The sequence below is a fragment of the Pan paniscus genome, chromosome 3, assembly GCF_029289425.2.
Source record: "Pan paniscus chromosome 3, NHGRI_mPanPan1-v2.0_pri, whole genome shotgun sequence".
Taxonomy (NCBI): Eukaryota; Metazoa; Chordata; class Mammalia; order Primates; family Hominidae; genus Pan; species Pan paniscus.
The window spans coordinates 111,962,613-112,106,791 of record NC_073252.2 but is presented as its reverse complement, the minus strand read 5'-3'; the positions used below and the strand labels follow the sequence as shown (position 1 = coordinate 112,106,791).

Genomic DNA, 144,179 nt, shown 5'->3' with positions numbered 1-144,179 from the left:
CTTGAAGCTGATCTTTTTGGTGGGAGGGCAGTGTGGGGGAGAATGCCATAATCAAATGTCAACAGGATTCATTTTTAATAATTAGCTAGGAAAGACTGACAGTCTATGAATCACATTTTAGAGTCTAAAAAGAAGTCCCCATTTTGCCCATCTCTTTCGAGGTATGCTGCCAATGGTAGTGTGACTTAGGGCTCTTTTTCTAGCTCCTGTCTTCCGGTAACTTGCTGTCTTCACTGAACCAACTCACAACATAGGTAAATGTATAGTCTCTACTTTTATTTTACCGTGACAATGGTGAAAATTCCTGAATTTTCCCCTCAGTGCTTCCATATTCATCTGCATGTTTTAGCACTGAGATGCGTGTTCTTAGTTTTTCTATTTACACAATTCAATTTTGAACAATTGATTTTTTATTACTTCAATTATTATTCATCTCCAATTTTTAAATGTGAAGTTAAAATTCTTTTGTTTCTTTCATTTTTATTAAAAGATAAAAGTGCCTAGAAGAGAGGAAAAGGCAGCAAAGTGCGTTAGAAGTCGTAGCGGACAAGAGGGTAAGGGACCTGAGTCTAAAGCCCACTCATTCATTCAGATATTCCATAAGAGTTTCTATATCTCAAATTCTTTGCCAGATACTGGAAATAATATTGCATACAATACTGTCATCATTCCTGCTCTCATAACACTAACAGTTTGATGGGGAAGGCAGGAGGTAATCACATAATCACAAAATAAAAATGTAACTAAAAAATGTGATAAGGGCATTATAATGCAGAAGAACTTGAGAGAGGTTAAAGAATGCTTCCTGGAGGAAGTGATATCTAACCAGAGATATAAGATATAAGGTGGAGAAAGGAGCAGGGAGCAGGGAAGACTGGTCCAGGCAGAGGGAAGAGTTTAAGGAAAGGCCCTGAGCCAGCAGAGTGGTTTAAAGTAAGGATGAGAGTGGTTTAAAGTAGTGTGTCCAGAATTGGTGGGTTCTTGGTCTCACTGACTCAAAGAATGAAGCCGCGGACCCTTGCGGTGAGTGTTAACAGTTCTTAAGGCCGGCGTGTCCGGAGTTTGTTCCTACTGATGTTCGGATGTGTTTGGAGTTTCTTCCTTCTGGTGGGTTCGTGGTCTCGCTGGCTCAGGAGTGAAGCTGCAGACCTTAGCGGTGAGTGTTATAGCTCTTAAGGCTGCGCGTCTGGAGTTGTTCGTACCTCCCGGTGGGTTTGTGGTCTCACTGGCTTCCGGAGTGAAGCTGCAGACCTTCGCGGTGAGTGTTACAGCTCCTAAAGGCAGTGTGGGCCCAAAGAGTGAGCAGTAGCAAGATTTATTGCAAAGAGCGAAAGAACAAAGCTTCCACAGTGTGGCTGTCACCTCTCAGTAGGTAAGGGGAATAGAGGTTCCAGACAGGACAGGAGAAGTCAGATCTTGCAGGACCTAATAGGACTTCTTAGCGATTTTGGTCATAAAGCTAGCAGCATTTCAAAGGAATTGAATTGATGTGATTAGATTTTCATTTTGAAAGAATTCTTCTGCCCACTCTGTGGAGAATAAATTAGAAAGGTGTAAGAGTAGAAGTAGCAAAGAGACTTTGCAGGGTTTCAGAATGTAGCCTGTGGTCCTTTAGGATTTCATGATGGATTATATATGTAGTGAATGAGAGTGTCAGCAGAGACCTGCATCTTGCCATTAACTGAAATGAGGAACATCTTTGTAAGGGAATATCATGGGTTCGGGTTTAGACTATTAACACTTTAAATATCTTTGAACGATATCTTTGAAACTGAGGCTTTCAGGGATTCACTTTCTGTATCTATAAAATGAGAAAGTAAGTAAATCACCTCTAAGATACTTCTTTTTGGTATCTACTTTGACTTTATTCTGTCTCCTTTAATTCTTATCCATAGAAGAAACTGAGATACATTGCCTGATTATAACCAGAAAATTTTAGAATTGGAAAAGAAGGGACTTTATGCTAATCTTGACCAAGTATATTTTCAAAGTTAGAAGAAAAGATGTTCGGGGTCCAAACTGTCAACTATAGTTTATTGTTCTTGTCTCTAAACTGAATACGACATTAAATTCCCTATCTGATTTATTTGCCACCTGTTCTCAATCGTTACAGGTCTCTTTTTCAAAGGAAGTGTGGGTATGTTAGTTTGCTCTCACACTGCTAATAAAGACACACCTGAGACTGGGTAATTTATAAAGGAAACAGATTTAGTTGACTAACAATTTCACATGGCTGGGGAAACCTTACAATCATGGCAGAAGGCAAATGAGAAAAGATACGTCTTACATGGTGGGAGGCAAGAGAGCTGTTCAAGGGAACCCCCATTTATAAAACCATCAGACCTCATTAGACTTGCTCACTACCACAAGAAAAGTATGGGGGAAACTGCCCCCATGATTCAACTACCTCCACCTGCCCCATCATTGACATGTGGGGATTATTACAATTCAAGGTGAGATTTGGTTGGGGACACAGCCAAACCCTATCAGTGGGAGAACCCCAGTTATACCAAAGAGTTTTTAAAAGAAAATGCCTTTAAAAAATAGTTAAAAGGTAGTAAATACACAAAAATAAAAGATCGATAAATAAATTTTCAGGTCAAGTCTACAAATGCATTCATTAATGGTGCATATATCTCAGAACATCTAAATCATAATTAGCTCAAGAAAATACTGCATTTGCAGTGATAATACAGGATTCTTCCTGAAAATAGTGGCAATTGCAGCCACCTACATGGGAATGCTGAAAGTAGGAATTCAGCTATTGTAGCAGGCAGCCTCTAAGATGGCCCCTAATGATCCTACCTCTTCTCATTTACACAGTTCAATGAGGGCTATACTTACTGACTCTCTTCTAACAAACAGCATATGGCAGAAGTGATGGAATGTCATTCCAGTATGCAGTCTTAAAATCTCAAGGGAACAGCAAAAAATTTACCCATGCTCCAATCTCTCCCAAATTCCACCTCAGGCAAGTCTTCAAACAACATTAAAAAATCAAAAGACCTTAATTTCTTGAGAGACCTTGACCTACAGGCAACCAGCCAAGACATGCCGGGATTTTGTACTCAGAAACTGTGACAGAATACATGTTTATTGTTTTGAAACACTAAGTTTTAGAGTAATTTGTTATGCAGCAATGGATAACTATTAAAGCTACAGGAAATATTCACCAGACTTCATTATAAAACACTAAATTAGATTCTTCATGTAGTAGAACCATGCCAGTTTGGTTCATGAAAAACAAAATTTTATTACTCTTAGTAACTCATTTTGCTGTACTAAATCATCCTTCGTTGTATTAAACCATGAGTCTGTAGAATTCCCAAGCCATTTTTCCATAAGAAATAAAGACAGGATGTGAATTTCTGAATCAGTTCTTGATCGCTTGGCTGACAATGACTGCCTACCAGTAATAAACTTTACTTAACACAAGAAATAACCAAAAACAAACACTGATCTATATCATCTGTGCTTTCTTTAAAATAAATGCAAAGTGGAGAATCTTGGGCTGTGGAGATCAGTATCTTCTGATGGGATTATCACTTTTAGTTGGAGATTGAGTACAGTTTAGGAAGAACCAGATTAGTGTGTTTCCCCAGAGAGCAAGATAATATCAAATGGAAATGAAGGAAGAGAGCCACACTTCCACTTAGGATATACAAATATAGAAAAAGGGCATCACTCTCAATATAACAGTGAGAAAAAACTGGATAATCTATTATGTAAAATAGTCACTTTAATTGAGAGCTTACATCTCAAGGCAATCAGGTGAACTCCATTCCAAAGTGTGCCAAGCTACTCAGGAGAAATAGGACACATGAACTGTTTACCTTTGGCAGAGTACAGGAGGAAGAAGTGACAGTCACAAAAGCAGTTAAGAAAAACTCTGCAAAAATTGTTATAAACTGACAGTTGGCTAGCATGAGCATTTAGAATCTCTGGGAGCCCCAAACACAAGGAGAGCCCCTATCCATTCATTAGCTCCACAAACCTCCTCTAGGTGCTCAGAAGGAAGATTGGGGACAGGGCAGGAGACCTGAGAGACCCCTTCCTTGGTAGCGAAGTTTTAGTACCTGCCAAAGTCTGAGGGAAGAACAGGAATACCTAGAGAAGCCCATCCAAACTTCAGGTTCTGCTGCTGGGAGACAGAAACAAAACCCACCTATGCTCCAAACTTTTCTCAGATATGAAGCAAAAATACCAGAAGAGCGAGAAATGCACTCATGCCCAGGATCTGACCATACTTTGACATGAGGCCAAAGGTGTTTGCTACAGTTATATGGGCATTCACACCTCTCTTCTTTAAAATCTGTTCTTACCAGATTTGCATTCCTTTCATGTTATTGAAGTTTTCATTCTGTTTTTTTTTTTTTTTGGTTTTACTTCCTCCATTAACTCCAGCAACTCTCCGATCTCTAGAGCTGTGCGATGTGTGAAGAAGTGCTCCTTAAGCCCTTTCGCCTTCTCAAATGTTCTCTGAGGTCTGTTTATGATGCTGATGTTCAGCTTTGGCAGGAAGGAGCACTCTCCTGCCAGCCACCCAAACAGCCTTCCAGCTTCCATCCTCTTTGTTAGGGTTGACATTCCTAATGAAAACCTTTTTTCTTGGGGTTAGCCCTTAGCAACTTGCTTGGTAAGGTGTGCAATAGGAAGCAAATGCATTGTCTTCCACTGAAGCTGATTTGAACAGGGCTTCACTGTAAGCTTCCAGAGGGAGATGGAAACTCTGCCATGTGGGTGGTGGGTTTTGTTTTATTTTTCCACATGGGCCCCTATTCCTAAAGAGAAAAGAACATCTGCTGTACCAGGAAAATTGCACGTTAACTCTTATAACCACCCTTTGGAAAGGAAAAACAGTCCTCCAAAGCAAGACAACCTCTGATCAGGGAAGGGGGCCTGTGGGCCAAAGTGTAATTGCATTTTGCTACAATATTGCCATAGGTGAAAGAGGACTTGGCTAAATGGTCAAAACTCTATTATCCTTTATTCTAGTGGCTGGTGTGACATACTTCTTTAATGTTTGTCGAATAGAAATGGAAGAAAAAAATAATAAATACAAGAGTTATGTTATTTTAGTGTTCTTGTGAAAGGCAACAGCAATCATTTTTCAGCCAGACATTTGGTAGAATTTAGCAGCAAGAAATAGCAACAAGACATTCCCAACCAAGCTTTCATTTCCAAAAGTGGGAGAGTGGGGTTATTCAGTGAGGCATTTTTAGAAGCTAAGAAGCAATAAGAAACATGCCAGAACTTTCATATTCGCTGAAGATACTTAGACAATGTAGGAAGGACTCTGTTTCATGCAACATCAATTTCCGTGGTCCCTTTTGATTCAGCTAATATTTATGAAGCACTTGCTATGGAACAAGCATGGTGTTAGGCCCTGGGACTAGAACGGTGAACAAAAACTGACCTAGTCCTTACTCTAGTGTGTGTGCTGGCGGGGGTGAGTAAGGACAGGAACTAATCAAATGCCTACACTATCTTTATAAACTGAAATAAACATTGTGAAGAAAAGAAACATGGAGAAGATAAAGGGCAGAGCTGATGCATGGTCAAATATATGATTTTTTAAAAAACGTAATTGCTGATTATAGAAAATGGATTGGAGGAAAGTCAAATAATTACAGACCTCAGTAAGCAGTAAAATGTTCTGATGTCATTTTGCAAAAGGATTGACTTTTATATTAGGTTAATAAAAATATACATAGAAGGAAACTCTTGCAGTTGTCTGAAACTTTGTAAGACAAACTATATTCTACATGGGAAAGCAGTAAATTGGGCAATGTTCATGCAGAGTTTCTCTATGTTCTTAGTGCTTTTGATGTGTTATTATATATTCTTTTCATGCGTGTCTTAACTGGAGTAGGGACTGAGTGGGTGGTAGGCAAATACCCTTTGTTAAAACTTGTTCTAATTATTTGCTCCAAAATACAGTTCCCAGTGAGACCAGATTCAACTAGTTGTTTGTTATTTCTGAATCAAAGAATTAGGTCAACAACATGAATCCTTAAAAGAAATCACAATACAATATATGCCTCTATAAAATAGATCCCTCTAGCTATGTCCTGAAAATAACATTGGTTTATAAAATGCAACTGATAGACATGATGTAGAAATGTTAAAATTAAAATAGTATATGAAAATGTTATGCTTTTATTGAAAGTTATTTAAATAAAACATTTCAAAATGTATAATAAGACAACTATCACATTTTTATCTTTCCATCTACAGTCTTCTTTCAATTTTATCTTTTCCTATATAACCTAGAATTATTTAAAACACCACTATTTGCTTACTATTCCCTATCCAGTCTTGAATTAAAAAGGCTTCAAGCATCATAAAGAATTTACTTATTTTCCTAGCACTTTGGCCTTTTACTGTTTCACAAGATATGAGCAAAAAATTCTTTCATTTCAAACATCTTCTAAGTTGACAGCAGTGCAAAAAAAAAGAATAATTAACCAAAATCAAAATTTTCTACTTAATAGTTTATGAAATTGAAAAGCTCCCATCCCACTAGCTATACACATATAATTATTGATTATTTTATTTTAAATTCAAATACATGTAAGTTAATTGGATGACTCCCCAAGGAGATACTATATATTTAAATGTATATTTACATGTAATTTTTTTTTTTGCTAAAACTATTAACATACTCTTGTAAAGAAAGTACAGGTTTCTTAAATTATTTCATACAAAAAGAAATTCATGAAAGTTACAAAACTAGTTTCTGTGTGGCATTAAACTGAAAGAAACAGAAAAAAATATATTCAACTTATTCCCAAGGGTTTTTAAGGTGGATATTTTTAATTAAACTTAAGTCAGACTTTGTGGCTCAGAATACTCAATATGCTAATAGAAACATCTGCAGAAAATCTGTTTTCTTATTTATTGCGGCAAGAAAGCACAAGATAATCACAAGGGGAAACATTTCCCATAAATTTATTTCTATGAACCAGATCTTTGATATTAAAAGGAAATTATATCAATTACAGTAATATTTAAATCAATGAAGTAATCAACATATTTCTCATGGGATTATTTTAATATAAAAATTTGACAAGCCACATTTTAAAATATGAAATACTGTTTTAAAAAGTATTTCTAAAACCTTATCAGCGAAATAAGCATTCCCTATTTTGGGCAAGAAATGTTCTAAAACATCTGCATTTGTTTTAGTGTTGCCAAACCACAGTCTTATTGCTTCAGTTGACCCAGTGATTTAAGATTAAATGCTTCCTAAGAGGCTGGGATGAGGGGCTGAACAGGGAAGGGAAGGAGGGGTACTCCCCAAGACTTTCATCATCATAGAAAGCATATTCCTTGACAATTCAACTTGCTTTTTGAAAATTAAATTCCTTCTGAACTAAGTGTAAGAATTGACCTAATAATTTACCTATAAAATGCTGTGCTTTAAATTTTTTTCTAAATTAAACTCTTCTGGTTAATATATGAAACAAGGAAGACACGTACTTTAAAATAATAATAATAAAAGCATGACATAATAAAAAAGCAAGCATGGAAGCCAAGGCAAGAGGCCCATACTTTTATTATCACTTAGGCAATGATTTGCTATGTACTTCGAGAAAGTCACATAACAATTCCTAGCCTGCCTTTGCTTATCCTGAAGCAGATACATGGAAATAGTTACCAGCTGTTTCCAGGTTTAATGAGTCTGGGTGGGGTCTTCCTACTTTACATAAGTACACTCCTGCTGCTAGGCCTGGCTGGGCCTGTACGTAGCAAAAAGGGACAAGCTCGATCACCAGAGAGCATCAGGCCCAAGCCAGAAACCACACAGGATGGCGCCAGGCAGCTCAGGTGAGTGTGCAAAGATCGAGGCTGAGCATCCTGGGAGACAGACTCTCTTTCAGTCACTGCAGAATCATGAACAGAAAGGGCAAATAAGGGCAAGGGGCAAAAAGAAAAAGGCAGGGCACACAATCAGCACATTTTGAGCACCTGCTGTAAAGTGCAAATAGCAATAGTACCTTAGAGAGAAATTATGAGAATTGAATGACTTGACTTTTACCCATTAAAACCTTAGCAAATTCCTCAAATAAGAAGTACTAAAAAATTGTTGGTTTTTGAGGAGTGGCTTGGAAGCCACACTGACTGGGTTCAAATCCCTATTCCAATACATTAGCTGTGTAAATAACTTCCCTCTGGCTGAGATCCCTTAATTATAAAATGGAGGTAAAGATATTACCTATTCATAGGGCTGATGCAAGGATTAAATGTGTTAATACATACATAACACAAAGAAAACAGTCCCTGGCACCAATAAGCCATTCAATACTTGTTAGAGGTACAATGAGCACATCACATCCTGCCAGGTACTGTGAATGATGCTTTTACAACTGCATCTCATTCCCTATGCCCAATTAGTGTTCTCTGGGGGGAAAAAGTCTATATGGTAATTTGAACTCTCTTAAAGCAAGATATTACGAAGACTGCATAGTGTTTCCAACCCAAATAAATATGATATACAATATTTTTAAATGGAGAGTATTGCACAACTTACTATTACTAATCTTGGAGTATCCCAGTAGAAACATGTCCATTGAATTCACTTCTTTTCCACAAATATTTACTAAATATCCACCATGTGGCAGATGTGGGTTGAAACTCTATATATCATATTAAAGGAATCTCTTTCAAAAAAGGATCATTTTATTATTTTACAAAGATAAAGATCAGAACAAAGTTTCTTCCCAGTTCAGTATGTTATTACTTCCATTCCCAGAAGCCTTTTCTCTGGATGGGATTTTTCATTTGTCTTACAAGTTCTTCTTTTTGCATCTTCTTTCAAAGGAGTTTTGCATCTACTTTCAAAGAAACCATTCCACTCTATTTTCACCTCACTCTGGTCCCTGGAATCAGTTCTTATTGGTATTCCCCTTCTCACCTCAGGAGGTTCCTCCTTTAGGACAAGCCTCCACTGATGCTGACCCTTTGCTGTCAGGTAGATGTCGGTGTCATAACCTGGGCACAGCCAGAGCCAAACTTCCCACTCAGCAGGAGGACGGGTACTGAATAACAACCCCACCCAAGCTGGGCAGCATAAAACAACCACCAGTTTATATGGTGATTCTGTGAGTAAACAGGGCAATTCTTCTACCCTGGGCCAACTTGCTGAATCTCTCTGATCACCTAGTGTGACTCAGCTGGGGTGGTGGTCTGGGGTGACTTCATTCATAGCCATTAGCAGGCTGGCTAGGCCTAATGAGCCTCATCTCTGAGACAAGGGACAACTCATCCATGTCTCATGTTGTCTCTCATCCTCCCATAGGCTAGCCCTGGTTTCTACCCACAGTTGTCTCCAGATTCTGAAAAACAAAAACAGAAATGCCAAATCTCAAAGTACAAGCACTTTTTAAACCTCTACTTGCAAGTTTACTCATGTCCCATCAGCCAAAATGAGTCAAATGGTCAAGCCCAGAGTCAAGAAGTGGAAAAATAAATGCCATCTCCTGACGGGAGGAGTTTTGCAAAGGGGCTGCACACAGAGATGGGAAGAATTTATAACCAGTTTGCACAGGAGACAAAGCCAAAAAACAAAAAAAGATAAGATGTTACAAATCTTGAAGGGAAAACGAAATTTTTGATATTTCAAAAAGCATTAATGTGGTTATAATGGAAAAATCTGCACTTAGTTGAATTTCCTTATACTTATGATGGCACAGTATCTGGATGTTTTAAATTATATATGGAGCGAAGTTAGGCACAACTTCTTTTCATTACTTAGAAACTCTCTTTTAGTTATCCTCCTTCTCTTCTCCCTCCTCCTCTTCTCCTTCTTCCTCTTTTCCCTCCTCCTCCTCTTCCCCACTCCTCATTCTCTTCTTTCTTAGTATCCATAGTTGGTACAGTTTTAGAAGAAGCAATTTCAGAGTAAACTTAAAACTTAACAGCTCATGTTAGTTTTATAGGTCAGTAATATTAACATGGATCCATGATACATTCTTAGCATTTTAGGGTCAGAAGTTCTAGTTCTATTGCATTATTTCATATAAGCATAAGCAGGTAAAAAATTTATGTGTAAGCAATTTACACTAAAACTATAAGAAAATGATTTTAAAAATCAGAATGTGGCCAGGTGTGGTGGCTTGCACCTGTAATCCCAGTGCTTCCGGAGGCCAAGTTGGGAGGGTCACTTGAGCCCAGGATTTCCAGGTTTCAGTGAGCTATGATTGTGCCATTGCTTTCCAGCCTGAGTGACAGGATGAGACCCTGTCTCTAAAAAACGAAAACAAATCAGAATGCCAATTTGTTATTTGGTAATTGATATATCTTTTCAGTAGCCAGACAGATTGCACTTGCTATTTGATATGGTTTGGCTGTGTCCCCACACAAATCTCACCTTGAATTATAATCCCCATAATCCCCACGTGTCTAGGGAGAGAGCCTGATGGGAGGTGATTAGATCATGGGAGCGGTTTCCCCATGCTGTTCTCGTGATAGTGAGTGAGTTCTCATGAGATCTGATGGTTTAATCAGGGGCTCTTTCCCCTTCACTCTTCTCTCTCTTGCCGCCATGTGAAGAAGTTCCTTGCTTCTCCTTTGCATTCCACCATGATTGTAAGTTTCCTGAGGCCTCCCCAGCCATGTGAAACTGTGAGTCAATTAAACCTCTTTCCTTTATAAATTACCCAGTCTTGGGTATTTCTTTATAGCAGCGTGAGAACGGACTAATACACTATCGAAGGTAACTGCTTTTTATTTTCCTTGTACTATGAATGCTAACAAAAGGTCAATTTATATGAAATAAATCAAGACAAATAGATGTGATGATTCTTAGGAGATATTTCACTAGGCATAGATAGAAGCTCAGAGTAGCAAGGCTCCAAAATGAGGAGAAAAACAAATCTGTGTGTTCTCTGTATTAAATTTAGCTATATCCTTTTGGTATGAGATTACCACATGCATGTAAGCATGAATTACATCACAGCCTATTTTACATTGATTACATTTTAGCCTTTCTTCTTTTTTTTTTAAGATGAAGTTTAGCTCTTGTTGCTCAGGCTGGAGTGCAATGGCGTGATCTCGGCTCACTGCAACCTCTGCTTCCCAGGTTCAAGCGATTCTCCTGCCTCAGCCTCCTGAATAGCTGGGATTACAGGCATGCGCCACCACACCCGGCTAATTTTGTATTTTTAGTAGAGACAGGGTTTCTCCATGTTGGTCAGGCTGGTCTCAAACTCCCGACCTCAGGTGATCCACCCACCTCGGCCTTCCAAAGTGCTGCGATTACAGGTGTGAGCCACGGCGCCCGGCCTTAGCCGGTCTTTAGTTCTTACAAAACCTGTGAGAGTGAAACTTCAAAATCATTAAGTAGCAAGGACGACCCAGCTGTGATTGAGTAGTAGCATTAAATCAAGGAACATGCAGCAGCATGGAAACCAAAGTAAAGGAAATAGGATTGTTTACCTAAAGTTGAGGTGCAATTGCTCCCACATTATGTTAGGACCCTGTTTTAGACTCTCATATAACTTTGTACATCACCTTCACAGCACTCATCAGAATTGTATCTAATCACTCAATATCCATTCCCCCAGTAAACTGTGATCTCCATGAAGCATGGGCCATGTTTGTCTTATGTCCTGCTGTATTTATCTCCAATGACTGACTCATGGTGGACCTTAAATGGAAATAATAAAATGAAGAGCAAGGTAGGAGGAAGAAAAGAACAAAGACAGCAGCATATCTCAGAAATTGATTGAGAGAGTTTGGGGAGGGTGTGGCTGAGTTGGGTGAATGCGTAGCAGAAAGGCTTGCCTGCATAAGTTAATAAAGGAAATATCATCCACTGGTCTGATAGGAATGAAAGTAGAGGAAAGGCATGAGCAAAGGTTTTCCATTTTGAGAGATTAGGAGGCCCAAAGTGAAACTGAGCCTAAGGGTGGTTAAAGTGGAGCTAAGTAGGAGGTTAAGCAACTAAAGAGGTTCATCAATTAAGGATCCAGCAACAGGACTTTAGACTTGGGCAAGAAGGACACTTGCCCCATGTCCCACCCTATAGAGGGGCTACTTTCTGTCCCTCCTCCAGTCCTGTTTCTCCCCAGAAGGCAAAGAGCATAGAGTAAACATGCCGCCTTCTAGATCACATTTTTAATATCTGAGACTCCAATATTTTATACACAGTTCCCTTTTCCAGGTCTGTCCCCCTGAGAGGGACCACACAGCTATTGTCTGCTCCCTGGATCAAGAAGAGAACAAGAGGGGACTGTCTGGGGCAGGGATGGTGGGGTGGTAGGAAAGTTTGGACATGTGGTCTAGGTTATGTTATGCCTTTGGATCCAAAGGCCTCAGGAGATGCAGAGCAGGGACAGAAGGAGAAAGAAGTGAGCATGGGCTGTTGCCCTACCACCGGAACCACCAACTCATGATGTGGAACTCCAGCAAGCCCAGGTATTTGAATCTTGAACAAGGCCTCCAGATCATTCTGAAGGGAAATATACCGTCCCTTTCTTCTAAATATACCATCTAATTCAAACTAGAATTTGAACTTGGTCTTCAACAACCCTTTTATTTTTCAATTAAGGAAATAAGTGATAGCTTTACAAAATGTGAAGGTTTCTGTTAACAAAAAAAGGTATGTAAATGTAAGTGAATACATATATGTCGTTTTACCATGAGACTATGGTGTGTTAGTCTTCGAAAAGATCAATTTCTCAGTTGGCTTCTGTTTGAAATCTCTCTGACTTCGTCAGTGTAACTGGAGTCCAACTGGCTTCTGCCCTAGAAATCCTGCACTTTCCTTTATTAAGGAGAGAGAAAGGAATATAAAAGGAAATCAAAGAATATAATTTTAGGGCTTGAATTCAGTAACTCTTTATATTTACTTGAGGTCACTGAAGTTCAGAAAAGTTAAGTAAATTGCCGTATATCTCAAAGACATAAAACAGAGAGCTGGGCCATGAAACCACATCAGATTTAGAATTCTCAGGTTTCCCTTTTCTCTGTGTCCTGTGAAACAAACTTCACCCATCCAGTGAATTTTATTATTTTTTCCTTACGTTTGTATCATCCCCTATTCTGTTTAACACTGTCTCTGCCAATTATTCAAAATTACCAATTTGAAACTATATATATCTTATGTAGAAATAAATATGTATGTCTTATATAGTTAACATATATTTAATATATGTTATAGTTCCGATATACAAAATATCTTTTTCAGTTTCCATATGTATTACATTATAAGCATATTTTAGGTTTGTTTATTCAAAATGATCACTTCTAATGGTCATAGCATCACATCAGATTAATTCATTTCCTATTATTTAATATTAAGGTTACTTCTTTTTTGCCATCTTAATGTTTACCAAATATTAAGGTTATTTCTATATTTTCTATTATAGATGGTTTAATCATGACCACATTCATGAATATACCCTTGAATTCTGCTGAATCATTTTCTTGAGGTAAATGTCAAAGGATGTTATTACTAAGCTAATGTATAGAGATGTTTGTATTATTTGTGATTATTGCTATGTTATTTTTAAAAGGACTGTATCAAACCAATGTTCTCAGTAAATTGTTGGTTTCACTCCAATATTACCAGTATTACATATCATATACCATTATTTCTACTAACTTACTAGATATAAGTATATGCCATGAATTTGCTTATTTTATATTTCTTTAATTATAAGATACATATTTTTACTTTTTTATTCATTTCTATTTGCATTAATTGTTTGCTCAAGCTCTTTACATATTTATTATTGGTGGTTAAGATATTTTTCTTATAAATTTAAATAAATTTTTTTTATGAAATACATATTAAACTCTTTGTTAATTTCCTGGAAATATTTTTCCAGTTTATTTTCCTTTTTAGGTTTAGTTTTTAAATTAATTTTCATACAACTAAAAACTTTATATCTAATTGTTACACTGAACAAGCAAAACCAGTTATTTGAGCATCTTTGTTTTTATTTCTCAATGTCACACTAAATTCTGTGGGCCTGACTTCTCTGACCTCTGAGACTTCTGGAGTCACTCTCAACCAACAAATGATCTCATGGTTGCTGAACATCAGAAAACCTGATCTCAATTTAGAATTCGGATGTCCAAAAAGATATCATTATAAAAACTGTAGAGTTTAGTTAAAGTAAATATTTTATCCTTTCCCAGGTCAGTACAACTTCAGTGTGGAAAACTAGAGTATGTCTGCCTTTCTCTGCCTAGTATTGCTACTCCTCCTTCCCTAGCTTGACAACCTCATGAGGAGCCAGCCAGCTTCTGTAACTGCCTCTCCTCCTCTGGTTCATCAGCAGCCGGTCTTGAGGCTTTCCTAGTATTTCCTAGCTTGTTAACTTGAACTTCTCCTCCTCCAGGATCAATGTGCAGACAGAGACAAAAGTTCTTAAATGACCAATATGGTGCACTCTGGGGCTGGTAGGTGTACACAGGTGATCTTTTGAATACAGGCTCCCCACCAACCTCTGAGCATCTCCTATCTACAGTTCCCTTGAAATGGGACAAGGTATCTCCAAGCATATTCTGTGGAGTCAACCCCTTAGAGTGGAGAACTACCCTTGATTCTCTTTGTAGAGGTCTGTTCAAGACTGCAAGAAGCCCTCCTGCACAGGACCGAAGGCAACCCCAGGCCAGCTTTTTTCACATGTGGCCCACACCTGGTTTCCAGGGAACACTCAAGTATCCTTCACCCTGACAAACTCGTGGAGAGCTACCCAGCTTCTGTAACCTCCTCCCTTCCTGTGCTTCAGCAGCAGCCAGTCCTGAGGCTTTCCTAGGCAGAAGCCAGATGCCACTTGAATTTCATGGGTCAGGTCAGCACCTTCCATCTTGGACTATGTAGGCAGGTGTAGGTGTACTCAGGGCACATTAACTTTTTAAAAATGTCTCTCACAAATCCTCTGTGATGTGACCCTTTTATTACCTTGATATGAATAGGAATTTTCAGAGTTGTCCAACTGGTTTTTAATAATCTTTGAAAATTGGCACCTTGTTCTGGCACACTTCTTTGGAAAATCACAGCGTTGAATCTTGGCACCTCAGTTAAGACTTTTGATTTAATAGTCTATTTAATGTATTTTATAATCAATCGTGTGCTATTGAAATTTCTGTATCATTTAAAAACTGAAAATAGAACAGTTTACCCACATCTATTTCAATTAAATTTTCTGTTGGGTTTCTTTAATTTGATATTTTTTCATTTAGCTTTCCAATTTCAACTAGATGTGTTTTTCTTTTGGCATGTGCTATAAGATGTGGATCAATTTTTTTAGGATAAGGTCTCTGGGAATAGCTAACTAATGCTTTTTTCTTATATGTGAATTCACAGGCATTAACAAAGATACAGTTCCAAAGTGTCAAAGTATTAATAAGTACAAATGAGCTTGGAAAGAAAACAGGGCTTTACCCTGAAATCTACACAATTATGCAACACATATCAACACATTTATTCAAATGTTGTTTATTACTCAGAATGCTTACCCTTTATTTCATTTTGAAAAGTTTATGTTCACATATTATTTTCATATAGCATGAGATTTATTTTTTGTCTCTCCTTTCTTTCAATAACCAGTATTTATTATTGGTGTATAATATGTTCTACTTATCAGCTTGAGGAGATTTTGGGCTGAGATGATGGGGTTTTCTAGATATACAATCATGTCATCTGCAAACAGGGACAATTTGACTTCCTCTTTTCCTAATTGAATACACTTTATTTCCTTTTCCTGCCTAATTGCCCTGGCCAGAACTTCCAACACTAGGTTGAATAGGAGTGGTGAGAGAGGGCATCCCTGTCTTGTGCCTGTTTTCAAAGGGAATGTTTCCAGTTTTTGCCCATTCAGTATGATATTGGCTGTGGGTTTGTCACAGATAGCTCTTATTATTTTGAGATACGTCCCATCAATACCTAATTTATTGAGAGTTTTTAGCATGAAGTGTTGTTGAATTTTGTCAAAGGCCTTTTCTGCATCTATTGAGATAATCATGTGGTTTTTGTCTTTGGTTCTGTTTATATGCTGGATTACATTTATTGATTTGTGTATATTGAACCAGCCTTGCATCCCAGGGATGAAGCCCACTTGATCATGGTGGATAAGCTTTTTGATGTGCTGCTGGATTCGGTTTGCCAGTATTTTATTGAGGATTTTTGCATCAATGTTCATCAAGGATATTGGTCTAAAATTCTCTTTTTTGGTTGTGTCTCTGCCCGGCTTTGGTATCAGTATGATGCTGGACTCATAAAATGAGTTAGGGAGGATTCCCTCTTTTTCTATTGATTGGAATAGTTTCAGAAGGAATGGTACCAGTTCCTCCTTGTACCTCTGGTAGAATTCGGCTGTGAATCCATCTGGTCCTGGACTTTTTTTTGTTGGTAAGCTATTGATTATTGCCTCAATTTCAGAGCCTGTTATTGGTCTATTCAGAGATTCAACTTCTTCCTGGTTTAGTCTTGGGAGGATGTATGTGTCGAGGAATTTATCCATTTCTTCTAGATTTTCTAGTTTATTTGTGTAGAGGTGTTTGTAGTATTCTCTGATGGTAGTTTGTATTTCTGTGGGATCGGTGGTGATATCCCCTTTATCATTTTTTATTGCATCTATTTGATTCTTCTCTCTTTTCTTCTTTATTAGTCTTGCTAGTGGTCTATCAATTTTGTTGATCTTTTCAAAAAACCAGCTCCTAGATTCATTAATTTTTTGAAGGGTTTTTTGTGTCTCTATTTCCTTCATTTCTGCTCTGATCTTAGTTGTTTCTTGCCTTCTGCTAGCTTTTGGATGTGTTTGCTCTTGCTTTTCTAGTTCTTTTAATTGTGATGTTGGGGTGTCAATTTTAGATCTTTCCTTTGTGGAAAGATCCTTTAGATCTTTCTCTTGTGGGCATTTAGTGCTATAAATTTCCCTCTACACACTGCTTTGAATGTGTCCCAGAGATCCGGGTATGTTGTGTCTTTGTTCTTGTTGGTTTCAAAGAACATCTTTATTTCTGCCTTCCTTTCATTATTTACCCAGTAGTCATTCAGGAGCAGGTTGTTCAGTTTCCATGTAGTTGAGCGGTTTTGAGTGAGTTTCTTAATCCTGAGTTCTAGTTTGATTGCACTGTGGTCTGAGAGACAGTTTGTTATAATTTCTGTTCTTTTACACTTGCTGAGGAGTGCTTTACTTCCAACTATGTGGTCAGTTTTGGAGTAGGTGTGGTGTGGTGCTGAAAAGAATGTATATTTTGTTGATTTGGGGTGGAGAGTTCTGTAGATGTCTATTAGGTCCGCTTGGTGCAGAGCTGAGTTCAATTCCTGGGTATCCTTGTTAACTTTCTGTCTCGTTGATCTGTCTAATGTTGACAGTGGGGTGTGAAAGTCTCCCATTATTATTGTGTGGGAGTCTAAGTCTCTTTGTAGGTCACTAAGGATTTGCTTTATGAATCTGGGTGCTCCTGTATTGGGTGCATATATATTTAGGATAGTTAGCTCTTCTTGTTGAATTGATCCCTTTACCATTATGTAATGGCCTTCTTTGTCTCTTTTGGTCTTTGTTGGTTTAAAGTCTGTTTTATCAGAGACTAGGATTGCAACCCCTGCCTTTTTTTGTTTTCCATTTGCTTGGTAGATCTTCCTCCATCCCTTTATTTTGAGCCTATGTGTGTCTCTGCACGTGAGATGGGTTTCCTGAATACAGCACACTGATGGGTCTTGACTCTTTATCCAATTTGCCAGTCTGTGTCTTTTAATTGGAGCATTTAGCCCATTTACATTTAAAGTTAATATTGTTATGTGTGAATTTGATCCTGTCATTATGATGTTAGCTGGTTATTTTGCTCGTTAGTTGATGCAGTTTCTTCCTAGCCTTGATGGTCTTTACAATTTGGCATGTATTTGCAGTGGCTGGTACTGGTTGTTCCTTTCAATGTTTAGTGCTTCCTTCAGGAGCTCTTGTAGGGCAGGCCTGGTGGTGACAAAATCTCTCAGCATTTGCTTGTCTGTAGAGTATTTTATTTCTTCTTCACTTATGAAGCTTAGTTTTACTGCTTCCTGGATGCCACATCAGGCACTTACTCTTATGGATTAGCCTGACCCTGGATTCCACATCTGTCTAGACCCATTGAAACTAGACAGCAGCCCACTTTAATCTCAAGAGGTTGGTGCCTCCCACCTCTGGCCCATGCCACAAAGAGAATGCCAGGAATCTTGCCTAAAGACTTCACTTTGGAGGAGCTGGATTTACAATTTAGCTCGTTTCCTGGTCTTTTGTTTGAGTGTATCTGAATTCAGCAATGCCTGCATGGACTGTTGCCTCTGGCATCCACCCACTTAGGCTTTAATGCCTCTCCCTTCTTTTCTTGATCCTGGTGACTTGGCCATATCTCAACCTTGCTGCTTCCTGCCATCTGACAGAAATTAGGTGCTCAGCCCTCAGATGTTTCGACTCTAGCTTGCCCATTTGTTTTTCAGCTGTTTCCCATATTGCATTTGGTAAATGACTCCGTCTTTACCAAGTAAGCAGTCCGATTAAAACTTTTTCATGATTTAAATTGTAAATCAGTGGTTTTCAAAACTCAACACACACAGGATCATCTGCAGCACTATCTGTAACATAAATAGTTGCAGACTATGGGTATTTTGATTTAGGTCTTGGGTCTGGGAATTTTCTTTTTTAAAAAAAGATCCTTAGGACAGACATGGTGGCTCACTCCTGTAATTCCAACACTTTGGGAAGCTGAGATGGGCAGATCACCTGAGGTCAGGAGTTTGAGACCAGCCTGGCCAACATGGTGAAACCCCGTCTCTACTAAAAATACAAAGTTAGCTGAGCATGGTGGCGGGCACCTGTAATCCCAGCTGCTGGGGAGGTTGAGGCAGGAGAATCACATGAACCCAGGAGATGGAGGCTGCAGTGAGCTGAGATTGCACCATTGCACTACAGCCTGGGCAACAGGAGTGTAACTCTGTCTCAAAAAAAAAAAAAAAAAGATCCTGAATGAATTCTAATGTCCAGATAGGTTCAGGAATTGATACTCTAAACAGAAAATTTCTATGTAAATAATATAGAATTTTATTTACAATTTAAGCAATAGGAGTGGATTTTTAAAATGTAGAAATTTTAGGATTTTCTCATCATAAAAATTTTGTTTAAAAGTCTGCTTTTGGGTAAAGATGTTTGTTGAATGAAAGAAAGATCTTTTTGACAGTTTAAATTGTCTGAGTTTCTGATGTCAAAAACCTTGCTGCTTTTGGGTAGCTACATTTATACATGTTTGGAACTTTAATTCTCCCACATCATTCATCTTTTCTTGACAAATTATTACTGTTACTAATCAACAGAGACTTTCCAAAAAAAGGAAGCTGTATTAGTCTATTCTCATGCTGCTAATAAAGACATACCTGAGACTGGGTAATTCATAAAGGAAAGAGGTTTACTGGACTCAGTTTCACGTGGCTAGGGAGGCCTCACAATCATGGCAGAAGGCGAATAAGGAGCAAAGTTATGTCTTACATGCCAGCAGGCAAGAGAGTGTATTCAGAGGAACTCCCCTTTATAAAACCATCAGAGATCATGAGCCTTATTTACTGTCATGAGATAGCAGCACAGGAAAGAGCTGCCCCCATGATTCAATTACCTCCCACTGGGTCCCTCCCATGAAACATGGGAATTATGGGTGCTACAATTTAACATGAGATTTGGGTGCGGACACAGCCAAATCATATCATTCCAAACCTGGCCCCTCCCAAATCTCATGTCCTCACATTTTAAAAGCAATCATGCCTCCCAACAGCCCCCAAAAGTCTTAACTCATTTCAGCATTAACTCAAAAGTTCACAGTTCAAAGTCTCAACTGAGACAAGGCAAGTCCCTTCTGCCTATGAGCCTGTAAAATCGAAAGCAAGTTAGTTACTTCATTCAATAGGGGTACAGGCATTGGGTAAATATAACAGTTGCAAATGGAAGAAATTGGCCAAAACAAAGAGGCTATAGGCCCCATGCAAGTCCAAATTCCAACAGGACAGTCATTCCATCTTAAAGTTCCAAAATGATCTCATTTGACTCCGTGTCTCACATCCAGAGCATGTTGATGTAAGAGGTGGGCTCCCATGGCCTTGGGCAGCTCCACCCCTGTGGCTTTGCAGGGTACAGTCCCACTCCTGGCTGCTTTCAGAGGCTGGCATCGAGTGTCTGCAGCTTTTCCAGGCACATGGTGCAAGCTCTCAGTGGATCTACCATTCTGGGGTCAGGAGGACGGTGGTCCTCTTCTTACAGATTCACTAGGCAGTGCCCCAGTGGGGACTCTGTGTGGGGGCTCCAACCCCACATTTCCCTTCCACATTGCCCTAGCAGAGGTTCTCCTTGAGGGGTCCATGCCTGCAGCATCGAGGCATTTCCATACATCCTCTGAAATCTAGGTGGAGGTTCCCAAAGCTCAATTCTTGACTTCTGTGCACCCACAGGCCCAACACCACTTGTAAGCCACCAAGGCTTGGGGCTTGCACTGTCTGTAGAACAGCCTGAGCTGTATGTTGGCCCCTTTTAGCCATAGCTGGAGCTGATACAGCTGGAACACAGGGCACCATGTCCTGAGGCTGCACACAGAAACGGGGGCCCTGGGCCCAGCCCAGGAAACCATATTTTTCTCCTAGGCCTCCAGGCCTGTGATGGAAGGGTCTGCCACAGAGGTCTCTGACATGCCCTGGAGACATTTCCCCCATTGTCTTGGTGATTAACATTCTGCTCCGTGTTACTTGTGCAAATTTCTGCAGCAGACTTGAATTTCTCCCCAGAAAATGGGTTTTACTTTTCTATTGCATAGTTAGGCTGCAGATTTTCCAAACTTTAATGCTCTACTTCCTCTTGAATGCTTTGTGGCTTAGAAATTTCTTCCCCCAGATACTCTAAATCATCTTTCTCAAGTTCAAAGATCCACAGATCTCTAGGGTAGGGGCAAAATGCTGCCAGTCTCTTTGCATAGCAAGAGTGACCTTTACTCCATTCCCAACAAGTTTTTCATCTCCATCTGAGACCACCTCAATGGGGACTTCATTGTCTATATCACTATCAGCATTTTGGTCAAAACCATTCAACAAGTCTCTAGGAAGTTCCAAACTTTTCCACATTTTCATGTCTTCTTCTGAGCCCTCCAAACTGTTCCAACCTCTTCCTGTTACCCAGTTCCGTAGTTGCTTCCACATTTTCAGGTATCTTTACAGCAGCATCCAACTTTTCTGGTATCAATTTACTGTATTAGTCTGTTCTCATGCTACTAATAAAGACATACCTGAGACTGGGTAATTTATAAATAAAAGAGGTTTAACTGATTCACAGTTCCACATGGCTGGGGAGGCCTCACAGTCATGGTGGAAGGCCAAGGAGGAGGAAAGTCAAGGCTTACAGGACAGCAGGAAAGAGAGTATGTGCAGGAGAACTCCCCTTTATAAAACCATTAGATCTTGTGAAACTTATTCACAGTCATGAGAACAACATGGGACAGACCCTCCCCCATGATTCAATTATCTCCCACCAGGTCCCTCCCATGACACATGAGAATTATGGGAGCTACAATTCAAGATGAGATTTGGGTGGGCACACAGCCAAACCATATCAGAAGCAAACTCAACTTAACATTTACTAAACCAGCAAGTTAGCCATCCTACTTGGTCTTGATCAGAAAGCGGATGTTGCTTCTGATAACTTAATGGCTCAAAGCAGCCTAAGTTCCATAGCCTAGTAAAGAGTTAATAATACTTAATAAGGAGTTTATTATATGTCATCCATGTCAAAATGATCATATTAGGGTAAACATCTGTTTTAGACTATTTGTGTATTAATTTAAACACAGTGACATTCCTTCATTTTGAGTATTTAATGTACTTATAAATGCAACCAAGCAGCAATCGGGTTTTAAATCTTTTTAATAGTCTGTAAATCTCTGGATTGGCTGTTTTCACTATTTTTAAACCTACACTTAGCTGTATCTTTTTGAAATTTGAGTATATGTTTAGCTGAAAATAAGTACCTACAGAAGAAATGGGAATGGTGTGGCAGGCATGCTGTCCTACTAGGCATTCCTTCAAATATTTTTTTAGGTATATGAAATTCATAAGCTATTCAGTCCATGCATATTGGGAGGCTGTGGGAAATGTCATTTTAACGGTGAGATTTAACATTGATGTTTCAAAGAAATACTGTTTAGCTACCCACTTTACTGCTTGCTTGTGATTTTCTTAGCTTTTATGTTGACTGACAGGCTCCCCATACCCAATCCGTCACTCCACCCTCCAACCTCTGGGCATCCAGTACCCTTGGTCTGTCCCTTGAGGAACCCCAGGCACCCTGTGGTGCCTTATTCATACTATCCCTTTTTGTTAATGGCCATTCTCCCAATTTAACCTACTCATTCTTTTCTATTATCCAATTAAACAAGGTCCTATCTTGGGTCCCTTATTCTTTTGTCCCTTTTGCCCCCCTCTTAGTTGATTAAATCTTTCTAAGTTTTTAATAAATGCTCTACTCCCATCAGGTAACAAAACCAAAGCATAGTTTTTTAACCTAAGGAATATTTTGCTGTACAGTTTTTACACACCGTGGCAGTTGTGTGATTCTAGTCTTTACTCCCTCAAGTCTCTCCCTGAAAATGCCTGGGAATTCTTTTCCTATATTTTTCATCATGTCTTACTCTAATCAAGAAAAAAAAAAACCCAATAAGAAGTCAACAGGTTCAGTACTCTCAGAGTAAAGTTACAACTCTTCAAATTTTGATGGACTGAAGCAGCTCATTTGTAACTTCTATCCTTATAAATCCATCCCAGAAATCACCTCACTAAAATAGTTTGTCATGTTATGTTCTATTCAAAGGATTTCATTCCTCCTAATGCCCTCAGAATCAAGTTCCAGCTCTTCATACTTTTTCAAAGTCCCTCAAATCTGGTGTCACCTGAACTTCCTAACATTGTTTCCCATAATCTTCCAATCCAAACATGTGTTCAGCAAACTGGCTTTCTCTTTTCTTTAATTTGAAATGTCCTTCCTTTAACTTTCTCTCCTCCTTCCTAAATTTTTATCATACTTTAAGGCATAGCTTCACCTCACCTCCTGATTAACCCTTACTTGAATACTCAGTCCATACAGATTTCATTTCTGGGCAATTCTATTTTTCTTTCCTTTTTTTTTCTGAATCAAATAACAGCTTAAATTTTTATATAACCATTCCACAACTACAGTTTATGTGTAATATAAGCATATTCAAGCTGAAATAAGCCTAAGGGCAGCTGATGCCTGAATACTAAAATGCTGATTCTAGAATCAGGAAAGATCTAGTAACTTATAGAGGGTCTTTAACTGGAGACTTCATGAGAACACTAAAACTGTTGCTTACAGCGCATGAAACCCAAACCTATAATGAGAAATGCAAAGCATATGTACTTATAATACCAGTATATGCACTATAAAGCTTAGGGTGTTCAATAGACTCTGATGTCATTCCCCGTGTCTTCCTTAGGGATGTGAAATAAGTCCTACCTACTGTGGGTAGGGCACTCAGCTGACTTTGATTTTCCTCTTTGAGTCACATCTCATTTGGTCTACTGTGGCATGGCCATTCTTGTTTCTTGGCTGTTATTACTAATTGTTAGTAGTTCTTAGTCTTTCTTAGTGTTAGTGCTGTTTAATCCAGAAATGACCTTTTAGGGCCTGAATTCAGTCCTTCTATCCTGAGCGTAGAGTGTCTGCATGCCTCGTGTGGGGATTAGAATTCTAACTCTGGCAGCTGTGTTATCTCTGTGCTATGTGGCTGGCAAAGACTTTAAAGCCCATTTGTAGGAAGAATATCTTTTGTAAACCATCAGCTTTGAAGTCAGATTTCTAAGTCTAAATTTTCTGTAGAAAGGCAACGGCAAACAAAATAACATGCCCTCAGTTTAAATATCACTCCCCTGAACCACCTCACCCAGTAATTGTACCCAGTCTAAATCGTTTTTTGCTTTAAAATTTCTTGAAAATGTTCCTTTTTTCAGAACATTTGTATAGTAAGTAATACAGTAAGTAACTATTGGAGTTGTAGGGTGATTCATTGATGAACGTATTTCTTCTCCACTCTGGTGTATATTCCAACAGAGCAGAGACTGATTTATTGCATCATTACCTTCCTGTGCTCTAGCATTGGCCCAGCTCCCCAAATACTTGTTGAATGGAAGAATACCTCATTAGGTTGATATAGATGGAAAAGAAATAAACTGTATATAGCACTATATAAACAAACATACCCAGTCAGTCCTCTGTATTCGCAGGTTCTACATTATGGGACTCAACCAACTATAGACTAGAAACATTCGAGGAAAGAAGAAAAAAAATAACAATACAACAATAAAAATAATACAGTCCAACAACTATTTTCATAGCATTTACATTGTATTAGGTATCGTAAGTAATATAGAGATGTTTTAAAGCATAGAAGATACATTAATATGTAGGTTTTATACACATAGTGCACCATTTTACATAAGGGACTTGAACATCCATGAATTTTGATATCCCTCAGGGTTCTGAAACTAATTCCTGATGGATGCGACTGTATATGTGTGTATGTATCAGTATATAGAATACTATGGTTAGCACATGGTAAGTATTCCATACATTTTGATTGTTTTTTATTATTATTGCTTGGAACCTCAACCGAAAATGTGTCTCCTTCTCGCACAGAACATGGATACTTCTTGTGCTATGTCACAAGAAGTCACTATCTCCCCAAATAAAAGGCTAGATTGACCAGAATGTTTGCATCTTTCCCATTCAAGCACCTGGCTAGGCCCATTAAGCCTAGGGCCCTACCTCTCAATGCTTTTCAATCCCCTGACACTCAGTACTCTCATTACATATTTGGTGACTTAATTTACAGAATTGCTAAACTCACATTTCTGAACATGGCTTCTAAAACTGACTATCTCTCCCCAGCTTAGCCAGAAGGGCTGCAAGGAAGAACAGAGACCAGAAGGCCTACAGCAGCTAGCAAGGTTAACTTCATGGAGCACCATCGTGCCTTTCAAAGTTCCCATTTCACAAAGTTTTGCCTGGGAACTCAGCAGGAACTTTAGCAACAGGAGAGAATTAGAAATAAATGGCTAAATGAAACCTAGATTTATGTTTCAGTCAATTGAGAGAATCTGACATGTTATGTGCCAGCCCACAGTAGGTATTCAGTAAGTAACTGTTGAATAAATTTGGTGGTAGAAAAAAATATCTCAGTGGCTCTTGGCATTCATTGCCTCTTCTATAGAGACTGTACTATACATCCTTCTGCTTCCTTTGAGCAGGACTTTAAAACTCTATGACTCTAGTAAAATCAAGAGTATTTTCACAACCAAGACAAGTTTTTACAATGGTTTTACTCCACATGGTAAAAAAGAAAGAAGGAAAAAAATGATGAAGCTCCCTGAATTACTGGATGGGAAACACTGGCTTCTTTAATGCAGGAATGCAGACTGGCTTCGCGGTTCTTGAAGGAGAAATGCATAACTCTTCCTCTCCAGGCTTTTGGCTGGAGACACCCTGTGGGTAAGTTAGGGGAGAGGTAAGAGGGAGCGGGCAATTCCAGTATTTTCACATAGGAAAAGGGTAACGAAGAATCAGGCTGTAAAAGCCAGCTATTGGGAGAGGAAATAAAACTTAAAAATTTGTCATCGTTACTGAAAAAAAAAAAAAAGGTAGGGACAAAAGGAATAGGAAAATGATGGGGGTGGGGGGACTAGTAAAGGAAAACCTGCAAAGGAAGTTGGAAAGAGGAAAGAGTGTCATACGCATTTTGTTTTTACTCCTGCTCCTTCTCTCTCCCTCCAGAAGCTAGAAAAAGTTTGCAAGCGCAACTTTAGGGATGGGAGACGGGGCTCTTCACCAACAGACCCACGAAAAGAAGTGCCCGCTTCACCCTTCCCCATTCGCGCCGCCGTCCTTTCCCTCTAGCGGGGTGATGGGCAGGAGGCGACACTCTTGGGACGCGGTAGCCCAGGCGGATCCCCCGGAATCCCGCTGGGCTCGAGCAGCACGCAGCTCTCCCTCTGGCAAAGCCTCCTCTGCCTTGGCCATCCACCTCCCGGAAAAGAAAAAGGAAAGATCGAGCCTCTAAACCGTCCTTTTCCCCCTCCCCCTCTTCCCGGGGGAGCTAAGGAAGAAAGTACCGTTCTGTGATTCACTGGCGAGAAAAGAGGGAGGAGGCAAAAGAACTCGGAGTGCCAAAGCTAAATAAGTTAGCTGAGAAAACGCACGCAGCTTGCGGCGCCTGCGCCGGGTGCGCCAACTACGCAAAGACCAAGCGGGCTCCGCGCGGACCGGCCGCGGGGCTAGGGACCCGGCTTTGGCCTTCAGGCTCCCTAGCAGCGGGGAAAAGAAATTGCTGCCCGGAGTTTCTGCGGAGGTGGAGGGAGATCAGGAAACGGCTTCTTCCTCACTTCGCCGCCTGGTGAGTGTCGGGGAGATTGGCAAACGCCTAGGAAAGGACTGGGGAAAATAGCCCTGGGAAAGTGGAGAAGGTGATCAGGAGGCCGGTCCACTACGGCAGTTTATCTGTCTGATCAGAGCCAGACGCGACGCGTCCACTTCGCAGTTCTTTCCAGGTGTGGGGACCGCAGGACAGACCGCGGATCCCGCCGCCCTCCGTACCAGCACTCCCAGGAGAGTCAGCCTCGCTCCCCAACGTCGAGGGCGCTCTGGCCACGAAAAGTTCCTGTCCACTGTGATTCTCAATTCCTTGCTTGGTTTTTTTCTCCAGAGAACTTTTGGGTGGAGATATTAACTTTTTTCTTTTTTTTTTCCTTGGTGGAAGCTGCTCTAGGGAGGGGGGAGGAGGAGGAGAAAGTGAAATGTGCTGGAGAAGAGCGAGCCCTCCTTGTTCTTCCGGAGTCCCGTCCATTAAACCATCACTTCTGGAAGATTAAAGTTGTCGGACATGGTGACAGCTGAGAGGAGAGGAGGATTTCTTGCCAGGTGGAGAGTCTTCACCGTCTGTTGGGTGCATGTGTGCGCCCGCAGCGGCGCGGGGCGCGTGGTTCTCCGCGTGGAGTCTCACCTGGGACCTGAGTGAATGGCTCCCAGGGGCTGTGCGGGGCATCCGCCTCCGCCTTCTCCACAGGCCTGGGTCTGTCCTGGAAAGATGCTAGCAATGGGGGCGCTGGCAGGATTCTGGATCCTCTGCCTCCTCACTTATGGTTACCTGTCCTGGGGCCAGGCCTTAGAAGAGGAGGAAGAAGGGGCCTTACTAGCTCAAGCTGGAGAGAAACTAGAGCCCAGCACAACTTCCACCTCCCAGCCCCATCTCATTTTCATCCTAGCGGATGATCAGGGATTTAGAGATGTGGGTTACCACGGATCTGAGATTAAAACACCTACTCTTGACAAGCTCGCTGCCGAAGGAGTTAAACTGGAGAACTACTATGTCCAGCCTATTTGCACACCATCCAGGAGTCAGTTTATTACTGGAAAGTAAGTGTTCCTACTTCTTATATTTATTCCTTGGAGAAATCTTAAGCATTTAATGAAGATCCAGCTCCAAATTTAAGGGAGTAACAGAAAGTATGGGGAACAACTGAATGAATGAAGAATGAATGAATGATGTATGGTATTGGGGTACCGTGTTAAAATGGATACAATGTTAATGATCTTAATTTTCTAGTCACTAGTGTAGTCTAGTTTTCCTTTTTACAGAGCCAATTATAAGTTTCTAAATGAGATGAGAGAACGTATAAATACCCACAAACCAGAGATTTCCAGAAATGGTCTCCTGTTTAAAATCTATTCTACTTTTGAGCATGCTCAGATTTTGTTTCAGATGTCATACTAGAATTCACACTCACCATGACTGATAAGAAAGATAAAAATTTTTTTTTACTCTTGGTGCATTCTTAAATCTAGAATTGAATTATCAGAGAAAATGAGCCAACGAAACAGATATAGAGTAATGTAAAATATGACCAGTTTATGTATGACTCTGCTTCGGTCTTTGATGGGTCATTTTCTCTTATGAGACCCCCTAATGAAGGCCATATTTAATTAGCAAAGCAGTTCTCAAAATGCAAGGAAATACAATGGTAAGTGCTCAAGAGGAGTCAAACTTCATCTGCAGTTTTCTGTTGCTCTTCACAGGTCTGGAATTTTCTGACTAACCAACAGAAATCAGACTATTTGGATGCTTAAGTAAAGTGCTTTTCATATTGTTGCTGCTTTGCTAAGTAGCTAAATCTTCTACTTAAATTGTTCACACATTTTCATATTTTTACTCTATCCTATCAGAACACAGGCTACTGTAATTGATTTGGATGTACAAATTCAGCCTGTGGAACGAAGATAAACTAGGAAGGGCAGGGGTTAAGCTGGACAGAGGTAGAAGAAAAGCCTTAGCCATTTCAATTTATGTCTTGTGATTTCAGTTGCAGGACAGGGAACCCTTGCTTCTGTGAAGTTGTTCTTGGAATTGGATCCTATAAAAGTAGCCAGTATCCATTGGAAAAATAAAGACTATTTTGTAAGAATCTCTGTCTCGCAGAGACTTTTGCTTGCAGCATGATTTCCACTGCTTAGCAAACTGTCAGAACTTAGCATCATTGCCAGAAAAGAAAAAAATTATTGTCCTTCCCTCTCCTGAGAATGAGAAAAGTCTCACTGTACTTCAGGGTCATTTTAAAGGTTAACTGTGGCATCAGAAAATGAAGGGTATTTGATATTTATAAAGGAGTAGATTATTGGCTGGAAAATAACTAGTCCATCTGGTGGCCTAGAGGTCAAGTTCTTCATGTCTGATTCCAAACACCCTTATATATGGCTCATGAAATAAATGTCTCACAAAGCCTCACTGGACCTCTTCAACTAACTTATAGAATTTAGATTTACACAGATAGCCAACTGTGGTTGAAAATAAGTAACTGAACTATATGAATTTATTTTTCACAATAAAGCATATGTTCAAGGCTTTTCACCAAACAAGAAATTTTGTTCTTAAACATTATCTTGCACTGAAACAATATGTAGGTTTTATCTTTTAACCATTATGTTTACTTAATAAAATGAAAGAGAAACTAAGCTGGAAATATTTCCTAATTTTTCTCTTTGGTGAAAGATTAACGTCTCTGTAATTTCAATGCAATCAAACATCTGATGAGATTTCTTTTCTCATTAAAAATTTTTATTTAGTGCAACAGGTTGTATAACTTTTATAGACAAAAAGTACAAATAGCTACTGTGATTTGATTTAAATTTCTATTTGAATTAAACATTTGAATACTTTTTCACTTGCAATTTCTCCTTTTAGACAAATTGCTGGAACCTTCATTTAAATGAACACAGATGTAAGAAATAAAGCAGTTATGGAAGCCCAGTTCTGGACTCATTATTAACCCATTTATGCCTGAGGTTGCAATGTTTTGAATTTTTGCAATCAGCCCCTGGCAATGATCTTGAGCAGTAGTATATAAATTACTCCCACATGCTTAGAATTCCAATAATGGAACACTAGGCATAAATGAGTTAATAATGCAGGTCCCAGAGAATATGGTCATTTGTTCTCTCTATGAACACATGTCTATGCCTTGTGGATCTTCTAAATTAAAAAAGGAAGCCATAAAAAAAACTGAAATGAACTAAACTATTTTAAGGGAAATAAAATGGGTTATGTGATGTGTGACATGATTCAAATATCTTCACATGACAAAGAGAGTACATAATTGAAGCCGAAGTTACTTTTGATACTATTAACAAAACAGCCCTCCCTTTATATTTTTCTGGAGTCAAAAATTAAAAATCCATTTTCTTTTACTACACGAATCTGTAACAAATTGCAGATTCCCTTGATAATTTACATCATACTAGTCTGGCAATATTGATTATCGGTCAGCCTGTCAATAAGCGTTCATGTGTACAGACCCCTGCATTGGAGCCATGAAGAAGAAACAAGAAGTGAGCCCTAATCTCTGGATAGTAGTTCTCAAGTTGTAGTGTGCAAAAAGAATCAGTCCAAATGCTAGTTAAAATGCAGATTTCTGGGCCCTTCAGCTTTGGTAGGTCCAGGGTTGAGTCTAGAAATCAATAGTGATTTAATGAGCATGTCAGGTTATTGTGATGATGACATCATCAAAAATAAATTAAGACTGTTAGTATTAAATGTTAGCGTCTGCTGAGCAGTCACGGTGTTCTGGGGTAATGAATTTTATATGCATTGTCTCATTTAATCCTTGCAACAACTTTAGATAGTTGCTCTTGTCATGCCCATTTTATATTGATGTGGCAACAGATTCTAAGAGGGGTAATGATGTAGGGATTCCATGCACTGGGCTTTGAGAAACAGCATTCTAGGTGTTCACAGTTGTCCTGATGAGATAAAAGGTTGATTGGGAAAGTGACTGCCTGTGTTTGATTTATTTCAAAGTAATTTACTCACTTTTTTTTTTTTACAGTTTTGCAAATAAAGATATGGATTAAAAATATCATTTTTTTCTTAAAAGAGAATATAGTGAAGGCTTCATAAAGTGAATTATAAGTTTTGCAAAACCTAGACATGTTTTATGCAGACTTTAGAGGAGGAAAGGTTGACAATCTGAATTGAATTTGTATCTTTGATAGTAATTTTGTGTTTTTACTATTTTGTTACTCATTTATCCCACTTGAAATACCATGATGATCACTGTTAACAAATGTGAAGGAAACTCAAATAATGTTTATTTCTAATAGGATATTTGATAAATTCACTGTGCTTAAAACAACCCCCTACCCAACTGGTATCCCTCACCGTGGATAATCACTCTCCCAGTTTCTCATACCTTAAATTAATTTTGCCTGGTTTTGAACTTTATACAAATGGAATTACAGAGAGGGTACTCTTCTATGTCTGGTTTCTTTTAGCATTATGTTTGTAAAATTTTTCCATGTTGTTGCCTGTAGATATTCACTATCATTGAATAGTATTCCTTTGCATAAGCATATTACAATTTATTTACCCATTCTACTGTTAATAGACATTTGGGTTGTTTTCATAGTTGGGTTATTATAAACAGTGCTACCATAAAAATACTTGTATATGTTTTTTGTGAACATAGGTTATGCATTTCTCTTAGATATCTATCAAGAAGTGGAAATCCTGGGTTAAAGGGATGTCTGTGTTCAGTTTTGGTAGATACTGCTCAAGCTTCCCAAAGTGATTCTACCAGTTTGTACTCTCACCAGTAACTGTATGGAATGTTCTACTTGTTTCACATCTTTGTCAACATTTAGTATTATCTTTTTTCATTTTAGCCACTCTGGTCATTATGCACTGCTACATCATTATGGTTTAAATTTGCATTTTCCTGACAACTAATAAAGTTGAGCATCTTTTCACATTTTTATGGACCCATTTTATATCCCCTTTAAAGAAGTATTTATTCAAGTATTTTGCCTAATTTCTCTTTAGATGATTGTTTCTGCCTTATTAATTTGTGGTAGTTATATATTCTATTCCTTTGTTAGATATTTGTATTGCAAGTCTCTTTTCCCATACTGTGGCTTGCTTCGTCACTCTCCTCAATAGTGTTTTGGTTTTTTAGTGTATGTTTTTTAGTGGTTTTGGTGTGTTTGGTTTTTTTAGCGATCTTTCATTTTTTTTTATTAACGGGAGGTTTTAATTTTCTTGTAATCCATGTTATAATCTTTTTCTTTTTATGTCCTATTTAAGAGATTCTCCCTACCCCAAGATCATGACCATGGTCTTTTATCCCTAAGAGTTTTATTGTTTTGTTTTTGTATTTAGATTACAATTCATCTGAAATTAGTTTTTAGTATGGTGTAAATGAGAGTTCAAGATTATTTTTTCCATGTGTATACCCATTTGACCCACACTGTTTATTAAAAAGACCATACAGTCTCCATTGCACTGCAGCATCACCTTTTCATAAATCAGATGAATGCACATGTTTGATCTGTTTCTGCACTTTTCCATTCCAATTCTCATTGTTTTCGCTGTCGATTTGTTGTGTCAGTGCTATGTTCTCTTAACTACTATAGGTTTATAATAAATATTAATATCTTGAATGTAAAACCTCCTGCTTGTTCTTCAAAATTGCCTTGGATATTTTTTACCAGTTCATTAATTCTCCTAGGAAAGAAGAGAGAGTATAGATGTACAGATGCAAATAGCTTGGAAGATTTGGTTTTGGGACTCTGAAGTAATTCTCTTCTGAATTATCCTACAGGTAATTAGCTGAGAAGGAAGATCTGAAGGTTTAACGAGAGAGGGAGAGAGATACAAAATATCTGCTAGGAGAGTAAGAAAGCGAATTGGGTAAAGAAATGCAGTAAAAATACTGGGATGTAATGAGAGCCCACTTGAGATTTGTGGTCATAAATTTTAACAGACACCAGGCATTTTTTGTTTGTTTTTCTCCCACCCTGCTTGGTGCTTGTGTGCAGAAGTACAGTTGAAGAGGTGGAATTAACTAGTTTTTGAGATTTGCCAAATAATTAGCATGGTGGATCATGGACTCTTTGCAAAGAAAGGGGGAATACTATGGGGGCTTATGTTCTTTTAAAAAGTGCTGAGGTCAATAAATTAACTGTCTGGATGTCATTGAAATGAGAACACCATAGTAAACTTGGAAAGTTGAAAACATAGATAATAGTGATTGGGAAAGTATATGCATGGGATCAAAATTTAGTTATGTAGTACAGGTTTTGAAAATTATATGGTAATGAGTGCTAAGGTCAGATGGGGTAAAACATCTTCAGAAGTAAGGAAGGCAAAGTATTTCAAGGACAGAGTGTTGAATAATCACTCCCATGGATATCCATTGAGGAATCACTGAGAATAAAAAGAGAAATAGTAGCAAAGACGACAGCGAGCTAGTGCTGGGATCATCTATGAATGAGGGATCAGGTTCCGGAAAGGCCTGAAATTGGATGAAGGACTCTAACAGCAAAGATAATGAGTCTATTGTCTGTTGCCTTACTTTTCAAAGGCATTGAGCTTTTAAAGGGAGACAAGAGCCAAAATTGTCTAGAAGTGCCAGTGAGAAACTAAGAGAGCACCCATACCTGCTCCAGGCTCTGTGAATATTGGGATGTGAGTAAAAGCCCGGCCCCAACTTGAAAATATGGCAGGGACAGCCAGCAATTAATTACAGCAAAAAGGTACAGGGGCTGTCCAGGGAAGAGATGAAGTTAAAGAGGATTTTGCTTTGAGACTAGACTGCACAACATAGTGAGACCCTGTGTCTAAAAATTAAAAATAATTAGCTGTGTGTGGTGGCATGCACCTGTAGTCCCAGCTACTAGGGAGGCTGAGGTGGGAGGATCCCTTGACCACAGGAATTTGAGGCTGCAAAGAGTTATGATTGGGCCACCGCACTCTAGCCTGGGTAACAGAGCAAGACCCCATCTCTTAGAAAACAAAAGTTTTAAGGAGGATTTTGCTAAATAACAGGGGGCATATTGGAAAGGGTTAGGGAGTTGGGATGGGGAAAGGATTGAGTGAGAGTAGAGGAGGGACATAGACATATAGATATTAGAATCTGAATGAAAGCAAATATATTGGAAAGTTTGAAATTTTGGTAAAGACTTAAATAAATAGGGATGAAAATCATGGTGGGGTTTTTTTTTTTTTCCAGATCATCTCTTAGAAAGTGGTGAGTTTCTGGTTTTAATTATAGCCTCTTCCTGGAATTGCCTCAGCTGGGCCTTGTCAGCTATAGCCACACTGTACAGTCAGGCACTCAGTCGAGTGCTCTGGTGGCCTAGTTTGGTCTAGGAAGATAGAATCCAGCTAGGCCTCCTCTGTGGATGGTAGTGGCCTGTCAAGGCAGGGGAACGTGTCTTCCAGTTTATAAAATACTACAAATATTTTAGATATTAAATTTTCAAGTTATAATTGTCCTAGTGTTGGAAACCCTGAAAAGGTAACTGAATTCTTTCAGCCACTCTGATAGGAGAAGGAGTCAAGTAAGCTTAGGGCAATAGAGTTTGATTATTTCATTTCATAGGCATGTGTGTACACACACACTCATTTCCCATCAGCTTATTGTAAACATCACGGTCATGCATGCTTCCTCTTCCATCCACTTCTTTCATTCAAGGCCTAGTTTTAAGCAGCATGTTACATCCAGACAAGACTCAATAAATATAAATTACATTAGTTATATGAGTTCAGTCATTACTTTCATAAATATTTAGTTGATACTTAAACATTTAGAAAAAGGTACATGTTTACTGTTAGAAGTTCAGGAAAAACAAGAGTTTCCTTCAAGCCTTACTTTGACTCTGGAAAATGAATATAACAAGTGGAGAGGGTGGCTTTGACACCTCACACGTCCATTTCAAAAAGAATGGCTCAATAGTCAAACCATTTGACAAAGAGCTGCCAATTCCTATTTGACCATATGGGCTTTCTGATAGTAGAATTATGGTCAAGTAAACTATTGGCACACTCTTAAGCTCAAAGTCCATAATTTTAAAGAGTCTTTAAAAAAAGCCATTGAAGTGAATTCCTATTTAGATAATTGTATTGAGTTTCCGAAATAGCTGTTCTTAAAGGTGGAAATTATCCAGGCGCAGAAGGCTGACGATGTCTTGTGTCATCCAAATGACAACTCTTAGAAATCAAAGATAGGAGAACCAAAAGACCTAGGGCCCCTGCCTTTAATATGAGCTCAGTATAAAAGTCTTTTTATTTCAGAGTTTGGTTTCATTCAGTTTTTTCTTATAGCAATATTCTAAAATTAATTTTGATTTCATCTTTTTTGTAAGACTTTACCTTGATATAATTAGAGTTTGTTTCAGTGTTCTTTTATAATTCTAGATATATTCCCAGTGGTGTTACCTCATTGAGGCATTTTTTCCATGCCCTATTGTAAAAAAATAATAAAAATAAAAGACTTTCTGCTTCTCATCTTTTAATCTCTCTCTTCTATTTTTTATTTTTTATTTTTTTATTTTTACTGTTTTTTGAGATAGGGTCCTGCTGTGTTGCCCAGGCTGGAGTGCAGCGGCATAATCATGGCTCACTGCAGCCTCAACCTCCCAGGCTCAAGTCATCCTCCTGCTTCAGCCTCCCAAGTACCTAGGACTACAGGTGTGCACCATCATGCCAGGCTAATTTTTGCGTTTTTTGTAGAGACAGGGTTTTGCCATGTTGTCCAAGCTGGTCTCTTAACTCCTGGGCTTAAGTGATCCACCCACCTCGCCCTCCCAAAGTGCTGGAACTACAGGAATGAGCCACCTTGCCCAGCCCCTCTCTCCTCTAATTTACCCAACACGTTTGCTTTACTAAAACAGACTCTCATGACATCACCATCCTCAGCAAACACCCTCCCAGGTCCCCCACTGACTACCAAAGAATAGGAAAAGAAATAATTTTATGCTGAAGGCCTTCTTGTGCCATTTGTTTTTCAGACATCCTGTTATTTGATCTTCACATTCACGCTGAAGGTAAAATTATTTTTATTTGAAAAATATTTCTAAAATATTTCACAAATGTCCACATGTTATGGATGGCATATGAAAATTTTAGAGAAATTATATAAATTGGTTATGGTCACACAGCTTCTTAAGCAGCAGAGCTATTTGAACCTAAACTTATGTGACTTAATTATTTTTCATCACCCCATTCTGCCTCCTATGAAAATTATAAACACCTCAGTCCAGTCTTTAAACAATATTTTTAGCCATATCTTTCTCCTTCTACCTTCAAACTCTACTCCAGGGAAATGGATGATTCACAGTTTCTCAAGAACATCTCGATTTCCTCTCTTCTTTGGCTCATTCTGTTTTCACTCCTTGGAATTTACACCCTATCTCTCTTTGCCCAAATGCCAACCACTCATTAAAACTCACCTAAAATACCACTTTGCTTATACAGCTTTCCATGATTCCTTAGCCAGAAATGATTTATCTCAATGATGAGCTTTCTTACTCCTTTCTGTAACTGTCTCATTAGGCATGATTTTCCACTCCTTCACAGCTATTACTGAACCTCTTCCTTCCCTTGCTGGTCCCCTAAGCAGCAAAGCTGATTTATAATCTCCATAAATCTCACAGCACCCAATCCAGTGCTTTGTACTAATAGGCACTAAGTAAATGGGTGAAGAATGAATGAATGGATGAATAGATGAATAAATGATTATTTATTTCCCCCTGGCAGGCAAAGTGATTGAGAAGAAATAGCATATAATTTATAGTAAGGAAGTCTGAGTTACAGTACAGTGCTGATTGAACAAATTACTGACTTTGACCTTGAATACATTTTTTGATATTTCTGAGATGCATTGTTTTCATCTATAGAATCATAGTAATGATATTATTGACTTACCAATCTTAAAAGTTATTCCACTCATCAATTGACATAACATACGTGAAAGTACTTTGAGAATTTTACATATTATGTAATTTTAAAGTAAACATTATTTTAAATTTATAGTTATGTCTTCGCAATATTAATCACATAAAAACCTTACAAGAAGTGGCTTTTATTCTTTTTTAAAGCTTTCTGTAAGTATAGTCATAGCTCTCATCCAATTTTAATCTGTTGATTAAAAAAAGGGTTAAAATTAAACCCCATGTGTTTTAATTTTAATATATTTTATCTGGCATGGTGTTCTGCATGATATTGTTAGTTCTGAGATGTCCAAAACGGTGACTGGGGTGTATTTTTTAAGGTCTCTGCACTTGCAAACTGTTTTAGTTGTTGTTGGTTGTCATGTTTGGCAGAATCTATTGGAACCCTGCTAAGCCTGTGACAAGTGAGAGGAAATGTGTATTTAAACAGTGATGTTAAAAGTATAACACTAAATGAGAAATTGGAAATAGGGTAATGGAAAGGCCAGTGATTAATTACTTCAAATTCCTTCAATCAAAAATCTCAAGACATGTTATTGAATATTATTAATATATCTTATCCAGCTTTGAATTCCAGCTCACCCCTGGGACTACCACTTAGAAGGTACATAATAGTTTTGAAGTAATATATTGTTTTAGGGTTCATAGGTATTGAGACATCTGTGCTCTATTATCACTATTTCAATAACCTTCTAAATGATTATATTGCTTACAGGTTCTGAATCCACCTCTACAATAAGACCTGAGTAAAATTCCTACAATAGTCGAAATCATGACACTTCCCTGCTTAAAATTTTTAGAAGTTTCCACTACTTGGAGACTAAAGCATAATTCCTAAGCATTCCATATAAGGGCCTTCAAAATCTGGCCTCTGCCAAAGTTCTGTTGCAATCTCCCAACAATTTTCCATTTATACCTTCTTTGGATTATCACTGCCAGAGTACTTGTACTTTCCCACTAGGGCCGCATCCTCATTTTCCTGTTTCCTTCTAAGCAGGGTTCCTTTGGTAGAGTGGTCTTCATTCACCTCTGGGAAGACATCATTGCATCTTTCTAGACTCTCTACCACCCTCATCTCCTCACCAATGCTTTTCTGCTCATTTTCTCACCCCACCTCAGGCAGAGTCAAGTGCATTCTGCGCTGTTCCTACCGTCTTTTCTGCATACTTCTGTTTCAGTTTTTATACTTACTTACTTCTTTCCTCTTAATCCCTGAGTGTACAAGAATACACTAAATTATAAACTTCATATAGTCTAATTAAAAAATACATAAATATTATATGTATATACATATCTCTCAAATATTTATCACAGTGATTAAAAGCAAAGAACTTATGTGACATCAGCCATATAACTTAAACTATCTATCCTTCAGTTTTTTCATGGGAAAATGGGGATGATCATTATAGTACCTCATGGGGTTATTATGAGGATTAAGTAGAATTGTGTACCTAAAGCATTTAGAACAGAGCCTGCCACATAGAAACCCATATAACCTTGATAATCTTGGTTACCTCCTGGCTGGGAAACTTTAACTTAGCCCATAAATAGTTAATGAATGTTTGCTGATAAGCAGACTCTCAATAAACATTTATGCAATAATTAAACCAAGTGAAAAGCTCTGAAGGAGAAAATATTCAAAAACTATGTTAAGTGTTTTATGACTGACATATTGAAAATGTCAGAATGACATTTTATATTCATTATGAATTTTAGGAGCTTTCAAATTTTTCATCTGTTAGTACAATAGCTTAAAATTTAAGAGGAATGTTTTGATTTAAAAATTGTTAACATCATATTACCATTGCTCATCAACTGAAATATGATGCCATATTTGATAGAGTTGGATGAACATAGATATTTAGATTGGTAGCAACCTTTAGTAATTGTTCAAGCCTAATTTTAAATTATATCATATTCAGAGAAAGCAGTTATTTTAAATGGAAGTTATTTGAGAAGCAGGAGGCATAGGATTGTACACCTATGTCTAACCCCAGCTCCACACTTCAAGTGAAACCTTAGGTTTCTTAAAGCCTGTAGATCTCCTCATCAAATGAGAGTAGTAGGAACTTAAAAGACCATTCTTTCTTATCTTATTAAATAAGACCATAAGGGCAAAAATACATAGAGCATTACCTGGCATGTAATAAATGCTCAATACATTCTAAGTTTTAGATTTAACTGAATTTTCAGGGAATTTATTTTGAATAGAAAGAGAAGAGTATTTCCAAAGTCTCAACTACTCCTATAAATTTTATTCCAAATGGGCATATGTAGAATCCATATCAGAAATGACAGCATACTTATGAACCTTTTAGGTTTACCTTATGTAAGCTTTACACACTTTTTCTTGGGTGTAATAAGATGTGGCAGCCAACAAAGAGTGATAGAATTTTTAGAGCTCAAAGAGATGTTGAAAATTATCTTTCTCAAAATCTTCATTTTATAACAATGAATTCTCTGTCCACTGACTGAATATAATCAATAATAAGATTTCTCTATCCTATCACCCACACCAAACCTACCAACCAACTGAGCCTCGTAGGGAGACATGCCAGAAAATAATCACTAGGTCATTGTCCCCTTCATGAGGAGATACCATGATATGCTTTTCTTGAAACTTGGTTGTTCTCAAGCTTGGTAGAGAGGGTAAGGACCAGCCATAGATGAGAAAGAGGATGTGGCAACTGACTGGACCCTGTCAGAGTGCTGAATTGTTCCGTGCACAAAGCCCAAATGGGCTTGATGGGCATGGTTTTGCAACATTCAGTGCCCAAGAAGGTCCAGCCAGCAGTTGGACACAGCAGCAAAAATTTGGGTGGCAACCAATGTTTGATTAAATTAAATTCATAACCACAAATATAAAATAGGCACTAAAAATGCCAGCAGTTTTTTTACCTTCCTATATTATGTGTCCCATTCTTCAGAACTACTATTTCCAAATTTCTCATCTCCTCAAACTGCTAATATCCTTTCATCAGCTCATTGCCTTACTTCAAAATTCCATTGAGAATTAGAAGCAATAATAAATTAGCCCTTTCATTACCAACACCAAATTTACCAACTGACCAGCATTGACAGCACATGTGCAGCCTTCTTCTTCCAGTAGGCATTGAGATAGATGCATCAGTCAAAAGACCCATGCCTCCCCAAGCCACTTTTTTCCTCCTCAAGGACTTAGTTTTTACAATTTTACATTCTTTCTTTGTCATTTTTTTATCTCTACTAAAGCATTTCTACCATCACATAAATGAGTATAAGTTCCTTCTATCTAAAAATAAACCAAAACAAAGTGCACAATTTACTTGACTTAATTTTTCTGCACTTCTACCTAGCAAAAATTCATGAATTATATATACTAACTCCATTTTAATTATTAAGCTATAATACATTAATACATACTGTAAATTTGGTAGCATACCTGTATTATAATATTAATTCATCTCTACTATAAATTATCTATTCTATAATTGAAATTTTTAAAATAAATTTATAATTTATTAGAAATTTATTTAAAACATTGTCCCTAATCTTCAATGTGAAACCAAATAATCTTTACATTGTTTTATCAGATTTTTTAAAATTACCTTTGGAGTTGAACATTATGAGGTTAAAGATTGTGTTAGATCCTTTGAACACACCAGATTCTTGCACAGGATAAGATCATAATGAATGTATGTGAACAGAGTGATTCAGACTCAAATTAAAATTTAATTTGGTTTAGATATTTTTAAAATACTTGAAAATATAAACTGAAACGTTTGAAATCAATTTTTTACTTTGTTCCTAGTTTAGCTGTCTTTGTAACTCTATAGTTTAATCATACATTTTTCCTAAATAAAAGATTTAGTTGAGCATAAAGTCTTGTTAATAGCAATTTAACATTTATTTGGCATGTATGTGCTAAGAAATATACCTTATGTACATTACCCTCTAATATATATTCTTAGTACATCTATCTCTAAAAATTATATTTATCTCTCTATATATGTGTATATCTATGTCTGTATCTCTTTTATATATTCTCCAAGTCTTGTAACTCTAGAGTAATTATTATTATCCACATTTTACACTTGAAGAAATCAAGCTCAGAGAAGTAAGGTATCTTGGCCAAGATGTAAGTAATGAAGCTAAGATTCCAACTCCAACACTAGGATTTTTCAATGACATTATTCAGATGGCTGACAGGATGGGTTTGTTATCCCTGCACAGCTTTCTTTAGAGTAGAAAACAATAAATATCTTTTGTTATTAAAGTAAGCAACAGCAGGCTAAGTAGACATAGTTATTCTAAAAACCAGAAACTCATATTCAAAATTGTTTCCCATACAGTTTTGGGAAGTTGGAAGAAGTTCTTGTTTTTCATTTGTTTCATATATACATTAATGATGTCAATATTACCTTTCAGAGTTTCTAAGAATACTTAACCTATTAATCAAACTATGTTTCTCTTATTGAGAGATGAAATGAAGAACTTAAATATTCCATAAGTGTAGATGCCACAAGGCATTTAAAATACAATTCCAGTTCTATTTTTGTTACAGTGTTTTGAAGTAATACCTAGTTCCTATAAAATATTTTGTTTAAATTTGACTGTGAAAAGTTTTTATAATTTTTTTCCACATATATTATTGATCCTAACAAATATTAACAATTAGATATTTAGGACTGTAAGATGTATATAATAGAGCAATGTATAAGAATTACTCAGAGAACTTGTTAAAATATTATGCCTCTGGTCCTACCCTAATATTTCAGAAAGGCTAGGGTGGGGGTCTTGGTTCTGCATTTCCAATAAGCTCTCTGGTGAAGGTGAAGTTGCTGGTCTGGGAACCATACTGAATAACACTGCGGTAGAGTTTTGATCTTTAATGCTCAATGGTGATTTATTGCCATCTTTGTCTCTTTTATTTTTCTCCCAACTGTTTAACACCTGCTATATGCATATGACTATTTAATTTAAGTACTATCTTAGAATCAAGTCAGTTGACCTGTGTTTTTCCTCCTAAAGTCTGCAATTGAAAGCTTGTTTAAGGTCTCATAGAGTTCAATCTTGGAAGAAACATCCCTATTAATGCATGTCTGTTCTCCCATAAAATAAGTTTATATATTCTTATTTTAGGCTTAGTAATTGGTTCAAGAGCAAAAAGCAACTGATAACTGAATAATGAGTTTCTGAGAACTGAATCATGAAATTAAAGGTACTAGGAGATGTAAACATTTTGGAGTATAGTTCTTTTTTATGTGCTCCTTTTCTACTACAGTGTGAACTTGAAGAAAACAAATGCTTATTTCAGTGTGTTGTTTAAATTAGGAAGCTATGAATTTTATCTGGTTTTCATCAGTTTCCGAGTGTGTGCATATACAGTATATCATAATTTTCTAAAGTGTTATGGCCATCTTAGCTAGACAATTCACTGTCATTATTTATCTCTAAAAGAAAAATGGGTCAATTGGATCAATAGTCTGAGATTTGCTAAAATTAAAATAATTCAATGGTTCGTTTCCAAGAATAGAGCTTTTTAGATCTGTTTTCTTTTCCACTGTGTCTCTGAATGATTCCAGATCTCGAAATAATAAAACAAAAAAAAAGTAATTTAAAATAGTGTTTTAAGATCAATGTTAATACACTGGATTATGTCATTTAATCCTCACCTCAAACCCATGATGTAGCTGAGTGTGATTATTTCTTAATTACATAAAGGAAACTCCCAAGGTTAAATGTATACCTTTAGAAATTCTAAAAGGAAGAAAACTATTCATCGGCTAATTTGTAACCCTTGTGACACTCCACTACCAGCTAATTGTTCATTAAGTAATGGCCCTTGATTTAAGTGGTGTTGTTTTTATTTCCCTGAAATTCATCCATCATTCATTCATCCATTCATTCAATATTGAGAACCTACTCTTTGCCAGGTGCTGTTCTAGACACTGGGTGATTATGGTTTGGCTTTGTTCCTACCCAAATCTCATCTTGAATTGTAGTTCTCATAATCCCTAAGTGTCCTGGGAGGCACCCTGCAGCAGGTAATTGAATCATGGTGGCGTTACCCCCATGCTGCTGTTCTCATGATAGTGAGTGAGTTCTCACAAGATCTGATGGTTTTATAAGGCGCTTTTCCCTCTTTTGCTTGGCACTTCTCCTTCCTGCCATCATGTGAAGAAGGACATGTTTGCTTCCCTTTCCCCCATGATTGTAAGTTTCCTGAGGCCTCCCCAGCCAGGTGGAACTGTGAGTCAATTAAACCTCTTTCCTTCATAAATTACCCAGTCTCAGGCAGTCCTTTATAGCAACATAAGGATGGACTAATACACTGGGAAATATATAAGTTGACAAACCTATAAAAATCCCTGTTTTCATGGTGTTCATATTCTAGTGCAAGAAGACACAAATAAGAAAACTATATAGTATGCTAGAGGGTGACATGCTCTAAGAAAGAAGATAAGGCAGGAAAGAGGATTGGGAGTCACAGAAATTGAGAGGACAATATTACAAAGGTCACGGAAGGCCTTGATAAGAAGGGAGGCAAGGAAGGTATCATTGTATATAGCTTCTCCAGGCAGAAAGAAGAGTGAATGCATAAGTATTACAACAGGAACACCCCTGGTGTGTTCAAGTACCATTACAGGACAGCCCCACTAAGCTAGTTCAGAGACAGACCAGGAGAGATTAAGAGGAAATGGGGTCAAAGCAGTTAAAGAAGCCAGATCCTGTAGTGTAATGTAGGCCCAGGCAGGGGCACTGACTTTCACTCGACTAAAATGGGATCCACTGGGAAGCTTGGAGCAGAAGGGGAACCTGATCTAACTTCATTTTTAACAGAACTGCTTTAGTGGCTGTGTTGAGGATAGATCATGCAGGTCGGATGGAGAGCAGGTGGATCTGTTAAAGAGACCATAGCATTAACCTGTGTGAGAGATCATGGGACAGAGGAAGGGGTGATGGAAAGGGATGGATTCTGAGTATATTCTGCAGATAGAGCAGACAAGATTTTTTGATGAACTACAAATGCAACAGGAAGAAAAGGAGGAGTCAAGGACAAATTCAAGTTTATTCATTCAACTATTAGCAAAAAAAAAAAAAAAAAAAAAAAGGTGCCTGCTCAAGCAGACATGTATCACAAGTTACAGGAATCTCTTTGACAATTATATTTCACATTTCAAAGCCTACCAATAAATAATAGTCTTTGTTTCTCCCTTCTTTTTCTGACTCCCTTAGGTTTTATATTTTGAAGGATTGCAGTTATAGATTTTTTTTTCTTTTATCATAGTAAGTGGTGTCAGAAGGTCTGCATCTGAGTTCTGGCTCAGCCACTCACTAATATTTCAAAAGAAAGAAAAAGCAGCACAGGTGAATGTTGGGGCAGGGTGCTACATTAGGGCAAGCATGCTTGTCTGGCCTCATGGCTGTCCCAGAGTTGAATGAACTGGGTGAATTCACCATTCTCCCTTACTTCACTACGCTGGACTTGTAGCCAAAACTCTGCATGTTATTAGTGCATCCATATGGTCAGATGGTTGGTGATTAAAAGAAATCAACAGAAAGAGCCAATGTATGAACTCAACATCCCTATTTTCATCAAAATGAAAATGTTGCTACTTCAGACTATTGATTGCATCAAATATCAAGTGTTTGCACACACACACACACACACACACACACAGAGACAAACACAGGCACACATACATGTTTTTCCCTTTCTCTTGGATTAATGTCAAGGCAAAAGAGTCTGAGCAGTAGTTGGTGGTCCTGCACTTACATTTTTAGAATTATAATTTTTAAGGATTTACATCTGGCAAGATTTTTGTTAAAACTTGAAGTCCACCTATTTTGCTTCTTATTTTAAAATAGCTAAAAATAGGTCATTTGCTTTAATTTATAGAACATTGTCATTTATTACAATTTTTCCACATTGGTGATCTCTTCTTTTTGTTCTCCAAAAGCAAAGTACTCACTAAACAGTTTATGGGCCAACCTGAATAAGTTGTATTACTGCTGGCTTTTGCTGCAGTTTTCTGGGCCAAAGAGTTAACAGCTGTGCAGACATTGAGAAAGATTTCATTGAGAGGAATGTTTGTTTTAATGCATTCACCTTAGTTACCACACACAGTATTGAAATCAAAACGTCCAACCTCCATCTGATGTAACATGTTAGCCCAAACATTCCCTTTCTTAGATTTTAAGAACAAGCACTACAGAACATATCCTGCAAAAGAACATTTGTGATTGTTTATTTTTTAAAGAATAAGAATCTCGTAATCTTTTACAAGTTCAAATCCCTCCTCTAAGCCCCTTTATTTTAAATCTTAAAGTGTAAAACTTTAGGCAACCCAGGTTATGTTGTTGGGTAAGTGCTACTTCACTTCCAACGTGCTGGATGCCTCCTCCAGGTGTGATCAGAGTGTGGGTGTCACTTCTCCATGGTGTCTGCTCAGGATCTGCACTGTCGTCTCTCTCTCCCATTACTTATTTTTCACCTAGAGGAGCTGCCCAGTTCACATTACCTATGTTTGCCAAAGGTAAATTGGTTTATTTCTCTGTTGGACTTGAAACTTATTCTATAATTTTTCAAACTCTTTTTCACTGTGTCACTTTTCAGTCAAATGAATTTCTTGATGGAAAAGAAGTCCAGCATATAAAACAAAAGAAAGTAGATCTGCTAGTGCAGGTTCCAGCCTCAACCCCTTCCTTCTAAGGCAGGCTCGGGGCACTTCTGCCAATCTCCAGGGCTCCTGGGTCATTGTTTGAAAAACACTGGCCTATTCAATCTACTTTGAGGGGATTTTCTTAACATATCAAGAAAATAAGTTACTGACTTAATGCTACAAATAAGTAATATGTTAATAAGGCAATCATTCTCAAGAAGTACCAGCATCAAGTTATAAAATGTAAAAATAATGAATCAGCAGCAGCAATAATAAAAAGCTACAGATCTATTAAACACATCTTTTATAAGAAAATTCTTTGATTCTTTTTTTTCTACAAATTATAGCTGTCATTTTGATGAATACACCAGAATCAATTATAGCTATTAAAGTTGAGGCAGTTCACTAATAATCCTGCGGTTTGATAACACCACCATGGAGATGAACATGAAATACTTTAACATTCAAACCAGGATACTGGAGGTACACAGAAAATAATTATAAAACAGCAACGTTTGTAAAGTAGAGAAGCTTTTTCAGATGATCTCAAACTCTCAAATTTTTCACTTGTCATCAAATTCAATAGCCCAGTAGTGAGGAAAGCATACAAGGAAACTATTATTCAATAACTAAGCTGTAGTTAGGCATACCAGAACAGGTATAGGGAACCACACATAAAATTTATTCTCGATCAATGTGTATTTTGTAAAATGCCCACTACAACTCATTGTCAATACCTTGTTTTCTTATCATTTTATCATTGCCTAATTGTATTTTATCCATGTCTCATTATTATTTCTCCAACTCTAAAACAGGGAAACCAGTAGGAAGCTGTCTGAATGAGAAACAAAATACTGAAAAAAAACCGTAATGATAACACTAAGAATGGAAAGAGAACAATAATTCAAGAGAGAAGCAATGATAGAAGGTACATTACTTAATGCCCCAATGAACATAGGCTTGAAGACAAGAGAAACTAGAAGGCTTTCAGAAAAAAAATCTATTGGGTGGCTGATAGATCACAGTAAAATTAACTAAAATACAATGTTGGGAATATTCTGACTTTTAGCTCTGCCATTTTGTTCCATACTTTCATTCCATTTTTCAGAAACCAAATTCCATTTGATAATATGCAACCATATAAACACATTCTGATGAAACAGTTAATCTCATGTTGATTATAGTTGCCAAATGTTCAAGAAAAAAACATGTTTAATATACATAAAGTAAAATATACTGTCTGTGAAATTTGTATTTTAATGCTACACATGATCATTGCAATCTCTGTAAATAAAAAATCATAGAACAGAGGTTCTTCTAATCAATGTTACAAATTCAGAAAAGATAAGACATGAAAACAGGGAAGTGCTGGTTCTCTCTTACCCAGCTTCTCATAACAGCTAAAAATTCTTTCTTCAGGCTGTGAAATTGTTCACAGGTTTATATATGTCCCTAAAGTTCAAATAGTGAAGTGTCTCGAGAGCTTTATTACTCTGACTCATGTTTGGCCAGATGACTCATTATTAAGGAATTGGTTTACTAAGTCAGATCTAGTGTGTGCATTTGAAACATTAAACAGAAAATTTTTGAAAGGAAATGTCATGCATATTTAGAGGTAGAGCTGTTAATGGGACAGAACACTGAACTGAGGGTAAACAGAAATTATTCCCCCCACAGTATGCTGTTGGCTTTTAAGGTTTATGTTCTGTGTGAGCCATTCAGAAAAATGTCTACCGCAACATGAAACAGATTACTTAATTTCACATTTGCCTGAAAAGAAATGTTCTCTTCAAACAGCTCTAGTTATTATTTAAATTGTATCGTGCTTTTAAATTGCTATTTTAAGAAGAAAGTCATCATTTTTATCTTCCCACCCCCATCCTGCTCCCAAAACACAAATGGTTTGATTCTGAAGAGGTTATTAAAAGGGTTGGTAGAGTAGAAATGGCAAGAGTGGGTGTAGCCTGCGTGCGGGGTTTAATCTTGCAAGAAAGGAAAGAGAAATGTTGTGGCAATTTAAAAAATAGCGGGTTCCAAGAGAGGATATTTTCAAGATAGAGAGAGACATATGCTTGAAGGTGAAGGCTGAGGAGAAAATGTAGGGAAATTAGTGGAAAGTAGAAGATTAAAGAAATGGGAGAGGTAAATTTATACCACAATCACCCTCTTCTCAGCCTGTTTGAAATTTTATTTCTCTTCAAAGAGCTACATCAATGCCACATCCTTCTCCCAACCTTCCATGCCTTAAGCTCTGTTATGTATCTATTTGTATATATGTATCGGCTAAAGTCAAAACATGCAGGTTAATATCCATAGAGAAAAAAATAACCAATCTATGATGTAGGAGCCTGATCTTTATCAAAGTTAGGGGTTCAAAGACCTTCTTTGGTTATCATAGGTGTGTAGTTTGGAGAACATAGTGCAAATAGAAAAATAATTAATGGATTATTTCATTTTTCTACAAATAGGTGAACATTAGACACCATGCTGTCTTTAGTCATAATATTGATAATGCCTTTTGTGCTGCTGGTAATGCACTTAAATTTTTTAACGTTAATTTTGCTTCTATACCTCTGTCCTTAATTCGACTGAATTTTCATTGTACATTTTATGTACAGCAACATTTAATAAGGAGGCTGATTTTTTCATCTCCTTTTTGCCAGGCTGCCTAATTCAGTTCATGTTGCATCAGGCAAGAGAACTGGTGTTCAGCTTGCTTTTCCATGGTTTGTTTGGAAGGAGAGAGTAAGAGGAAATAGAGGCTCCAGGCAGTGGCAACAGCTGGAAGGCATCTCTAATTAGATTCCAAGCAAACTTGGGCTGCATTTATAACTTTCCATATGCTGGCTTACAGTTTCTTTTAAAAGGCTCCCAAAACAACATGCAAATTTAAAAAGATTTGCTGCACTTGTATATGTCACTCAATATGAAGTTGTTTTTCTTGAGCACCTTAGCATAGAATGTAGACTAGTAATCACTCAGTCCTAACTTTGAAGATGTTATCCAGACAAGATGATCTCAGAAGGTGTGTGTGCTTGACTGATTTTTTGTTTGTTGATAAAAATTTTTAGACTGCTGTTACATCATAACAATTAAGAGATGTTTTAAGCCTTGTAGATGAAATTCTGTCTCACTTTTAAGTTTGTTCCTACATAAGCAATTTGGAGTCTTTTTTGCAAGTTAATGTTACTTTTTTTAAAGAAGCACAAAGGAAGAAAATCATTGTGTTCAATACACAAATCAGTCACCATGAACTATGAAAGTAAATGTTGTGCATTTGTGATTTTGGTTTTGTGCTCAACAGTAGAGAGAGAGCTCAGAGTTGATGGGTTTTGTTTTTTAATGTTCTATCCTGGAAAGTTTGATTTAAGATTTTCCCACTCAGTGTAACAAAAGACCACATTTGTTGCAGAAAAAAACGACTTTAAAGACTTATTTCTATTTTTAAATTAAAGGTTCTCTACTGATTTTTATATTTTTTCCCAATACAATGTATTGCTTATTAGCTTTGCAAGCATAAAGAGTTTCTTCCTATTTTTTTCTCAGGAGAGGTCTCTGAAATTAACTTTTTTAAAAGAAGAAGAAATCCCTAATATATAAGGATGCTAATAGAGATATTTAAATAAAATGGTGGAAATACTTTTTGGAGAGCTAAAACTAAAAGAACTGTCACCATCCTAAGACATCGGACATCACATTGAAGCCTTTATTCCTATTAGCTTACTATATAATGAATCTTCCTCAAGGCCTTCCTCCCCAAACCTACCCTTGCTTGAAAACATTTTATATTATGAACTGCCTACAATTATTAACGGCATTGATTATTCTAAAGTAAAATACACCCTCTAATTTAGGACAATATACATAATTCTATAGGTCCATCTTGCTGCTACAACTGCAACAGCCTGTAAAATGCTGCGTTGCCACCAGTCTCTTCCCACATTAAGCCACCGGAATTGTCTTTCTAAACTGCACATTCCATGGTGCTATTGCCTGCCTGAAAAGCATAGGCTGTTGGCACCCTGGAGCCTGCAAAGTCACTACATCTCGTCGTGTCATCAAAGACCCCTCTCAAACCGGCCCCTGCAGTCTTTCAGACTCCTTTCTCACCACTCGTTCAAGTACCCTGTGATCTACTTGCAGTGACCATGTCACCATTTCATGAACTTAATCTCTTTCTCATACTTTTATGCCATTGCATGAGCTGCTCCTTTCCAAATGCATTTTACCCATTTCTCATCCTGTGAAGATACAATTTATCCTTCAGAACTCTAATTTAATTTTACTTCCTTTGCTTATTCCTGCAGACAAGTTTCTCCTTCTTAATTCAAACATTTTATTCATTGCTTTCTTCTCCATTGCACTTTGAGCTCTTCAAAAAGATAGGCTTTGTCTTATAAAATTTAAATTTCCCCAAGTATTTGGCATTATATGATACATAGTAAATGGCCAGTAAAGATTTATTAAGTGAATGTGTGGTCCCACCGATTTCTAGTTTATTTAAAACATTTCTTCCCATTTTGGCTTTTAATGTCATAGAACCTCTTCTCCTAGTCTTCCTGTTAAGTGATTAACAATTAATTCTTTATGTTCTAGGGGAATATATTAAATATTCCCTATAAGGAGAGGTGGCGTGGCTCTTTATTATTATGGGTTTAAATCCTAATCTATTTTATTCCAAGCACATGTTTCATAAAGTAGGCTTTATCTAGCTTGCTTTCAAAATCACTACAAACTCTTTGAAACCAGCCTGGGCAACATGACAAAACCCTGTCTCTACAAAAACTAGCCAGGCATGGTGGTGCATGTCTTTAGTCCCAGCTACTCGGGAGGCTGAGGTGGAAGGATCACTTGAGGCAAGGAGGTTGAGGTTTACAAATTAACCAAACAACAGTTTTCAAATAGACTTCAATAATGTTTTCAAATGTTCAGTTTCCATACTACAAATAACTCAGAAATATGACCTCATAAAATATTAGCTGCTGTGGCTGGAAGATACTAAAAGGCAACATTTTCTAAAAATTACATTGAAAGGTATAATCACAACATTATTGTTGTTAAAACATTTTCAGAGAGGCACCACAAGGTAGCAGAAGCTCTGGATTTGGAATCAAAAAACTTCATTATAGAGTCAAAATTCATGGTTTAAAACAGTTTTTTGCTGTGTGCTCTTAACTAGATCATTTTACCTCCCTAAGCCTCAGTTTCCTGAGCTATAAAAGAGGATTATAACAGTTATGAAGGTTAAACAAAGCAACATGTAGACCGGAAAGCACTCTACAGATGTTAGTAATTATTATTTGCATGGTATTTATTGAGTTCTACCCATATGGATTTAGTGCTTGGAAAAACCAGTCCGACTGCATCCTAATAGTAGTTTCTTTTATAATAAAAACTGTGGCACAGCTCCTGCAGATGGCATAGAACCTGGGCTTGAGTATTGCCACTGATTCTTTTTTTTTTTTCCTAAATATCCTGATTGGTTATACAGTCATTTGGATTACCATGAGTCCATGCAAATTTACGACCTAAAAGAAGCTGGCAAATTGGGTTAATATTTAAATAATAACCAATCTGTTCATTTATTTTGATATATTTTATTTAGAATTTGGGGTGAGGAGAAGGTAACTGTATCTGCAATAACTGCTAATGGACTTTCTCAATCTAGATTTATGGCAGTGCCATTGGATCTATGGAAACTCTGAGAAGTGGCTTTAGTTTACTCCTGACAGTGTCTCTGGTTTTCAATTTTTGTTCTACCCTTTCATTATCTTCTGCTGATGTTAAAAGTGCCTTGATCTTCCTTTTCTCAGATTTCTCCAATAATTATTTTCATCCATCTGGTATAGGCTTGGAAACAGATGCTGTATGCTCACATATGCTCAAAAAAAAAAAAAAAAGAAAAGAAAAAGAAAAGTCAATAAATTGAGAGGGAGAAGAAAGAACATACTTCTGTTTACAGCAGGGACAGAAGGAACCAAACCAAAATAAGACAAGACAGATAAGTGCAAAGAAAACAGCAAAGGGAAAGATATGACTGTATTAGAAAAAATAAAAATCATCTCTAAGAGCTTCCAGACATCTGGCTCAGACTATAGGTTTAGAATGCCCATGGACATTTTAGAAACAGCCCAACTTTTATAAGATTCCATTTTCAGCAAGTAGGACGTTGCTCAGTAAGTGCCCAGTGTGAGCTGGGCTCATCTATCCTGCTGCTATGAGATAAATTATCACCTATTGGTTCCTTGTGCATCAAAAAAATGCCATAATAACTATGTAAATCTTTGGGACAATTTGTACAGCCCAAGTTAAGGGAGATAGATGTGAACTTTTAAAGCACACTTCTATGTTTAACCTTAAATAAAATTAGAATGAAATTTCAAGTTTTCGAAATACAGGGCTTTCCAGGTATTTGGATTGAGGCAGAATTTAAAACAAACATCCCATTTATTTTTTACAAGTATTTAAAATCTGTATTTTCCGAAAAGATGAAAACATAACAAATAATATGAATTATGGGTCTCCAGTCTATAAACCTGAAGTTGTTTTCTATTTCATATTCCTTGCAAATTACTTTTTTTGGATCAGAGAAATCTGCTAAGAAAACATTATTAAGTTTAAGGAAGAAATTTGTATTAATTGCAAGGAATCTTGTATTCATATATGTTGTGGAGGAAGAAGACAAACAGGAGGGAGATCATTCTTAATAGGTTTAAACACATTGAGATATGTAATGGATATATTCAAATATGTACTGAGATGTCGGTGACTTGAGGAAACCACAGGAAATCCCATCAGAAGACCTAACATAGATTTTGATGGTAATATATTATTTTAATTACCTCTGTCTTGAGAAAAGCATTAGAAACCCAGAACAGGAAAACTATAAAGAACCATGCTTATTACTATAGTACTCTAGCTTGTTTTAGAATGCTTCCAGTATATTTAGAAATATTGCCTTTTGAACCTCAGATTTCTTGAAACAACTTTATTCAAACATATGTATACATCCTTGAAATCAGGGACCTTATCGCTTGAGCTATCTTGTGAATCATTTTTTGAACTTTCTCTTTACTTCCATTGAGTTATTTAAGGTTCAGTGCTTTTAAAATCCTTTTATTATGCTGCTACTGATCATTTTATCCCTGAATTCATTTACCTGTTCACCTAATATTGGCTTTACAGATGCTAAAACTGAAAATTCTTTTACCCCCTATAAACATTTGCTCCCTTAACTACTTAATATGCATTTTTACCAGATAGGTCTGGTGCCATGTTTATGTGGCCAGTATTTGGGCCAAGAGGTGCAGATCCTATTGGAAATTCAAATCCTATTGGAAATTCAAATTGTCACTGAGAATTTTCACTGTACTAAGTTTGTATTCATTACATATAACTTTTAAAAAGCCATACATTATGTTTACAAAGTATTCATTTGCCTTGACTTTAAAGAAAATGAAATGTATTAATAGGATATATTTTGTTTGCATGGTCCTAAAAAAGCAGAATGAACTTCAAATCTGTGAAGGACTGATGAAATTTGATTACAGAAAATAGAAGCCTATGATAAGTGAGAAGATGTGTCCACTCACCACAAATTCTAAGACAGAAGGCCTTAGAGTTGAGAAGAAGATTGCTCCAAGCTTTTCCACAGCTCTCTTCCCAGAGTTCTAATTATTGAATCAGAATACAGTATTGTCCAGTCTTTCAGCATAGTGAGTACATGCCTTGCAGCTCAACTAATCTCTGTTGAGATCCCAGTTTTGCCACTTAAATTTCTTAAATCCTGTTCTTCAGTTTCCTTTTTGTGAAATGGGGAAAATATTACTTTCCAAAGCTTGTTCCAAGAATGGGAGATAATATTGGTTCATTGCTAGATATATAGTAGACAGTCAATAAATTGTAACGATTATTGCTGAATTGATATAATTTTGATCTTAGCTTGGACTGCAGATTTCAACCATGACACTAAGACTCCTGCTTCAAGGTCATTTTCTAGCATTGATATCAAACTTCCTAAAAACCTTGTCATTGATGTGTCTTCCAACTGAGTGCTGACTGGCTAATCTGTCTTGATTGCATCCCAGTTCTATCTCTGTTCTTATGTGAACCATATCTAAAGCAGAATTTCGGGGTAAACCTGAGAGTAGCCTCTTCTACAGAGGTTTAGCCTTCTCCAGCCTATCGTTCTCTTGGTCCTTCTAACCAGGGGTCGACCATTCCTGTACCTAGTTCTCAGCCCTCTATTTCCCTCTAGTGACTGCTTTCAGTATTACCTCACCCAAGGGTTTAACCTTGTATTAAAGCGCTTGGTTTCATGGGTTAACAGACTGTAAGAACAGTTCGCTAAATTGAGAACCCAGAGTGCATTACATTACATGCCATATTTTAAATATTGATATGTGTATGAAAATATTTTAAAGCATTCATTGAAGACTCATAAAAAGGATATGGAAGACTATTATCTCAATGTCAAAAAAGAGAGAAGTCTGGATTTTAGAAATAAAACTAATTAATAGGTTGACTATGGTTCCCTGATTTTAAAAAATCAAGTTGGCTGGGAAGTTGATTTTTATTCAGTAAGTTACTACAGGAATTGGTGATTATTAGAAGTGGTCTTAAATTGTTTGAAAATAATTCAAGCCCAAAATATATCACTTAAATTTCTTGCAGTGGTGCCAGCTACTCGAGAGGCTGAGATGAGAGGATTGCTTCAGGCCAGGAGTTTAAGGCTGCGGTACACTATGAATGCACCTGTGAATGGTCACTGCACTCCAGCTTGGGCAATATAGTGAGACCCTGTCTCTTAAAAAATGAAAAAGAAAAGTAAATTTCTTCCAGCATGCAAAATCCGGGGAGGTTATACATATGCTATGTCTCAGTTTCAACAAGCCTTGTAGAAAAGACAATCCTTTTAATCAGAAAAAAAAATAAACTGAATGATAAGTAAAAAGTTGAACGTGACATTCAAAGTGAATTGAGTAACAAATCAAAGTTAACCTAAGGGCAGTTATTCAATAACAATTTATAAGGCTTTGTTCTGAGTTAGTTCTGTCCCCTCAAACTCTTAAACGCATGATTCAGATGAAGACACATATTTACCAAAATTAACAGGAGGGATAGCTAACATATTGAAGGACAAAATTAAGTATCTTCTAGATCTTTAAAGAGCAGGAAGAATGAGAGAAGGCATCAAGAAGCAAAACATTCTCTCTGTAGATTCATAAAATAAACTCCTCTTCTACGAGAGAGGACAACTGGCTTAAGAACAGTGAATATAGAAAAAAAAGTAACTTGGGGTTTTAGCTGCCTACAAGTTCACCGTGTGCCAACAGTATGATGTGCTGCCAAATAAGCTCGTGTGAGTCTTAATAAAGTGTCGACTTCAAATCAAGAAAGGGAGTAGTCCCATTGAACTTTACACTGTCCAGACCACATCTGAAGGATTATGTTCAATTCAAAGTGCCAGATTGTAAGAGGGACACTGACACACTGAAGTGTGTGCCAAGGAGATCTGGCAACCAGAGAGCATGAGGATTGGCTGAAATAACTGAAACAACTCAGAAACGTGGTAACTGTCTTCACATATTTGAAGAACGTTAACATAGAAGAGATTCCAGATTTGTTAAGATTCCAGACAAGAAGAGCCTGGATTAATCCAAATGAGAACCTTATATTAGTAAACTCTTCAGAAATAAAATGAGCTGTCTGGTGAGATATTGAACTTCCCCCTATTGGAAGCATTTTTGACAGCTGTACTACTAAGTAACAAGTATGGGCCTTTATAGCTGTACTGCCCTGGGTTTCTAATGCCTTCTCATAAATCTTTATATTTTATGATTCTGGTTTCTTTTTCTATTTTCTATTTGTTTCTTCAAGCATTTTTAAAACTTCCATTTATTTACTTTTATTCCCAATCCTTTCTCCCAATTCTTAGTCTTGGACAGGGTTGGCAGTGTTTGGTGCCATAAACAGAACGACAGGACACCACGTCAGTATACCAGTGCTTCAACTGCACGCAAATTTCTTTAAGAATAGGGTGTTGCCTCATAACAAACTCCAGAGAAAATAATTCCCATTCTTATGCCTAGTCAAGGTATAATCAGGAAAGCATATGCTCTTAATGTGCAAGACTTAATAGCTATAAAAATAAAGAAAATACAGTCACTTTAGCATAAGTTTAAGGGGCTGATGTGTAATATTTTAATATTCATATTACAAAACCAAACAGAATTTATATACTTCCAGAATTTGCAGGTCTTTTGAAGCAAAATTACTCTCTCCCCTCTTCCTCTCCCTCTCTTTCTTCCCTTTCCCTCATCTTATATTCACCCTTTTTCCCTCTTTCTCTCTCTTTCAAGATTTATCTCACAACTGTTGGATAATGTTTCTCAGTGAGTAGTTCAATGTCCCTTTCCCATGCTTCTCTTGAGCTGTTTCCTTATTACCAAACCAAACCTACTGCCAGCTCCAGGGCTCATCTGGATGGGGCTTCCTACATCTGCTATGCTAGGAATAGCTTTTCCCTTCACCAGCCAGTCATAAAGCAATGGTGAGGTTGCAGCAGAGGCAGGTATTAGGGGAGCATAAAAGGAAGGGGGAGGGTTAGAATAGGACTATTCTTTCTTTTCTATGATGGATTTCCTTCAGGGCAGCTCTGGGCAGCTGAAATCACTTCAAAGGGAGGGAAAAGGAGAAGCCGTTCTTTCAGAAGCAGGTTTCTCCTTTCAGACAGTCCCACATTATTAGGGCCATGTAATCACTTTTCAGTACATTTTATTAGAACTTCATTTTATTTCCCGAGAACCATATAGCTTACATCTGTATAGCATCTATTTCTATGAACCCCCAGAGCCTGGGCTTCTACAGTGTCTGCCTCCATTTCCAGATTAAAAGTGGGGGGAAACTAGAGGAAAGAATATCTCCAACACCTCTTTTATGTCCACCAAAGAGCTTTTAAAATTAAGGGGAAGACAAACTGTGTGCCATAGCAATGCTCTTCTACTTCTCAAGGGTGTTGCAAGACATAAGGATCTAACAAAATATACTTGGAGTGGAGTACAGATTGCAAAAGTGCATTAACAGTGAAGAGATCATCAGTTTTCACTCTTTTTGCCTTCATTTCTTCATATTCAAATGACACTAATATATCTATCCCATGGGGCAATGAGGAGCAAATAGGGAAAGGGAGGTAAAGTCCTTAGTACAGAGACTGGCATGGACTAAATCCGCAATAACACTCAGCTAGTAACATCATCTCTGTCTACGTTTAAGTTGGGCCTTAAGGGAGCCATCAGTAAATACCTATGGAATGATGAAAGGCTAGTCCTTGTTCACTGGGTACAGATTCTTGAACTTCTTTCGGAAATGGCAAGGCCCAGCGTCCACCACCTCAAGTTGTGTCCATGAGCCTTTTTTTACCTCCTTTGATGAAAGTCAAGCATAAAGGAAAGAGATAGTCTCTGGTACTCACCAGATCTTCAATTCTAGACAGAAAAAAAGTGCTAGGGAAGATGTAGCATATTTCATTTTGTTGTTGTTTTATTATTATTATTATTATACTTTAAGTTCTGGGATACATGTGCAGAACGTTCAGGTTTGTTACATTAGGTATTTTTATGCCATGGTGGTTTGCTGCACCCATCAACCCGTCATCTACATTAGGTATTTCTCCTAATGCTATCCCTCCCCTAGCCCCTCACCCCACCCGCAACCCCCTGTTATGTTCCCCTCCCTGTGCCCATATGTTCTCATTGTTCAACTCCCACTTATGAGTGAGAACATGTGGTGTTTGATTTTCTGTTCCTGTGTTAGTTTGCTGAGAATGATGGTTTCCAGCTTCATCCATGTTCCTGCAAAGGACATGAACTCATTATTTTTTTATAGCTGCTTAGTATTCCATGGTGCGTATGTGCCACATTTTCTTTATCCAGTCTATCATTGATGGGCATTTGGGTTGGTTCCAAGTCCTTGCTATTGTGAATAGGATGTAGCACATTTCTTAAAGGTGGATTTTAACAAACTCTTTGAGCATCTGTTGCAATGAAGAGATACAGAAAATTCCAAGAACAAAGCCAAATACCAAGAGGCCTGGAAGAGGATGTGGAATGGCTACAGCCAACTCCTCCATGTCACAGTGCTGGATTGTTTCCTTTCAGCTCCTGCACTAATATAATTGTTAGGTTTTCCAATATGTGCTATGAAACTTGGTTCTAAAGTATGATCACTTAGACATATACATATAGCTAAAATCAGTGAAGCATAATAAATAACTCAAGACTAATGATAACATTAACAATGTGTCTGGAAAAAAAAATTCTAGAATATAGTACGCTTGCAACTATTATCGTAGCATAATAAAGGATAAGTGGTTTAGTTTTAAAATAAATAAAGCTGCCTAGATACTGTAAAATATGACACTTAATATACCTTTAGGGTTCCAGAGAATACTCAAATCTTTGTTAACTCTAAGAAAATTTCTGAAGAAAAGAATAACAATTTTAAAGTTTTTCCTGATTCAAATTTCCTGTTGATGTCAGTAAACCATTTGGATTTACTGATCTATAGTTATGAGAGAATATAAATTTCAACAGGTAATTTCCTACTCAGGCTAATATAAATAAGACAGTGGGTTGAAGCTGTAAATAACTCACAAGCCCACTACTTCCTAATATAATAAACAAAATACTATGTTAATTTTTTTTTAAGACAGAATCTCGCTCTGTCACCTAGGCTGGAGTGCAGTGGCACAATCTCGGCTGGCTGCAACCTCCACTTCCTGGGTTCAAGCGATTCTTGTGCCTCAGCCTCCCAAGTAGCTGGAACTACATGTGTGCACCACCACGTTCTGCTAATTTTTGTATTTTTATTAGAGATGGGGTTTCACCATGTTGCCCAGGCTGGTCTCGAACTCCTGGCCTCAAGTGATCCACCCACCTTAGCCTCCCAAAGTGCTGGGATTATAGGCATGAGCCACCATGCCTGGCCAATGTATTTTGATTAAACATTTAAAGGCTTACTTTTGAAAATGCCATAATTAAAGAAAATATCCATATTCAGACAAATTGGATAATATGTTTTGCCATACTACACTTAAAAAAGTATATAATTTCTCAAGCTTAATGAACAAAAAAGGGTAAAATTTATGAAATAACTTATAAAATACAGTCCATATACTTTTTAAATTTTAATTGCTCAGGTAGATTATTCTCTACCCAATGAAGATAAAAGTTATTTTTCAATTTTTTCTCCTTCCTTCCTTCCTTTCCCTTCTTTCCTCCCTCCCTCCCTTCCTCTCTCTCCCTCTCTCCTTCCTTCCTTTCCCTTCCTTCCTCCCTCCCTCACTTTCCCTCTCTACTTCCTTCCTTCCTTCCCTCCCTCCCTCCCTCCCTCTCTCTCTCTCTCTTTCTTTCTTTCTTTCTTTTTTCTTTCCTCTTTCTTTCTTTTGAAACAGAATCTCATTCTCTTGCCGAGGCTGGAGTACAACTGCAGAATCTCGGCTCACTGCAACCTCCAACTGCCAAATTCAAACGATTCTCGTGCCTCAACCTCCCAAGCAGCTGGGACCACAGGTGCATACCAAGACACCCAGCTAATTTTTGTATTTTTAGTAGAAATGGGGTTTGCCATGTTGCCCAGGCTGATCTCCAACTCCTGGATTCAAGTTATCCTCCTCCCTTGGCTTCCCAATGTGCTGGGATTACAGGTCTCAGCCACCACATCTGGCCTATTTTTCAATTTTAAATCCCTATTGGAAGACCTAAATATCACAATTTAAAATATTTGAATATATATGTCTATATTACAAAATATCTTATTGGCAAAAACTTAATCTAATGGTTTTTACCTAGTTTATGGAATTGATGAGAGGTAATACAATTATTTTTTAGTGAATCATCAAATGTTGGATACATTGGATACCACTTCATGTTGCTGATGCCTCTCCTCTAATGTATGAAGGTTTAAACATCAGAACTTCTAAATTATATACATAACCTGAACTATTAAAATATCTTTAACATTTTTATAATTGATAAAGTAAACAAATTTTAGAAGAGAAAATAAGGAATTAGAAATCACTATACAGAAAAACAAAACAGCTGTAATTCAAGTCACCAAAATAATTTTAATACTGCCTTTGTTTCCTCATGGAACAGCTACTGAACTCAGTTATAATAACATGTGTGAAAATAAATTGTACAATTTATGCAAAATATTATAAGTGCATTATTACTATTATTGAGGTCAAGGAGAAATGTAGATTTATGTAAATTAAAATAGAACTTGGAGAGTTTGGCATATCAAATATATAAATCATACTTACTGATGTGTGTGTGTGTGTGTATGGTGTGTGTTTAAAACCACTTTCATTGCTTTTTTTTTTTTTTTTTACTTTGAAATGCTCATTGGAGACAATGTGCAAAATCAGGGCTCCTAGTCCACTGTAATACATGGTATTTTAAAATTATCTTTAAGATCTTAACATTCTTTTCTTTTAGGCACAATTTTTTATGCACCTAAAAATGCCGTTTGATGTGCAAAGGAGTCTTCTTGGTGTGAAATTTCAATGTGTGCCTGCATCATTGTTTTCATGCATGGTGATTTGCAAGTCATTAAAACATGGGGGCTACATTTAGGATTTCTTTTCATTTTAACCTTGGAGAGCAAGCACAGCCCCTATTGTCGACAGTTCAAGAAAAGCATAAAGCAGGCAGATGAAAAAGTGAAGAAAAAGACAACTAGAAAAGGATGGAGGGATAAACTCTGGCTTTCTTTTTACTTTGTTTCACCCAGCCAGGGGAACATAGTTAAAAGTGACTTACAGAAGTGACTCACATCCCAATAACCACAAAGCAAATTATTTTTATACCAAGAAGAAAAAGCAATTCTTAAGGAAAAAAAATGTTTAAAGAGAAGAAGAAAAGTATTTTATGAGAAATTGCTTTCCTAGATCACTCTGCCTGAAACTATGAACAAACTGACATTTTTAAGCCCTCAAGAATCCTGTCAACAACCAAGATTGTTGGTTCAAATCAGAAAATAAGTTGTGTGGAATTACTTGGGAGAATTATTTTTCTTTTCATCAGGAAGCAAGGGAGAAGAAATCAAAGGACAGACAAAATACAAGTATACAGTGTACTTCTAAACAATGGTTGTTATATCTATTATATAAATGTCAGATACATAAAAGTAGACTGCATTGGGAATTTTAATATGTAAATGTAGCAACGGAATTTATGACAGCAGTTAAGCTGGTTTTCTCAGAGTTGTTTATAATGCCTTTTATGAAATAATGAGCTCCCTCAAAAAAAAATTCCCCTATAGCATGAATGTCTTAGGATCAATTCTATTTGTACTCAAATATTATCCATAACTCTACCAATCAATTTTGATCCTAACTATTAAAAGTTTACTTACTTCTGTCCTCTCTTGTGTCATTGTCAGGAATTAGCATTTGAAGAGACACCACAAAAGGGCCACGTATGGTGGCTCTCACTTGTAATTCCGGCACTTTAGGAGGCTGATGTGGGAGGATCACTTGAGCCCAGGAGTTTGATACCAGTCTAGGCAACATAGTGAGACCCCCATTGCTACAAAAAATACAAACAATTAGCTGGGTGTGGTGGCACACACCTATAGTCCCAGCTTCTAGAAAGGCTGAGGTGGGAGGATTGCTTGAACCCAGGAGGTCAGTGAGCTGTGATTTCACCATTGCACTCCAGCCTGGGTGACAAGAGTAAGACCCTGTCTCTTAAAATATGTATGTATATTTTTAAAAAGAGACACCAATAAAGAGCATATAAGTTTCTATTTGGACTTCAAAAATGTCTGCACTATTTTTACTCTTGTTAAAATGTAACTTCAAAAGCTAAATAAATTATTCCTATTCAGATATAAACATGCCAAATATTTTATTTATTTAAGTCATTAATTAAGGACAGAACAATTAAGATGCCAATACAAATTCAAATGGGAATTTGAAGACAGATAGATAGATATACAGATACAGATATATATATATGTATACAATCAGGAATGTTAAAATGAATTTGTTAATAGTTACAAAATGTTAATATTCATAGGCAACAAAATATAATGTTAGGACTCATCTTTTCTAGAGGGTAGAAATCAGCTGTACCTCTACTGAATAAAATTCATTTACATTGTTATGGCAAAAATCATTTGTATTACTCTCAGTCTTCTACCAGTTAACTTCTACACCTATTAAGCTGTAAAACAGTCTAGTCAATCATAAGACTCACAACCCTATAGAGTTGATAATCCCCTGAGAGCTGCTAGAACACTCTACCTCCTGGCATTTTCCTGAAAGGAAACCCAGTTATCTCTTTTGCCCGTTTCTAGATCTTCGACAATATGTTCTCGACACTGCATATAATTTTATTGGACATGTTGTTTCAACCAATTTTATTGTGGTTAATAGATATCTTTTGGTAACTAGATGAGTCCAAAATTATGAGATCATTTTTCTGGAGGAAACCTAAGATACCTGCCTACCTGACAGGGAACTATGAGATTAATGTAGTGGTCTCAAACTTTTAAGAGAGCTATTCATTTCTCTTTCTTTTTTTTCCATCATTGGCTGAGTTGTTTAAACCGGAATCCTACATGTCATCCTGCCTCTTGTACATTCATCTTCCGCAGCCCAAACACATAGATCCATACAGATTCATAAATAAACACACACATATACACATGCATCCCTTATCTGGCCCTGTCACTTCTACCTGCAAATCGTTTCCTAAAGATCACCTCTCAGAGTTTCCTGGTTCGAAGCCACAGCCCAAACCACAAACATCACTTGCTTTTGCAGCAGCGTTCATATTGTTTCCTCTTTGCTACCAAAATTCCATTCTCTATAAGTCAGCCAGGGAGATTTGGAAAACTTAAATTCGATCACATTTCTCCCCAAATTTTTCAATGTCTTTGCCATTTCAATGAGAATAAAATCCAAATTGCAAGACTCAGCCTACAAGGCATGACATACTCTCATGCCTGCCTACCTCCCTGGCCTTGTTTCCTGCCATCTTCCCTAATTCTGTTCTCCAGCCTGTCTTTCCCTCTGTTCATGAACATACTGATCTGATTCCCAGCTCAGGATCCTTATGTCTACCATTCCTTCTGCTTGAATGACTTTTCCCATATGTGCACTTGACTGGCTCCATCTCATTATTCAGGTGTCAGCTCAAAAGCTACACCCTCAAAGAAGTCTCCCTTCCCACCTAATTTAATGTAACTGCCTTCTGTCACTCTCTTCCATTAGCTTATTTTGCTTTTTCCCATAGCAGTTATCACTACCTGAATTTTCTTGGTTGCAAAGTGGTTTAATTTTTTTATCATCTGGCTCCTGTGGGAAGTGAGAAGCCCTGTCTCATCTATACTAGTACCTGGCACAAAGTAGTGTTCACTGAATATTTTTTAAAAGAAAGGAGAGGTCAATCCCAGGAAAATGTATTTGAGATATTTACAGAGGAATTCTGCTCAGCTGGGGAATCCAAACTGCTTCCTGGCATGTGATGGAACATCACAGAATGGTACTCAGGGCAGTCATGATCCTAGGCCCCTGTGTCGCAGGAGAGCAAGAAGTGTGGCAAGGATTCCTGCACAGGGCTGTGGCAGATAACGTAGGAGTAGGAGACACAAGTCAAATCTTAAGATGTGAGCTAAGATATGAAGCACTGATTCAAGGACATATGATTCCCAAGAGAAAAACAAGAGCAAAGAGGGTTGAAATTGGAGCCTATGGCACAAGCTGGCTCCTCTTAATTAAAGTTGTCTGAGCAAGTTTCAGCCCACAGTGATGCACTTTGGCCAAAAGGAGGTTAGTGGCTTCCATATAAACCTTGACACTGATTGGGTTTGAGATGTATTGGGATCCACCAAAGAGATTCAAAATCTACCTTTATGAATGAATATCTTGGAATTCTTAGGAGACAGATGTTTTGCACTGCAAGTTGTTACTTTTTTTTAATAGCTAGGTAAATTTCTGTCTCACAAGGCAAAATATTTTCTTCACATATATCTATTAGCTGCACCAAAGGGATAACAATTATTCTTGGTTATGATAGAACATACATCATGCATCCTATTTAGTAATTTTAAAAGAAACGTGGTAAATTTTCTTCATAATTTTAAAATCACTTTTCCATTTTAAGATAAACCTCTGAAATTCTAGCAGAACTGTTTGTTGTGCATACGCCAAGTTAAAAAGGAAATCTGGAAAGATCACTCATAACCACTGCATGCTGAAATTGAAGAACATTCCAAGTTCTTGTTGATTGTATTCTACCTTGTGCTTAAAGGAGAGAGGAAAGTCCATGACAGAGATGGCATTCGAAGTGGACTTTAAATATGGAAATGGTTCCAGATCAAAGATTTATTCCAAATGAAGTCCTAGGAGTGATATTGTTTGGAGTTTATTTGGAACAGAGAGGAAATAGGCATTTGTGACTTGAGTTTGTGAAAGGTTGCAGCCATAATTTCAAGAGCCTAGTATTCTGAGATATCTATATTTTAGGTACTTTGTAGGTTAACTGGTTTTATTTAGCAGTAGGATTATATCATTGGGCTTTACTTATAAAATATTGATCTGGAAGCTGTTTGTTAAATTAATTTGAGCAGAAGGACATGGGAAATGAGAAGTAGGAGTGGAAACATAAATTTAGAGGCTATTAAGGTAGTTTATATCTTCAAGTCCTGCCATGATCTGACCTTTCTTTGCTTTTCCAACCTTTATCACTCACTACTTATTCTTTACATTCCAGTTAACTTGACCGTTCTTGCACTCTTGGACTCTTCAAATTCACCTCATTTACTTAACAAGATTCCTTGTAACTGGAATCCAATCTGCCTTCCTAGGTATCTTAACATTCTAAACAGTCTAGTCATACTTCAAGGATTTCAAGTTGTTGATATCTCTGTCACCTGCTCCACCCTCTACCCCTGAACCTCTGCTTTCTGGAAACATGTGCTTCTTACATGTTTTCACTTTCTAAAACTCTAATTTCTAATCCATACTAATAATGTTATCTGCCTCAGAATTCTGCTAAAGTAGATAATGAATGAAAAGATTTTTAAGCATTCTTGTTTTGAATTGTTGCATCTTAACTTGGCAATATTAATTTAACATTTTGCCTTGCTGACAGTAATTTGTATATATAAATCAGTGATTTATCTAGATCATAATTTAATTAACATTGGAAATTGTATGTTTATTTTTGTTTCTACTGCAGAGTTTCATTTGGTGCCTTACACATTATATATTTAATTCATGTTTTGAATTTGAATTAAATGACATTTTGTAATTTTTAACAGCACATCTATCTCAAATTATTATTTTGATAATGTTCTTAAATGTTCTACAATGCTATTAAATTATGATTTTTAGGGGATTCTTGGCAACACACTGATACCAGACACAAGTTGTTTGAGGACCTATATGCCATGCCTTCTCATCTTTGCATTCTCCTATTAAATTCCTAGTAGATTTTCTTCCATGTGGTAGAAACCAAATAAACATTTTCTGAATCAAAACATGAATATAAAGAAGTGACTCTTGTATCCTTTACAATTACCAGAGATACCAAAAAACTACACTTTGAATTGTTCATGTATGTAACTGCAAAGTGTTTGTTTTGTTTTGCAACTTAGCAATGTCCTTAGAAACTGAAAAGTGCATTGTATTTTCAGAGTATGGAGTGTGTTCTCATGTTGCTGCACATATCACATTTACATCTAGAAAGAACTCATTCACCCTCTTTAAAAATATATTTGTAGCCTCTGCAATGTTCCCAGCTCTGTGAGGAGTGCAGAAGTTTAGCTATAGAACCAAATAGAAAGATCTATTTGCTCTCTGAGATAACTCTCTGAAGGCTACTCAGCTACCTGACCACCTTCTTTTTCTCTGTAACCTGGAGGTTTACTTCAGAGAGGACACTGAAGAAACTGGAAGAGAACAAAGAAATCAGTTGTGTAAAGGACCTCTAAGACCTTACCCTAAGAGTAATTTGCCTTAACATATATGCCCAGACTCAACAAGTATGCATGTTGCCTGTAAAAAAATTTGAATTCAAGATGAAAAAAAAAATTATCTTATTTTAAAATTTTAATCCATGTTGAATTTACTATTTAATATAACTCTTCTTAGAGCCAGTTCTAGACATAGTTTTAAAGTGGGCGAAATCCATCTTTGGTAGTTCCACCTCCTTCTCTGGATACTCTGTCTTTATACACATTTTTTTTTTTTTAAGTTCCAGGGTACATGTGCAGGATGTGCAGATTTGTTACATAGGTAACGTGTGCCACGGTGGTTTGCTGCACCTGTCAAACCATCACCTAAATATTAAGCCCAGCATGCATTAGCTATTTTTTGCTGTTGCTCTCCTTCCTCCCACCGCCCACTCCCTATAGGCCCCAGTGTGTGTTGTTCCCCTCATTATGTTCATGTGTTCCTATTGTTCAGCTCCCACTTGTAAGTGAGAACATGCACTGTTTGGTTTTCTGCTCCTGCATTAGTTTGCTGAGGATAATGGTTTCCAGCTCCATCCATGTCCCTGCAAAGGACATGATCTTATTCCTTTTTAAGGCTGCATAGTATTCCATGTTGTATATGTACCACATTTTCTTTATCCAGTCTATCATTGATGGGCATTTGGGTTGATTCCATGTGTTTGCTATTGTGAATAGTGTTGCAGTGAGCATATGCAAGCATGTATCTTTATAACAGAATGATTTATATTCCTTTGGGTATAAACCCAGCAATGAGATTGCTGGGGCAAATGGTATTTTTGGCTCTAGGTCTTTAAGAAATCACCACACTGTCTTCCACAGTGGTTGAACTAATTTACATTCCCACCAGCAGTGTAAGTGTTCTTATTTCTCCACAGCCTCGCCAGCATCTGTTGTTTCCTGATGTTTTAATAATTGCCATTCTGCAACAAAAGCCAAAATTGACAAATGGGATCTAATTAAACTAAAGAGCTTCTGCACAGCAAAAGAAACTACCATCAGAGTGAACAGGCAACCTACAAAATGGGAGAAAATTTTCGCAACCTACTCATCTGACAAAGGGCTAATATCCAGAATCTACAATGAACTCAAACAAATTTACAAAAAAAAAAACAAAACAAACAAAAAAACAACCCCATCAAAAAATGGGCAAGGGATATGAACAGACACTTCTCAAAAGAAGACATTTATGCAGCCAAAAGACACATGAAAAAATGCTCATCATCACTGGCCATCAGAGAAATGCAAATCAAAACCACAATGAGATACCATCTCACACCAGTTAGAATGGCAATCATTAAAAAGTCAGGAAACAACAGGTGCTGGAGAGGATGTGGAGAAATAGGAACACTTTTACACTGTTGGTGGGACTGTAAACTAGTCCAACCCTTGTGGAAGTCAGTGTGGCGATTCCTCAGGGATCTAGAACTAGAAATACCATTTGACCCAGCCATCCCATTACTGGGTATATACCCAAATGACTATAAATCATGCTGCTATAAAGACACATGCACACGTATGTTTATTGCGGCACTATTCACAATAGCAAAGACTTGGAACCAACCCAAATGTCCAACAATGATAGACTGGATTAAGAAAATGTGGCACATATACACCATGGAATACTATGCAGCCATAAAAAAATGATGAGTTCATGTCCTTTGTAGGGACATGGATGAAATTGGAAATCATCATTCTCAGTAAACTATCGCAAGGACAAAAAACCAAACACCGCATGTTCTCACTCATAGATGGGAATTGAACAATGAGAACACATGGACACAGGCAGGGGAACATCACACTCTGGGCTCTGTTGTGGGGTGGGGGAGGGGGGAGGGACAGCATTAGGAGATATACCTAATGCTAAATGATGAGTTAATGGGTGCAGCACACCAGCATGGCACATGTATACATATGCAACTAACCTGCACATTGTGCACATGTACCCTAAAACTTAAAGTATAATAATAATTTTAAAAAAATAAAAAATAATTGCCATTCTGACTGACATGAGATGGTATCTCATTGTGGGGTTTTGATTTGCATTTCTCTAATGATCAGTGATGTTGAGCTTTTTTCGTATGGTTCTTGGCCACATAAATGTCTTCTTTTGAGGAATGTTTGTTCACCTACTTTGCCCCATTTTTAATGGGGTAGTTTTTTTTTCTTGTAAATTTGTTTAAATTCTTTGTATATTCTGGATAGGTCTGTAATCTACCTTTGTAGATTCTGGATATTACACCATTACAGATGGACAGATTGCAAAAATTTTCTCACATTCTGTAGGTTGCCTGTACACTCTGATGATAGTTTCTTTTGCTGTGCAGAAGCTCTTTATTTTACTTAGATTCTATTTGTCAATTTTTGCTTTTGTTGCAATTGTTTTTGATGTTTTCATCATGAAATCTTTGCCCATGCCTATGTCCTAAATGGTATTGCCTAGATTTTCTTCTAGGGTTTTTATGGTTTGGGGTTTTACACTTAAGTCTTTAATCCATCTTGAGTTAATTTTTTTATAAAGTGTAAGGAAGGGGTCCAGTTTCAATTTTCTGCGTATGGCCTAGCCAGTTCTCCCAGCACCATTTATTACATAGGGAATCTTTTTCCCATTGCTTGTTTTTGTCAGGTTTTTTGAAGATCAGATGGTTGTAGATGTGTGGTCTTATTTCTGAGTTATCTATTCTGTTCCATTGGTCTATGTGTCTGTTTTTGTACCAGCACCATGCCGTTTTGGTTACTGTATCCTCATAGTATAGTTTGAAGTTGAGTAGCATGATGCTTCCAGGTTTATTCTTTTTACTTAGGATTATTCTGGGTATACCAGCTCTTTTTTGGTTCTATATGAATTTTAAAGTAGTTTTTTTCTAATTCTCTGAAGAATGTAAACAGTAATTTAATGGGAATAGCATTAAATCTGCAAATTACTTTTGTCAGTATGGCCATTTTCATATTGATTCTTCCTATCCATGAGCATAGAATGTTTTTCTATTTGTTTTTGTCCTCTCCGATTTCCTTGAGCAGTGGTTTGTAGTTCTCCTTGAAGAGGTCCTTCCCTTCCCTTATTAGCTGTATTCCTAGATATTTTATTCCCTTTTTAGCAATTGTGAATGGGAGTTCATTCATGATTTGGCTCTCTGCTTCTCTGCTGCTGGTGTATAGGAATGCCTGTGATTTTTGCACATTGATTTTGTATCCTGAGACTTTGCTTAAGTTGCTTATCAGCTTAAGTAGCTTTTAGGCTGAGACGATAGGGTTTTCTAGATATAGGATCATGTCATTGCAAACACAGACAATTTGACCTCCTCTGTTTCTATACGAATACACTTTATTTCTTTCTCTTGCCTGATTGCCCTGGCCAGAACTTCCAATACTATGTTGAATAGGAGTGGTGAGAAAGGGCATCCTTTTCTTGTGGCCGTTTTCAAGGAGAATGCTTCCAGCTTTTGCCAATTCAGTATGATATTGACTGTGGGTTTGTCATAAATGGCTCTTATTATTTTGAGTTATGCTCCATCAATACCTACTTTATTATCCATATTTTCTACTCATCTGGAGCTTTCCTGTGGCTTTGATCCAGCAGGATCTAATTCTTCCTAAGGGTTCGTGTTCTTACGTGTCACTACAGGATTATTAGCATGATTCGAACAATTATTCGTGGTCAGAAGTGGTGGAAAAAGTATAACCTAAATAATGTGTGAACACTGAGAATCTCTGGCCCTTGCATAGAGCAGATATTGAAGGAAATGAATCTTCCCAGTACCACTGAAATTACAACCAGAATATATTCATAATCAGTGAATATTACTTATTGAGTGAACACAGTTATTTATTAATAAATAATGGCCTATACTTTTCTATGTTGGTTAACTTTCTTTGAAAATAGTTTTGTGTATTTTTTGAATTTTACAAGATTGCAGGCTCTTAGCTGCAGTAATGTTCTTGTGTTCTCAGACTCGGTACAATACAACTAAAAGCAAGGATGTGAACATATGAACAGATGTTAAAGACACATTAATATTTTATTTGAAATAACCAAATGTTCATTGTATTCTCAGAGGTGATTTTTTTAATGTTTTGCCTCATTATTATTCTGCTTTTATGAGTTCCAAAATAAAAATAGTTTGGTAATTGAGCTATAATAAAGTAGCTTCACCTTTATGATTAATGACAGTGCCCTTCCAATTATTTTTAGATTAAGGAAAGCCTACGATGAATCTGATTCTGATTTGACAGGGATGCATGCTGCCTTTTAAAATATTTTTAATAACTAATTTTGTGGTTAGATTATTTTAGTGTAGTACAAAAAGTAGAACTAAATTTTTTTTAAACTTAGTTCACTATTTTTCATTCTAGCTGTTAAAAATTTGTCTTCTTTACATAGCAACATTCTCTAGTCAAATCAAAATGTTTAATGAAAAACTATTTTTCTGTCTTGATGGGTTATAGTGGAGAAGATTATATTGTCTTCATTTTATGAACATGAATTATAAACAAAATCTATAATTTTTCATATTCTTTTTCTGGTTTTTAGTATTTAAATCCCATATAGTATCCTGCCCAATGACACATAAACCATAAAAACTCAACAAATATCACTTATCAGTGATGAGTCTGTTTTTCAAGGCAAATTTTCTTGTTTATAATAGTGAATTTTACTGTCTTCTCCACTCTGCCATGCTTCTACATTAATGCTTTTACTCATACTGCACCATTTGAGTTACACTATGCATCGGGCACTGTACAATACATGAACAATACAGTGATAAAGATGCCAAAAAAGGCCCTGCCTGCATGGAGCCTGACATCCTAGTGGGCAGCAAATGAGGGGCAAGTAACAACAGTATGATCATTTTAGAATATGCTAAAATGGAAATGAACAGGCTGATTTGATAGCAAATACTGTTTAACATTCAACATTCACTTCTGCATATATTTATATATTTATTTGTTGAATAGCTATTATGTACACCAGAAATTACACATTCAAGTGCCTATATATGAAGTGTGGGAAGCAGCTACCTAATGGAAGTTGTACATGTGTTTTTCAAGTGGTCTTCATTTCATATTTTACTGCTAAATCAGATTCTCCCTTGGAATACATCTGACCCACTTCTGGTTACACAACATGCAAATGTCTTTTTTAAGAGGGTAGCAGATACATCCTTTTTCTTTTGAATGGCAGCCTGTTCCGTGGACATACATATACACAAAATGCATTCATCTACTCATTTACTCATACATTCAATGACCTTTTAAGTGATAACTTTATTTCAGAATGCATGTACAAAGGGGAGAGCCAGAATGGTAAGACTCAGATACTACTCTTTACTAACTTATAAGCCACATGACATGACATAAGCCCTTTCCTTATTTTTCTGTATAGTCAGCCAGAAATAGGTTCCTCCTCTTTAGAACACCCAAAGGGTTTTCTGTCTTGTGTACATTTCTATGTCTTGTCCTTCTTATTTAGCTCCTTTTTATATATCTTGACATTCCTCATGGCAACAAAAACTGTGACTTACTCACAGAAGTTGCTCAATAAATGTTTACTATATGAATGAGGAAAAGATCAAACTAAGTCAGAGCTGTTGCCCATATTATCACAGTGCTTTTTGTAAGTTACAGAATCATATTTTGCATTTATTTACATTGCAAATTATCATGAGGATATAACAGACAGCACCTTCTCTGATTATTTGGTTTTATTTGACATTTAATTTCCTGACTAGCTATCCTTAGTTAATTACTTCAGTGTTGAAAGAATGTTTAAAATACATTTTAAAGTTTTATGCAGACTTTCAGAAGGAGAGTAATTTGAAATCCAGACATTGCTAATTCCCATTTTAGGGAAAGTTTGAGAATCATAGTATATACTTTAGGCTAAATCAGAAAGCAGAGGAATAACTGACCAATCCATCAAATTAAGAAAATAGATTAATTTCTAATTCAGATTTGCACTGGAAAAGTGGTTTAGTTTGCTCTTACTTCTTGGGTAAATTCATATTCCAGTGTAGTGAAAGATGAATCCCAAGGTTTAGAATACACGATTTTAAATTATTAATTAAGAAATTTTTTGTTGATACCTAGTAGACATACATATTTTCAGACTACATGTGACAATTTAATATAATTTCACATGTACCCTGAAAATATGTACATCTAATAGGTATCAATAAAATACACTCATATAATCCAATCAAGGTAAATGGGATATTCATCTTAAATATTCATCTTTTCTTCATAATAGGAACATTCAAATTATTCTCTTCTAGCTATTTGGAAATGTACAATCAATTAATATTAACCATAGTCACCTTACTGATCTTACTTGTGGTCACCAATCTACTTCAATCTCAAAGACATGATATTTTTTAGCTCCCATATATGAGTGGAAACATGCAAAATTTATCTTTCTGTGCTTGACCTCTTTTACTTAATATAAAGACCTCCAGTTCCATCCATGTTGCTGGAAATGACAGGAGTTAATTCTTTTTTATTGATGAATAATATCCCTTGTGTGTACATATGTACCACTTTTTTTGTCTATTAATGAACACTTAGGGTGATTTCATATTTTGATTATTACAAATATTGCTTCAGTAAACATGGGAGTGCAGATGTATCTTCAATATATTGAGTATACACCCAGCAGTGGAATTTGCTGGATTACATGGCAGCTCTATTTTTAGTTGTTTTGGAAACCTCCATACTGTTTTCCATAGTGGCTGTACTAATTTATATTTCCACCAGCAGTGTACGAGGTTCCCTTTCTCCACATCCTTGCCAGCATCCGTTTTTTACTGTCTTTTTGATACAAGTCATTTTAGTTGGGATGTATCTTAATTTCGTGTCCTGCAACTTTACTAAATTCCTTTATCAATTCTAACAGTTTTTTGATAGTCTTCAGGCATTTCTAAATATGAGACCATGTTGTCTGCATACAAGGTGAACTTGACTTCTTTTTTGCCAATTTGGATCGCTTTTCTTTCTTTCTCTTGCCTAATTGCTCTGGCCAGGACTTCCACTATTATGTTAAATAAACATAATTCTATAAAAATGCTAAAAACAGGAATTCTTGTGCTGTTTCAGATCTTAGAGGAACGGCTTTTAATTTTTCCCTGTTCAGTATGATGTTGACTATGGGTTTATCATATGTATCGCTTTTATTATTTTAAAGTATGTTCCTTCACACCCAGTTTGGTGAAGGTTTGTCATATGTTGAATTTTATCGGAAGCTTTTTCAGCATCTATTAAAATTGTCATATGGGTTTTTTTCTTGCTTCTGTTAATGTGATGTAATTTATTGTGATAATTGTTCTGTTAATATAATAAGTAATTTATTAATTTACTTATTTTGAGCCATCCTTGCATCCCTAGGATGAAATCCCACTTGATCATAGTGAAAACCTTTTTAATGAGGAGTTGAATTGAGTTTGCCAGGATTTGTTGATAATTTTTGCATCCCTGTTCATCACTGATAGTGGCCTGTAGTTTTCCTTTTTTGTTGTGTCTCTGTCTGGTTTTGGTATCAGAGCAACACTGGCCTGGTAGCATGATCTTTAATATATTCCCTTTTCTTCAATTTTTTTTGAAGATTTTTAGTAGAATTGGTAATGGTTTTTCTTTAAATGTTTGATAAAATTCACCAGTGAAGCCGTGAGGGTTTTTCTTAGATGAGAGACATTTTATTACAGTTTCAATCTCGTTACCCATAGGTTTGTTGAGATTTTCTGTTTCTTCATGGTTCTATTTTGGCAGGCTGTACGCATCTACCAATTTATCCATTTCTTCTAGGTTTTCTAATTCGTTGGCATAAAGTTGTTTGTAATAGTCTCTAAATATTCTTTGTATTTCTGTGGTCTCAGTTGTTATGTCTCCTTTTTTGTTTCTGATTTTATTTATTTAGGTCTTCTCTGTTTTCTTTTTAGTTAGTCTAGCTCAAAAGTCTGTCAATTCTGTTTCTCTCTTCAAAATACCAACTTTTCACTTAAGTGAACTTCTGTATTGTTTTGTTAGCTCAATTTTACTTATTTACAATCTGATATTTATTATTTCTTTTCTTCTATTAAGGTTGAGTTTAATTTGTTCTTGCTTTTCTATTTCTTGAGGTAAATCAGTATATTGCTTATTTGAAGTTTTTCTGCTTTTTTGACATAAGCATTTATTGCTATAAACTTTCCTCTTCATACTGCTTTTGCTGTATTCCATAGACTTGGGTATGTTATATATCAGTTTTCATTTGTTTGGAGAAAATTTAAATGTTTCTTCTTAATTTCTTCTTTGACCCACTGGTCATTCAGGAGCATGTTGTCTAATTTCCATGTGTTTGTGCAGTTTCCAAGGTTCCCCTTGCAATTGATTTCTGTTTTGTTCCATATTGGTCAGAAAAGATATTTGATACGATTTCTACTGTATTGGATTTGTTGAGACTTGTTTTATTGCCTAAGAAATGGCCTATTCTGGAAAATGTTCCATTTGCTGATGAAAATAATATGTATTCTGGGTTAAACATTCTGTATATGTCAGTTAGGGCTATTAGTCTAATGTCTAGTTTAACTTTTTTTTGTTGTTGTTGATTTTCTATCTGGATAATTTGTCTATTACTGAGAGTGGGGTGTTGAAGTTCCCTACTATGATTACATTAGAGTTCATCACTGCCTTTGGATCTACTAATATTTGCTTTATATACATGGGAGCTCTGGTGTTCAGTGCATAGATATTTATAGTTGTTGTAGTGTCTTGCTAAATTGACCACTTTATCATTACACGGTGACCTTTTTTGTCAGTTTTTACTGTCTTTGATTTGTAGTCTATTTTTATCTGATATAAGTATAGAAAGTATAGCTACTCCTGGTCTTTTTAAGTTTCTAGTTGCATGGAATATCTTTTTCAACTCCTTTGCTTTCAGTTTATGTGGGTCATTATAGTTGAAGTCTTGGTTTCTTGTAAGCAGCATGGAAGTATACAGTTCCAGTCATAGTTTGTGTATTTGTTATGAATTCTCACCATTCTTTACTGATTGGAATTAATTGTTTCATTGCACCTGTGTTTACATTTTGGTTTATTTTGATTCAGGTATTAAAATTACATTTTAATGTCTCCTGGATCAAGCGTTTCTTGTGTTTCCACTTGATTCTAATTGTTTTTATTATTTTTTATATCTATTATTTATTTGGTCTTGCAATTATTACTTTTTTCTTGCAAATACCTTGAGCCCCTTGACATGAGGTCCTGCCTGCACGTAAGGCTTGCTTGCTCAGAGGAGAAACATACTTAACCTCTCCAGATTCCAAAATAATTTGAAATGTATTTTTAATCGTAACTGGTAAAAATAGTTTCTTGAAGACATTCACTGTTATAGAAATACTAGTAAATAAAATGAGGCATGGAGTATGGGAGATTACATCTTCTTTGTTAAGGGTGGCGTTACTCTATTGTAAGCAGGTGGAAAACATAGCTGCTCCTTTCATAGCTCAATAGCCTCCTTCTTCTGTACCCTTTATGTTTTGGTTATCTCATTAATTCCTTCTCCTTCTTCTTTTCACTTAATCTTGGATCACAGTAGGTCCAAGAGGAGAGTAAAGTTGTTAATGAAGAAGAATATTCTATTCTTGTTTTTCTTCTTGCTTAAAATGTAGAATGTGAGCCAAAGTAAAGGAGGCTGAGCCAAGGGTAGCCTTTTATGTACATTTATTTATACTTCAAAATTTTAGAATTAAGTTATAAAAAAATGTTCACTTTCAAACTGGGGGCTATAATAATTTACTAAGAGCAAAAACTACCAATTATTGAATGCTTATCGTGATGGTTAATATGGGGTGTCAATTTGATTGGATTGAAGGATACAAAATATTAATCCTGAGTGTGTCTGTGAGGGTGTTGCCAAAGGAGATTAATATTTGAGTCGGCCAACCCACCCTTAATCTGGTGGGCACAATCTAATCAGCTGGCAGCAAATATAAAGCAGGCAGAAAAACGTGAAAAGGTGAGACTGGCCTAGCCTCCAAGCCTACATTGTTCTCCCATGATGCATGCTTCCTGTGCTCCAACATCAGACTCCAAGTCCTTCAGTTTTGGGACTCTGACTGGCTCTCCTTGCTCCTCAGCTTGCAGACAGCCTATTGTGGGACCTTGTGATAGTGTAAGTTAATACTTACTAAACTCCCATTTCTATTAGTTCTGTCCCTCTAGAGAACCTTGACTAATACAGATTTGGGTACCAGGGATGGTTCTAGAGGAATAGAATATTAAGGATGGAGTTCTTTCATTGGTTTTGGGGTTTCTGGAGTTGGCTGCTTAATATGATTAGACCCAAAAATGCTAAGGACTCTACTTCTAATAGCATAGAGAACACTGATAGCCCTTGACATGAACTGTTTAGAGAGTTATATAAAATAAATGCATTTGACACCCTGATTCGCTCACTGCTTGTGAGAGGCAAGGAGCTTAGTGACTCTATACATAATACCTTTGACCATATGTGGAGAACCAAGGAACATAATGAAGCTGGTTGATTGTTCCTAAGTTCAGTTGAAAAACTGATGAAAGAAAATGATGAACTAAGAGATTCTGTCCCATGGCTTCAGAAGCAGATACTGAACCTCAAATCTGCTAAGATTGCCCTGAGTGAAACAGAAAGAGCTGAAATTGTGGAAAAACAGACACGAGCTCTTATCATGCGAGTGGCTGACCTGCCAAAAAAGGTGCATGCACAGCCTCACCAGGTGTCTACTGTTAAAGTGAGGGCATTGATTGGAAAAGAACAGGACCCTGCAACTTGGAATGGGGATGTGTGGGAGGACCCTGATAAAGCTGGGGACACTGAGTTTGTAAACTCTGACGAACCTTTTTTGCCGGAAGGGACAACTTCCCCATTCCCAGTAGTGGCAACATCCCTCCTGCCCCAACCCATGCTTCCATCAGCCTTTCCACCTTTGTCTGAGGAGATAAACCCTGTGCTGCCTGAGGCAACAGTGATGGCCTCCCCTGAGGCAGTTGCCAGGCAAGATAATGATTCTCCTCGGGAGCTACCCCAACACCCCTGTTTGTTTCTAGACCTATAACTAGACTAAAGTCCCAGTGGGCCCCTAGAGGTGAGGTTGAGAGTGTAACCCATGAGGAGATGCTCTACACTCAAAAAGAACTTTTTGAGTTCTTTAATTTATATAAACAGCAATCTGGAGAACAGGCATGGAAATGCATATTAAGGGTATTGGATAATGATGGAAGAAACATAGAGTTGGATCAGGCTAAATTTCTTGATTTGGGCCCACTAAGTAGGGACTCTGCTTTTAATGTTGCAGCTCGATGAGTCAAAAAATGTTCTAATAGTTGATTTGCTTGGTTAGCTAAATATATATTTAAAGATGGCCCACTGTGAGCAAGCTGGAAATGCTTGATCTCCCCTGGTTTAATGTACAGGAAGGGATCCAAAGGCTTAGGGAGATTGGGATGGTGGAGTAGATTTGTCACTTTAAACCTACTCATCCCAACTGGGAGGGTCCAGAAGACATACCCTTGACCAATGCCTTGCAAAACAGATTTGTGAGGGCAGCACCTGCATCTTGGAAGAGCCCTGTAATTGCTCTTCTCTGTATGTCAGATCTAACAGTGGGAACCACAGTGACTCAACTATAAAATGTAAATACAATGGGAATAATTGGATCCTGAGGTGGCAGGGGCCAAGTGGTGGCACTCAACCATCAAAGGCAAGGTGGGTGTAGCTGCCATAATGGACAGCACAGACAAAGCAGCAATCAGAATGGCCTGACTCGTGTAGACCTCTAGCACTGGCTAATTAATCACAGTGTTCCTAGAAGTGAAATTGATAGGAAGCCTACTGCATTCCTACTTAATTTATATAATGAGAAAACTTCTAGGTAGAATGGACAAAAGACTATTTTGAATTATAAAAACAGAGAATCGCAACTCCTCAATCAATTTCCAGACTTTATCCAGTTTACAGACCCCAAACCCCTTGAATGAAGGGGAGGCTGGTTCCTTTTGAGGAAGGACCCCACTATATTACCGACATTTTATGCAATGAATCTTTCTCCCATCCTTCCCCAAGGAGACCTCCGGCCTTTTACAAGTGTAACTGAGCATTGGGGAAAGGGAAATAATCAGACATTTCTGGGATTACTGGACACTGGCTCTGAGCTGACATTAATTCCAGGGAACCCAAAACACCATTGTGGTCCTCCAGTTAAAGTAGGGGCTTATGAACGTCAAGTAATTAATGGGATTTCAGCTCAGGTCTGACTTACAGAGGGTCCAATGTGTCCCCAGACTCATTCTGTGGTCATTTCCCCAGCGCCAGAATGCATAATTGTCGTAGACATACTTAGCAGCTGGCAGAACCCACACATTGGCTTCCTGACTGGTAGGGTAAGGGCTATTATGGTGGGAAAGGCCAAATGGGAGCCATTAGAGCTGCCTCTACCTAGAAAAATAGTGAGTCAAAAATAATATTGTATCCCTGGATGGATTGCAGAGATTAGTGTCACCATAAAGGACTTGAAAGACGCAGGGGTGGTGATTCCCACCACATCCCCATTCAACTCTTCCATTTGGCCTGTGCAGAAGACAGATGGATCTTGGAGAATGACAATGGATTCTCCTAAGCATAACCAAGTAGTGACTCCAATTGCAGCTGCTGTACCAGATGTGGTTTCATTGCTTGACAAAATTAATACATCTCCTGGTACCTGGTAGGCAGCCACTGACTTGGCAAATGCATTTTTCTCCATTCCTGTCCATAAGGCCCCCCAGAAGCAATTTGCCTTCAGCTGGCAAGGCCAGCAATTTACCTTTACTGTCCTATGTCAGGGGTAAATCAACTCTCCGGCTTTGTGTGATAATCTTATTCAGAGAGAACTTGATCACTTCTTGCTTCTGCAAGATATCACACTGGTCCATTACATTGATAACATTATGCTGATTGGATCCAGTGAACAAGAAGTAGCAAACACACTAAACTTATTGGTGAGACAGTTGTGTGTCAGATGATGGGAAATAAATCCAACTAAAATTCAGGGACCTTCTACCTCAGTAAAATGTCTATGGGTCCAGTGGTGTGGGCTCCAGTGGAGTGGGGTCTGTTATGATATTCCTTCTAAGGTGAAGGATAAGTTGCTGCATTTGGCCCCTCCTACAACCAAGAAAGAGGCACAATGCCTAGTGGGCCTATTTGGATTTTTGAGGCAACACATTCCTCATTTGGGTGTGTTACTCTGACCCTTTTATTGAGTGACCCGAAAGGCTGCCAGTTTGAGTGGGGTCCAGAACAAGAGAACGCTCTGCAACAGGTCCAGGCTGCTGTGCAAGCTGCTCTGCCACTTGGACAATATGACCCAGCAGATTCAATGGAGTTTGAGGTGGCAGTGGCAGATAGGGATGCTGTTTGGAGCCTTTGGCAGGCTCTCATAAGCGAATCACAGCAGAGGCCTCTAAGATTTTGGAGCAGGACCCTGCCGTCTTCTGCAGATAACTACTCTCCTTTTGAGAGACAGCTCTTGGCCTGTTACTGGGCTTTGGTGGAAACTGAACGTTTGACTATGGGTCATCAAGTCACCAGATGACCTGAACTGCCTATCATGAACTGGATGCTTTCTGACCCATCTACCCATAAAGTGGGTTGTGCACAGCAGCATTCCATCATCAAATGTAAGTGGTATGTACATGATCTAGCTCTAGTAGGTCCTGAAGGCACAAGTAAGTTATATGAGGAAGTGGCTCAAATACCCATGGTCCCCACTCCTGCCACCCTGCCTTCCTCCTACCTTCCCCAGCATGCACCAATGGCCTTATGGGGAGTTCTCTATGATCAGTTGATAAAGGAAGAGAAGACTAGGGCCTGATTCATAGATGGTTCTGCACAACATGCAGACACCACCCAAAAGTGGACAGTTGCAGCACTTCAGCCCCTTTCTAGGACATCCCCGAAGGAAAGAGGTGAAGGGGAATCTTCCAGTGGGCAGAAATTTGAGGAGTGCACCTGGTTGTGCACTTTGCATGGAAGGAGAAATGGCTAGATGTGCAATTATATACTGATTCATGGGCTGTAGCCAAAGGTTTGGCTGGATGGTCAGGGACTTGGAAGAAGCACGATTAGAAACTTGTTGACAAAGAAATTTGGGGAATAGGTATGTGGATGGACCTCTTTGAGTGGTCAAAAACTGTGAAGATATTTGTATCCCTTGTGAGTGCTCACCAATAGGTGACCTCAGCAGAGGAGGATTTTAATAATCAAGGGATAGGATGGCCCATTCTGTAGACACGACTCAGCCTCTTTCCCCAGCCATCCCTGTCATTGCCCAATGGGTCCATGAACAAAGTGGCCATGGTGGCAGGGATGGAGGTTATGCATGCGCTCCACAACATGGACTTCCACTCACCAAGGCTGACCTGGCTACAGCCACTACTGAGTGCCCAATTTCCCAGCAGCAGAGACCAACACTGAGCCCTCAATATGGTGATCAGCCAGCTACCCGGTGGCAGGTTGATTATATTGGACTTCTTGCATCATGTAAAGGGCAGTGGTTTGTCCTCACTGGAATAGACATTTACTCCAGATATGGGTTTGCCTATCCTGCACACAATGCTTCTGCCAAGACTACCATCTGTGGACTCATGGGATGCCTCATCCACCATCATGGTATTCCACACAGCATTGCCTCTGACCAAGGCACTCACTTTACAGCTAAAGCAGTGTGGCAGTGGGCTTCATGCTCATGGAATTCGCTGGTTTTAGCTTGTTCCCTATCATCCTGAAACAGCTGGATTGATAGAATGGTGGAGTGGCCTTTTGAAATCACAATTACAACACTAACTAGGTGACAATACTTTGCAGGGCTGGGGCAAAGTTCTCCAGAAGGCCGTGTATGCTCTGAATCAGTGTCCAATATATGGTACTGTTTCTCCCATAGTCAGGATTCACGGGTCCAGGAAATCAAGGGGTGGGAGTGGAATAGGTACCATTCGCCATCACCCCTAGTGATCCACTAGCAAAATTTTTGCTCCCTGTTCCTGCGACATTACCTTCTGCTGGCCTAGAGATCTTACTTCTAGAGGGAGGAATGCTGCCACCAGGAGACTTAAAGATTCCATTAAACTGGAAGCTAAGATTGCCACCTGGACACTTTGGGTTCCTCCTACCTTTAAGTCAACAGGCTAAGAAGGGAGTTCGTGTTGGCTGGGGTGATTGACCTGGACTATCAAGGTGAAATCAGTCTACTACTCCATAACAGAGGTAAGGAAGAGTATGCATGGATACAGGAGCTCCATTAGGGTGTCTCTTAGTATTACCATGCCCTGTGATTAAGGTCAATGGGAAACTACAACAGCCCAATCCCGGCAGGACTACAAATGTTCCAGACCCTTCAGGAATGAAGGTTTGGGTCAGTCCACCAGGAAAAAAAACCACAACCTGCTGAGGTGCTTGCAGAGGGCAAAGGTAATACAGAATGTGTAGTAGAAGAAGGTAGTCATCAATACCAGCTACGACCACGTGACCAGCTGCAGAAACGAGGACTGTAACTCTCATGAGTATTTCCTCCCTCTTTTGTTAAGAACATGTTTGTGCATGTATAACACTTATGCTAAGAAAATATCTTCATTTTCTTTTCTTTTCCTTTGTCATATGCCATAAGATTTATTGACTTTATATCAGCTTTTAAGTATTGTTAAAACTTTATGTAATAGTATTTGAGTGGGGATGGGTGCACTTCTGGTTGTATGAAGGAAGTTGTATTATGTTAGGTGTAATTATGACCTTATTATTGTCTTTATTTGAAAATTATGTATCATCTCAGGAGATGTGTATGGGTTCAAGTTGACAAGGGGTGGACTTGTGATGGTTAATACCAAGTGTCAACTTGATTGGATTGAAGGATACAAAGTATTGATCCTGGGTGTGTCTGTGAGGGTGTTGCCTAAGGAGATTAACATTTGAGTCAGTGGGCTGGGAAAGACCGACCCACCCTTAATCTGGTGGGCACCATCTAATCACCTGCCACCGAATATAAAGCAGGCAGAAAAACATGAGAAGGAGAGACTGGCCTAGCCTCCCAGACTACATCTTTTTCCCATGCTGGCTGCTTCCTGCCCTGGAACATTGGACTCCAAGTTCTTCAGTTTTGGGACTCTGACTGGCTGTCCTTGCTCTTCAGCTCGCAGACAGCCTATTGTGGGACCTTGTGATTGTGTAAGTTAATACTTAATAAACTTCCCTTTACACACACATATATATATATATATTAGTAGATTCTATAGATAGTAGATTCTATTTATTATTATACTATCTACGAGAAAACTAAAGCACAGAGAAGACAAATTCACTTTATAATTAGCTCCAGAACTAAATTTGAACCTATGCAGTCTTATGCTAGAGAAATGTGATCCAACAGAACTTTTATTTTATAGGAATTTTATTTTTATGGAAATTTTATTTTATAGGATAATTTTATTTTTGTAGGAATGTTCTACATCTTCACTATCCAATACAGTACCCACTAGTCACAGATGGCTATTGAACATCTGAAATATGGCTAATATAACTAAGAAACTGAATTTTCATTTTATTTAGTTAAATTACTTCTCCCTTACTTTTAAACATGGACAATGGCAGTGCAAATAGGATGTTGGAAAGGATGCTGGAAAGGTATACACCATTGACAATATTTGTTTACTAAGAAAATTTAAAAAGAAACTAAAGAACAAAATCTTTCCTGTTTACTATTTTATTGAGCAATAGAGAAAATCTAATGCTAATTAGAGAAACTTGTTTACAACTTTCAGTGTGAAATAAAACTTTTTTCCTCTTTCTTAATTTTTGTCTCATATTTTCTTTTGAAGAATAAGTAGAATTCAGTTTACTCTGATCTACATAGGCTGAAATCTAAGAGCTATTTTCCTCAAAATTTTGCTTCTATATTATTTTTTATTCTCTGAAAGTTCAAGAAATATTAAAGGCATTCAAGAATAATGTATTTCTAAGACACTTTAAAGGCATCTTTTATTATTCCAAGAAATAGTTTGTATTAGTCTTCTATAGAGAAAGAGAACAGCAGGATGTATATAAACAGAAAGAGATAAATTTATTTTAAGGAATTGGCTCATGCAGCCATGGAGACTAGCAAGCCCAAAATCTACAGGATAGGCCTGCAGGCTGGAGACCCAGAGGAGGAAGACCCCAATGCAGCAGTGCAAGTCCTAAGGCAACCTGCCGGCAGAATTCCATCTTCAGGAGACATCAGTCTTTTTTCATTAAGGCCTTCCACTAATTCAGAGAGGCCCATCCATATTATGGAGGGTAATCTGTTTTACTCAAAGTCAACCGACTTAAATGATAATCTCATGTTTAAAAATACTTCCACAGAAACATCTAGAATACTATCTGGTTACCATATCCTAGCCAAGTTGACATATAAAATTAAACTTTACATAGGTCATTTAACATTTTTGTATGTAGTACAACAAATTGCACTGTTCCATGGAGTACACTGGAAAGAATCTGACTTATACTAAGAAAATTGCTTTCATATAACTAAGCTAAACTGGCATGTTTAACAAATCACCAGATAGAGCATTCTAAAGTGTTACACAGTTTCATATTACTCTAAATCTTTTTGATGCTATCTAATTACTATCAAATAGTACTTTCTTGTTTTCTGTAATGTATAAGTAAAAGCATGAAGACAGCTGTAAATATTGTCATTTTCCAGGTAGTGAAAATATAACAGTGATTGGTCAGAGTTGAATCTACCATTACTTCCATCAACTGCAGAACATGTCTAATATATTTGGGGGAAATATATTGCATAGCAATAGAGCTGATGGGATGATATCATGTTACACATTTCATAATTAAACATGGAACAACAGTTAATCATGAAAGAATAATTAGAATATTTGTTAGTAATCCTGTTTACATACCAAATATGAAAATTAAGTGTTAAATTACATTTCTTTGTTGATTACAAACTCTTAGTAATTGAAACTATTTAAAATTGAATAACAATATTTGATTTGGGCTGGTTTGTAATTTCACACCACGAATTTCAGCACAGTACTTTTCTAACATAATATCTTTGACTAAGGCATAAGATTTTACTTAATCAGAAGATGTCCCTTGGGAAGAGAATTAGAGACAGAGATATTTCCTTGATTTTTAAAATGTTCTTTCTTGTAGTAGACATTACTTCACCTTCCTCAAAAACTATGATGTTGATACTGCTCTCTTTCACATTTGTATGGGGAAGTTGGATCACAAGGTAAAGAAACAACTGCCCTGTCCATGTTGTCCAAGCATGATGGCTATTATTTGATTTCTTCTTAGAACTATTTGAGAATTCCTTACAAATAGTCTAAACTATTTGCCCATTTATTTAGACTCACTGTCCACCTGAAGTTTTCACCAAGGTATTCCATTCTTGGTTGTTGTGCCCAGGTTGCCAGCATATGACTATTGTGAAAGATGAAATTTTGTGTCATATTTGGCCGAGAAACTGCTAGGCATAGTCTTTATTTCAGCAGTTTGCAAAAAAGAAAGCTACTCAAAGTGCAGTAGCATTCTGACTAAGAAGAGAAGCTAGGCTATGTGACAAGTTGAATTAACACAAGGCTAGTGAGATTATTCCTAAAGTTAATATTCACTAAGCTGGTGGCTTCATTTACAGCCTGGGTGAACAAATTTCACCATAACAAGCCACTGAATCTAACTGGCTTTGTGAGATCTAGAGCCCAGAGCCTTGGTTAAAGGTTACATTCCTTATGCTTTTAAATAAATTTTGTAGTTTCAGGTGAATAACTTTGAGAGCCTTTGCCCCTTCTCAGTCAACGTTAAAACAGAAAAGCTATCATCCAAGATAATAAGAAAAAGAGCTTATATAAGCAAAAAGAATCTTAACTAAGGAATCTTAACTAAGTCTTGTACTAACACACATCCCACCCCAAAGTCTTAACAGACCTGTTCTTTGTAATTTTCCTTCTCTTACTGAAATGAGTAATACTCAGCACAGTTTATGGAAGTTGCAAAGCACATATGTCAGCAAGATTCTTTTCTCTCAAGGCTTGTAATCAATTTTTTATGGGCCATACTTTTATTTAAGTTTGAAGCTTATAATTTTTAGCTATTTATTTTGGTTTCACAGTTATGATTATTTAAAGTGTGTGTGTGTGTGTGTGTGTGTGTGTGTGTGTATTTCAGGGAATTATAAACAATATATTGCACTCTCTCTTTGTTGGATGAATCTAAATCAACTCCATGCAGCACCTATACAGTCCAGCTATCTCATGTCATGTAGCAAGCCCAGCTTTAATGTTCCAGTCTGTTATTATTAGCGCCATTGCTCTTTATTTAATGTATTCTAATGCTTGTCAGTGGTTCAGATTAAATTGTTCGAGAATATGAATGTGAGATTTCTGGTTTCCTGGGCCACATTGATACTTAAAACTTCTAAAACTTCATTTTTACTCTAAAATAGGATGATGTATATAAAATGCTTGCCAGATTGACTTTCTCATAGTTGACACTCAAAGTAGACAATGCTCAGAACTCTTGTCCCCTCATGGACTTCAATAATAACTACGTGTCACACTTCTGTCAGACTCCAAAGAGACATGCAGCCTTCTGAATTCTTTAAGATTTGTCTTTTTAAACAAAGGTTTCATTTTAGGAGAATTTAGTCTATATTTCAGCTTTTAGTGGCTAAAAAAAGTCATTGACTTAGAGAATGTTAGAACTGAAACCCCCTTGAGGCTCCCTAATTTCAGACTCCTCATTTAATAGAAGAAATTTTGTTAGTGTTTTGAAGAGTTTTCTTAATATTGACTAGTATGTTTCTTTAGGGTATCACCAATAGTTATTTGGACTTGTTTCTGCAAACATATTATCGTCCACAGTGTATAGGGATGTTGCAAAGTGATCTGGATGATTTTTACTTTTACTGTTGTGTTTTATGAATGTGTGGTTTAAGTCTGCTCATCTGTACCTATTACCTACTGATGCTTTTCTATAGAATATTTTATATTTGAACACTCATGCAAACATGAATACTCTGTGGAAACGTTTTTATCCTCACCAAAATCATCTTGTGTAAGAGTTAGAGAACAATTACAATCTTTGGCAAAACAGTGTTTTTAATTTTTTTAACTCTCAGAAACTATAACTGTCAGCTCTAAGGTCCTACTCCAACAAATACATGAAGGAATATTAATCTGTCCCCTATTTTATTAAAGTGTGAAGGGACAGACAGCATGGTATACAATACACAAGAAGGAAGTGCTTTATTTCTATAGAAGCAGCTTGTTTCTAGCTCCTTCAAAAAAAAAATCTTTAATAAAAATTGAGCATACTCACTTTACAAGCAGGGTTCCTGCTAGGTACAAAACTGCTTCAACACCCAACATTTCTTAGCCTTTTTCAGGCTGCCCTCCTGCATTTACGCATCTTTCAGGTTCCTCTCCTTGTCATGCTGAGTCATGAGCCTCTTCTTTCTCCACAAGATTCACAGTGCTTTTCTAAGGCATTACTAATTTTTCTAAAAACATGGGGTTATGTTGCAGAGCAACAAGCTTCTGCCATCTCTCTGGCTCCCCACCTCACACACTGCCCCTTCCCAAAGCCCACACCATCACACATGTCCCTTCTACCTCATGTGGATACAGAAATCTGGGTTTAGAAAGGATAAGCGAAGGAGCCAAATGATGGAACATGACCTGAAAGCCATGTGGTCTGACTACATTCGGGGCTCCTTTGGTTACTTTCACAATATCAACAATAACAGTTAGTTGAGCACGTTATAATTTATATAGATATTTCATTTACATTAACACATGTAATCTTTTAAAACAACCCTGTGAGGTATTATTGAGCCACTTTACAGAAGCAGATGTGAATACATAGAGAAGTGACTTACCTAAGTCTGTAGTGTAACCTTGCTGTCACCTTGGTTTGGCCTTTTCTTTGAGATTTCACTATATAATACTGGTTTCGATTTCTAGGAGTCCAGTAGTCTTTCAGGGATTTCAGTTTATTATTAGGATTTCATAGCCTCGTGGTCACTTCTTTCTGCAACTGAGCCCTTGGTCTCAGCTGAATCTCTTCTTCTAGTCTAGGACTACACATCTCTCAGCTTCAGTGCAATCTAGATAGGAAAAAATGGTATTTTTATATTTATTTATTTTTAACTTTTTGTAAAAACCAAAGCCAAATACTCTAGAAGTTGAAGAAAGCAGTATGGAAAAATTTCACCACTGACATGAATTATGCCAGGATCAGCCCAATATTTTGGCATTAAAGATAATTTAAAGAAAAAATGTTCTGGGCATGGCGACATGCGCCTGTAGTATCAGCTACTCAGGAGGCTGAGGTGGGAGGATCACTTAAGCCTGGGAGGTTGAGGCTGCATTGAACTGTGATAATGCCACTGCACTCCAGCCTGGGTGACAGAATGAGACCCTGTCTCAAAATAATAATAATAATAATTTTTTCATCTTACTACAGCATTAGTAATGGATTCAGTATTGGAATTTAAAATCCAAATCTCATATTCTTTTTACTACAAAACACTGTATCATAAAATAATTTGTTATTTTGGTTTTATAATGTGAGATTTTTGAAATTTAAAGAAAGAATGTTTGGCATAAATTGGCATTGATTAATATATCTATTCAGAAAATTTTAACCATAAAATAATTTAAAGAAATGTTAGATGTTAGCAGTTCTCAAACTTTTTGGCATCAGGATCCGTTTGTATTCTTACAAATCACTAAAGACCCCAAACAGCTTTTGCTTATCTGAGTTACATCTATTGATTTTTACCATAATAGAAACTAAAACTGAGAATTTTCAAAAATATTTATTTACTTATTCAAAAGTAATAACAAGCCTTTTACACATAACATATTTTATGAATATAAATATATTCTACAAAATAAAAGATGAGTACTGAGAAAAGTAGCATTATTTGTCATTTTTTCAAATCTCTTTAATGTCTGCTCTAATAGAAGATAGCTGGATTTCTTGTTGCTAGTTATTGTTTCTGTTGAAGTGTATGAGGACAATTCAGCCTCGTGGATATATGTAGTTGGAAAAGGAAGATGTGCCTGAGTCATGTTTTCTGATAATTGTGATATTCTTCTTTGTTACTGCATCAAGAGTTGACCAAAAGTGGCGGTTTATTAGAGATTCTTATTACTCATTGGTTAGGTAAGAGCAGACAATAACCAATAGGTTGGGAAATATAAGGCTGATAAAATTCTAACAACCATATTGAACTCCGTAATTTCTTAAATATTGTGTTTCTATGTGCTAGGCATTATTTTGCGTACCTCACATTTATAAGCTCATTTAATCTTCGTGGTAACTCAGTGAGAAAAGTGTTATTATTAATCCCATTTCATGCAAATTAGGAAACTGAGGCATAGAAATTCTTTGAAATGGATTTGCCATTTTGATTTTCAGCTATATTGTTTTACAGGATAACAATTCAAAGTAAAATAAACCTAATATAAAGGATGCATAATAGAACTTCAGAATTATTGGTAAGTATTCATATTGAAGAATCATATTGAAGATTCATAAGAATCATATTGAAGATTCTAATAATATGCTGGTAAATTTCAAAGGGAAATAGTGTAATTCTCCTTTAGTAGGTCAAATCACTTATTATTCTCTTAATATTCCTCTAACTATATTGTGATGAATCATTTATTTTTAGCTTGTATTCTAATATAATTTTTCTGAATGTGACATATAAGAATTGCATTAATATGGCTTCTGAATATAATTTTTAGCTAATCATTGCACTTTTACATGCATTTTCACTTATATTATTGTAAAATATCCTTAAATTAACTTTCAGAATCTGTGTCTTGTATCTTGGTAAAAAGACAGCTAAAACAACATTTTGCTTTCCAGGATTGCAAAAGCTCAAGAATATGGAGGTGACAGTTTTGGATGTTATAACAGAAATTTTGGAAGGAGGTGGCAGGCAAGGCGTAGCATGAGGAGACATGATTCCTCTCATTGGTACAGGAAAGGGGGCAACAGGCACTAAGAGAAGCAACACTGTAAGAAACAACTTTGACTGCAGTGAATTTTAATGGTACTTTCTGGATGCTTCCCAGAATACAATCAGCTGAGAAACCTGTGGTCAAAAATGGGTATGCTTTCCCAGGTTAATAGATGCATTATTTGTATAATATTTTGGAAACTTACCTGTTATGATATGAGTAAAGAATAAGAAAACAATTGGATGGAATATCCCAGCTGAGATGTATCCGTCAGTTGGTTTTTGATTATAAGTAATTACAACACAGCATACCATGAATATTCCTTTAGATTCAGCACCTATCCTCCTTGTTACACAATTTTCTGTTCCACATATTTATTGTTTTGTAAAAATAAAGTTAATTGGCAAGGTAACATGTGTCTCCCTATAGAGCACTGTGAATTATTTCTTTGCATTCCTCCATAGACATTTAAAGAACTGACACATTAGTCAAATAAAAGGAAAAACAGAAAGCAACTCCATGGGTTGAACTTCAGTTTGGCAATTGGAAATTCCAATCTGACTACCAGGAAAAAGAAAGAGAGTGGGCAAGATAGTATTTCATGAGACCCAAGCAATGGTATCATGTTTTGCTTTGGTTTCGTTTTGATTTCACCACTTGCACACAATAGAGCAGAAGGGGGAGGAAGACATGGAGTTGAAGAGATGATGTACCAGAGGACAAAAAAAAGACAGAACACGTAGTAACAATTAGTTATAACTAGCATTTTAATAAAATTTTACAATTTGCAATTTGTTTAAAATATTTTATTTCACTTTATTCTATACCTCACCACCCAAAAAAAGAGAAAAAATCCTGTGGCATTGGTGTGCTGCTATCATTAATATCGCCTTTATAAATGAAAAGACTGAGGTTCAGGTTGAGCGGCATGCTCAAGGTTACACAGCCTATAGAGGCAGAATTCAAATCCAGGCATTCTGATTTCTGATATTGTGGGTTCTCTCAATAGAAAAGGTAGGCCGGATTGTTTCCACAATACATGCTGGAGAAATTCCTATGATGTCAAGTCATTAGGCAGAATGTCCAGAGATGAAGTAAGCCCTCTACCAACCTCTCTACCCACCAGATTTATAACAAATATAAAATATTCACTTTCTCACATACCACCCAGGAAACACCCTGTGAGACACTGGGCTAGGGATTCAACCCTGACCATAAGGGGCAAACTTTTCGCAGAAAATAAGAGAGTTGCTAGAGAGCATGTGAGATTAAAACTGCGAGCTTTCCAGTTAGTGTCCTTTCCAGTCTACAAGCAGTGAACCCTCACTGGAGGGAAACAGTCTGCCTAGGCAGTGATCACTTTTCACTTTACTTGCAATTTTGGGATGTCTTTTCTGGGAACAAAAATATAATCTCTATTGTTGTAGAAAGAGTGCAGACCATCTGCTTTTCATATTCAGTGATGACAGAAATGAGGCAAGTATTTTACCTGCAGCAGATGAAGGGTAACTGTGATACAGATGTTCTGATCCAGAGGTAGAGTGTGGAGAATTTCATCCTGGAGGTATTTCAAGGCAACACATTTTATTTATTAGAGATCTTCAGGGTATATTTATTTTTTCTTTTTATTTCTGGTTTTGAAAATTGTTATCCCTACAGTATATTTCAGACAAAAACTCTGGGTATTTTTCTACATAAAGGAGAAAGCTAAATGAAAATAATTATATAAAATTAAGTCAGCTATAACCATGCTACTGTACATGTAATAGAGGAGGAAAGATGATCTATAATAAATATCAGGGCAGAGGGTCCATTTTAATTTGCTAATTTTCTTACTCTCTAAATGAGAGTAGCTTTAAATAAGCTACTTATAAAGTTCACTTCAGAATATAAAATGTTAATTCCATATCTTGATCTGCCAGGACTAATTGCTTAATAATACCTCCATTAATAATAAATCCTAAATAAACTATTCAAAATAGCTCAATATCTGTATTAGAGACAGAGCCAATAACCCTTACCATTGGAATTTAGAAAAGACACTAATAAAAGGGCAAAGTCACAGATAGATTACAAGTTCAGAGATTTATATTTTAGGCAAAAATATCTAATACCTGTTAATTGGGCCTATATACTGTTTTAATGATACCTGCAGCCTACATTGATAGTATCAATCAGGTATCACTGTAGCCTACAATGATACCTAGATGCCTCTAGCCTTGGGAGTCTGGTCATACCAAATTAATGCAGTGTTTACTCAATAATTCTCTTTATTTTTAGCTGAAACTGCTTTATAACACAGAATTATAAATGCCCTTTATAAATAATGAACGGACAGTGTAGGAAACTCAACTGTTTTGAAGAATAAGCAAATATATTCTCCTCTCAGCTTTCTCTAAATCATAAAAATTATTCTCTACTGTGGATACATAGTATACCACAATGTTTCTTACAAAGTTATTTCTCATAAACTCTCACTATTCTTTATGTTTCTCCGCAGTACAGTACCTGGAATAATGTGGGTACTTAATAAACTTGTGATAATTTTTTCTGGAGACTGCCTCATTTTCTCTACTAAGTTATCTTGGATTTCAGTTTGTTGTCACATGGCTTGCAGCTAAGACACTGATATGTCCATATGAATTTGACATGAAATACTTTCATCTATGTGTGGCTAATTGCAGGTGCAAAGACACTCAGTTATTTGACAGATCTTTCCTAACCATGGCTAAAAGAAAGCAATTCTGCTCAAGAATGGGAGAACATTACCATTTTTTTTGTTGGGCTGTTTTCTGGAAAAACCACTTGGTGAATATAAATATGAAACTTTTGATAATTTTTCTTTCTTGAAAGTCAAAGGTACAAAGAAAATGTTAAACTTCTTAAATATGGCAGTCCTGTCCATATTAGAATAATTAAATATTAATGGACCAATTCATATAAAGCAGAGTGAGACATCATATTTTCAAAATATTGAAAGGGTTTTAGGCTGGGTGTGGTGGCTCACACATGTAATCCCAGCACTTTGGGAGGCTGAAGCGGGTGGATTACGAGGTCAGGAGTTCGAGACCAGCCTGGCCAACATAGTGAAACCCGGTCTCTAATAAAAATACAAAAATTAGCTGGCCGTGGTGGTGGGTGCCTGTAATCCCACCTACTTGGGAGGCTGAGGCAGGAAAATCACTTGAACCCAGGAGGCAGAGGTTGCAGTGAGCTGAGACCGCACTATTGCACTCCAGCCTGGGTGACACAGTGAGACTCCATCTCAAAAAATAAATAAATAAAAATTTAAAAATGAAAGGATTTTAAATTCTCTATATCTTACGTTGAGGATTCTAACTAATATTACGATGATACTACTTAAGGATATCTTCCTTAACAATTCCTGTCTATAGGGCAAAGTTGGTAGTATCAGGAATAGTTTAGTATTTAAGCTACTCCCTAGTCTACATATCTAAGTGCATTTTTTGCTTGGAATAGAGGAGATGAAAACTTGTACATTTGTTTAAAAATAATTTTACATTATTCTGTAGTCATATTGAAAATAGCAAGAAAAATATAAATATTATTTTGGCAGTGTGGGTACACTTGCTTTATGGAGTGTATGTATCCTTGAAATAGTCTCTATAAATTAGATAATTTTAAAATGTACCCCTAGAGTTCCCTCTTACATTTTATTCTGTAAGTAATCTTATAAATGAGAGATTCATTAATTACATAAGTGAATATTCATGTCAATAGGTATTTGGTAGTTTGTAACTTATATATTAAATCTTATTTTTTTGAAGTATGGGTCTTCAAATAAATAATTCCAAAAAAGAGAAAAGAACATGAGATAATAAGAGTCAGGGAAAAGACCATCTAGTAGGAAAGAAACTTACTTTTGGATGAAAGCTATTTCCAGAAAAGAATCACTTAGCGTGTTATTTGTAGCTATGTTTCCAAAGAGACCAGGGAAATTGTAATCAATGTAGAAAAAGCTTTGGTGTCCTGAAGGTTCACCGACAGTGGATGAGTAAGGCAATTGCAAGGACAAATAGCAGGGACTAGGAAAGATTATCCAAAGGCAAAAATTTTAAAAGTTACTTGACAAGTTTCCTTATCTGCTTGTGTAGTGAAAGGAGACATTTTCTCTGGATTTGAGGGGTAATTACAGAATTTATTTAGCTGATTCCATCCCCTTTTGTCTAGTCGGAAGGTAATCTCCTGAGTAGATGTCCCTGCTAGGCAGAACAGGAGATGAGTGAGTGTGTCCATTCATTTGACATTTATATTTAATCCTTTTTATTTCAAATTAATTAGTTGCCTTGATACAATTAGTCTGAGTAGAATAAGCTAGTTTTTTTGAAACCTAATCATATAGATTTTATTTACATGTAAATTTACATAACAAGTTGAAAGCTTCTCCTCCCACAATTATTATGTTCCCAGAAATAATCATGTTCAACAGATTGTCATATATGTATACATTTTTTCTTTATCTTTCTCTCTTTATGCACACACACACACACAAACACACACACACACATTCTCATTTATTCATTCAACAATTGATGTGCTGTTATGAGCCACGTATTGTTTCAGGTGATATATATATACTAGTGAACAAAGTTCCTGCCCTCATGGAACCTATACATTTTTTTGTAAAAATGTAATAATACAATAGATATTCTGCCATAGCCAGATGGTCTTTTACTTAATAATACATCATAAACATTTTTCTACATCAGCACTTATAGTCCCACCATATTCTTTTTTTTTTTCCATCTACGTATCTTGAAATAGTGTATGCTTACCATCTATACGTTTTCACTTTCCATTCATGTCTCAATCCACTATAATCTGGTTTCTTCCCGCACCATTCTACTAAAGAATAGCTTATAAGGTCTACATGCTTATTGCCAAATCCAGTTGATGCTGTGCAATTCTCACTTTCCCTGGCTTCTCTATAGTAAGTGATGCAGTTGACTCTAAAACTCTTCTCCACTACTCTAGCTCACAGGGTGGCTGATTTACCTCAGACTCTTTTAATGCTGCTTCTTGCTTTTCTTCTAAATGATGGTATCTCCTGGGCTCCATCTATGGCCTTCTCCATTTTGTCTTTAGATGACGACATGAGGTCCCATGAATTTGCCTACTGCCTAAAAGCTAATGAGTCTCAAATCTCTATTTCATAATTAAATTAACTGCATTTTTATGGTAACATTGCATTCCACTATTTGTTATTAAGAAATACCTATCATCTTAACTTTAATGCAGGTGAAAAACATTATGGTGATCTAAGTTGGGTAGCACACCACTCTTTTCTTTTAAATACATTTTATTGTATATATTTAAGGTATACAGCATGATATAATGGGCTAGCCATAAGTACTAAATTAGTTACTATGGTGAAGCAAATTAACACACTCATCATCTCACATAGTTACCCTTTTGTGCATGCATGTGTCAGGAGCAGCTAAAATGTATTCGTCAAATATTTATTTTACTTTATCCTATACATCTCCAAGTGGATATCTGACAGGTGCCTCTAGCTAAATGCAGGGCAGGAATCATTGTCTTCCTATTTATTCCTATCCCTTTTCTGGATTTCTTAACTCAATGCAAAGATTTCCTTTCACCCGGCCACCCAGACCAGACACTTTGGACTCATCTTTAACATTTCCTTCTCCCACACTTCCCACATGTAGTCTGTAACCCTATCAAATGTCTCTCTTTATAATATCTAATCTTCCCTTTACTGCATCCTCACTGTAACAAATCTCAGTCTTGGATATCATCCTCTATCTCTTAGATTAGGGCACTTCTCCCTGCCTAGGTCTTGTTCCACTCCAATCCACTCTTCACACTACAACCAGAGTTGATTTTTCCAACGCAAAGCTTCGATTGTGTCATTCTCTTTTCAAAAGTATTCTGTGACTTCCTGTGACCTTCACATTAAGTAAGAAAACCTTAGTACAGCTCTATCCTCTAATACAGCACCCTGTCATTGAGTACCTACTTACCTCTATAGACTAGTCTCCCATCAAGATATGTCTGAATCTCTCCCCTTATATTCTAATATTCTAAATTGTTGATCTACAGAGACCCAAATTCTCTCTCACTTTTTGCATTCAAACATTCTGCTTCTCTTGCTGAAACACTTTGTCTTCCCTTCAACTCTTCACCTGGATGGCTCCTCCTGCTGCAAAAATCACCTCAGATTCACCTTCCCTTGTGAATGCTCTTTTGTCCAAGTCGTTTCAGCTGCTTGCACTACCTGCTTTCATTCCACACTCACCCAGATACTCCTGAATGCACTAAAACGCAAATGAAACATGGCCCCTTCTGAGAGGTGTCCTGACTCTACTATGAGCACTTATAAAATGCTGTGGTTCTCTACTCTAACACTTAGTCCTGTCATAATAATCCTCTAATGGCTTGTCTGTTTCTCCAATTATACTGAGTTCCTTGAGAGCAGAGACCATCTTATTCACCTGTTGTAACCCCCAAAGCTAGCACAGTGTAGGAGAAGGAGTGTTAAACAAGCAATTAATTCACTTATTCATGAGATTAAACGACTAGGCATATATTTGTTGCCACAGCCCGCCCCACTTTCACCCCTTTCCAGAAGATATAATTAACGGAAAGATAAAATTAAGGCCCATAAATAGAATTTATTTATAGACAAGAGAGTCTTTTGGAAGGCAGTCGTAAGCAAACACCTTTCAGAATATGGAAAATTAGTTATATTCTTCCTACATAAATATCCGAGTGATATTTGATTTGTAAACTACAGTCTCTTGCATTTATTTCCTTCCCTTCAAAATATGAATTTCTACTCCACTATTGGCCTATTTTTTACTCGCTAACCATTCTGGACTTTAAAGTCTGCATAAAAGTATTAGTATTCATATTTTATCCCACTTACAAGAGTACATTAAATATGTAATTAGGTTAAAACAATAACAGACAATATTTTCAGACAAAGGAGAATTCATAGACTATAGCATCCAGCACCCAGTAATACAAATTAATAAAAAAAATTATCAACCTTCACATATTCTAATGCCAAGCTGAAAAGTCTACTTAGCATTTTTCTTTTAAGTTGGCAGTAAAGTGAGAATGATGGTGATTGCTTTTAACAGATTTGGCAACAACTCTAGGTTTACTATTACTCATGTGGAATTTTCTTCACATGGTAGCCAGACTGTGACAAAAAAACTTACTAAATTTCAAAATTATTTTATTTTTTAGCCAAGGTAATACAAGCATTTGGAATATATTATATGAAAAATATATTTTTAAACTAATTTCATATTATACAAATAAATGTTAAATATATAATCGATGTTTGTGGAATCTTCCCTATGAAATATCTGTAAATGATATTATAAACTTGGTACTGTGAAGCTGTTCTGATGTTAAATGGAGACGCTTTACTGACAAATGAGCAATAGTCTTTGACTCATGGATTCTTATAGTTAGAAAGAAGCGTAGAGGTGTAGTACTCTGTTCTCATGCTGCTATAAGGATATACCTGAGGCTGGGTACTTTATAAAGAAAACAGGTTTAATTGACTCACAGTTTCACAAGGCTGGGGAGGCCTGAGGAAACTTAACAAACATGGCAGAAGGGAAAGCAAACACATCCTTCTTCACATGGCGGTAGGAGAGAGAAATGAGAGCCAACCGAAAGGGGAAGCACCTTATGAAATCATGGGATCTCATGAGAACTTACTATCACGAGAATAGCATGAGGAAAACTGCCCCCATGATTCAATTACCTCTCACCAGGTCCCTCTCACGACATGTGGGGATTATGGGAACTACCATTCAGATGAGATTTGGGTGGGGGCACAGCCAAACCATATTAGAGGTCATCTAGCACTTCGTTTCCAATTCAGGAATCCCTTTTACAAAATCCTTGACAAATGCTTATCTAGCCTGTTTACTATTTTTTGTTTGTTTATTTTCTTTTTTAGAATGTTATTTTTCACAATGAGTTGAAATCAGCCTCTTTATAATATTGACCATTAGTCCTAATTCTGTGCTTTGAAATAAAACAGAGAGGAGTTGAACTATCCACCACTCTCCAGGTTATAAAAGCAACAAATCTAGAAATCATTCCTAATTCTTTTCTTTTCCACTCCTTCTATACTTCTCTCACTGATTTAGTCCTATCAATTCTAAATCCAAATATACATTTCATCCATCTACCTCTTTCCATTTTTACTGCCACTAGATGGTAGTCCAAGCCACCATCATCTTTGACCTAGACAAATCTAAACAATCTCTAAACAATCTCTTCTAAACAATTAGAAGAGATTGTTTAGAAAAATTCTTTTCTAAACAATCTGTGTTTCAATTCTCATCTTTCTAAAATCCACTTTCTATACCAGTGGTCTCCAAATTGGAATACATACACCAAAGGGTAATGCAAGATGATTCACTGGGATGCAAAAAGAAATAAAAGAAATTCTACTTACATTTATTTTTATCTCATCCCCTTTAATTTCTATTCTGTGTAAGTTTTATAATGTTCCTAAATTAATACAATATGCATGAGTGTAATTTATAAATAAGTAAACATGCATATATTAGGGGTACATGCTTAAATATTGAATACTATTTTTCAGATGTGTTCTAATTAACGTAATGGGATTATTACTCGTCAGAATTTGCACACTGCCTTTATATAAAGATTAATTACAACTATAGCTCTCATTTGTCTCTTTTGCTTTTTATTAAATTTGTAGTCTGATATATTCAACTTCTCAGATCCATTTATGTAGTCTTATATAGCTGACATGTAAAAAATGGATTTTTAAATAAAATATCTTTTATTTATCCCAGTTAGATTTTCTTACATCTTGTTTTAAATTTTGAGACAATCTTATAGAAAAATTGCAAGTGCAGCACAAATAGCATTTTTCCTGAATTAAGAGTTAAGAGCCAACGTGATGTCCCATCACCCTCAATACTTTAGTATTTCCTACCAACAAGAGTATTCTCCTATGTTAGCCACAAAACCATCAAAATCAGGAAGCATTGTTATTCCATTTTAATCCTGAGATCCCATTTAAGTTTTGCCAGTTCTCTAAATACGTTCTTTATTGAAACTATTCCAATTCAAAACCACATATTGCATTTAATTGTCATGTCTCCTTAGTCTCTTTCTTTTAATTCCTTCCAGTTTTTATTTTAGGATCTAGGGGTTTACGTGCAGTTTTGTTACATGGATAAATTGCATGTCACGGAGGTTTGGTGTACAGATATATCGTCACCCAGGTAGTGAGCATACTACCCGATGGGTAGTTTTTCAAGCCTCACCCTTCTCCCACCCTCCATCCTGAAGTGGGTCCTGGTGTCTTTTGTTCCCTTCTTTGTGTTCATGTGCAATCAAAGTTTAGCACTCACTTATAAGTGAGAACATGTGGTATTTGGTTTTCTGTTTCTGTGTTAATTCACTTAGGATAATGGCCTCCAGCTGCATCCATATTACTGCAAAGGACATGATTTTGTTCTTTTTTATGGCTGTATAGTATTCTGTGGGTTATACGTACCACATTTTCTTTATCCAGTCTCCTATTTATGGGGATTCAGGTTGATTCCAGGTCTTGCTGTTTTGAATAGTGCTGTGAGGACTTATTTTCTGAGTTGTTTTTCTTTCTTTTCTTTACTTTTTTTCAATTAAATGAAACACTCCTACCTGCCCCACAGGGTTGTGGAGGCCAGAGAAGAGCATATCAGTAAAAAAAATTTTCATATTATATTCACTTTCATTAAAGTGTAAGATTATCATTCTTACCCCCAACTAAAGTGCTAACATACAGTTGATTTTTCATTATTTTATTGAAAAAGAATAATAGGCAGCCCTTTCAAATGCTAAATCATTCCTAAGCTATTTACCTAATGCTGATCCTTTTTTAAAAAAGACAATGAAGCTAACTTGGCAGGACTTTTCTTTTTTGACTTTGTCCCATTTGTTATTTTTGAAATGCTTACAAATCACATACTTTAAAAAAATCATTCTCAAATTTTTCTGGGATCAACATAAGTCTCACTATCCGGTTTACAAATCCTTCCTTTCTTTAATTGGAAAGTTAGAACAGATTTGCTTCTCAAGACTTCTGGCATCTTTCCTCTGCTCCTTGATTTTTCAAAAAGTACTGATATTAACTCTTTAAAAGAACAGAGAGTGCATCGGACTTTGCCACTGCTGATCAACATCAGTTTCACAGCCTGGTGGGGCAGGTTGAGGGTGCTGGGGAGAAAACCACAACTTCTCTACATCTCTATTTTCTCATCTATAAAATGAACTTTAAAAATCTGACTTCTCACTGTTGTAGTGAAACTTAAATGCAATAATGCATATTAAAAAATCTATAAATTAAAAAGCGTTATGCAAATGTTAGTGACACCGATTCAGCATTCTGGGATAAGTGTTAAAGCTATTGCTGAATAAATATACCTTCCTTACTAGACTCTGCTCCCTTCCAATGCTTGCAGCAACCCAATATGTACTATTATCCCTGTTTTACAGATGAGGAAACTGAGGATCAGAGGGATTAAGTACTTCCCAAAACCACACAGATAATAAGCAGTGGAGCAAATTCAAACCCAGGTCTGTTTGATTCCAAAACCTACACCCTTAACCCACACCCCAAATTACCTGAAACTTCCTCCTATTCCACCATAGAGGCTGGAACTCATTTAAGCAGGAGCTGCTCTGAAAACCTCTTCCCTGTTATAAGCTGCTGTCAAACTTTTATGTTGCTGGTTTTAAATTTTCCAATTTAAAAACCATTCTACTTTCTAGAGAAGACAGAAACCTCATAGTTGATTAATAGCTCTGAACTCCTATTTATCTGCAGATGCTACACCATTTTCTGAAAGCAGCAAACCTCTTCTTGCTTTCTTTTTTTTCTGCAAACGTTTCCTGTATTTTATGTTTTTCATAAGCCTCTTTTCCTGTTGCCTTTGCCAATAGGTGAGAAAATGACCAATTTAGTTAGAAACGCTTAACTGGTTTACCATTTGATGAATTAAATAGACATTCCAGTCAAATCCATTTTCTGCATAATTATTTTGTTAATAACTCATCCCCATAAATGATTCCCAAAATTTTTACCCGTATAGATGTCTCCCTTTTTAATTTCCTCCAAGTTTCCATTAATGGGTATTTACTAATTTGTCATGTACTTGTGTGAAAAATTAGTTTTTTTTCTAATTTTAGAAAACATTCACTTGTGTCTAAAACATTCACTTGTTAAAAAATTAGTTTTTTCACAATTGAATGTTTTGGATCCTGGACTGGACCAAAAATTATCAAGAACAGGCCAGGTGCAGTGGCAGTACTTTGGGAGGCCAGGGCAGGTGAATCACCTGAGGTCAGAAGTTCGAAACCAGCCTGGCCAACACAGTGAAACCCTATCTCTACTAAAAATACAAAAATTAGCCAGGCTTGGTGGTATGCACCTGTAATTCCAGCTACTCGGGTGGCTGAGGCAGGAGAATCATTTGAACCCGGGAGGCAGAGGTTGCCGTGGGCCAAGATCGTGCCACTGCACTCCAGCCTGGGTGATAGAGCGAGACTCTGTCTAAAAAAAAAAAAAAAAAAAAAAATTATCAAGAACAGTAACAATGCCTTCTAAACTTGGTACTTATGATGTTTATGAAAAGATTATTTCTTTGGGAATTTCTTACATTTTAAATTACCACAATCATGACTATTGCAAAACTGACAGCTAAATGATCAGTGGAGTAAACAGGGTCCATGTGAATGCTGCTTTGCAATAGTGATCAGATATCACTCCAGTGCCCACAGAAACATCAGTGTGTGTTGCAATTAACACTTCAAAAAGCTCATAGTTTCATCATGCTATCATTAAAACATTAAAAATAAATTGAACTATTCATCCAAGGCATGTATAACATGTTGGCCTTTCAGGTTAAATCACTGTGAAAAAAGTTGCTTTTGACCTCAATATTTTTTTTGTAATTTGATTCCAAGATTATCTACATATTTACCCTGACAATTTTCTGCAACCTTAATTTTGTTTTCATTTTTATATTTTCTATTTTAAAAGTATTTTTCAACTTATAACTATAGAATCAATTTTTAAATGTCAGAAACTAACTAGTATATCATGGCCCAAGTGAAAATTCATACACTTGTGTAATAATAACCCTTTCTTGGAAAACGCCCTTGGCAAATACCACTGGAAAGAGAAAAATGCAAGAAATTAACATTCACTTAATTTTTAACATATTCGAAAGTGTTATGCTTTCTTAGACTATTTTATAAGTGATTATAGTTTTTTAAAAAGAGACACTGGGAAACATACATAAGGACTTATTACCTGTTGTTTTTGGAAAAATATAATTTGTAGCACTAGCTAAAACATTTATTCTAAAATGATTTTTAAACAATAGTGTATTGTGTAGTCAGAAAACTCTTTCTCGTTTCAGAGATCTAACAGATTAGAGATTAAGGGCCAGGCACGGTGGCTCACGCCTGCAATCCCAGCACTTTGGGAGGCCGAGGTGGGCGGATCACGAGGTCAGGAGATCGAGACCATCCTGGCTGCTATGGTGAAACCCCGTCTCTAATTTAAAAAAATACAAAAAAATTATCTGGGCGTGGTGGCAGGCGCCTGTAGTCCCAGCTACTCCGGAGGGTGAGGCAGGAGAATGGCGTGAACCCGGGAGGCGGAGCTTGCAGTGAGCCTAGATCACACCACTGCGCTCCAGCCTGGGCGACAGAGCGAGACTCCGTCTCAAAAAAAAGAATGAACTATTGTTTTACAATCAAACAGGAGATTTTTCTTAATTTTTCCTTGTATTTTTAGTACTTAAGAGTTAGCTTGAAATAAATGATCTCAGGAAACTAGGAGCTAATGATTTAGAAGGCCCCTAGGTTAAAAGCAATAATAACACTCTGATTCTGTATATCTTTTCTCTTACCTTGTCAGTTTTCAGTCATGTAATTAAGAGATTAAAGTGTATTCAAATTAATTCCACTATAAGAACTTTAAAAGACTCTGAGGCTGGGCACAGTGGCTTCGCACCTGTAATCGCAGCACTTTGGGAGGCCAAGGCAGGTAGATCACTTGAGGTCAGGAGTTCGAGACTAGCCTGGCCAACATGGTGAAACCCTGTCTCTACTAAAAATACAAAAAAAAAAATCTGGGCATGTTGGTGCATGCCTGTAATCCCAGCTACTGGGGAGGCTGAGGCAGGAGAATCGCTTGAACCTGGGAGGTGAAAGTTGCAGTGAGCCGAGATCATGCCACTGCACTCTACCCTGGGTGACGACCGAGACTCCGTCTCAAAAAGACTTTTGAGATAAGTGGCAAAATTTTAGTTTCAAAAGTACTGGCTTAGATTGAAATGTATTTCAAATGTTAAATAGGAAGTTAATTAGAGTAAGACTTGTGAGTAAAGAGCAGAAATGCTGAATTGGTCATTTATCATTGGGGTCAATTATAATTTAACAATGATGCCCATAGAAACATTTTTTAATTTAGGGATCATTGTTTTATGTAGAATATCTCTTTTATCCTGCCCTGATAACAATTTTTTTCTCTTTTCTTAAGGTATCAGATACACACCGGACTTCAACATTCTATCATAAGACCTACCCAACCCAACTGTTTACCTCTGGACAATGCCACCCTACCTCAGAAACTGAAGGAGGTTGGATATTCAACGCATATGGTCGGAAAATGGCACTTGGGTTTTTACAGAAAAGAATGCATGCCCACCAGAAGAGGATTTGATACCTTTTTTGGTTCCCTTTTGGGAAGTGGGGATTACTATACACACTACAAATGTGACAGTCCTGGGATGTGTGGCTATGACTTGTATGAAAACGACAATGCTGCCTGGGACTATGACAATGGCATATACTCCACACAGATGTACACTCAGAGAGTACAGCAAATCTTAGCTTCCCATAACCCCACAAAGCCTATATTTTTATATATTGCCTATCAAGCTGTTCATTCACCACTGCAAGCTCCTGGCAGGTATTTTGAACACTACCGATCCATTATCAACATAAACAGGAGGAGATATGCTGCCATGCTTTCCTGCTTAGATGAAGCAATCAACAACGTGACATTGGCTCTAAAGACTTATGGTTTCTATAACAACAGCATTATCATTTACTCTTCAGATAATGGTGGCCAGCCTACGGCAGGAGGGAGTAACTGGCCTCTCAGAGGTAGCAAAGGAACATATTGGGAAGGAGGGATCCGGGCTGTAGGCTTTGTGCATAGCCCACTTCTGAAAAACAAGGGAACAGTGTGTAAGGAACTCGTGCACATCACTGACTGGTACCCCACTCTCATTTCACTGGCTGAAGGACAGATTGATGAGGACATTCAACTAGATGGCTATGATATCTGGGAGACCATAAGTGAGGGTCTTCGCTCACCCCGAGTAGATATTTTGCATAACATTGACCCCATATACACCAAGGCAAAAAATGGCTCCTGGGCAGCAGGCTATGGGATCTGGAACACTGCAATCCAGTCAGCCATCAGAGTGCAGCACTGGAAATTGCTTACAGGAAATCCTGGCTACAGCGACTGGGTCCCCCCTCAGTCTTTCAGCAACCTGGGACCGAACCGGTGGCACAATGAACGGATCACCTTGTCAACTGGCAAAAGTGTATGGCTTTTCAACATCACAGCCGACCCATATGAGAGGGTGGACCTATCTAACAGGTATCCAGGAATCGTGAAGAAGCTCCTACGGAGGCTCTCACAGTTCAACAAAACTGCAGTGCCGGTCAGGTATCCCCCCAAAGACCCCAGAAGTAACCCTAGGCTCAATGGAGGGGTCTGGGGACCATGGTATAAAGAGGAAACCAAGAAAAAGAAGCCAAGCAAAAATCAGGCTGAGAAAAAGCAAAAGAAAAGCAAAAAAAAGAAGAAGAAACAGCAGAAAGCAGTCTCAGGTTCAACTTGCCATTCAGGTGTTACTTGTGGATAAGCACAAATATTTCCTGTTTGGTTAAACTTTAATCAGTTCTTATCTTTCATCTGTTTCCTAGGTAAACCAGCAAATTTGGCTCGATAATATCGCTGGCCTAAGCGTCAGGCTTGTTTTCATGCTGTGCCACTCCAGAGACTTCTGCCACCTGGCCGCCACACTGAAAACTGTCCTGCTCAGTGCCAAGGTGCTACTCTTGCAAGCCACACTTAGAGAGAGTGGAGATGTTTATTTCTCTTGCTCCTTTAGAAAACGTGGTGAGTCCTGAGTTCCACTGCTGTGCTTCAGTCAACTGACCAAACACTGCTTTAAATTATAGGAGGAGAACAATAACCTACCATCCGCAAGCATGCTAATTTGATGGAAGTTACAGGGTAGCATGATTAAAACTACCTTTGATAAATTACAGTCAAAGACTGTGTCACCTCAAAGGCCTTGAAGAATATATTTTCTTGGTGAATTTTTGTATGTCTGTCATATGACACTTGGGTTTTTTAATTAATTCTATTTTATATATATATATATGTTTCTTTTCCTGTGAAAAGCTGTTTTTCTCACATGTGAACAGCTTGCACCTCATTTTACCATGCATGAGGGAATGGCAAATAAGAATGTTTGAGCACACTGCCCACAATGAATGTAACTATTTTCTAAACACTTTACTAGAAGAACATTTCAGTATAAAAAACCTAATTTATTTTTACAGAAAAATATTTTGTTGTTTTTATAAAAAGTTATGCAAATGACTTTATTTTATTTTTATTTCCTGCATACCATTAGAAGAATTTTATTTCATTTCTTCAAATTACCAAGCACTGTAATACTATAAATTAATGTAATACTGTGTGAATTCAGACTATAAAAAACATCATTCAGAAAACTTTATAATCATCATTGTTCAACCAAGATTTTGAATGTAATAAGATGAATATATTCCTTACAAATTACTTGGAAATTCAGTGTTTGTGCAGAGTTGAGACAACTTTATTGTTTCTATCATAAACTATTTATGTATCTTAATTATTAAAATGATTTACTTTATGGCACTAGAAAATTTACTGTGGCTTTTCTGATCTGACTTCTAGCTAAAATTGTATCATTCGTCCTAAAAAATAAAAATCTTTACTAATAGGCAATTGAAGGAATGGTTTGCTAACAACCACAGTAATATAATATGATTTTACAGATAGATGCTTCCCCTTGGCTATGACATGGAGAAAGATTTTCCCATAATAATAACTAACATTTATATTAGGTTGGTGCAAAACTAGTTGCGGTTTTTCCCATTAAAAGTAATAACCTTACTCTTATACAAAGTGGACACTGTGGGGAGATACAGAGAAATGGAAGATACGGATCCTGCCTGGAGTAGGTAACCTTGCTTGGAAACCCCACATGCAAACGTCATGAGGAGAATTAAAGGAGTATTATCAGTAATGAAGTTTATCATGAGTCATCAATGAGCATAGATTGGTGTGGATCCTGTAGACCCTGGTGTTTTCTTTGAAGTGCCCTCTCCTAATGCAGAGGCCTTGAAGCTTACAGTATACACTTGAAAAGTCACAGATAGCTAGAATTATGATCTTTGAAGTTATAACTGTGGTCTGAAAATGTGTGTGGTGGTATGACAGCATACCATTAAATACATTTACATCACAGCTCAAAGGACTGTGATATAATCCATTTATATCACAACTCAAAGGACTGATATAATCCATTTATATCACAGCTCACAGTTTCTGAAAATGTATAAAAGAATCTATAATCTAGTACTGAAATTACTAAATTGGGTAAGATGATTTAAATGATTTTAATTTTAATATTTTATTTCTAGAATATATGGCTCCATTTTATTTTATAGTGTAAAGTTGTATTTCCTAAAGTTTGTGTTTTGTCGACAGTATCTTTTAAATGAGTCTTAAAAATAAAGGCATATTGTTCATGTTTTTCTTTCCTGGTGGCACATAAATAACATGTCTTAAAATAGATGGCATCTTATACATTTTTTAAAAATAGACATCTTTACACTAAAAAAGAGTTCTGAAGAAAGTAAGTTTGGGAGATGCTGGGTTAAAGAACGTCAAAGGAGTCACTTTAATGCAGGTTTTTCTTTTAGAGTTTTTAAAATCTTAGCTTGTATTGTAACCCTGACAGAAGGAAAATGTTATACAGTATTTCATAATTTCACCACAAAATTGCTGTCTGTGGCACAATGCACAGGACTAGGGTTCTGAGGAACTATACTGTTATTGGAAACATAGTGTAAACATAGAATCTTCTAGAAGTTCCTAGAAAGACAAAAAAAGAAGCAAAGAGGCAAATTAGGATTAAGAAATACCAGTAGGTATCACCTATTGTGATGTAATTCTAAGTTCTCTATAAATGATTATAATCTTCTCGGTGAAAATAATTTAGCCCACAGTGTTCTACTGGAAATGGCTTCATGGATGTTGATCACTGTTTTAGAGAGTACCTGCCACCTGCCCAGGGCTCTAGGCAGGATGTGGTTTACAAGAAGTCTCAGTGTCTTGCCCTCAAGAAATTAAAATATAATCTAATAGTCATGTATAAGTCATGAACAAAAATGTTTCTAAAAATGCTGGCAGCAAATCACTAGGAATTTCAAGATGGCCAGGAAGGAAAACACTGTGTCCTTGAGTTTTGTGCCCTAATCACTGATGCCATGTTAATATGAGGAATTCATTCTCAGGTGTTAGCTTCCTAAACTGTGATCTTCAGGATGTGTTTCTAGGCTGCCTGTGGTTCTTTCAAGTGTCAACTGCACCTCTTTTAAACCTCTGATCTTTCTTAGGGTTTCAAAAGAAACTCTCATTAGCTTTGTCAGAAAATAATTTTTAAATATGGCTATGTTTCTGGGTTGAGAAGGGATATAAAAACTTTTTTCCAATGAAAACATCAACAACAAAAATATTTGTAGTACCTTTCAGCCAGTGAAAACATCTACCTCAGGTCTTTCAAATTTCAAGTCTAACTAAAGAACTTGTTTCATCTGTTTTTACATACTCTTTCTTCCTTTTTTCTAAAAATTGAATGGATATTTTTGTTTTCTTGACCAGACCCCTTTTAAAATTCTTAAGAACAGAGGAACACTGTCATTGATAGTTGAATAATAATACTTTTTTGTACTTTCAACATTCCTCTCTGAGAATATACCATATTAGTGTGCACATCTCCACATTATTTCTTTATATTACTGAACAGTATTTTATTATATAGATATGCCATTTTTTATCTTTTCACATGTTAATGGACACTTGGGTTGTTTCCAGGTTTAAGCTAATATAACTAAAAATGCTATGTATTTTCAAGTGCAGGTGTTTCTTGATTTTCTAAGGCACATGAATTTTGCATCAGGATCAGCTTCCTAAGCATTTTATTCATACCATTTTTGAACATACAAATTGTGAATTTGTCAGTAGCAGAATGTGTGATGTTGGCAGGAAAAAATTTCCTTGCCAAAAGCAGCACAATTCCTCTATGGTAAACTAATAGCTAAATTATTTCTTCATACAATGACTTCATAGAGTTCATTCATTCATTCAACAAATACTTGCTGAATCTTACTCTCTCAGGCAATGTTCTAGGATCTTGGGATATATCAGTGTATGAAATGAATAAAAATTCTTACCCTTGGGCAGGTTATCTTCTAGCTGAGTGAAGCAGACAATAAATAATAAACATAACTAATTATAACATTATATACCATATAAAGTAGTGTGAAAAAAGAGTAGATCAGGATAAGGAGAGGATTCATTCTACACCAAGTTTATCCATCCATTCTTTCAGCATTTGTTAAGTGCCCCATGTAATGGTGTGCATCGGGATGTGATGGCAAGTGACATCACGCAGAGTCCTTGCCTTCGGGTAGTGCCCCTACGTTCAGGTGGTAGTGCACATTCTCCTAGAAGATGCAGCCATGAACCCATAATCAAACACTTCATCTCCACCATCCTCCCACCATGGCTACCCCACTTTCCTGCTTGATCTTTCTCATTAGCATTTAATATCCTTCAGAGTTTACTCACAAGTTTTCCTTGTTGTCTGTTTCATTCCCCTAGAATATAAACTTCTTAAGAAAAGTGATTTCTGTAAGTTCTGTTTACATATGCATGGCCAGTATATAAAATGATGTCCTACTTACTTATACTTAGCACTCAATGTTTTTGAGTGAATACATAAGATAATCACATTCATCCATATGTTCAACCACATTTGCCTAAGTTTCCACTTTCTATTTCTGGTACAGGGATTTCATTGTTGAAAAATAGAACTAATCATCCTTAATACCTTCAACAGCAATGATATGAAATGCAGAAATTTCTAACACTATAAAAAACTAACTCTAATAATGTATAGTTATAGCAACAGGGTGTTACAGCAAAAGTGAAGCAAAAATTACACAAAATTGAGAGCAAATTTTATCTATCATCTTTATTACATAACAGGATAGAACATGATTATTCTAACACTACTTGGAATATTACAGAATACATTAGCTTAAATGAGTTCCCAGAAAAAAATAGATGAGGGCTTAAATTGTCAATAATTTTTTGTACCAAATCGTGAAAGGAAAAAAATATAATTAGAAAATAAACCTCTATGTCTTCATAGAATTATAAAGCCAAATGGAATATACCTCACATCCTTGGGTATTTTATTACAAACCTCTCCAATTTGGCAGAGCAGAAATTCTGCTTTTTTAAAGATATATTTTTCTTAAATATTTTACTAGTCATAGCATCTCTATGAATTTGGTTGATTCATTGGTTAAACATGATATTATTTAAAGCACAGAACCTGAATGTTGCCTTTGGGGATTAGGTAGATTTGAACATATTTACCTAACTTTCAATTTCATATCTATGAGTTGAAATTGCCTTATGCTCAAATTTACTGCAATCCTATAACATTTTTTGTCAGATGTTTTATGCAATTTTAGATAAAATCAATCCCAATAATTGAAAAACAAACAAGAGAATAACAAAGGCTTATTAGAAATGTCTACCTATCCACTCTTTGTAGAAATTCTTCAGCCAATAATTATAAGTAGAGAGCATCTTATTGCATAATCAAAGAAAAGTAAAATTTGTCTTTCAGTATAAAAATCCAAAAATAATTTTTAATATCACTTCTCTCATATTAATCTCTCTAGAAACAATGCTTTAAGAATTAAAGTCCTTCAACTTTGAGAATTATGAACAGGGAATACCTTCAGCTGACCTTCTAAATCTTAAACAACTGTGAGAAAAAAACCTTTTTATAACCAAGGTTTTTAAAAAACTCTTGATTTAATTTAGTATCTGAAACCATATTTTTTATGTCATCATCACCAGAATTTCCAGAGGCTCCCTTTGGGCAAATAGCGTTAAGTCCTCAGTCAGAGAGTTATTCTGTCTCTAAGGCAAATCCCACTAAAACTTCTCTATCTTTAGCTATTCTTAATTAAATAATCCCCTCTAGCACCTATGAGGTGGGGAATTACAAGCATAAAAAGTCCTACAGTTATTTCTACTATACAGTCAGACATAGTAGCAACAAAACAATACAGTGTTTTACTAAACTTTTTTTTTCTTTTCTCCAAGTTTTGCTCCAAGTCCTAACAGTTAACATAGTGTTTCAGAGATTAAGGTCACAGCTGCTGAGGAATCCTGCTCTCTCCCAGCTGGGAGCAATGGCGGCTGCAGTGGCAGTGGAGACTAGGTGAGGCAGGTGGGTGGAGAGGTTTTTCCCCTTACCTTTTTATTTGGCCCCTTGCCTCTGCACTTCTCAGCTTCCTGGCTGTGCTAGGGCTATTTCTTTCTGAACTCATATGCAACCATAACTCCGCATTTTACTTTCTTGGCACCCTTCTCCATACCTGAGTCCCACATCCGTTTCTGCCACAGAACTAGGCACGTTATACCTATGTCCAACAGAGGTATCAGCAAGTGAATTCCTCCCTTCCAAAGTTCTCCCAGCATAAAGGGATGAGTGTGTAGAGCTATCTCCGCCTTCTGGTGACGAGAAGACCTGAGCCCCACCCCAAAACCTTCAAGGAGCTGAGATCAGAGTGGAAGTGAGCGATCAGGAAGCCAACAAAGTGTTCCCACCTGAGTAAGTGAGATACCGCTCTCTTCAGGTCCAAGCAGTTTAGCAGCTGCAATGTCCAAAGCCTGCTTCAGCTTTGGGAACTAATTAATCCTTTCTCTTTCTGCCTAGAAGAGAGAGCAGTGAACAAGGTAACTTCTATTCGGGACCTATCCAAAGCCTACCTTGGGTATTTCTTCTCTTACATAGAAGAGTGAACAACATAGATTTCTCACATTCTCTACCCACCCACCCAAAGCCCAACGTTGAGAATTCCTAGATCCTTTCTTCTCTTGCTAGGAAGAGAGGGCAAAAACTAAAAGCCTTCTCTAAAACCTAAAACCATGTGGGCTGCTTGTTCCAACCTACGCCCAGCCTTCGACCAACAATTGTCTTCCAGTCCTTTCAATCTGTCTGCTGTTGGCTCTTGCTGTCTTCTTTCAAATCCTGTTAGCCTGGGGGCCATCCTCTATGTCTTTCAGAAAACCACGTTTCAAACAGGATCTCATGCTTGTCAGTAAACTTGGTAAGTTTTTATGATCTGTATTTATTCCTTGTTATCCTGAATGCAAGCATGAAGTTTCTGGAACTCAGAGTCATCATTGTTCATTACAGCAATAACTGCAGCAGTGTCGCACAGGTGATGCAAGGAGAGCCACATGTTTAGGACTACATGTACAGGGGTCGCATCATAGGAGAGGAAACCTAAAATTATGAATCTGGAAATATATATATATAAAATGTCCTCCCTCTCCTCCCTTCCTGAGAAACATTTGCTCCCTGGTCTTTTACAATCCTTTGGACTGTAAATGAATGTTCTGAAGAAAAGAGAGGGGAAAGTACCCCAAAATGCAAGCTGTTGGCTCTGACAGAAGTTAAGTTTTATTACTCTTTAAGAACAGATAATTCCCTATCTAACACCCCTTAACGTCCAAGCTTGTCCTTTAACCCAGGTGCCAGTAACATTTGTCAGAAAGTCCTAACTATGCAGAAACATGAGAATATTCACTTTCTGACATAGATCAGTGGTTGCAGATGGAAGTTGGAGCATGTACTGACAGAAAACAGGAATGAGGGAAACTTCAGGGTGAAGGAGGTACCTTAAAACTGAATCGTAGGGATGATTGCATAACTGCATAATGTACTAAAAAAATCACTGAACTGTATAGTTACAATGGGCAACTGTATGACACGTAAATTATTCCTCAGAAAAGCTGCTAAATGCAAGCCACTGGCTAGAATAATTATTCACAGTAAATATAACAAAAAGTCTCCAGAATATATAATGAACTCCTACAAATCAGTAAGAGAAAATAATGGAAAGGATCCTCACAATAGGTGATACACAAATGCACAATAAATATATGAAAATATGCTCAAAATCATTAGGCATTAGAGAAATGTAAATTAAAATCGTAATGCTATGCCACTACATTTATATCAGAAAGGCTAAAATGAAAAAGATAATACCAAGTGTTGGTAAGTATGTGGAACAACTGAGTGGGAGTGTTGGTGAGAGTGTAAACTAATATAACCACACCAGAAAACGTTTTGGCTGTATCAATGAAAGTTTAACATTTATATTCCTATAACCCAGAAATTTCATTCCTAGGAATATACCCTGGAGAAATGCTTGTATAGATATTCACCAAAAGTTATGTGAAGGTATAATTCATAGAAGCACTATTTATAGTATCCTAACACTGAAAAGCACCCTCAATTATTCATCAGCAAGAGAATGAGTAAATAAATTGTGATATTCTCATATAATGGAGTGTTATTCTATTGAGGGGAACGTGTTGAGGGGTTACTAGAAAGGGCACAAGTGGGGCTTCTGGGGTTCTGCTAATGTTTTTATCTCCGTGCTGCTTGTGGGTATATGTTCAGTTTTCTAAAATTCATTAAGCTATATAGCTATATAGCTAGAGTTTATGTACTTCCCTGTGTTTGTTATACTTCTCACCACTACCGGAGTCTATATATATATATGACATAGCAATTCCACTCCCAGATATTTGCCCAAATCCAGGAATAAAACTAATACATGCCTAGCAGAGTGTCTTGCACACTGTAGCATTCAATTAACATGAAACACAGAACAAAAAGGCCTAATTTACCCACTCTATGTTTCTTTTTCTTTTTTTTTTTAAATCATATTAACCAACATGCAGAAATTCCTGGGACCTAAATATCCAACCCCAATACATGTTTAGATGACTACCAGCAGGGGTCATGCTAGCAGGTTTGTTTCAACAGGTTGAAGCTGAATGTAATTAATTTTATAATTTTTAATAGTTCAAATCCAGTTTTTTAAAATTAAATTATGAAACAAAGGTGATGTGAATAATCATATTGAATGGTAAGTGCAATAAAATCTGCATATGCATTGAATTCAGAATTGAGTCATGTCCAATATTACAGTCTAACCTCAATTCCTATCAAATAAATTAAAAAATAGTTGGTCCCATATTTATGGCTTTCTGATTATAGGGTCTTCTATGGAGGTAACATGATTCCCCTTGAATTCTTCTCTATTGTTCTTATCTTTGCAGTGACTATCCTTGTCTGTCTCTGCATTGCTCCACTCCACCCCATCCCTATTTCCTCTGCCTATTCACCTCTCCCTGCTTCTCTGGCTCTTTTCTCTTTGTCATCTTTATTTTCCCTCCTCCCTTGTTCAGTAATTATAATCTCTTTAATATTTTTAAAAACCAAACTCATATGTTGAAATTAATAAATTAGAGTCTCTGTACCTATCATTAAACAAATCTTTGGGCAAACTTTTATACTAGGATGCATATTTCCACATAGCCACTTATATTTCAGCCTAATCTAAGAGTGAAAATGACTGTTGACCAGAAATTAATACTTTTACCAATAGTCAAAAATAGTGATCATATTTCAACAATAGATGACTTTATTTACTATTGCCAGAAAGATTCATAATTATCTTTGTGTGTATATATTTAATTATAATCACACTTGATTGGATTACAGTTTCCAAGAACTAATTATGGCTGTTAGTGGCTGTTAAATAAGAAAATGTGTTTGCAGCTCAAACATTTGTCTTGTTATGTTTCCTAGTGGAAAAAGGCATATACTGACAGGATGCCAATTTGTTTTAAGTGAATTCATGTTACTACCCTGCACAATAAAATAATATACAAGGCTGTGCTTTGTGAATTATGAGTTATATTAGTGAATATCATTTTCTGATTGCCTGCATTTTTCCTATTTTATATACATGATCATTTTTGTAAGTAAAATTAATATAAAATTTAAATACTTGTGAATAAAGAGATGTAGCACTGTTTTCTATCAAACTACACTAATCCTTTCAAGCAAAAAGTAGTTTATTAAATCATATTCCACTAATTTTAAGGTGTTGATGCATTTGTCATATTACCTAATTAACACTGTGTTACGGGAGAATTTTTGTAGCATATATTTTGAATTATTTTTAATTGTCTTAAGATAACTGACTTTGAAGAAATAATAGCTATTTGTTATCTAACTTCACTTGTAAATTTTGCCTACTCATTCTTACTAAAAACAAAGTAAAAATTTTAATGAACTTCAGGTTATTAATATACTATATTTCTCCTTTTCCCTCTAACCACCTTTTGACCATTATTTCTACTATAAATTATTTTGTTTTCTTTACAATTCATAAATAAATCTTGCTTTTCATCAAGATTTATTTGTTGTGATCAGTTCATTATGAAACAGTGAACACTGTGAAAAATGTTCTAATTTCCTTATAACTTGTTATTAATGCTAATTTACTCCACGATTTATTTAACCTTTAAAGCATCTTTCTCTTTTGACATTTATCTTTAAAATTCCTTTGTAAGCAGCTGTTTACTGAGTTGAAGCATTTTATTAGCTTATTTGGATGCTGTACATGCTCATGAAATACTGCCAAATAAATCCTTGAAAATTTACCTGGTAGTTGCTGTCTTTTCTTTTACACTAAAAAGCATTGTCTATACATTTCTGAAACCTGACTTCTAAAGTCTGTCATTTCAATTAACTATTCTCAAATGATCTAACGTGCCTTTATCCCAGAAAATGTACTGTTAGTAGTGTTGCTATTATTATTTATTTTTTCTTTAGAGAACTTTGAAGTATCCTTCAAGATACGATTCTACTATAGCTCTTATAAATAATAGCAATAGGGTCAAATTTGTCCTATTTTAGTCATTCACCTAGCTCTCACCTCACATTCACAGCATGAGTTGTCTTTGAAATTCTCTAGTAGCAGGGATTAAGCCAGTATTACAGAATGAACTCCATATAATTGTGTGTGAAAAGAGAGAAAATGCCAATTACATAAAAACATCAATAACTTCATTTCATTTATTTTGCTCCCTTTCTCCAGATCAAACAGGCAATCTTGATATATAAGAGAAACCAAAATAGGAAGCTAGAGGCTTCATGTTGCTGGTGTGTATCCTCTACAGAGAAAAACAACAACAACAAAACACCAGTGTTTTATTAGTCAGACCAGGTTTTTCAGGGTTTTTTTAAGATGAGAAAAATGACAGCTTTGCAGGAAAGCTGTGGTGCTCTTAGACCAGCCATTTGTACAGAGGCTTAGTTTTCTACAAAAAGAGAGAGTTGGACTAAATCAAAACAAGGCAGCAAAAGGCAAAATTGATTTTTCACAAATCATAATGTTTAAAAATAGATGTCACTGATCCCCTCGAGCTTGATGCATCCCATCTGAGTCCCAACTGAGACTAACCTCATCCTTTGGCTGTAGGTGGTTAACAGAGCAACAAAGAATAAAAAGCCTGAAATCAATCAAATGATGAGTTCAACCTTACTTCTCTCCTTTCAATACCTCACACTTATTCTACAGCCTGGAGAGACTCAAAGCCAGGGAAATTGCTGTACCTATGTGTTTATAAAAATATAAAATGATAAGTACCTAAGTGCAAATTATGATAGAATATTATTGCTAATAATAGAAATATATTATTCTTATTTATCATAGTTAATAAAAGTACAATTGCTAACAGACATATTTAAACATATCATGTTAAACACATTACTGTATAAGAGGCATTAGCTTAAAGTCATTAAAGCTCATGAGTAGATTAAAATGTTTTTAAAACTGCTATAGGTGACTAATTAAAGTTACTGGGAGTCAAATTTCAGCTCAGAATAAGAAATAACTTTCCAGAGAAAGTGCAGCTTTGGTGGAATGTGGTGTCCTCTGAAGACAATGTGTTTCCTCATACTGAAAGAAACCTAATAGAAGTAGAATCATTGTATGCCTGGAAGATATCCAGTCTCCACATGCTAATAAACTAGAGAAGCATCCAGAGCATAGACTGCTGTGAGACCTTGAGTCAAAAGCCGCCTTACACAAGCAACCAGAAAAAAATGAGCTCCCACTGTTTCCAGTTGGAAATGCAGAAATCACCCGTCTTCTATGTCGATCTCGCTGGGAGCTGCAGACCGGAGCTGTTCCTATTCGGCCACCTTGGAAGCCCCAACAACTTTTTAATTTGAGCTTTTTCCGTTTTTTATATGGTTTGGCTGTGTCTCCACCCAAATCTCATCTTGAATTGTAGTTCCCATAATCCCCATGTGTCACGGAAGGGATCGGGTGGGAGGTAATTGAATCATGGTGGCAGTTACCTCCATGCTGTTCTCATGATAGTGAGTGAATTCTCATGAGATCTGATGGCTTTATAAAAAGCTTTCCCCCCAACTTTGCTCTGCACTTCTCCTTGCTGCTGCCATGTGAAGAAGGACATGTTTGCTTCCCCTTCTGTGATGGTTGTAAGTTTCCTGAGGCTTCCCCAGCCCTGCAGAACTGTGAATCAATTAAACCTCTTTCCTTTATAAATCATCCTGTTTAGGGTATTTCTTCATAGGAGTGTAAGAACGAACTAATACAGTTTCTGTTTTTTGGTTTTTTTTTTTTTTTTTACGGAGTTTCACTTTTGTTGCCCAGGCTGGAGTGCAATGATGCAATCTCAGCCACTGCAACCTCTGCCTCCCGGGTTCAAGTAATTCTCCTGCCTCAGCCTCCCAGGTAGCTGGGATTGCAGGCACCCACCACCATGCCCAGCTAATTTTTTGTATTTTTAGTAGAGACACAGTTTCACCATGTTGACCAGGCTGGTCTCAAACTCCTGACCTCAGGTGATCCACCCGCCTCAGCCTCCCAAGATGCTGGGATAACAGGTGTGAGCCCTGGTGCCCCACCTGATACAGTTTTATAATGGAATCATGTCTGCTTTAACAGACAACTTCTTTGAATTTAATTTAATCATTTTTATTTTCTTTTCTGATGTTACCTTATACACTGGGTCCTGAGAAGCCTTCTCACAGACCAGGGCCTCCTCCCCAGCCTTGCCCTTTTCCATATCACCTCTGATACTGCTGAAAGTATTCTTGTTTTTGAAAACATCAAGATATTTAAAGCCCATTCTTATTTATCTGATCTTAAAACACTGAATCAGCTATACTTCAAAAAGCCCAGGTTTTTAGGAATAAAGAATATGAGAAACCATGATATTGACATTAGCTTATACATTAAACCCTTCCAAGACTATAGGTGGCAGGAAGAGGGACACCAGATGACCCAAGAAGTGTCTGCTTGAATCATTAAAGCATGTTGAACATTGGAATAGGAAAGTATGTTCACAAATAACATAATGATGTACAATATTTTAGCTTTTCCAAAATGATAAAAAATGAACAAAAGTGAACTTTTATGACAGTAATGTTTTTTAGCCTATTGAAATGAATCATATACGTCCACTAGAGTTTTCTGGAAAAGAAGAATAGGAAATCAGTTAACAATAGTGTTTGCCAAAAAAGAATTCTGCATTCTTCTTTTATATATTCAAACCTGAAGAATGCAACTTGAGGAACTTAAATTAAGATTTGTTTCTTTCCATGAATGATAGGGTTTTTAAATAGGTGGGTTGGGAAAGAGGTCCTATGCATTTTAATCAGTTAATTACTTTAGAAAAAAATGCAAAATTACTAATTTAGGGAACCAAGATCTCAGGTGACAATCTAAAATTCTGTGGTCATAAGTAATATCCTACCACAAAGATAAATCAACCCTTGTATTTTTATCACCACACAACAGTTAAAATCTAAGCCTCTGTCACATCAATTATCTGGCCAAATAGCCAGTGGAAAAGTAAAAGGTCAAAGTAATTTGAAAAGAGTTTCACCAATGTTTGCTTTTGAATAATACATAAGGTAACAGGTATTTTCAAAATGAAGCTCTAGGAATGTATCTTGAAGACACATTTCTTCCATAAAATAAAACTTTTAAAAATGATTTCTCTTTTTCAGGGTGTGGCTTTGTGGAACTGTGAAAAGTATTGCCCTTTGTTTTAACTTCATCTAGAAACTTCAGGAACAGACCAACTATTGCTAATCCAGCTGGAAGCAATTTATATGATACAGATACTTGTGATAAACCCTCCTCAGAGAGCTTGTTAAGTTGTTGCACCAGGCAAGAGTCATACATAAACCTTAGCTGTGTTTTCAAGAGCTATTGTTTCTCCCAATTACAGCAACTACAGGTTTAATAAATTCATTCATAGATATATACTGAGCATTACATCAATCTTCACTTTGTTCTAACTACTCTTTGCTTTTCAATAATCGAGAATTTTGTCAATGGATAAGGCTCTTGTCATAATTTTAAATTAGAATTTCTCAATTTCTTTCTGTTTTCTAAAGAAATATAATGGTTTTGAAAGATACTGGACTTGACATGAATTTGAGTAGTTCATGTATACATCAATCTTAAAAGACAAAAGTCTGAAATTAACTATTAGTATGAAATCAGTAAGAACTCATGAATAAATAAACATTAAGTAAAAACAAATCTTACTAAACTTTGGCCATCAGATGAGAAGGAGACCTTAAATTGATTTTTTACTTAATTATACTTTTGGATCAATATTCTATGTGGAAGTAGCTTGCCGTTTTCTTATACTAATATATAGAAAGACTGGATTACAATACTTTGCATAGCTACCCAAAATTTATATTATTATTATACTAAACTGGTTAAGAAACAGAGACACTAGAAATGAAAATTTAAAAAGATTTTTCCCTCTAAGTTCAAAGTAGTGTAGAATAGGATACATCTCAGAAGCATAAAATTGAATTCATAAAGGAAATTAACACCCCAGAATCTCTCAGTTTGAATGGCTCTCTTCACAACTCATTCAGAACAATTGTGCAACTAGAATAATGATCTTACCCATTGATAGGATTTGGCTGTGTTCCCACCCAAATCTCACCTTGAATTGTAATAATTCTCATGGGTCAAGGTCAGGGCCAGGTGGAGATAATTGAATCATGAGGGCAGTTTCCTCCATACTGTTCTCGTGGTAGTGAATAAGTCTCACGAGATTTGACGGTTTTATAATGGAGAGTTTACCTGCACAAGCTCCCTTGCCTGCTGCCATGTAAGATGTATCTTGTTTTCCTTTTGCCATAATTGTGAGGCTTCCTCAGCCATGTGGAACTGTGAGTCAATTAAACCTCCTTCCTTCATAAATTACCCAGTCTTGGGTATGTCTTTATTAGCAGAATGAGAACAGACTAATACACCTATATTTAACTGCACAAGCCTTACCTTTATGGTTCATTTCTGATATTATTTATATTTTTATACTATCTCCAACAACCAGTTTTCCATATTTTAAAACTTAAATTGTCATTACAAACGTTAGTTTTAATATGGTACAGATAATTCAATGATGTTACTTATATGCTAATATTTATGCGAATGAAAATTTTTATTCTTTGATGATAAGTTATGTTACTATAGCACTGTTGTAGAATACTGGTAGAAAACTTTCTTATTGTCCCAGAATTAATGCCTAGAATCCACAGTCTAAAGCCAAATAATGCAAATGCATTTTCTCAGAATTGATGAAAGAATTCACAGTCTAATGTCAAGTAATGTCAAATTCTAAAGTCAGAAAACTACCAGCTGTGGGCTCAATCACATTCAAGAGAGGCTTGCTAAGGGGCACTATTTCAGCACAGTTGGAGCTCTTCATCATTCCAACCCTTTACTTCCTGACTTCCTCTGGACTATATAAAATGAAGGCAGGCTAGAAGTCATTATTGACGGGAATGAGAATTTGTGGAGCAGCTTCTCTTACTCCTCCCATTGGTGAGAAGCATCCAGTATATTCTCTGTCATCCTACAAGATGGAGGTTGCTAAAACCATTACCCCTTTCACTAAGTTGTGACTGCTGATCATCCCTTGTGTGAAATTTCCTAACTACTGAGCCAGCAGGATATCTGGTGCCCTAGACTTACAGCTGCTGATGAGAGAAAAGAAAGTCAAGAAAGATGTCGAGGAGAGAAAACAGCAAGGAGAAGGTGGGGAGGTAACCTGTATGCCTGTTCTGTTGTATGGCAAGGATACAGATATTTCTGACAATCACCTTAGGTGCTGGTTAGAAATTAATTTATCAGGCCAGGCACGGTGGCACACGCCTGTAATCCCAGCACTTTTGCGGGGGCCGAGGCGAGTGGATCATGAGGTCAGGAGTTAAAGACCAGCCTGGCCAAGATGGTGAAACCTCGTCTCTACTAAAAATACAAAAAAAATTAGCTGGGCCTGGTGGCAGGCACCTGTAATCCCAGTTACTCAGGAGGCTGAGGCAGAGAATTGCTTGAACCTGGGAAGTGGAGGTTGCAGTGAGCCGAAATCACACCACTGCCACTGCACTACAGCCTGGGTGACAGAGCGAGACTCTGTCTAAAAAAAAAAGAAATTAATTTATCAATAAGATAAATTAATTCACTTCAAGAGAGCTACTAGAAGAGAAAATTCTCAACACGAAGTAATAGAATGCCCCTCCCACAGCAGAAATGAGCAGGTTAAGTGGTTAAGGCTCAGCTGACTCTCCCAAGCTAGGGAACTATAAAGGGTAAGGCTTCCTTAGAACCCTTCACAGAACCAACAAACATCTACCCTTTAGAAAACCAGCAGTTGAATGCCTACCATAGAAGTGTGGCTGCAAAAAACAGAAAAGGATAAGTAATCTACCTCATGGTGGGTTTGCTTAAGTAATGGAAGAGCAATTTCAACGAACAAAATAAACATCAGCTAATCAACTATGGGCAGTTGCATATGGAAACGGCTTTTTGACCCTTCTTCCTTCCCACCGCAGCACCAGAGAACTAAGTCCTGGAAAAGGAACAAGGTTGTGAGAAATTGTTTTCTCTACCTCCACCATAAGCAGAAGTTCCAAGCCACTGGGCCCTGAGGAAAGGAGAATTTAATTTAATTTGATTTCTGCTAACTTTGTTTATGACTTATTTCTTCATGTTTTTAATGGTATTTTGTTGTGAGATGATACTCACTGGAACTCTAAAAATTGCCTGGAAATTGTTTAAGTTCTTTCCCCCATAGCAGATTTGTCTCCTTTTGCCAAGCTCATGGGGCCATCACCAATCCAGAATCACTTTAACTTAATTATTGACTTGGGTTTTGAAGTCACATGGCAATGTGATTCTTGCCTCATACCTATGTATGTAAGGGCTTCTGGCTAGGAGTTTAAAGGATTTTCATTGTTTTTGTATTTGTTTTTAATTTTACATTCTGTTCTACCCAAAGCCAAGATGTTTTAATATGTACCTGGGATTTGTTTTAATCAGTTACGATAAAATGACAGACATGGAGATAACTGCCTTGAAAGAAGAGTTTATTGCTCACAGTCCCCCAGAGGATAGGGCATGCCACACCATGCAAAGCCACTTGGGGAAGCACCAGGGTCAATTAGGGGACAGAAGGGACAAAGGGAAACATGGACAAAAGCCGTGATTGTGTTCTTTCTTTCTTTGTTTTCAGGAACAAAGGGAGTAGGCAAGCCGAGCAAGTACAAGATTGAAATTGTTTTTAAAATTTCAGCAGGCCTTGGGCTATAGTGGTGGTCTCTAGTTACCTAGTACCTGGTTGGTGATTTAGAGCAGGGAGAATATTGGTATGGTGTGTGAGAGTTAATAAAGGAGGTGGCTGAAGGTAGAGACAGGATTGTTTGGCTTGCATATGAAAGGTATGCTCATAGGCAAGTTGTTCGCTATCTCTAGCAATTAGCTATCCTTGGAAGGGACAGTCTCTCCAAGATCAGCAAGACCCCAAGATGTCAAAGCATGATAAAATATAAAAATGCATAATTAATATTGCAAGAAGACAGACAAGTATTAACATTTCCTCCGCAAGGGTGTTTTCCCTCAAGTTCAGTCACTGAGGGTGTTGCTGTCTGGGAAGAGCAGTCTCAGATTTTTGAGGTTATCTCCGATCCAGCCTTCTATGAAACTCAAGTTCATACTATTAGTACTTTCTTTCCAGCCTCCATGCATGCAGGCAACATTATAATTCAGACTCAAGGTTACCAACTACTGGCAGATGCTGTTCAGGTAAACAGCAAACACTGACTTCAACCTCATCTATTTTGGATTTGTGTTTTCTTATCAGTTCTGCCCTCTGATGGTTTTTCTTAATTTATCATCTTTACCATGACTTTTCAAAAGATTTTCACTTTTAATCTATTACTGCAGAGATTCCATGCTGGGATGGGTTTACCTACTCAGCTAGTCAACCATTTTCCTAAAATAAAAGTCTTACATTTACATGTTTAATGTCTCTTTGCTTGTTGAAAAATCATTCTCAATGAACTCTATTAAAACCAAGAAAAACAATCCTAAAATAGTATCTAATGAAATGTCAATCTTGGATTTTCTAGCTTTCAGACAGTTCTCTACATTTTGAACAATTGCCATTAAAGTAAAAATTACTTAAGATTTTTTACTATATACTTTGTAATTTTTATGTTTTCTAAGAAATTTTAAACCTTTCCTGTTATAATCTGAAATCTAATTTTAAAATGTGAGAATGTCAGTCTTCCCTTTTCACGATTTAAACTATTTTTGTGAGGATGTGAATATTTCTTAATGTACAGACGTTATTTTCTAGTTCACTGATTTAGAGGATAGAAGCCATTGACCCTATCTTCAGAATATGCAATATCCTCTAAATGGACAGTGGAAAAACATTTTAAAGGCCAACCAAAGAAGACTTAACTATGCATTAGACAAGAACATAAATGTGTAGTCCATAAATTGTATCAGAAAATAAAATTTGAATTGGATAGAATGTTACAAACAATTAAAATATATTAATTTCGTATCACTTTGCTTTCATTTTTGAGATCTGATACGCAAAAAGAAACAAAATAATTAGATAATTCAATAATCCTAAACCAGCCATTGGTATGTAGACTTTTTTTTTTTTTTTAAGACAGAGTCTCACTTTGTCACCCATGCAGGGTGGTACAATCACGGGTCACTGCAGCCTCGACCTTCTAAGCTCAAGCAATCCTCCCACCTCAGCATCCCGAGTACCTGGGACCACAGACACACACCACCATGCCCAGCTAATTTTTAAAATATTTTTTGTAGAGACAAGGTCTCTCTATGTTGCCCACACTGGTCTCAAACTCCTGGGCTCAAGCAGTTCTCCCACCTTGGCCTCCCAAAGTGCTAGAATCACAGGTGTGAGCCACTGCCCCCAGCTGACATCTATTTTTGATTATTCAGTAGATCAGTTTGAGTTTAACTTATTGTTTCATTTTAATTTTAGTTAAACTGGAAGTTCATGAGTCATCTTAGCATGTTTTATGTCACCATATAAACTTGGGAATTTAAATAACTACCACTAATTCATCATATTTCCATTTTCTTAGGAATCAAGCCAGGTTTGAGACCTAGCTGGTAATCAGGAAGCTTGGGAAATGCCTGCTTAACAAAAGAGATATGGACAAACATGTTTTGTATATAATGACTACACCAAAGTCATTTGCCAGTTAAGTTATCTGCCTTGTGAGAATTATTCTCATCTGTTTATATGAAGATAAACAGAGAAAAGAGGAAGAGTTCAGAATAAACAAATACTTCTTTAATGAGTGTTGGTTCAATCTCAATACCAATCAAAAAGAAACACAATTTGAAATAAGATGTTTTTCAATTATCAGCAGTAATGAAAATGGTATCATAATAACCTTATACAAGGGGGGAGTGAAATAGATGTTTCATGAACTGTTGGTTTACATATAAATTACTACCAGTCATAGGAGGACAAACTGGCATTACATAGCATCAAAAATCTTTTTAAAAAAGTATATACTTTAGCCAACTAAACTTTCAGAATTTTTTTCTTTAAAAAAGTGCAAAGATGTAGGTATATAAGTGTTTATCACAATTTTACTTATAATTGTGAAAATTTTGACAAGAATGAGGGCCTTTACTAAAGACATGGGCTAAAGAATTTGCATAGTTCTGCTCCTTTAAGGAAGAATGCACCTTCAAGCCACCTCAAACCAAAACCTTTCCTTACTAAGGACTCCCAGTAGCCTACCTACACTGTGGTTGAGTTTTCTGACTTTACTAAACATTGATTTCTATGGTTCAGCACCTCAAAATTGACTTAAAATGTATTACTAACTTGTATAACATTTGTTCCTAAGTTTTATTCTAATTTCATTATTCTTATATTTTGGATTTTCTGCCTCACTCTTATTTTTCTTTAACTTAAATGGTGACTCCTACATTTTTAATAAAAACAATTTTACTTTATTTGTACATTCTTAGAAACTACTTTTAGTCTTAATAATCTCATTCATAACTTTGCTTTTTAGATCTAGCTTTTTATATTGCACATATTTTCAAACTTTATTGTTTTAAACTTAATTGCTTTTTCCATATTTTAAAATTAATATTTTATTTTTAGAATAAATTTTACCTTAAAATTATATTTTGTTTCTGTTTTTTGTTTGTTTAGACTCATCTCTTTAAATGTCTGTTTTCAATTTATTATTTTTAGTTTCTGTTTGGTTTTATTATTTTTTTTTGACAGTTTCTTGCTCTGTTGCCCTTGACTTCTCAAACTCAAGTGATCCTCCTACCTCAGCCTCCCAAAAGTAACTACACCCAGCTAATTTTTTTTTCTTTTTTGTTTTTTGTAGAGACCGGGATCTCACTATGTTTCCTAGGCTGGTCTTGAGCTTCTGGCCTCAAGCTATCTTCCCACCGTGGCCTCTCATAGTGCTGGGATTATAGTCATGAGCCACTGTGTCCAGACGATTATTTTTAGTTTGCTCTTCTGTTGAACAACCTGCTTCCATGACTCATATTCAAGACAAGAATCCTGGTCCAGCCCTGCTCACCAATGATTTCTACACCCATCTGAATGAAGAGGTTGGTTAGCTTTCTGTTCTTCTTAAACTCAATTTTCACAAGAAGTCAATTCTCCTTTTCAGTCCATTGAAACTTAACTGTGAGTTAACTTGAAATCTAACTGGCAACATGTTATAATTGCAATCTGCTTCTTAACAAAGGTACAATTTAAAGATGCATAATTGAGGACTGCCTAAAAGATATGCAATCCTTCCAAGTCTCTGTAGGAGCTTCAATGTGAGTGCATGGGTTAAGCCAGATTATCAAAAAGCTTGTACATGAGTACATAGTTTTCTGGCCCCATATAGATTAATTATATAAAATTACGTTTTGGTGTTCATTTATTGGTCTAATTTAAAGAATCATATAAGAAATTGCCCTATGAAAAGTACCTATATATTTACTGTGGAGAAATTACCGGTAACATAGTTTCTCTGGAGCAACTGCTTTGTTTTGATTTTGTGCTTATTGACATGATCAACTTTATTTTATTGACCCTCTGAGTTGTATAACCCATTTTTTTTCCTTTTTCATTGGCTGTTAAAGCACATTGAGTTGAAATCGTGGCCTGTATCCAATAAGTACACAGTATCTCTTGGCAAGCAATTTACTACTCACTTCTAGGTTTATTTTATTTTTCTTATTTCAAGATATTTCCTTGAGTTATTTTCCTAGTTATATATTTTTAATTTGTCTGGGCACATTATATGCATTGTTACACTACACCTTAAGGAATTTTGAAACAAATACTCTGAAAGAGAAACAAAGGTCAACATTATAACCCCATTTTATGCTTAAGAAAAACAGGACAGTGTGATAATAATAGGCAGCCAGTCAGCAGTGAAACTAAAATTGGAACATCCATCTTTGAGTTACAAAATGACTTAAAACTCAAGAATCCAAAGCCATTAGACTGTATTGCTGTGTTATTATTGCCAGACTCCTATCAACACTGGAGACCAACCAACAGTCAGAAATAATCAAATACATTGTGCTCAATTCTCTACTTTATTTTGAATAATATTAAAGTTCCAGAAATATATCAGCCCAGGCAAAGCCAGTGAGTATGAGTAACTGAAAGTATCATCTCCCACCTCTTCACCATATGCTCAGAAAAATCTTAGACAAGTTCAACTGGATATTTTGTGAACCACCCATCCAGAAACACTGTAGCCTTTAGGAGGTGGGGTTTTGTGGCAACTTTAAGGTACACAAATTTAGTCAAGTATATGTAGATGAGCATAACACAAAGATACATTTTACCATGAAGATCCATTATTGCTATTAATATTTAATGTTAAAATATTTAAAGAATATTGATAAAATATTTCAAATTGTGTATACAGTTATTCTGATGGGCCCTATTTCTTTTCTTTTCTTTTCTTTTCTTTTTTGAGATGGGGTCTCACTCTGTCGCCCAGGCTGGAGTGCAGTGGCACAATCTCCACTCACTGCAACCTCCACCTCCCAGGTTCAAGCGATTCTCCTGCCTCAGCCTCCCGAGTAGCTGGGATCACAGGCACGTGCCACAATGCCCAGCTAATTTTTTGTATTTATAGTAGAGATGAGGTTTCACCATGTTGGCCAGCCTAGTCTCGAACTCCTGACCTCAGGTGATCCGCCTGTCTCAGCCTCCCAGAGTGCTGAGATTACAGGCATGAGCCACTGCGCCTGGCCTGACAGGCGCTATTTATAAGCCACAAATTTTAAAACTCAACCTCGCTCTATAGAACTTTATATTTGGAGCTCAATATTGAATTAATATCACCCAGAGATTTTTCTAAAGCCCTTCATGCTTTGTTTCGCTTTGTGATTATTAAGTAATTCTTCTCATTGTAGAAAATTGAAGAAGTAAAAAGTATTCAAAAAGAACATGAAAATCAAAACATTCTTCATATAAATGTTTAATGCCAACATTTATTAGGCGTTTACTTCGTGTGAGCACAAATCTAGGCATCTTATACATATTTTCTCTGCCTCCCAACAGCCCTACAAAGTAGATACATTATAAACCCTATTTTATGGCTGAAGAAACAAGGTGTGGTGAGACTAATTAAATTATTAAGTGAAATGATCACTAATAAAAGTTCTCCGTGGCATTGGATGCATTTCAGTTTTCATTCATTAATTTATGACAGAAAGAGAGAGAGAGTTATAGATCACAGGGTCTTTGGCCTCCCCTGTAATGGAAATTAACACGAGGCCAAGCAGATTTCCCAGACAAAGCTTTTATTTTGGGGCTTGTGCTGAAGTGCAAGGGAGACAGCAGAAGTGAGGTGTAAGAATCCTCTGGATAGCTCCTTAAAAAAATCCAGTAGGGTTTTTTGTTTGCTTGATTAGGCAAAGCACAGGAATTGACATCAGGGGTAAAACATTCAGGCTGAGCTGGGCAAAGCACATGATGGGTAGGGTATGCAGGTCAGCACATCTTGTTGCTATGGTTATCTTGAGTAATGGGCCACCTGGTGGTCTGGCCAGCAACGACAAGGCTGTAAATCAATTGTTCAGCATTCTTTCCCGAGGTGGGACACTCTGCAACTGTGGTTCAGTGTTAAGATTTCCTAAGTCCAACTTTTAGAATATTTTAAATAAAAGGTGTGGTTAAACATTATGAGAGCACAGAAGAATGGCTATTTTCTATGTGTGACTAAAGCCTCAGGATTAGTTGGTATAGCATCAGCAAGATAGTGCTGTGGATTTTGTGAAGAGAATAAAGAAGAAAAAATATGTGAAGAGGGAGCCACATCCCACTCCTATTCTATCTCAGTTCCTCCCTGAGAGATTATATTCTCCTTATTCTTAGAGAGGGCCAAATATCTCATCTTCTGAAGCCACTTCCTACTGAATAGGATTGTCATCCCTGCCTAACCTTGGAGGGCATGGAAATTTTTCACTGACTGTTCTAAAGATTAGTAGGAACTAGGATCCTCCTGTGATGGTAAGGGTTGGACTCCTTGGGCCATCAGTAGCGTGACTTGGAATGGCTGAAGCCTGAAGACATAAACTTTAATTATCTGTGCCCCTGTTGAATATAATAAATAATTATTTTAAAAATCAAATAGCACCCAGTGATTAATAAAATGCTTAAGCCCAGTTTAACAATTCTTATAAGAGGAGATCAGATGCCATTTGAAATGTAAGTGAATTGACTGGAGAACCAACCTCCTGTTGTCAAAATATAAGACAAATAGACTTTTAATAAGAGACATTTATATGGAAACAGAAGAAAAACAAACATTAATCGTGGGCATAATCTACCCAGACGTTACACTCAAAGCATCTTTAGTTACAGAAGAGGAAGATGCTGGCAATCTGACACATTTTTCTTGCCTGTGTTATAAGAAATAAACTTTAGTCTGCAGGGCCTTAGAAAAGAGATACTAGCAATTTTATTGTGTTTAACTCAGAAAAATGGAAGAAAAATTTGAAAATGTTAGCTTGGATATATTTTGCATAGAAAATAATATTTAAAAACTCAATAACAATGGACAAGACTAGAATCTAACAACAGGTATGTTATGGTCTTTTTGTCTCCAGTTTCACTTTTATCAAAGACAAATCATAGTAGTACTGATTTGTTTGCAATTAAGTTTTAGTCTTATTATACTTGGCCTGATTATTTGCAGAAAGTGCAGCAAGAATAATTATTTGTTGTATAGACTCTCATATATATATTTTTTTATTTTGCGGGAACTTTGTTCTATAAGGAACCTTAGCTTAGACTTTTTAAAGCCTTGAGCCTAGCCACTGATTTATCTGTCCCTATAAATACTTGTATGAATTGTGTGAATTCCTCCCCTCTTAAGGTCCCAATAAAACTTGGAGTTCCAGAACCTGTTAGAAAGTGACATTTTTTACTCTATACAGGGACTGCATAGACAAGGTATGAGGCCAGTTTCTCCAAGGGGCTTTTTATCGGCTTTATAAGTCAACCTCAAATTTTTAAAGCAGTTGGAAGCATGCCATTTCAGTCAAAAGCCTGGTAAAATAGCCAGTGTCCCCACTTGTGTTCTGTTACAAAAGAAAACAGATTCTTATTGAACTTATGCAAATAACTATATTGCCATAAGTTAAGAATAGTCACAAATAGTTTCCAAATTCTAAAGAAATCAGGTAGAAAGAAACATGCTCCAAATTTGCTTATAGGAATATATAGTAGTTAATTGTTAAAAGATATAACTAGTTCAACAGGAAAAAAGTTTTCTTGACTCTGAAAACCAAAACAAAAAGGATCAGCAGAATTTCAGGAAATTTATAAAAAGATTATTTCAATTTTCTATTAGTTTAGTCCATGCAATTAACTCTTGTTCCACTCAATATTTATTAACATGTAACATCTCCAGGAAAGTCTTAGAAGTTTTTTCCTCTATTCTAATAGTCCAATCTCCAAAGTTATCAGAGACTTGCTTTCAAGAACACCTGTCAGAGTTCTATAGCTGATTATAAACTGCCTTTTGAAAAGAATCAAAACAAGATAACAATTGTCTGTGGATGGCAAAAGTCTTAGGATAGCCATGACTAATGACACAATCAACAAGAAAATCTGGTAATCAGGCCGGGCGTGGTGGTTCACGCCTGTAATCCCAGCACTTTGGAAGGCTGAGGCAGACGGATCACCAGAAGTCAGGAGTTTGAGACCAGACTGGCCAACATGGTGAAACCCCATCTCTACTAAAAATACAAAAATTAGTGGGGTGTGGTGGTGCATGCCTGCAACCCCAGCTACTTGGGAGGCTGAGGCACGAGAATCACTTGAACCTGGGAGACAGAGGTTGCAGTGAGCCGAGATTGCGCTATTGCACTCCAGCTTGGGCAACAAGAGCAAAACTCCATCTAAAAAAAAAAAAAAGAAACAAAAGAAATCTGGTAATCTCTGTGGCACACAATAATTTAACATAACAATCACAATTATTAATAACATATAATGAGGCATATCAGAATTATAGGAATTTCATATAATTTTCAAATACATATTAACACATTTATAGGAATATAATCTAATGAAGGTTAAACAACATTTTTCATTTAACAATGTTTCTTGTATGGGTTTAATATACCAAATGAGCCAAAAATATCTCTTTTGGACCTAAAAGTACCCAATGCTTAATTTGATCTTGAAAAGTTTGTCAGATATCAAAAGGTTTAAAACACTTGATAACACAAAACAGAATCCCAGGCTACTATAAGCCATTTATTTAGCCAAAGTGATAATTCTAAAAATTTTTTAAGCCAAAAACCTGTACTCATTGATAGAGGAGAGACTCAGCTTTCCAAACAATAAGACCCAATAAAGACAGCATGAGGCCAGTTGAATTTATTTCCTCCTCTCTCTTTTTTCTGTAGTTATTTAAAAGGAAAAGAAAAATCTTTTGTTTTCCATTTTAGGCGATTAGTCTGTTGACTACCTGTTCCCTGTCCTAAGCAATTGTCAGCGAGGCAACTCTAATTTGTATATCTAAAGGGACAACTCTTAGGTGAAATAAGATAGAGAATTTCTATTTTAATCAAACCAAGAAAATATGGTTTGAGTAAAAGTTCAGGTGAGATCGCCAGGAAAAGCAGATACTCTTACGCATGGAGAGTTGTCAAGAATCCCATTTTTACACTGAATCTTGGGTCCCAAAAAAGAGACACATACTATGGGATGGGACATTGCAACACTTTCACAGTGTATTTCATTGCAAGGACATTTCTCCAAGGCTGGTGGGCAACCCAACTGCAATCAGCCCACTCTGTAATCAGCCCATCCCCCATTCTATACCTTCTAGGTGCTCAAGAGCATGTTTTTCTTATCTAAATGCACAAAGAAAGGAGTACCGGCTTGTAGTAGTAGCTACTCACTATAAACAATTGCCATTAGACATTTTTAAAAGTATATCTCTTATTTAGCTATTACAAATTAAGGTTTTTTTTTTAAATAATGCAAAGTAATTTCTGATGCCCACAAAAGTCAAAGAGGTCGGGTAACACAATGCAGTGCAAAACACAGCAGAGCCTTAGGTTTTGAGAGGGATCTGTCCACTTAGAATTATTTGGGTTCCATGAGGAAAACAGATTTCTCCCAAAACAGGGCCTGTGAGACCTCCTCCGTTTTTCCCAAGGCTGTCAGAAATTAACTTAGGTCCTCTCATGTGAACTTGAGGGTAGCAAGAGGACAGACAAAAGTAAATGGAGAAACAATTCAGTCAACTGAGAAGAAAAAATATATATATAATATATATATAATATATATTCAAAAAACAAGATCCAAGAAGAGAAAAAACATAACGGCCTTTTAAGTATGCATATAGCTTGGATATCCCCTTTTAATTAAGCTCACTTCTAAGCATAGAGCTCTTTTATTTAAAAATTCTTTTAAATCTTTTATTACGAGACTTTGGCTGGGACAAACAGCTGACACCTCTAGCTTTTAAGCCTTTTGTTTTCCTAAAGGTATTTTCCTGAGTGAAACCAATAAGCCTTAAGTAAGGTTATGACTTAACCACAGAATCACAGGTTGTCTCCAAAAAGATGGCAAGTGGTTTTTACAAGAGCTAGAATTGCCCCAAAGATAACTCAGAGAAAGAAAAATTCAAGAGACAAATTCAGAAGCTGTTCATGGAGGAGAAAAGAATCAATAAGTATTAAAGGTTACATAATTATCAAAACAAAAAGAACCTATTCCTTAAGCTGAGAATTGAACCAAGGCCACACACCTCATGAAAGGGCAAGGTCTATAGCTACTGAGCTACAGCATATGGCAGTTGCCACTGCTATTCCCAGAAGGAGCCTAGAGCAGTCATATTTTAGGTTGCAAAATATTTTTAACTGCTCAATATAACTTTTTACTTTCTAAAAAATTTTGCATTTCACTCTGTTGACCAGGATGCTCAAGATCATTTTAAAGGCTAGCTATGACATTATTACAAGTCCTTCTTTTATTTTAAACCATTTTTTCTTTAATTGTTGAGAATAAGAGATCTCTGAAGTCCTTTTTTTCTTTTGATGGTGTACTTAGTTCCAATAGTGAGTGAATCCAAAAGGCTTTTGAAGTTCAGATAGTAATTTTAGAGGTTTTTACTATATAAGCAAAAGGTATATCTAGAGGGAGTAAAGGAGGCATCTACATGGTTCCCAAGAATTCATTCTCAGAAATGACCTAAGACAGCAAAAGACAACTAAAGCCACATAGAAATGGGACCATTTAAGACAAAACTCACCCAAGGGCATGACACATTCAGGACAAAGAGTGTGCTGATACAGCTCAGACTCCAAGTCCTTTCAGGCTAGCTGCCTGACATGAACCTGAAAATTCCAGCCCTCCAGATGGTAGAGACCAGGAGAGGTACCCCCACATGGTCACAAGGTCAAGCTCCCAAGGACGTAAAACAAGATGAGAGGGAAACCTCATCTGGCTTTTTTTTAAGGGACCGACAGCAAAGTTTGTAGCTGACCAGTCTGCAGGGCTGGCTTGCAACAGAAGGCTTACAGAGGGCCTAGGCTCGTATTTTATCCTATGGGGCCACACTTTATGACAGAACAACACAGAAAGACAAATTTATATAGCTCAAAGTACACAAGATTTGCTACAGCTGAAGACTAGTTTCACAAATCCCTTTTCCCATTAATCAAAACCTTGCAGGGGAGACAAACAGTGATTTTCACATTTCATCAACTGGTTTACACAGAGAGGCCAGGAGTCTGGCTGGTAAGAAATGTTTACCTTTTCTGGCATGTCAGGTTTTAGGGTTCCCTCTCTCTGCAGCTTCTGGAAGAGCAGAGTGGCTTTTGATGACCCTGCTCACTGTGCCATAGCTGTGGGGGCCAAGCCATGCTACAAAAAAAAAAAAAAAAAAAAAAAAAGCACATCTTTTTCTGTTTTATGGAATCATAGGCAAAAGTCTCTCACTTTTTACAAGATGCCACCCAACAGGAGGCATAGGGGAATATGTTGTCAAATCAAACAGGGAAAAATGGATTAGGAAGTCAGTAGCTCAAACTCTGGAACCATGTGCTGTCAATTCTCCCCTCAAAAGGCAGCACCCACAGTCCATAGGATAATATGCCTGAAAAGATAGACAACAGAAAAGCCCACAGGCTTCCCTTCCCCATAGGTGTGGGAAAGGGAGGAAAAGTGCTTAGCAGACTTAAAGATGACAGTCCTACCAGCTGAACCAATCAGCCATTGCAATCTGTCCTGCACAGGTGTCTATTCAGTTTGAGCTGATGAAGTTAATGAAAAGTGAAGGAAAAGTAGGAGGAAAGAGGAAGGAAAAAGACACAACAAATAGGGGACAGGAGAAGAGAGAAGCATTGTCTGGCAGTCTCGGGGAGGCAAGAAGAAAACTCACCAGTTGTGGCAATGCTGAATCAAAGATTCAGGTAACCACCTGTCACCCATGAAGGAGGCAGGCACACCCCGCCATCCTGCTGGCTCACAAGCCTCCTCCTTGGAGAAAAATGCTCACCACGTCCTATAATCCCGTCATGGTTGCCAGAGAACCTGTTACAGACCACAGGCTCTTTGGCTCCCATGTAACAGAAGTTAACACAGGGCCAAGCAGATTTCCCAGACAAGATTTTTATTTTGGGACTTGTGGTTGAGCAAAAGGGAGACAGCAGAGGTGAGGTGTAAGGATCCTCTGGCTGGCTCTCTGAAAAAGCCTAAAATCTGCAGGAGGTATTTTTTTATTTTTATTAAGCAAAGCACAGGAATTGACATCAGGGGTAAAGTATGCAGGCTGAGCTGGGCAAAGCACATGAGAAGTAGGGTATGCAGGTCAGCGCATCTTGTTGCTATGGTTTTCTTGAGTAATGGGCTACCTGGTGGTCTGGCCAGCAGCAATAAGGCTGTAAATCAATTGTTCAGCATTCCTTCCCAAGGTGGGACACTTCACAAGATTCATTCAATGTTTAGTTCTCCTAAAGCCAATTTCTGGAATTCTTTAAGTGAAAGGCATGGTTAACCATTATGAAAGCACAGAATGGCAGCTATTTCCTATGTGTGACTAAAGCCTGGGGTTAGTGGGCATAGCATCAGTGAGATAGTGGTGCGGGTTTTGTGAAGAGAAGAAGAAGAAAAAAAAACTACCTGAAAAAGGAGTAGTATCCCATCCTATGCTATCTCCAGTAGATTTTAAAATAGACAGACAGAAATGGATACTTTTCTTACTGTTAGTACCATTATATTTGTAACCTGAATCTGCTATATACAATTATGTCATAAATTTTGTAAAGTCTTAAAATTCTAATGAAAATTTTAAAATCTGCTGAGTCCATTTAAATTACATTCAAGGGCAAGGAACAACAACCCTAATAGAAAAATTTAACATGCAAACATTTAAGTGCTTATTCAACTACAAGAATTCTATGGATAGACAGAAGTGAGGAAAGCATGGTAGTTCAGGGATGTCATTAGCAATGTCATTAGCATTGGCTCTGGCTCTCTCTCTCTCTTCTCCACTATCCTTAACTTATAGGTCTTCATCCTCGTGCTTTTCATTTCTTGATCATAAAATTGCTGCTGCATTTGCAACAATCCTGTTTCAGGAAGGAGAAAAAGAAAGGAGCAAAAAGAAAAAAAGGTACCTGCCCATCAGTTCTGTGCCTCAGAAGCTCCTCTCCTCATTAGCCAGATCTGGTTCACACAACATTTCAGTTACCTCCTATTGTATAACAAAACACCACAATACTTAATGGTGAGGACTAAGATCTGACCTTTTCTTCTCTTGCCAAAATTCCTATCTAAGGGGCCTAGAAGATATTGCCCTACAAACCATAAAATCTCATTAGATGTTTATTATTAACCACGTATAATGTGGCTTGCTTTCCAACCTGACTCTGGTGTAGCATCACATGATAGATAGCAAATCCTGAAGGAAATCAAAATATTTCATCCCAAAATACTTTTATTTGATGTATTTAGAAATAACTACCACAGGGCCAACAAGTTGAAATGGCCCTGCAAAGTCATATTTTGTGGGAGAAATTTGCATCTGTAGAGAATCTCCATTAATGCAGGCAGGTCTATCCTTTCTAGGCCTTTCCTGGATCTAGGAGAGATTAACTGTGAGTCTTACACCTTTAAGGCTTGAAAAGAGATATTTCCCATCTATTCTCACCCAGGGCTGCTACCTGAGAGGCTTTATCTACATAAGAAAAACCTTAACTCAAGCATTCCTTTCTACCAAATCCAAGTCTTTGCACAATAGTTTAACTCTCTCAATCAACTGTCAACTAAAGAATCCCTAAAACCCACCTATGACTTACAAGTTGCCCACTACACAACCCCCAACTCCACATTGAGATGTCCCACCTCACCCTGCAGAATCTTCCACATATAAATCCAAACTATAACCTGACTACCTCAGATACACTTTCCCAGGACCCCTTGAGGTTGTATAACCCCAGGCCATGGTCACTCATACTGGCTCAGAATAAGCCTCTTGACATCTATTTTGGCAGAATTTAGTTTTATTTCATCATCAATGGCTTTATAAAAGAAGAAAATAGCAAACAATTCTTTCATTTGCATACATTTCACTAGGAAAGGCCAGAGGATCTAAGACGGCTTCATCTATAAATCTGCCATTCAACTGGGATGGCTAGAATAACTGGGAGTTGTCTGGACCTCTCTACTTTATGATTTTTCTTCCTCCAAGATTTTTGTCTCTGTCCTCATGGACTTTTTTCTAGCCAGTAGCTGGAATTCTTTACATGATGGGTGGCTTCTAAGAGAGTGACAAACGGAAGCTGCAAAGTCTCTAAAAACCAAACACCGCATATTCTCACTCATAGGCGGGAATTGAACAATGAGATCACATGGACACAGGAAGGGGAACATCACACTCTGAGGACTGTTGTGGGGTGCGGGGAGAGGGGAGGGATAGCATTGGGAGATATACCTAATGCTAGATGACGAGTTAGTGGGTGCAGCACACCAGCATGGCACATGTATACATATGTAACTAACCTGCACAATGTGCACATGTACCCTGAAACTTAAAGTATAATAATAAAAGAAAAAAAAGAAAAAAAAAAGAAAAAAAAAACTTGGTAAATTAAAAAAAAAAAAAAAAAGATCTAGGTCCAGGCGTCAACCAATATCACTTCAACACAGTCCACTGGTCAAAACGAGTCGCACAACCAGCCTATATTAGTCTGTTTTCACAATGCTATAAATAAATACCTGAGTTTCAATTGACTCACAGTACCACATGGCTGGGGGGGCCCCAGGAAACTTACAATTATAGCAGAAGTCAAAGGGACTTTCTTCACATGGCATCAGAGAGAGAAGAGTGGAAGAGCAAAGGGGGAAGAGCCCCTTGTAAAACCATCAGATCTCATGAGAACTCACTCACTGTCATGAGAACAGCATGGAGGAAACCGCCTCCACGATACAATCACCTCCCATGAGGTCTTTCCCTTAACCACAACTGAAGATGAGATTTGGGTGGGGACACAAAGCCAAACCATATCACAGCCCAAATTCAAGGGCAGAGGAAAACAGACTTTACCTCTTCATAGAAGGAGAGGCATACATATACAGGGATGGAAGGACTTACTCATGGCTGTCTTTGCAAATAATCCACCACACGTACATATTCTATTCCAATTGCTGTTCAGAAAAAGTTTTAGTAGATCAAAGAATGGTCACAACAGTATCTGCCTTAATTCAAATACTTTTTTTTTTGAGGAATTTCCATTCATTTTTTTTTTGTAACACACATATATATAACATTGTTTACAGCTTAATTTTAACTTATTATACAGTTTAATTTTAACTTTAAAGATAGAAAGTGTTTGTGTGGATGAACTATAGGTAATTTTTTGTTATGTTTTTCATTATCTCTGATTTTTTTATAATTATAATGTTACTTCCATATTATTAAAAAATAATAAATGCTCTTCTCCAAAAGCTAAATATTTACTGGTGGTATCTTTTATAGATGTAACAAAAGTGATACACACATTCCCTTATAATTAGATATTTAGGTTTATAATTTTCTTATTAAATCATGCAAAGATAAATGTATATAAATCAGTTTTCCTAAAAATCTGTTTTCTAAGAAACAATATTTCTATTTAGATTTGGCCAGCAGTATATAAAACAGTCTGTCTAATCATATCTTCAGCAACATTGAGGATTTCTGTGTTTTTGGCATTTATTACAACTTATTTTTACTTGCTTTTCTTTCTTTTTTTTTTTTAAACAAAGTCTCACTCTGACGCCCAGGCTGGAGTTCAGTGGTGCGATCTCAGATCTCAGCTCACTGCAACCTCTGCCTCTCAAGTTCAAGTTATTTTCCTGCCTCAGCCTTCCGAGTAGCTGGGATTACAGGCACACACCACCGTGCCAGGCTACCTTTTGTACTTTTAGTAGAGATGAGGTTTCACCATGTTGGCCAGGCTGGTCTCAAACTCCTGACCTCAGGTGATCCACCCACCTAGACCTCCCAAAGTGCTGGGATTACAGGCATGAGCCACTGTGCCCAGTCTTTTAATTGCTTTTCTATGATTAGTGAGTTTGAGAGTTTACACAGTTTTTTGTGGCCATTTGTCTTTTTTATTGTATGAATTGTCTACACCATTGTCAGTTTTTCTGTTGGGAACTAAAACATTTTTTCATTGCTCTTTGAAAGTCTTCATATAGTAAGCATATTAACTTCTTATGTATAGTTTATTACATTTTCCTAGTTTCTCATTCGCCTTTTGGAGGTTTTTCCCATACAAAAATTTTAAATTCTTTATTTCACTTGTATTTTCTTACATAGTGTATATTCTTAGATGATACACACCTATTCTGTTAATATTTAAATTTTCTTCTAGTATATTTTAGAGTTTTTTTATACTTAACTTTTTGATTCACTTGGGCTTGATATTGGTACACGATATAATGAGGTTTAAGGTAAATCCCCCATTCCCACTGTGAAGAAAAAGGCCATTTCTCAATGCCATTTGTTGAAGAATCCATCCATCTACCTCTATATGTATAAATAAATTTCAATGAATATTATATTACATAAACATATATACACAACATATACACTATTGTTTGATTAGTTTATCAATTCTTATAACAACAAATGATGTATTTCTAGTTTTATAATATTTTTTAAATCTATCAGGCCTATTGTCTTAATAGGCAAGATTCCAGTTTATTTTTTCTCAAAAAAAAGGCATTTAGCTCCTTTAAGTTTTTAATCATTCCAAATAAACACTCAAACCTTTATTTCACAGTCCTAAAATGATCCTACTATTCTTTTCACTTAGAATTGTAATGAGTGTATATTAATTTGGAAATAACTGAGATATTTAAAATACTCTCATGAGGAATATTTTGTCTCTACACATGAGTTTTCTCTCTTTTTTTGTAAAGTTCTGTAATTAATGTGAATCGTGGTATTTCTTCTTAGAATTCTCCCTTGATAATATTTTCTTGCTATTCGAAATGAAATAATTTTCTTTCATTACATCCGCTAAGTAGTAATTATTACACTGGAAAACTCTTGATTTTTTGTATCCTTCATATACCTGATCCATTTTTAGAATCATTTTGTTCATACAAGGGTTTTCAAATCATTTTCTTGGATATTCTTTGTATATGCCATATTGCCAACAAATAAATGTTTTTGTCTCATTTACTGCAAAATAAAAATCTTATTTTTTTCTACTTAATGTCCTTTTTTTTTCTGAGATGGAGTCTCGCTCTGTCGCCCAGGCTGGATGGAGTGCAGTGGCACGATCTCGGGTCACTGCAAGCTCCGCCTCCCAGGTTCACGCCATTCTCCTGCCTCAGCCTCCTGAGTAGCTGGGACTACAGGCGCCTGCCACCACGCCCGACTAATTTTTTGTAGTTTTAGTAGAGATGGGGTTTCACCATGTTAACCAGGATGGTCTCGATCTCCTGACCTCGTGATCCGCCCGCCTCAGCCTCCCAAAGTGCTGGGACTACAGGTGTGAGCCACTGTGCCCGGCCTACTTAATGTCTTATACATTGGCTAGGATGTGAGAATAGTATCATGTTCTATTTATTCATTCAACTAATATTTAGTGAGTACCTAGCCTTTTTCTGGCTCCTAAGCTGCACTAGAATTAGATCACTTTTTCAATTTCAGAACCCCATACTTGTTTGAAGTGCTCATCCCTTTTTTGTAATTAGGGTTCCCATACCATTATTCAGGCTTTTCATAGGGAAGATTTTTTCTTTTTTCTCTTTTTGACTTTATAATCTTTACACAGAACCACAGAGCTTGAAACATTAGATATTCACTAGATGTTTTATGAATGGTGAAATGAATGATGCAGTGTGTGGTCAAAGACATGTCTGTGGAGAAAAGCTAAGAAGGGTGACGTTTATTTAGTATAAATGCACAGCATTTCTACCCACTAGGCTTCATCAACCTGTAACAAAAGAGCCATAATTTTGGAGACCAAAAATATTATGAGCAATACAGCTGAAATGAAGGGATTGTTATGCCAGGGAATGATCTGTGCAGTGAAAAGCAGCAGGAAGCATGGAGGTTTTGCCAAGAAATCTTATTTTTAGGCTGCTTATACGTAAGATGTTTATGCCTCTCTAAGCACTGAGGACAGTCTAAGGAACAAGATCATAATAACTTCTCTTTCATATACCTGGTATTGCATTAACTGTGAGAATGGAAGGCAGAGTAGCTACACAAATGAAACTAAAGCTTTAGATGTTGACTTGTAGGCAAAGTCCAAATTAAACAATGATAGGGTTGTTTAATGTGGAGAATTATGGGCAGAAGTGTCATTTTTTAACCTAATCGTCAAATTATATCTACGGTTATCTCGAAATTTAATTTAGAGATTTAAGAATATATATAGTAATACTTTGCCTTCATTATATCTAGTTTTCAATATGTATGCAAAGTCTTTAACAACCCTAGTTATCAATTTGTATATAAAGTGATTGGGGAAAGAAAAAATGGATTCTCTAGTCTAGAACATTGGTTTTCAAAACAGGTCCCTTCTATTTCTGTTGGGATGAGATGTCTTAAATAAACAGGGCTCCAAAGATTTCATGAAAACTACTGCTGTAGACTAATTTTATAACTAAATAAGTTTTTCTGAGTAATAGTTCTTGGATTTGTGCTGGCTACCTTAGGTCATTCTATTCAAGCTGTAAACAAGATGATATTCGTGGTCCTTTTTAAAGAATACTTGGGAAGCTTAGTAATAATGGGCCAGGAGGAAAATATTTTCTAAAAACAGTGAAGTCTGCCCATGGAACCCACATTAAGGAAGGAATTCAAAGTAAATGTACTTTAGGTAACTGAATCAGCTTTTAATCTGCTTCATTAAAAATAAAAGATTTGTTAAATAGAAAAGGCTAGGGCATTCCTTCTTGATTAGTACTAGTGGGTAAATGTTGTATAATGGCCAAACTAATCCTTGCCTACTCAAAAATAATGAGATGATAAATTCAAACTAATTGTATTATTTTATTCCTTAAAATAGAACGAATATACCCTAAGTATTTATGAAAAAAGTTTCTGGCACATCCATCACATATAAATTGTCTCATGAGTGTAGGAAAAACAAGTTTTGTTTTCATTAGTTATGGATAATTAACATATAGTTACTTCACTGTGCTATCATTATAGCTTTCAAAATTGTAATAGAAGAAATTGCACATTGATACTATACTAGATAATAAAATGAACACAAAAGCATGCATCACTCAGGCACAGGATTTTAAATTAGTCAGGTATGATATTATGTTCAATATATAGGATCTGGAGATATAAATAAAGAATTTTCCAATGTAATATTATTCATCAGAGAGAGCCTAGACAGTCAAAAAACAATATAAATAATACCTAAGGTTGACCAAGAAACTAAATAGTTTGTCCCCTAGGCTTCAGTATTTAAAAAAAATTTCCTAAGTGACACCAACCCTCTTTCATAGAAAAAAAATGTCAGAGGAAATCAGGTATCCTTAATGAGCAGTGGCTCTGTAGCTATATTTGTATATTTAATCAGACCTTTCATCATTACAGATTATAAATAAAATATGAAGCCTTTGCTTCACGCATTAGTAGCCAGATGCAACAATGCATACATAAATTATTTTTCACTTTATACATTGAATCCAAGCACGATAAGAAAGAAGCACCTACTATTTTAAAAGTCTCTAGCCTTATTTAATCTAGGCTACTGTGAATAGGAGAAAAATAGTTGCTAAAAGATGGCAGAGTTCACTCAATCCAATGAAATTTTAAAACATCTCAAAGTAAACAAAGCCAGAGAGTTCATCATCTAATGCTGCGTCATAAGGTTATCTGCATATTAGGTGATCCCAGTGGCTACAGAACTGACTTTCAGAAACACTAGTGCTTTGAGAAAAAATGTGAACCATATTATGATTTATAAGATAAATACTGAATGTGTTCTGGGACCAATTTTCAATTTTAACTTTTTCTGATAACATTATCTCAAAGATTCTCATTTCCACTGCTCTATCACTTAGTAAACATTGTACTGTCTTCAATAGCAATCATTTTATGACTGAACATTATGATTAAACATATTATCATTTTATAATTTAACAGTTACTAGCACCCTTTATATACATATATTTGTATATGTAAAGACGCTAGCAACTGTTATATATATTTATACTTAAATATTTATTTTATATATTTAAATATATACTTACTTATATATTTATATATGTGTACGTACACAGATGCTTCTTGACTCACAGTGGAGTTATTTCCTGATAAACCTATCATAGTCAATAATATCATAAATCAAAAATACATTTAATGCCCCAATAAACCTATTGTGAAGTCAAAAAATCATAAGTTGAACTGCCATAAATCAGGAACCATCTATGTATAACATACATATATATTATATATAACATATATATACACACACACATATTATATGTAACATATATATATATATATACACACGCACATATCAAATCATATAAGCAGCTCCCATACTCATAATACAATGTGCCAGGCTCCCTTTTAAATACTTTATATATATAAATTAATTCTCTCAACAACGCTGTGTAATAGGTACTATTATTATCCCCTTTTTACTAAAGAAGAAACTGAGAAACAGAGAGGTTAAGTAACTTATCCAAAGTCATACCTGTTGTAGGTAGTGAGACTAGGATTTAAACCCAGGTGGTGCAGTATCAATACCCACACTCCTAACTATGTATAAAGGATATTTTAAGAGATTATAATTTCATTTGCAAATAAGGGAAGGACTTTAGTAAATAGTTAGTGACCAGCCAACAACAACAATAAAATGCTAACGTAAGGCATCATTCATTCTTAAATATCTGACCAGGAAATGACATGGTATGTGTTTGCCTGTAGGTATCCTTGTGTCCTTTTGTTTGTTGCATGTGAGATAATCCTAAAGGCAGGTTAGGCAGCACTTTTTAGAAAAAGATTAGTTATTTTTTAAGGAACACGTACTGTCTATCCATTTAGTTGAGAACTGGAAATTTTTTTTTACTTCCTAAAGGGATTTATAGACCCGAAGTATCTTTAGACATTCTCTTCACTTTGACATTTTTCATGTATTGAAATGTTTATATCTCTCAGGATTTAGTAGCCCCCGTACATTTCTTATAAATTCTTCCCTACTCTTAATATGTGGATCAATCTTTTTCTCATTTTAGTTCCTATAGCACATATAGAATGTACCATTCATTGGCAAGTAAATGTTTCTTGTCCTACGACATCTTCTGTCTCATTTTTAAATCTCATTTCATAGTTTGAATTCTTATCTCTTTAGCTTGACTGAAAACTCGGGGCTTCTACTTTTTTCCATAATGCGTAGAATATTATAAAATAAATATTTGTTGATACGATTTTCATTAAATGAACTTGGACAAGCTGTTTATTTAGCAAGTGCGGAATTCATGCCACAAGGAGACTAAGTTAATTATCTATGATTGCACCAATATTTTTTAAATGATCAAAGATTACATTTCCTCACTCTTGATATAATTCCTATCTGCTTATAGATCATGCTACTTCTGCATTTGCAAAATAATTATCAGTATCTCAGTCTTTTCTTCACTCTGTACTATAAAAAAAGAAAATATATTATAAATCCAGTTAATAAACATTAAATGAAAACAACAATGATTGAACTTAGCACAGAAATCTGGTGAAACCTACAAATGCCACTTCTATGTCACTATTTCATAGAATCATACTAAACAATTCTGCCTATTCTTTTTCTTGGGATGTTTTAATAGCCACTCATGAAGTTGGATGTATTAGTCAGGGTTCCCTAGAACTAACAGGAGATATATCTGTTTATTTATAGATATAGATTATAGTTATTTTTATTTATAGATATACATATCCTATTTTTTATATATATATATATATCCTGATAGAGTTTATTAAGTATTAACTTACATGATCAGAAGATCCCACAATAGGCCGTCTGCAAGCTTGAGGAGGAAGGAGAGCCAGTCCAAGTCTCAAAACTAAAGAACTTGAAATCCAACGTTTGAGGGCAGGAAGCATCCAGCACGGGAGAAAGATGTAGGCTGGGAGGCTAGGACAATCTCGCCTTTTCAAGTTTTTCTGCCTGCTTTATACTCACTAGCAGCTGATTAGATTGTGTCCACCAGATTAAGGGTGGGTCCGTTTTCCCCAGCCCACTGACTCAAATGTCGATCTCTTTTGGCAACACCCTCACAGGCACACCCAGGATCAATACTTTGCATCCTTCAATCCAATCAAGTAGACAGTTTAACCATCGCAGTGGGCAACTAACAGTTATATAACATTCTCCTCCATTATGGTAAAATTTCTAAATGAGAAGTCACGCCTTCCTCCTTCACTAGCACATGGGAGCCTGGTGCCTAATCTAAAGGTGTAAATAAATATTTATTAATATCAAGTGCAAAATGAATGAATAAAGACCATTTACATTGAGAACTTCTTCATGTATTATTTTTAGTTCCTACAGAAATGCTCTGGGATGGTTGCTGTTCCCATAAAAAGAAACAAACTGAGAGAGGTTAGCTGAGCTGCCCCTGGTTACAGAACCACTAGAATTGAAGTCTGTTTGCATTCTACAAGCTAACCTCACCTAGCGAATAATAGCTCCGAGCAGCCCTCCGTCTTGGCTTTTCCAGTTTATATTTGAGTCCTTCTGCAACCACCAACTATTTTTTCTTTAAACTTCACAGGTGTCAAGAGCTCACATTTTGTATTATTTTAGGTAGTTGTGAAAGGTTGTATTTTGTTACAAAAATTTAGTTGAATCTGTAAATATTCTGGAGGAAATTCTTACAGTACAAAGATCCCTAACCTGAGAGTGTAGTCCTATCTGATACTGCTACTATTTAGTCATAAGTCAAGCTTTATATTGAAAATTAGGAAAAGAGAGCCAGGATTGTGTACTTTTGTAAAGAATTAAAAGATATTTAATAAATACTTGACAGATAAATGAATTGATAAATTATACTGAGGTTCTGGCCTTGAAACTATTTGACTTATGAGATGACTTATTACTGGGTCAATAACTAGTGAACTACCTAACGTAAAAGATGGTTATTTTATTTTTTACTTTATTAGAATACTTGTACTATATATTCAAATTCTGAGCAGGAATGTTAAACATTTCTCCATTTATCAGGTCTAAAACTTACAGCTAAATGAACTGAAAGAAGTATTTCAAAATCACACTTAGGAATAATGATTCCTGAAAGCTAAATCAAAAAGGATTCACTATAATGAAACAAAATAAGTAAAAATTGTTCTTAGCACATTAAATCTAATTTTTCTTTCTTTTAAACTACATTATTAATTTGTGTAAGTTTGGGACATTAAATTGAAAATATACTATATATACTAAATTAGACATACTGAATATGCTAAATTGAAGATATACTAAAAATAAAGGACATTAGATTTAGGACATTAAATTTAAAATATTCTAAAATAAATATACTAAAATATACTAAATTGAAGACATATTAAAAATAAAAGGTACCTAAAAATGTGTAAAATGGTGGTTTCATTTATGTCAGAGCATTTGAATGTGAAATTTTGTTCTATTTGATGTTACATTATTTCTTCTCATTCTTATTTTATATCCAACAGCCTAAGCTTCAGTACCAAATGACCCTCAGGCAAGAAAGACGGCACAGCAAAGTAATTTGTAAAGTAAAACTAACTTTTAGTGAATTCTTTAAGGAATTCACTGCTTCTTAACATTTCAAATTAACCTTTTCATGTCACACATTATTAAAAGCAAATCCAATTAAATTACATAGCTTCTGTAAAGTAATTTCCCCTTGGACCTAGGTGCCATTTCTACCTCTCCAGGGAAAATGATATTTTTAAAAATTAAAATTAATACCAAACTTGAGAAATTATCATTTTAAACCTGTGTAATGCAAATATATATTTTGTATTTGAAACTATAACTTTCTTACACATCCATAATTTAAACAGCTCCCTTTAATCAAAAATACCTAAGAACATGACCTAATTCCCCCATACAACCAAGACATGGATAACCATCAATGTAGAGAGTATCTAAAGAAATCTTATAATTACACTCTTATTTTTTAATATTTAATTTCTCTTTTCTTTTGGAGTCATTTTTTTAAACAAGAGAAAGTAGGTAAAATAAGATGATGAATAAAATGAAGAGATGGTAGCAATAAAGTAATGAAGGAATTAATGTATTTTAAGCCATATGAAAGGCATGATTTTCTTTAAGTGTTTAATATAGAGTTAGTAGGAAGATTAGTGGTTGCAGGGTTACAAAGAAAAGAGGGATGAATAGTTAGAGCATAGTGGATTTTTAGGAGAGTGAAACTATTCTGTATACTACTATAGTAATGGATATATATTATCTA

At 36.6% G+C, this 144,179-nt stretch overlaps 1 protein-coding gene across 3 annotated transcripts; it reads left to right on the top strand.

Moving 5' to 3' along the window:
* The first annotated feature begins 24,171 nt into the window (after positions 1 to 24,171).
* ARSJ (arylsulfatase family member J) lies at positions 24,172 to 104,923 on the top strand. 3 transcript variants are annotated; one of them, XM_034959061.3, is made up of 3 exons: positions 24,172 to 27,446; positions 101,577 to 102,710; positions 103,040 to 104,923. In XM_034959061.3, the coding sequence occupies exons 1-3, from the start codon at positions 27,049 to 27,051 to the stop codon at positions 103,041 to 103,043; spliced, it is 1,536 nt and encodes a 511-aa protein (XP_034814952.1). In that variant the 5' UTR covers positions 24,172 to 27,048; the 3' UTR covers positions 103,044 to 104,923. The 3 variants fall into 3 exon arrangements, with proteins under 3 accessions (XP_034814952.1, XP_003830091.3, XP_008953674.3); XM_003830043.6 differs by having other exon boundaries at positions 24,174 to 27,446; positions 101,577 to 102,943; XM_008955426.5 differs by having other exon boundaries at positions 24,174 to 27,446; positions 101,577 to 104,923.
* The last annotated feature ends 39,256 nt before the right edge of the window (positions 104,924 to 144,179 follow it).

Coding starts and splice junctions, on each gene's coding strand:
- ARSJ (XM_008955426.5), top strand. CDS start 27,049: ATGGCTCCCAGGGGCTGTGCGGGGCATCCGCCTCCGCCTTCTCCACAG. Junction 27,447..101,576: donor AGTCAGTTTATTACTGGAAA/GTAAGTGTTCCT, acceptor TCTTTTCTTAAG/GTATCAGATACACACCGGAC.